General features: G+C 37.8%; 3 protein-coding genes and 1 non-coding gene across 7 annotated transcripts; 2 read left to right on the top strand and 2 right to left on the bottom strand.

The window, feature by feature from the left end:
• Positions 1–6,333: 6,333 nt before the first annotated feature.
• NAA15 (N-alpha-acetyltransferase 15, NatA auxiliary subunit) lies at positions 6,334–90,356 on the bottom strand. Of its 2 annotated transcripts, none has more exons than XM_007091790.3 (20): positions 90,005–90,356; positions 55,419–55,503; positions 53,333–53,437; positions 49,849–50,006; positions 48,905–49,039; positions 47,301–47,454; positions 43,856–43,975; positions 42,158–42,253; positions 41,905–42,011; positions 40,006–40,078; positions 36,828–36,997; positions 35,451–35,603; positions 34,757–34,885; positions 33,447–33,660; positions 24,089–24,282; positions 19,581–19,689; positions 17,585–17,683; positions 11,834–11,977; positions 10,354–10,451; positions 6,334–8,800 (listed from the first exon to the last, which is right to left on the bottom strand). In XM_007091790.3, the coding sequence occupies exons 1-20, from the start codon at positions 90,056–90,058 to the stop codon at positions 8,600–8,602; spliced, it is 2,598 nt and encodes an 865-aa protein (XP_007091852.1). In that variant the 5' UTR covers positions 90,059–90,356; the 3' UTR covers positions 6,334–8,599. The 2 variants fall into 2 exon arrangements, with proteins under 2 accessions (XP_007091852.1, XP_007091851.1); XM_007091789.3 differs by having other exon boundaries at positions 11,834–11,980.
• A 3,395-nt stretch (positions 90,357–93,751) lies between these two features.
• On the top strand, positions 93,752–98,853 carry NDUFC1 (NADH:ubiquinone oxidoreductase subunit C1). The gene is made up of 4 exons (XM_042983875.1): positions 93,752–93,983; positions 94,333–94,436; positions 96,201–96,280; positions 98,701–98,853. Exons 1-3 carry the CDS (start codon positions 93,917–93,919, stop codon positions 96,258–96,260), a joined length of 231 nt encoding a protein of 76 aa, XP_042839809.1. The 5' UTR covers positions 93,752–93,916; the 3' UTR covers positions 96,261–96,280; positions 98,701–98,853.
• An 8,193-nt stretch (positions 98,854–107,046) lies between these two features.
• Positions 107,047–118,681, top strand: LOC102964278 (mitochondria localized glutamic acid rich protein). 3 transcript variants are annotated; one of them, XM_042983871.1, is made up of 4 exons: positions 107,047–107,166; positions 111,254–111,357; positions 116,408–116,501; positions 117,844–118,681. In XM_042983871.1, the coding sequence occupies exons 1-4, from the start codon at positions 107,085–107,087 to the stop codon at positions 118,287–118,289; spliced, it is 726 nt and encodes a 241-aa protein (XP_042839805.1). In that variant the 5' UTR covers positions 107,047–107,084; the 3' UTR covers positions 118,290–118,681. The 3 variants fall into 3 exon arrangements, with proteins under 3 accessions (XP_042839805.1, XP_042839806.1, XP_042839807.1); XM_042983872.1 differs by lacking the exon at positions 107,047–107,166 and adding an exon at positions 108,044–108,207; XM_042983873.1 differs by lacking the exon at positions 107,047–107,166 and adding an exon at positions 110,547–110,611.
• Positions 115,050–115,134, bottom strand: TRNAQ-UUG. Its single transcript has one exon. It is a non-coding gene; the product is annotated as a tRNA-Gln (tRNA).
• Positions 118,682–144,179: the final 25,498 nt, after the last annotated feature.

Here is a 144,179-nt window from a genome sequence, read left to right on the forward strand (position 1 = left end):
TTCCCCAACAGCATTATTTTCTAATTTTTTCTTTTAACTAATACTATTTCTTGGTCTCTTTTGCTAGCTTCTCTTCCTCTACCCGCTTCTCTTGGCATTTGTGAGTTATCACCTTTGTTTTTTCCCTGCGAGTCTTGTCTAGGCCACACCACTCACAACTAACTCTTCAAGATTGACAAAAGTCAGCTCTCTTCTAAACATCAGACCCATCTGCCTAGCTGCCTACTAATCTTCTGGGATTTACATGTCCTATAAACGCCTATAACTCATTGTGAAATGACCTTTTTCCCCTCAATTTCTTTTTTCCAACTCTGTTTAATGATGCTGTCCAAAGCAAAGTGTTTTACGTCCAAACCCTGGATGGACATCATGAACTTTTACTTTTCCTTGCATTGCCTTCTGCCTTCCAACAAATCAGCTGACCTATGTCCTACCTTCTTAACATCTCTTGTATCCTTGCTCTCCTCCCCATACTTAATGTTGTTGTCCTTACTACTTTTTGCCAAAGGTTACATTCATCAGAAGCAAGCACTTTGGAGTTAGACACACCTGGGCTTGAATGCAGATCTTTGTCACTTATAACCTATGTGACCGTAAGCAACTATGATCAAGTTTTCTGTTAAATGGGAATGATCTCTTCAAGGATTAAATCAGCTAACAAATGCAAAGTGCTTACTACATTGCCTGGCACATAGCAAAAGCTCAATGATGGCTATTATTAGCTCAGCTTGAGTCATATTACTAGTTCTGATGATTGGAAGCAAGCTTCCAATCTTGTTCCCCATCCTCATCATATTAATAGAATTCTCTCACTTATCCTTCCCTATTTCTTCAATAACTCTCCTTTGCTTATACAAAGCCAAATCCAATCTTTTAGTAAGTCATCTAACACTCTTTATTCTGATCCCCAGCCTCATTTCCCATATTCTATTCACACTAGTTTACATGGTCCCTGAATACATGTTTCATGTATCTGAGCCTTTAGGTACATGCTACCTTCTATCTGTCTAGGAAACTGGTTTTTCTCTTTCCAAATTCAAGTGAGCATTCTGTTAAACTTATCTTAGTCCATCCAAACAGAAATGTGTACCAACTCCTAGGAGGGTTATAAACCACTGCTGCACTCATTTCTTGATTTGTCTGTCTCCTTTACTAGCCCGTAAAAAATGTGATAGGCATTCATTAACTACCAGATGGATGGAAGGAAGGACACTGGGACTGGCCTAATATCACATCTCCTAAATAGCTTTAAACAGCAAGCATCAATCTGCCAACTTTGCTAACACTAGTAAAAGTCAAAATGATCATGGAGGATGGAGGTATTACAGGTGTTTTTCTCTACTATGAGAAAAGGGAAAACAATGTAAAGTTCTCACAAGTGTAAAGTAAAATACTAGGGAAAAAAAATTGAGCTGTTAGTACCTAGGAAAAGATGATCAACGATTTTCCTGTACTTTAGTCAACAAATAAGGATAACCAAGTTGAATATTGACAAACAGAAAAGAACATCCTTTTGCAAATGCTGGTATTTGTAATGAACACTTACTATGTGTCAGGTCTTGTGGTAATCACTTTCTATACAGTATGTGTGTTACTTAATCCAACAACTATGAACTAAAAATTCTTATTAACTTTCCTCAGGCACCTGTCCTTGGGAAAAGCTTACGTTTTCAACTACATCACGCTACTGTCGTTACCAAGCTACAATGGATTTATGCCAGAAATTTGGCACTTAGTCACAAGGGTCAGAGGAAAGTAACCATAAAGCATTAAGGCCAGGCTTCTGTGGGAAGAGGCTAAAACAGTTTGCAAAGGTGAGGAAAGATCATCCATCTCTACGCAATCAAGAATGACAGTGAACAGTATCAAAACAACCAGATTCATTTATCAAATCCTCTAACCAGCCAAGAACAAGCTAAACAGAACTGATGATTGTCTATAAAACAATTCCTATTCTATTAAAGAAAAATGCTGGATTAGAAAGATTTGGGATATCTACACAGATGTTATTTCAGATCTCACAGAGCAAGTTTTGGTTTGACACAGGATTGTGTAATATGTAAATCTCCTTTCCAGGTTCTACACTAACAGGCCAACATTTAGCTTTGAATTCTGTCTGTCCTAGAATCATGTCTCCTTTTACATCTGAGATACATAATTCACTTGTTTATGTAAAATTAGGGGGGAAAAAAAGACATATGTATTTGACTGCAGGGTAGGCATGTGTGGCTTTCCAGGGAGTAATACCTCGCACCCATTCTTATTTAAAACCCTGCCAAGTCCATGCTTTGCTTTGGTACTCATCCACTCAAAAACTCAAGCATCTATTGATCCATGGCAATTATATTTTAAAAGTTGCTTCAGTGGAAACAAGTAACCATGACATCCAATAAAACCATGACTTTTTTCTCTTTGAATACCAGCATCTCAGGTAGTAGAACAGCAGCATGATTTAAGCAAAGAATGGACTTTGAAAACAATCAGAAAGCTCTGGACAGAAAGTTCAAGAAGTTTTCTCCTTAATGTAAGATGGGGAAAAGTTCATCTTTTTGCACTTACATAGTTGCTTCCCTCTTCAATTTGAGGAAAAAACTCAGTACTATAAAATGCTTTAAATTTCATCAAGGACAGTGGGCCCCTTAATGTAAGATGTGGAAAAGTTCATCTTTTTTGCACTTACATAGTTGCTTCCCTCTTCGATCTGAGGAAAAAACTCAATACTATAAAATACTTTAAATTTCATCAAGGACAGTGGGCCTCAACTTTGGATGCACCTCAACCAGGATCCACCTGGGGATGGGGGGTGGTTGGAAGAGAAGCCGACCAGACCATCAGCACCTGGACCGACACCAGATCATTCAAATCTGAATGGTCCTGCCATTGAGAAGGTTGTCTTGCAAATAGCTCTCCTGGGATTCTAATAAACAGGGTTAAACTTAGGTCTTGAAAGGATTCCATTGCCTATCCTAAATAAAGATCAACTGTGGACCACAGCTGTTGGCTGTGAACACTGGCTGTAGGTCGTGTGTCTAAAAATAACCATTGCAGATCCTAACCCAGTGTCTCCTTAGTTGTAAGGATTAAAAGTGGAGATACTAGGCTGTAGACAACAGAGCCTTGTAGGTAGGTGGTTGGTGTGTGCGTCATCTGTCTCCTCATACTATTTGAAAGATGAAAAGCAACTACTGAATGACAATCTCTAGTGACTTAATTCCACTGATGTGATGTTTAGGTGGGTGGCTGGTTGCTAAAGACACGAAGGATGTGAGTAGATTTACTCGCAACTTATGCAACAATGAACAGGCAACTGAAAAAGTTAGAGAATGGTCCCACTCATCTTGGTTCCTACAAGGCCAGTCACAACCATTCCACTGACAAACTATAGGAAAAAAGCAAAAATTAGATGTGAGAGATGTATTCAACCGAAGTAAAAACGTAATGGATCTGTGGTATTTTGAGGAAATTCCTGAGACCAACAGAGAGGCACAGGGGGAAGGATGAATGGGAATACTCTTAAGTCACAGGTAGGGGATAAAAAATTTGTGAGCCTTTGTAGGTGACCTGAAAGTTAACAGTACTTTATTGCTATTTTCTACAATCTGTAGGGCAATATTAATATTCACAGCAAATTTAACAAGGATTTGAATACCTACTATGTACTGTCCTAGTTATTATACCCCCATACTAAAATGTACCCAATGTAAATCCTTAAGATTTCATACATTAGAAATGGATTTACATGAGTCTGAACAAAGCATTAGTCATTTAACTTCATACTGTATTTAGACATTTCTCTCAAGTAAAAAGCATCCTAGCAGGTGAATGAAAAATGCTAAGTGCAATGGAATGCTTGAAATAACAAGTAGGCTCTTGAAATAAAACTTTTAAGTTCTAAACAAAAAATCACAAGTTAAACAGGTGGCTTCTGAGGTCCTCCTCAGTGAACATCTAAACAAATTATGCTAACAGTAAACAATGCTAGCTGAATACAGGTTTCTGAATACTTCTATTACTGTTATTAATGTACAGTAAATTTCTTTATTAAGTTAATGAAGGGAAAAATTAGTATTTCACATTCCAGAGTTCAGAACTTAAAGGATCTGGGAGATATTTACTATTTACTTCTTAAATGGCTCCATTCTCATTTTTAAAGATATCAACCAGCAGTCTGACTACTGGAAAACAAATAAGTAGTTTGAAAGAAAGATGAAAAGTGGTGGCCAATTTAATTATTCATCATTAACGAAGAAAACACCAAAGTTTTGGAAGAGCACTTTAGAAAACCCAGTGCCTATCTCAAGTGTGATGAAGCATCAAGCACTGGTATATGGACCCGATAAACCTGCAGATGAAAGTAAGCAAGGGCAAGTTCATGAAACCCCTTCAGGAAACTATAGTAGACTGGAAAGAGATCACAGAATGGTGTGGCGAAAGGCTTCTTGTTTGTTAAGACAACGCACAAGTAACTAGATATAGAAGGGAAATGTAATTATCAGCTGAAAGCAAGCTATGGGACCCAAATCATATTCCAGAAATCCCTTTGCTCCTATGTTGTTTCCAAACAAGAGGATCATTTGTACTTCTTGAGGCCAAGCTGATTTAGCAACAGCAGAATCTTTACAGGAAACTTTTCATCACATATTCATCAAGGTCAATTATTTCAGTTAAGAACTGTACCACTTGTGTGAAATAATAGACTGTTAAAATAGACACAAAGGTCTAATATAAAAGCTGTAACAACTACTTCCCAGTCTTGTAGGATTGCCACGTATCAACTTCACTTTCACTAAAGCCACCTCGAAACCAAGTCTATACTGTTTTTGGCGTATAGAACTCTATAAAGAGCACTGAACATTTAAGATACTAAGCTTGTCTATAGTTGACAATTTCATACAAGTTCTAATTTAAACTACCATTTTTTTTCTTCTGGCTTCAATCCCAAGATGGTGTCCTTTCAAAGACGACTGGATAAACGGAGAGGCTGGAAACTTTAAGACCTGCTTTCCTACCGCATACTGCTCCCTTTCCTCCTGCCCATCTTTATGTTATCATAAAAGAAGCAGGTCTTGAGGGGAGGTAGCAATGTTACATCAGCTGTATAACCTACAGTACACGACAAATACTCTCCTGCTTTATTGAAATATGAACATTTTCTCCAGAATCTCCTGCACACTACCAATTCTTTTGACATCCACCCTGTAGGTTGCATACTAAAAGGTAAAAAAAAGTACAATTCAATAAATAACCTTTTGCAAAAATGTCTTATTGCTATAAATAGTGAGATTTCTAATCTTCCAAATTGGAACAAAACTTAAGGTTTCAGCTCCCTGTGGGGCAACACAGCCATTTCATGCGACTGTTTTTAATGTAGGTTTGGCAGTGGATTGAATGGCATCAAGAAACCTTGCCTGTAACTTAAAGGAGTGTAGCATGAGCTGAACAGGAAGCCTACCTTCCACTGGACAGGTTGGTCTTTCTTTCCATTCTCTTAGTAAGAGTTATTTCAAAATTTAAGGCTAGTAATTAGTAAGACGTGTGTGTGTGTGTGTGTGTGTGTGTGTGTGTGTGTGTGTGTGTGTGTCTTCAACACTTCACTTTTTTACCTGTCCCAAACAGATGCTACACATGGCAACTGAAATATTCCTACAAACTGTGCAGGACAGAGACTTCCCTGAATTTATCGTCACCTACCTGAAACTAGACCATGCTTGTCTGGCCTCTTACAATCATAGCCTTCATCTCACAGCCCTAACAGCAGCACACCGTGGAGTACAAACACCCCTGAAAGACAAAGGCCTCATAAAACCCACAGAAAAGCTATTCACTAATACTGGGACTACTTTTAGCCATGCTAGTAGAGATCACGCTTTATTTTTGTGCATTGTAAATACAGAAAAATGTTGAAAACGTAGGACTCAACTATCTAATTAAAGCTGAGTAAACTAACCTGGTCAGATCTTAATTTTTAAATGAGAAATGACAAGAGTAGTAAATATAAAGAAAAACAAAAATAACTTTACTTTCCTATGTTAATACAGGTCAAGGGACCCTTTCTTCTGAAAAGGGTTGTTAACACCAGTTCTCAGCAATAAACATAAGGCACTTGTTTAGAATACAACATCACTGCATTTTTTTTTCCCACTTGTTTTTCTAACCCTGTTTCCCCCCACAGTATCATTTGGAATTAATAGAGTGAATGAGGCAAATGTGGGATGATCCAGTCGATACTACTCAGAGCAAGACAGTACAGTACAATGTTTCGGGGGTGCTGTCTGGACATAAAACGAACCCTGTCAAGGTCCTCTGACACCAGACAATGTATCCACTATCAAGTAAACCTGAAAGAAAATAAAATATTTATTCAATAGTTCCAGTAAAATTGGGTCGGAGTACAATATACATGTTAGGAATTTTAGCTCCTCACGGGTGGAATCTGCATCAAGAGTTCGGAGTATTTAAGAATTTTCATTCTAAGACAGTCTACATCAGTTGAACATTGTCAAGACAAATATATGAACTTCATTTCAATATACAGTAGAGTTGAAACATAATTCACACATAAACACCCCCTATCGTATGGCTGGTGCCTCCTCCCAACACCTCAGTAGTGGCAGAGGTAGCACTAGTGTTCTTTCCCAACAATGAGAACTTCGGTTGCCACTCATAGGAGAAGTTGAAAAAAAGTTTGTGGTGGTGGTGGTGGGGTTTTTTTTTGTTTGTTGTTTGCCATCTGTGAAGATGTTCCTGAGACAGGGCCAGTTAATAAAACGGAACAAAGCACTGGAGTTCGGCTTGTACTTCTCTTTACATCACTAAATCGTTAGACCGGGACGCAGAATGCAGGCCACGTACTATGAAAGGTTGAGTTTAGCACAACTGTTCAATCAGTAGAAGGATCAGGTCTCCTGAAAATTCCCTTTAGAATATATGCCCTAGAAACTAAAAGTACCACAAAAAGATCAATCATATATACAATTGATTCATTTTACTTAACCTTATTTGCTCAGATCTTGCAAACGCAACGAGGATATTGAGCCTGAGGCCAGTTCTCAGTATACAGGTTTATCATCGTAAGGCTCAGTCTCTCCATCAAAATCGCAGTTCTCAGTTTCCTTTCAAATTAGGAAATTAGGAATTACATTCATAGTACCTGCCACCATCCTCGCCCTCAAGGAAAGGTTCATGCAGGAGCAGCACTACACCTGCATTACGGAGTCCCCTGACACCGGCACTCAGCCCGCAGCGAACGCAACCATCTGCGCTCATTTTACAGCACGTTACATTGCCTCTGGCTTGCACCTCTGTTTCCACCTGTGTATTTTCACAGAAGCCCAACACAGATTAGTTGAAATATTCACACAACTGTTTTTCAAAACAATTTATTGCATCATATTTGGTACCTTATGTTTGACAACAAAAAGGAAATTACATCTGTAACTGCAGGAAAAAGAAGCTGGTCTGTTATTGAAAAAAAAAATCTTGGGCCCTTTAAAAATTACAAAGTCTTGGGCTTGCCTGAAACAACTGAGCAAGAAATATATTCTTAGAAATGTAGGGCTTCAAGTATTACAAACCTGTGACACTGTGGAAAAATTCCAGAGGTATCTAAACTGCAGCACTTTTTTTCTGCATATCGTGAACAAGGCCTGCTGAGGTTTTTAACTATTAGTCTCTTGATCAGTCATAGAATGGTAGTCAGGAGTTCTGCTCTTTAACTTCAAGCCATGGTAGATTTTCTTTTTTCACTCTTGGGTGAAAAAATTCATGCGTGCTAATTAGTTGGTGCCACATCACAGTGCATTTGGTTCTTGCATTACAGTTTTAACAAGTTTGGCCAAAACAATGCTGAAAGGTTTGCATTGCTATTTTAGTTCTTCAAGTTTTAGTTAAAATTGAGATTGTTCCAACTGGTTCCTTCAGTTAAAAACTGTGGTACAAGAACACCAAACTGATCATGTACAGTGAATTTTGGAAACACAACAAGCATATTGAACACCCTCTAGGTTTCTTAGAAATTCTGCTTGGTATCTATATGTCCCAGCTTCTACAACATCAAGCATCTGTTGTAGGTTTCTCTGTAAATAGTGATTCACATTGCATACTTCCTATGGTCAGAATCAACCCCGTAACAAAATCAGTCAGATGCTAAAGCCCCAACAACTCTTTGTGCTCAGTGAAAGAATCCAGTGCTAAAACAGCATTTATGCTGTCTGAGATATAGTAAAATCTCACAAGACAAATTTTAAAGTAATATTTCTGCCACACACCTGCTTTGTTAGCTGTAACAGCCTCCAGATTTTATATAAATTAGTTAAAAAACATGGGTGGGTAGGTAGGAATAGAATAAGGTATCTTTTTTTTTTAATCCCTCAATTTTAGCAGCTTTTAATTTTTTAAGAAACTGAACCTATATCCTGTAATACGTTAGATATTTTATATATACTTTTTCAGCAGGATAAAAAACGTAAAACACTATTTGAAGGCAAGAACATTTACTCTTCTTATTCTGTGTAAGTTAGAGCAATGCAGCAGGTGCGTGACAAAAATATTATACACTAGATATGGTCCAAAGTCATTCCATTTGCTTGTTTAATGATGTTCAGATTTCATTGGCCAGTTCTTCAGTTTCTGCAGAACTATCTCCATTAACTGTGATCTTCATATCCTCTTCATATCCAGGAGGCATGAAAGCCAAAGCATAAGGGAAAAGCTTATGACAATTTGCTCTATAAACTTCAGCAGCTTCTTTACAGTCTCCTAGGCTACCATCACACAAGGCTTCTAATACCTCCATACATGTCTAAAGAAAGAGAAAAGGTAATATTATAACTTGTCCAAAAACAAAAAGAAAGTTTTTTACTGTGAATTTATTAGACATTTCATTATCAACACATTTTCTAAGCAAAAGGCAAATGTACATATTGAAGACACAGAAAGCATTCTATCCCCGCATATTCAATCCCTAAGAAATAGTTTCTTCAGAATCGCAGGGCTTATACAAAGGACGAATTTATAAACAGGGCCAGGACAATGTGGGGCAAGCAAGATATGCAGCGGCTACATTTAAAGCCACACTCACTCTCAGCAAGTGCTTGACCCCAGGTGGCAACTTTGCCTCAACCCAGGCAGGCTCTGTGTATAAATGTCAACTTTTCCACGCTAATGTCAGGTATTGAACTTAAGCTCTTTAGTTTGTTTTTTTTTTTTTTTTCTTTAAGAGGCTTAGAGACAGCTGGTGGTATCAAACATTGCTTTTCAGCTCTGTATTAAAATTAAAGGTTTGTCCACTGAGAGGAAAGGGAGGGTCTCAAACCAAAGGGCATATATGCAAGAAAAATTTGTTCATGAAAATTGGTAACTGTTTGAACCAAACCCCTCGGTAGATATTCTTAGATTTTAAAATGATGCATGTTAACTTACATTCCTCATGTTTTCTTTATCTTTTCACTTGGAAAACATGTAGTTTGCAGATATATAGTAGCCAACAAACTTTGCCAGTCTAGAAATGTTATAATCTAAATGATGTATTAATTAGCCATCAATAAGTCAAATGTTTCTTTCTTAAAAGTGTTCCTTCATTTGCTATTAAAGGACTATATCAAATGCTTTATCTGGCCAATTATCATAGGAAGTAGTGCTATATCCTTTGTCTTTAGGCTAAACTAAAATCAGTATCTTGCAAAACATATCCATGTATCTTTTATATTTCAAGTTACATTACAAGTTATAAAATGAGTGTTTTGATTTGATCCCTGGTATGTACATCTTAAATATGTCAGAATCTTCACTGAGACTACTGCTTGGTCAGAAATGTAGAGACAGGAATGAACCAAAATCTAAAATTAACTATGGAATATATATATATATATATATATATATATATATATATATATATATATATATATATATATATATATATACACACACACACATACACACACACACACACACACACTATATATATATATAAATAAAATTTTACTAAATATATAAAACATATATTTATATATTTATAAAATATATATTTTATATAATATATATATATATATATATATATATATATATATATATATATATATAAAATTTTACTAGAACAGATTCCTAGAAAAAATATTTTAAATAAAGATGTGGAGCTAGTTCTTGAAGGCCAAGTAGCCTACTGTGCATGTGCACACACAGACAATCCTAAATAAATTTAAGATAGGGTTAGTTTCTGATGTGGATTCATAATGGCTTGGTGAATAATATGCATAATTAACAAAAAAAACAATTATTTGGTAAATGTATTCTCTTTGTGAAAAGAGAAACAGAAAGTAGTGAGGTATTCTTCAGAGAGATTATGAAAAACTTTACCTGGAGGTTTCTGTTAGTGAGGGATTCATCAAGTGTTGTTGCCAACTCTATAGCTCGCTTCTGACTAGAAGGATCTAAATAATATACCATTTTGGCAGCTAAATGAGAAGAAAAAAGAAAAATTTTTTTATTTTAAAGTACAACCAGCATCTTATCCTCTATTCATTCAAATATCAAATATAACATATATGTGCACACAGAGTGTGGCACTTTATTAGAAAAGTGGGAAAAGCCATTTGAAATAAACCAAAAAAATCATGACAGGATAGATCAGAAATAGCTTAACTGTCTAAACTAGGAGAATGATTAAGGTAAAAAACTATGAAGAAATACAAATATTCTAATGATAGTTGTTTTTGTGTAGTGGGAACATGGATTTTTCCTCTTTCTAAACTGAGCAGGGGTGCTTGGGTGGCTCAGTTGTTTGAGTGTCCCACTTTTTTTTTTTTTTTTTTTTTTTTTTTTAGAGAGAGACAGAGAAATAATGGGGGAGAGGCAGAGAGATAGGGAAACACAGAATCTGAAGCAGGCTCCAGGCTCTGAGCTGTCAGCACAGAGTCTGACATGGGGCTTGAACCCACGGACAGCGAGATCATGACCTGAGCCAAAGTTGGACACTTAAGTGACTGAGCCACCCAGGTGCCCCAAGTGTCCCACTCTTGATTTCGGCTCAGGTCATGATCCCAGAGTTGTGGGATTGAGCCTTGTGTCGGGCTCTGCACTAAGCATGGAGACTCTAAGGATTCTTTCTCTCTTGCTCTCTCTCCCTCTGCCCCTCTCCTCACTTGCACTCTCTCGAAACAAACAAACCCCATAATTTGGGGCTGTGGGGAATACTCCATTTAATGTGTGTAGGAGTGGGGGGTTGGGGGTGTGGGAGCGTGGGAAGAGAGAGATATTCAAACTTGATGGCATGAGCCAAAAATCTGAATTCAGAATTCTACAAAGGCATACAAAGCTGCTGGCCTTCTTAGCCAGGTATTCTAAAAGCATCCTACTAAAGCACTACCCATACGATCCCATCAAGTCCAGATTTTGGACTGCTAGCACAGACCTTTGCCTATGAAATGATTTTAGGTGTTTTGCATTGTCCAATTTAATATCTTATAAGCATGAAAAATAGAAGCTGATGGTCACATCCAAGTGAATCTTAAGAGCATGTTGAAGGAGGAGAAAGAAAAAACAAAGAAAGCCCCTCCTTCCTTATATGTAATATATAGTTAAATGAAGTTATATTGCTTCTTTGTAAAAAGCCTATGCTGAACCAGAAGAAACTACTGACCTTGATTCACAGTAATAATTTTAAGAAATTTAAAAATTTATAGGAAGCATATTTAAGCTGCCTGTGTTCTTACGATTAAAATGTGACATACACACAATGCCTCTTCCATGTGAGAAATGTGTAACCTTGTCATGAATCCATTAAAATAAAAACAAATTATTTTAGAAGGCTAAGATAAAAAGAAAATGAAGTGATTACCTGATAATCTGTGTGGCAATGAATCAGAATTCCTTTTCAGAAAAGTTTCATTAAAATTCTTTGGATTTGTTGCTCCAAAAAGACGATTCATTTCTTGTTTTAATACTGTCCTAACTGTATCAGGTAAATCTTTACTTTCACACACTGCTGAACAAATTAAAAACAAAATTCTATTAGCAGTTAGATACTCTGATATGATTTGCAGAAGTAAAGAAATTACTTGATGAGGCCAATGAAACAAAGCAATTACATGTAAAGACTAAATGAACCTACTTATAATTCAACATGTAAAGAGCTTACCATATAAATGTAAAAAAATGTGTATCAGGAAAATAATCTAATAATTTTTCTAACAGCATTAAAAGACATTTCACTGATAAATGATTCATATCCAGAAAAATAAAACAAAACAGAAAACAAAACAAAATAACAAAAGATGTAGTTCCATAGTCTTCTAAGCTCTTAGGGGCTGGCCCCCTCAACTTTAAAACAAATCTATAAAGTAGGGCTCTGATGGCACCCACCTGATAAATAATGTCACAGCAATTATGCAGTGCGGAAGACAAGAGGATTTTCTTCACCTTCTCCATATTCTATACCCAAGTAAGGCATTACAAAATTCATTAATTTTAAAAGAAAACCTGACTGACTTCATTGACCTTTATTTGCAAGGGCTACATAAATTTAGTTATCACTATATAATAAACTCCAAAGGACCACCAAAGTATTTTCCTATAATGAATACACTCTGATAATCATATTCCCAGGCCTTGGGATTCAGAGATGGAAAAGCTGAACCCCTAACCTCTCTGACTGAATGTTAGTATGCTTTTTTCATTACTATTTTGGTATAGACAGACAGTTTGAAGCTTTGAGCCAGAAAGACCTGGGTATGGATCTAGGCTTGAACAAGTCACAACCTCTCTGAACTTATTTCTTGATCCGTAAAACCGAGGAGCTATCTAACCTAAAAGGATCACAGTAAGGAAAAGTTACATTTAAAAAAAAAAAATTGTTTTAACATTTATTTATTATTGAGAGACAGACAGACACAGAGCGTGAGCAGGGGAGGGGCAGACACAGAATCCGAAGCAGGCTCCAGGCTCTCAGCTGTCTGCACAGAGCACGACGCGGGGCTCGAACTCACAAATTGCAAGATCATGACCTGAGCCGAAGTCTGTCACCTAACCAACTGAGCCACCCAGGTGCCCCAGAAAAGTTACATTTTTTAAAGTTAATTATATAATAGCTAAATATATAATTCAATAAAGTGCAGTTATTATTTTTGTTATAGATTGAAAATATATTTTCCTCATGGTTAGGAACTATGGTGGTCGCTTAAAATGTGGACAACCACCATTTGTATTGCTGAATATGTATCCTATATACATAAATTACTATGTGAAGCAAAAGTTTCATGGAATACTAACCTTAATTTTGTGCCATGCATTCTGGTATTTTCTACTCTATTCTTTTTTTTTTAAGAGTGAGAGAGAGTGAGAGAGCGTTGAGTGGGCAGGGGAAAGGGGAAGAGGGAGAGAGAGGGAGGGAGGGAGGGAAAGGAGGGGTGAGAGAGTGAGAGAGAGAGAGAGAGAGAGAGAGAGAGAGAGAGAGAGAGAGAGAATGAATATCTCAGGCAGGCTGCACCCTCAGCACAGAGCCCAACTGGGGGCTTGATCCCAGGACCCTGGGATCATGATCTGAGCTGAAATCAAAAGTCCAACACTCAACCGAGCCACCCAGGTGCCCCTCTGCTCTATAGTATATTTCTATATTAGGTTTTCAAATGGTAGTAATGGCCCACTAAATTGCTTTTATTGTCTCACTAATGGATCACTACACCAAGTTTAAACACACTGAACTCTTGAGTGGTAAACATCTCTGAAATATTCTACACATAATTAGTAACTGAATAACTGATCGATGTGTCCTTTGTTAAATAGCATTTCTTCTATCATTCTATTGAATTGGGTGGTTCAAATAAATGAGTTATTAAGGAATTTTGCTTAATCTCCATTATGGCTGTACTTGTAACTTGGTTTTGGCAACTTATCAACAGATTTCAAGGAGCGCAGGAGTGCAGAGCAAACAGAAAAGTTGGTAAAATAGATTATAGCCAATCACAATGACTATTATATCAAAAAAACACAGGTTTTCTAAAAAAATGTTATATCCATGGGCCTTACTGGTTTGAATGAAGTGCTTTCGGGACACTATATGCAGATGGGAAAGTAACTGTATAGTTACATTATAGTTGGTTATAAGTGGACGCTAAGCTTTTCGTGTTTTTTATTACCTTCATTAATTTGTTTTCCTCAGATTAAAATAATCCCCCAGAAAAATCGAAATTGCTTTAAGAAAAAAAAAAAGCCCACACAATTAAAAACAAATATATATATTCAGGATGTATAAAGAAGAAATATTTATATAACTCCGAACTTCCACTAATAGCTATTTCCAAAAACATTTCCTCCCCAAGTCACAAAATGTTTGAGGCTGATTGTTAGCTCCCCTACACTATGTAGATTGGCACTATAATTTCCAGGAAGATACTAATTTAAAAAAAAAATTCAACTGCAGTAAGACTCAGCAAGTTGTATGAATTCTGTGTAATGCAATTATTACCTATGTCTTTCAGGAAAGGGGCAACCTCATGCATCCCAGGTCTACTAGGTAAGCTTTTATTACTAAAAATTAGTAGGGGATGAACAAATCTAAAAGTCCTTGGAAAGTGACTAAAATGAACAAAAAAATATTGAGGTCTCAGGAAAATAAAAAATCTGAGACTACTGAATTAGTTTCCTTGTTACCTTATGATGCAATAGTAAGTCTTGTGAATCAAGGAAAAATAATAATTGAGGGAAGGGGAATAAAACTTTTTATGAGAGGCTTCTGAATCCTCTGACATCCTAAAATTAAAATAATGTTTGGTTCATGCTCTGAGCTTATTAGCAGACTGGATTAATTTAGTAATTGTCAATGGTTAAAAGTCGCATTGAAAAAGGGGTAGATTCTTAGCCAAAAGAATTTCTCTGGATTCCTAGGCTAGCTCCCTGTTTTGTTAATAATTTGGGTAGAAAATGCTCATATTCTGTGCAAGATAATGACTACTCACTACTAGGCTCTAAAGCATAACCTACTAAGTGATTACCATTCAAAAGGGTAAAATAGATTAAATAAGAGGATCAACAAAGCTTTTAGGGGAGAAATACATAAGCACAGAAGAAAAATAATCTGCAGATAAAAGGAAGAAATGGGTTTGTACAAATGAGAGAAGAAAAGATGTAAGATTCACTGTAGATCAAGGTGACCAAACAGTGATTCTTTTTAAAAGCATGTAAGGGAATAATAAACAACTGAATCCCTAAGCTCCTTTTACTTAGTACCAAGAAGAAATGTAGTTTAAGTTGCTTTAAGTCCTACAACTTTAAGAAAAAGTGAAAAATTTGAAAAGGGCACATACCAAATCATCCTCATAATTAAAAAGGGGAGAGGAAGATTGACGTATATGGTAAATTAGTTTAGGCAGCAGATACTAATTACACTGGTAGTATAACATCATTCTGAAGATTTGGAAGGGTATTCATAACCCGGCTAAAATGAATATTTACTCAGAGAAGTTTCTATAATAAAATAGGTGTCAAGGCACCGTTTTTTTCCCATATTCCCCAAGAAGGTGTTGTAAGGGTTTCTTTGTAAAGAAGCAGTTAGTAAAATATAACTTGACGTGAAAAATGTGTTCTTGAAAAATTACTTCAAAGTTAAATCTTATTTTAAAACTACCAAAGCTATCAGTTTTATTAAAGGAAACTTGTGGGGTATATCAAAGATGCCCCTACTCTGGGTGTCTGTGGTTGCACAAATACTTTTACATACTACACAACTGTACCCAAATTCTTGAAGGCCTTTTAAAGACAGTGCATCTTTATCACTCCAAATTATCACTGCTTTAATGCCTAAATTTAGTCAAAATAAGGATTACTTTGTTACTCTTCCAGACAATGTCTGGAAGCTATGGATACAGCTAACAGCTAACTAAATAATTCTAACTCTTACATCAGGACCATTCTGCCTTTCTTTGTTCTTCTGAAGCATTTTAGTTCCTAATATAACTGTTCTAAGACAACAGTCATATGTTCATCAATCCACATACTTACTATAAGCAAATACATTTAAATATGCCACTTTTAATTCATATTTCAGAGGGAAGTCTCCAAATCCATAAGACTTCTATATATTATTTTACTACTACATTTTAGGAAAGAGTTGATTATACAAGAACAAAGTGTTCATGTTAATTTTGAGAATAATTTTAGTGCACTCCATCCTAAGCAAGAATGGATTTAAGACCATTACTCCTGGCCTTAATTTTCGGACTCATGACTTCAAACAAATTTTAATATGAAAACACTAGAAAGAAATTTCTCTATTTTCTCTAAGAATAGCAATTCCTTCTTCTATTTTATGAGGTGGTTATGTTATTTTTTACTTTCAGAATTAAAAACACTGAAAAACAGTTCAGTGTCTATAACAGAAATCATTTTTTTTTTTGACAGGCATAAATATACTTTAAATAAGGATTTACTTTTTCTTAGAAGTCAAAACAAGGTTTGTGTTTTTATTTTTTTAATGTTTATTAATTTTTGAGAGGGAGAGAGACAGAGAACGAGCAGAGGAGGGGCAGAGAAAGTGGGAGAGACAGAATCCGAAGCAGGCTCCAGGCTCTGAGCTGTCAGCACAGAGTCTGACGTGTGGCTCAAACCCACGGACCACAAGATTATGACCTGAGCCAAAGTTGGACTCTTAACTGACTGAGCCACCCAGGCACCCCCAAAACAACTTTCTTCATCAGGAGGACAATTAAACATTTTTCAAAAGACTGACTGGGATGCCTGGTTTAATCTCATTATTCCCAGGTATGTATGGATTCATATGTGGCTGAGTATTTAGCAATGAGACAGGTAACTTAATAGTATTTGCAGACTGTTCTATTAAAAATTCAATTTCCCTTCTCTATTCACTTAAAAATCAAACCACCACCACCACTTGACTACAGGAGTACTTTAAATTTCAAGCTCTTGTGGTAGTAGAAAGAACAGTATGAAAACCTGAGCTCTCATTCCTGCTTCATTACTAATTATTTATGTTACCTTGAATAAGTCATTTAATCTTTTAAGGTCCCATATTTCTCAACTATTATTAAAATGAAAAACAATTAGCATAACGTTCTACCTTTTACTCTCTAAAATTCTATAGTTCTACTTTATGTTAGAAGTAGTATATGGATCTTATTGTGAAAATATCTGAAAAGTACAATGATTGTCTTAAAGTTCTTTTAAACCTGTATTTATTAACAAAAATTTTATGACAAAGAATTCTGAAGACAGATAAATAAGGAGACAGCTAGTCAATTTCAAAGAGATTCTTCAATTTTAGAACAATTTACTAAACGCTTTACATAACGAATATGATTCACAATTTCAACTTACGTGTTAACTTTTTAGAAACAGAAACAAAGGTGATTCTCAAATATCTGGACTAAACAATCCTATTATCAAAACCAAGTAACATTTCTAGCCTTAAAATAAATACCTTCATCACAAAGAAAAGAACCCTGCTTTTCCCCTTAGCTAATTTAATACCCAACAGCTTTAAAATGATTAAGTTTATGACAAGCTTATATAGATCACTTATACAGTCACTAGCAACTACTATAACCAAATACTTAAGTAATGGAAAACAAAAACATACCAGTACTAAAGAGTCGAATCATACACTCATGAAGCCAGGGATGACTAGAATCAATAGCAAATGCCCTCTTTACTGATTGTAGCATCAAAAGAAATTTTTCTATAAAAAGAAAAAGTAAGATATATTTTGATCATTTGATAAAATAAGATGCCCTCCTTTGGAAGATTAAGATCTTACAAATAGAGAAACTAATTTAGAGTCAACCACATTTGAACTGCAACGTAAGTGAAGCAAATGATTTCCTCAGATTAGCAACATCAGCTAATGATTTCCACACAATATTCTTTTAAGAAAAAAGGTTTTATGAAGTACAAAAAAATTAGATAGCATTCAATAGGAACAAAATTTGAAGCCATTTCACTTCTTAACCTCCTTTAATCAGAATAAAGGGATCTTCTGCACTACTTATAAATCTTGACTGTTTATACTTGAATCTCCTTTCTTGGGTTTTGTGACATGTGAAATGGTTTCCCTCCTATCTGTCCTCTCCTATCAATCCCTGGCTCCTCTTTCTCCTCAAAAGGTACAGTATTTACCAAGTTTATTATTTTCAGTGATTTCTAAGCTCTCTCTATACTATCCCCATACTCACACCCCATGTTTCACCAGCTTTAGTAGTGTTTCCACCTGTTCCATGGAAATTTCACCTGAATACTTACTGAACTTCCAAGTCTCATCTATAACTACCTCCTCTTTGTTACGACTTCCCTAATTTGGTACCGTTCTCCAAATAACAAAATTCAAACCTCCAGGCTCCTCTGACATTTTTCTCTTACCCAACACTCAAAAAGCTAACAACACTGCCATACCCTTTACTACCCATTTCACACAACAATGAAATCCAACAGCTGAAGAGCCCTTCAGAGGTCTTTAGAACACAACCAAGAAGCCAACTGAATGGAATTTAGATTCCCCTTCCTCACTTCAAGCAGAACAACTTTTTTATACTTAGGTATTCCACTTAAGAATATTTGTTAAAAAGGAAGTTATAATTAACTGTTCTTTAAAAGTTTCTAAATTACTTGACTATTTACTAAAGTTTATTTTCTAAATTTTGGAAAACAGAATTATAACAAAACACTGTAATCACTCAATCCATCAAGAGACCTTCTGTTATTTTTTTAATCTATTTCTTCCTGGGCTTTTTTCTATATTACATATTCATGTAAATATCTTAATAAAAATTAAAATCAAACTATAGCTTTTTGTCCTATTTTCAAGCAATGCTATATGAGAACCTTTCCCATTAATTACCTTTGATAAACAGGATTTTTAAATGGAAACTCGATAGGGGCACCTATCATTTTCCATCTCTTTAAGTAGAACGTAAGTTACACTGGAGCAACAACCTTCTGTCAGAGCTTATTAACCAAGTTCTTTTTCCTTCCTTAATGATATACTTAGTTTTTTTTCAATGAACCACTTGGATTACAGCAATTCAATTCCACAAAATCAGTATCTATATGTAGTTGAGGCATTCTAAACAAGACAACCAAGACCCTTCATTTATTTTCTATCTGGTTTGGGCAATACAGAAACCTCTACATTATTTACACATACTTGTGTTTTCTTAAAGCATCCTCTTCCTTTCTATCCAGCTCTTCTTTTAGAAATGATTCATCCTTCAAGATACACCTTAAGCGCCACATCTTGTAACAATAGCTAATAAAAACCAACATTTATTCAATGCTTACTGTGTATCAGGCACTAATCTAAGCTCTATGTCATTAACTTTATTCACACAAGTACACGGCAATTACTACATATGACCTTAATCCTAGTTATGGATGTTCATCTATTGTTGATTTTAATGTCCTAGAAGAGATAATAGTATCATTATACCTCCCCACAACATCTTGCACAGGTAGCACGCATTTCTGTGAGGAAGCTGCATTGGCAAAAAATCCTACACTGGTAAAGCTACTGGACTTGGGTGACTATATCTAAGAAATACAGTGATCAATTTTATCAGGGCCACTATCCCCTAATTGCCTACCTTTCCTAAAGTAAATCTCAAAGGCAAAAAGATGCGTTTCTATCTTGTTCTTCACCAAGTTCTTCAACGGTGTTAAAAATTTAATAGCTTCTTCCAATGGAGTTTCAACCTAACAAAAATAAAAGATATTATACAAATGGAAGCAAGATGGAGGGGTATGATGTTATTCTCTCCATTAAAAACACTTTCTGGTTTTTTATTGTTGTTGTTGTTTTGGTAAAAATCACTTACCCATTACCCAGAAATACTGTCATATTTTAACCTCCCATAGTCTAAAGGAAGGGGATTTTGAACTCTAGAACTCTTTGCTGGTTTTTAACCACAGATATTACATTATCTCTAAATATAAACTATCCAACAAGTAAAGATGAAGATAAAACAGAACCAGGGAAAGACAGACAGTGAGATAAACAGGTAAGATAATTGGGGTGGGGTTGGGGGGATGGGAACCGAGGAGAGATGTTAAATAGGATAAAGAGGGGTAAGAATGAGAGGTGGAGAATATTACAGAATGAGTCAACGTTCTTTTTAAACTCAAAGTGAAGTACAATCAAGCTATTAAAAAAAAAAAAAGATTCCATCTTGCATTGTTCTAATAATACAAATTCTATAGAATTCATCTTTATTCCAATGCCATGCTAATGGGGAGATGGCATGTGAAAATATTTATACTTATAGAACTCTGTCTCTACCACCCTTTAGTAATTATATAAATGTCATATTAATTACATACTTGTAATCATTACTGGGCAGGTATAATGTTTACTACATAATTGTGCTATTGTTACACTTCTAGACTGAGTATTTAGACAAGATTCTTCTCTGTAGACCAAGCTGTGGGTGGGGAACAATACCATATTTATCAGAAAGGCACTGAATATCTGTGCCTGTTTGTCTTGTCTCATGACAGAGGCAGTGACAATTTATCCTTGATGGAATCTGGATTTGCCATACCTGTCTAACGTGCCTCTTCTAATTGTGTTTCACCGACACAGTTTGTGGCTAAGGAAATGATTTCACAGTATTAAAAAGGAAAAAAAAGTTGAACAAAAAAGTGATGTCTATGAGATTTGCTGTATACTACTAGCATGTAAAGCAGCTGGCATTATTCTGAAAGATATGTGCTCTGAACAAGAAATCAATATATGGCATTGTCACTCTAATAGCTGTAGATACCAGGAGACGGGGGAAAGAGGGGCCCTCAGAAGTATGCCTTTCTCACACATTTTTAATATTTTGCTTATCTTATTCCCATGATTCTATGTCCTATTGAGTTGGAATTTGTGATATACAGGGAAGAAATGTCTACCAAGGAAGGTAAAAAACTGGAAACTGAAATTGTAATGGAGCTGTATCAAGCTTGAAATGAAGACTGCTGTACTGATCAGGGCAATTTATCACCAGGGAGATATGGCTGCTGTTAACAAAATGGATACAAGGAATATAGGGCAGCTGAGTCATACAAACATTATACTTACTGAAATCAAGTTTTTGAACTTGGAAAAAGAAAAGGGAAATTCTGCCTGCATTTCTAATAAGTGAGAATACATGCCTCCACAGGAGATCTGGATCTGAAATTTCTACATGTTTCCTTGTGCCTTACTTGTATAGGGAAGATTTTGTTAGGCTAAATCTAAGTGCTTAAACATATGTCCATAACCACAATAAAGCTAACTACATTCTACATTCATATATACAAAATGAAGTATAGGGTTATATACACAAAAGCCTATCAACAGGGATGAGTTCTAAAATCAGTGCTTAAGATCAGGAGAAAAAAAAAAAAAATCAACAGAACTACCCTTGAAAATTCCTAAAGTTGTAAAGACAGACAGACATATATATATCTCATTAATTTGCATTATATATATGAAAACCATATATTAGGTACCAAAATCCTAATCCCTGTAGCAAAATGTTCTCACTAGGAGAAGATGCACACAGAAACTGACAGGGACTAAACAAATGGTAGTTATACTTCTATCATACTTAGTTAGGGTCCTATGTTCACTGAGTGGAATACTGGATGAAATTGCTAGAAATTATGCATACTCATTTGTTTCTCAAAAAAAAATTACATCCAGTACCTGCTCTGGCAGCACATATATTAAAAAACTACAAGTCATGAAGATTTGAATTTACTTAAGTTAAAGAAATGTACACTGGGACTGCGTTGTGTTGACGGGCAATATAAGAGATCTGCAAGGGTGGTTTGATCACATGCAATTTTTAAATTTATAAACTGATGTGAAGTCTAATCCACGTTACACTACGTTATATAGGGGTACGTCTCCCTATGCTCCCAGCATAGCAACAAAAAGCTTGAAACTATTATACCTTATACAGCCAGAATATTAAGGACACACTGATAAAGAACATGTGTGTATACAGAAGGAAAAAATAGTCCAGCTGAGGTAAGTACTGACTGAAGGTGAGGAGGGACACAGGATGGGTGGCACATGAGGGAACTCAAAAATAACAATTTATTGCCTCATGATACGCTGGAGAAACTTCACGTTTATACTCAGTTAACTAAATATTAAACTCACTCACTAAACCTTTTCCTATTTTCCTTACCTGGAATTACCGCTAACTTAACGATGCTTCTACTTCATATCATATATATAAAATCCTGAATGACACTAAATATACCACTTATCACATGAAGAATGATAAAATATAGGATCACAAAAAATCACAATGTATAGACTGTAGATCCACACTTGGCAGGCAGCATTTAAAAGAGTCTACAATGCCATACCTTGTTATGATGGCTTGGTATAATCTGGTGCTGCCACCACACTGGGGATATAAGTAAGTGTGGATGCTATTAGAAGGGGGCATCCTGGCGGCAGTTATCCTAGGAAGAGAAGGGTGTTATGTGCCCAACAAGCAAGAGAAGTATATATTAAACAGCACCCCAGATCAGGGTGCCTTCCACTGGGCTCCTTCCAAATAAAGCACTTTCTGTAGGAATTATTTTCTTCTGAGACTCTACAACCCTATATAGCTATTAATAATTAGACTATAACTTGACATCTGGTCCAAAAGCAGCCATGATAAGCTGGACACAAGAAAAACTCAAGTCAAAAATAAAAGGAAAACCCAGTAAGGAGGCCTGGAATGCGAGCATAAGAATTCTGCTCTGTGGGATTACCCTTTATTAGACAAGGACTAAACAAGCCAGACAGATCCTCTCTTTAAAAAGTATAATGTGAGATATGAAGTGTTACAAAGAAAAAAGTCATTAAGGAAAGTCAAGGGAAAGAATGGTGCTGGCAGACAAGTTAGTGGTGGTAGTAATAAAGAAAGCTGAGGTACAAAGATGGAGGGCCCTTAAAGTTGATATTATCCCTGAATAACTGCAATTCTCCATGAGGCCTAAAAGGTCCATTTTCTGTGCTTCCTCCCTATTCTGTATATTTTTCCAATAAGCACCCAACAATAAAAAGTAGTATCTTTGTTCCTAAAATAGTTACACAATTATCTGTGAAAAGATGTCAATATATCCTTTGAAATCCAAGCCAGATTTCTCTATGGTTCTTAAATAGCAACACTGCTATGAGATATTACTGTCCATCTGCTCTGGTATAATCCTAAAACTATTTTCCAACTCTATTTACTAAGTATTATAATTTTTCTTCATTATAGAGCAGTTGATTTTGATTTTTTTAGTTACTAGCGAGGCTAATACTGAACTCTAGGGCAATGCGCTCACTATTATTTACTGCTTTAACATAATAAATTATGCAATTATTTTCACATGGAGTAGGTGAATGTCAAGAGCCAGGAGTACACAGGTACATTACTAATCAAAATGGTTTGTGTGACAGTGAATACCTTGGTTTCAGCTTAATGGTTAAAAATGGCACATGTGATTTTGGCCTGGGGGAAAATATTTGGGAACTTTAAAGACATTAGGTTCAAATAGCAAAGTTCAATAAATAAGGACTGTAAACTGACACATGAATGAGAAATATACATATACACTCACTTTTTAACAAGCTCAATTTGGTCTCTAGATATAAAAAGTTGCATGTTACCACTTGTAACAGATGCTACATTCTCTACACATATAGTTCCTTTCTTTAATCCTCACATCTCTGCCTAGTAGGGATTTTTACTAGTCCCATTTTATAGATGAGAAAATCATCAGAGAGGTTAGACAAAGTGTCCAAACACACAATGAAGTGTACATGCTGATATGTGGACCCAGATCAGAATGACTCAAAAGCCAAAACTTTCCACTATACCATACTAGATTACTCTGGATCAGGATCATTACTACAAGTTTTAAATGTGAAGTATGATCAGAGAGAGAGAGAGACAGAGAGAGAGAGAGACAGAGACAGAGAGACAGAGAGACAGAGAGAGACAGAGAGAGAGAGGAGGCTAAAAATTAAAATTTTTCACTCAAATAATAATCAAATTGGTTGAATAAGACCATATTAAATGGTAATAGCTGTCATGAAATTTCACTAAATTGTGCTAAACTCTTTATTAAGTACCTTGGCCAGTTTCTCAGGGATAAGTTCTTCTTTGGGACCTCCAATTTCTTCATCATCATCATCCTTTTTCTTTTTCTGATTTCTCTGCTGCTTTTCTTTTTCTGCATTTTTTTTCTCTTCTTCTATCTGGGCTTTCTTTTGAGCTCTTCTTTGTTTATTACGTAGCTTCTTTAGCTCTTTGTCAGACATGTTTGCTGTAGGCAATAAGTGTTAATTAATTAAAAGCATATAAATCAGGTTAGTAATGATCAATCACTAATTTAATATTCTCACTAAAACTCTCATAAAAAATATTACATGTTAGGCGGGCCTGGGTGGCTCAGTCGGTTAAGCCTCTGATTTCAGCTCAGGTCATGATCTCAAGGAACATGAGTTCGAGCCCTGCATCAGGCTCTGTGCTGACAGCTCAGAGCCTGGAGCTTGCTTCAGATTCTGAGTCCCTCTCTCTTTGCCCCTCCCCCACTCACACTCTGTCTCTCTCTCTCTCTCTCTCTCTCTCTCAAAAATAAATATTAAAAATTTTTTAAAAATATTAAATGTTATGTGTTCATATGCCTATGTGTATCTAGCCCTTTAACAGTTCCACACATGTAGAGAATACTGTAACCTCTTTAAAAATTTTTTTTGAAAACAGGTGGAGACCTGGTGCTGCAACCATGGCAAAACATAAAAAAGTATACAAGTTCATCCAACAATATTAAACTAGTTGCAATTCTAGAAATGTTCATATTTCTATGGCTTTGGACTATGCTTTTTCTTAGTTATGCCCCTCTAACCTTGTCAGTTATTCATTCTCTATTCTGTGCTGCCACTATGACATATATTTTGCTTGTAACAATACTTTGTTTATACAGGTGTTTCTCTTTTAGACTGTGAACTCCTTGGTGGAAGAGACTGTGTCTTCCTCATAATCTTTGTATTCTCAGGGCCTAGCAGAATATACAGAAAACACGCAAGTATTTGTTGACGGAACAATGAATAACTATAAGATAAATTAATAATTTGACACTGAAAATTAACAATAGCTCTTGAGTATAAACTATGGATGTCTCAAAAGACAGCCTGGAAATCACTGATAAATACGTAATAATGAAGTAAAAACTCTATACTATTTAGTCTTCAAGCAGTAAATCTGAATGCTACATGTACAATTGGTATTTACTTGGTAATACTTGTTGATACCAAGAAATGAAAAAAGTCATTCTAAAATATACCACCACTGTGGTGACTTTAAAATATGCCCATAAATTGGGGCGCCTGGGTGGCACAGTCGGTTAAGCGGCCGACTTCGGCTCAGGTCATGAGCTCGCGGTCCGTAAGTTCGAGCCCTGCATCGGGCTCTGTGCTGACAGCTCAGAGCCTGGAGCCTGTTTCAGATTCTGTGTCTCCCTCTCTCTGACCCTCCCCCGTTCATGCTCTGTCTCTGTCTCAAAAATAAATAAATGTTAAAAAAAAAATTTTTTTAAATATGCCCATAAATTCTTTCCTTCAAAAGGCAGAACCTATTTCCCCGCTTCCCTTAATTGTAGGCTATACTCACTGACTCACTTCTAACACACGGAATGTGCTAGAAATCAAAGTATATGACATCCAAGATCAGAACATAAAAGCACTGTGGACTGCTCCTTGCTTTCTCTTGGACAACTCAGAAGAAACCAACTGCCATGTTGTGAAGATAGCCAAACAACTTTATGGAAAGACCCATGTGGCCAAGAAAAGGCTTCTGGGTATGAGACGAAGCCATCTTGGAAGCAGATTCTCCAACTCAAGTCAACCCCTCAGATGCCCTGGCTGTCTTGACTTCAACCTCCTGAAAGACCCCTACATCTTTCAAAATCATACAGCTAAGTGACTTCTGAATTCCTGAGCCACAGGAACTCTGATATAATAAATGTTTGTTATTTAAAGCTATGTGTAAGCAATAGCAGCAACAGATAACCAAGGCAGATTTTGGTACCTGGAAGGGGGATGCTGCTGCAATAAAAACCTAAAATGTAGAACTGGTTTTGGTTCCATAGAGTGGCAAAAGGTGGAAAGACTTGGAGAAAAGCATTAATGGAAGCTCAAAGAACCCTACCTAGACTATTAACAGAATCAATTTTGAAGAGGCTGCAAGTTGATTTTGAAGAGACATGTTATAGTCATGTAGAGGCAGAAAGTTAAGTAACATTTATAAAATCTATCAAATGAACCAGGTGATCTAGTTAGGGGTATTTCCAGACCAAAAAAAAAAAAAAAAGGTAGTTAAGGAGGCATCTGATTCCTCTTTCAGCTTGTAATAAAAATGCAAGAAAAAGAAACAAATGGAACAAGGATTTAACGGTTCTGAAAATTCTCAGCCTCTCCAGAAATGGCTGCTGAGCAAAGATCAAATTCAGAGAACTGCCAAGAAAGCATGTCAACAGGGAAAGTAGAGTTTGGCTTTAAAATCTTTTAAGACTCAGGGGTGCCTAGGTGGCTCAGTTGGTTAAGCATCCGACTATTGATCTTGGTCCAGGTCCTATGTTGGGCTCCATGCTGGGTATGGAGCCTACTAAAGACAAGGAAGGGAGGGAGATTCCTTTAAGGCTTAGAACTCAGAAAGATGGTGCCTCAGTTACTAGTCACCCCAAAATTTTAAGGGTATGAGTCACAGATCCTCTCAAACAACAGAGCTTCTAAGAAACTTAAGGGTGGTGTCCTCTCAGTGCTCAAGGTAGACAAAGATATTTGTGCATGTGGATTCTAATAAGACTCACAAAAGATCCCTAAAAGTTTTAAGAGAATTGGATGGGTAGAAACAGCAAATCTGGACTGAAAGGAATGGAGATAGTGTTAAATGAAAAGACCTCCCAAATTTTGGAAGCAGACTGGAAAACTACTAAGGTGCAAACAAATGTTAACTATCAATTAATTAATTTTTAAAAAGTAATCTATACACCCAACATGGGGCTTGAACCCATGACTCCAAGATCAAGAGTCACAAGCTTTTCCAACTGAGCCAACCAGGCATCCTGCAAATGCTATCTTTTAAGAACAAGAAAAGATGATACAGAAGGTGGAACCAAGAACCCAGAACATAGAACCAAGAGCCATAAGAGAAGTATTCCTACATTGTGAGTCCTAATCCTGTACCCAACTGGACTTGAGAACTAACCAGTCACTCTTGTGTACCTCTCATTCCTCCCTCATCACCCCTTTCTGAATAAGAATATCAACAGTGGGTACCCTATTCCTCTGCCATCAATTTATACTGAATATGTGGTTGATGCAGGATTTCATATCAAGAACTATGCTTGAAGAGCTATACTAACTATACTGAAGAACCATATTCAAGAACCCTTATCAGCGCCTGCACCTCATTTATATGTAACATTCTGGACTCTGAGCCAATGCTGTAATGGAATGAGACTTTTGAAGGCCTTGGGAGGGGCAAGTGTATTTTGCATTTAAGAATAATATAAATAATTTGTGTCCTGATTGTAGAACATGGCAGTTAAAAATATATCTACAAATTGTTTCATTCTTCTCCCACTCAAATATAGTTTATACTCGGTAATCCACTGCTACCAATTAGAATGTGAAGGAAGTAATGGAATGTTGTGTCGAGAGAACAGAACATTAAAAATGTTGTGGCTTCTTCGTTGCTCTCTCACGGCTAGCTTGATGAACTCAAGAAACTCTCTACAGAGACTGACATATTATGGCCACCTGCCAAAAGCCATGCAAGTGAGCCATCTAGGAAATGAATCTTCTAGTCTTAGTTAAGCTTTCGGATGACTGTAGCCCCAGCCAACATCTCAACTACAACTTTGTAAGAGACCCTAAGCTGGGCCCACCTAGAGGCTACTAAATTCCTAAACTATAGAAATAATTATTTTAAGCTGCTAAATTTAGGAATATTATGTGGCAATAGATAACCACCATCAGAACAAATACAGACTTGTTTCTCTTTTCCCTAGTAAAGAAGCCCTTACTACTGAAAAAGAAAATTTCAAACAAGGATGAAAACTTACATTCTGGAAACAAAAGACTATAAATGAGCAGCCACAAAAATGCTGACCTTTTAATGACTGGTACAGTAATTGCTACCACTTGCATCCTGACTACTCACTAGATACCATCCCTACATTATTTTATTTAATGTCCTTAATAATCTCATGGATTAGAGTCTATTATTTTATGTATGAGAAAACTGAGGTTTCAGAGGAAAAACAATAACTCAAGTAATAATAAAAGGCACAGCAAGGATTTAAATCCACTTCACTCTCATTCCAAATTCTGGGCTGTTTCTTTCCATTATGCTATACTGGGGGTCAGCAATCATTTTCTATAATGAGCCAGATACTAAATACTTTCAGATCTCTGGTGCAACTAAACTCAGCTCTTGTAGCACAAAATTAGCCATAGATAATATATAAATGAATAGGCTCAGCTGTGTCCCAATAAAACTTCATTTATCAAATCAAACTGCAGTACGGATCTGCCCACTGGCTAGTTTGTGACCTTATTCTATATTATCTGCCACTGCCTTGAAAGGACCCATGTAGTTAATAATAGAGTTGCCATACAAAAATAGGAAAGGAATAACTACATAAGAAATTAATATAGAAATTAATTCAAATCCTATTTCACTTAATGTAGCACTAACTTATCTGGATAAGCATTGTCTAAATTTTACAAGAATTACCTATGACTTATGTTAACATAATAGAGGCTCAGAATTTCAGCTCAAGAGAAACCAGAGAAGAATTCTCCTATGCTAGAATATTGCACTATCTCTTAAATAAAACTGTGTGTAGGGGCACCTCGGTGGCTCAGTGAGTTAAGCATCCGACTTTGGCTCAGGTTATGATCTCATGGTCTGTGAGTTCGAGCCCTATGTCGGGCTCTGTGCTGATAGCTCGGAGCCTGGAGCCAGCTTCAGATTCTATGTTTCCCTTTCTCTTTGCCCCTCCCCTGCTCTCTGTCCCACTGCCTCTCTCTCTCAAAAATAAACATTAAAAAAAAAAAAAACTATTTAAAAAATTGTGTGCACGTATGTGTGTGCACATACACATGAATGCATAGCAAATAACATCTGAACCTAGAGTATCCAGCCAAATCAACATTCACACAAGAAAGCAAAATAAATCTGGCCACATAAAGACTGTAGGTTTACTAAAAGATAAAACATAAAAAGTGAAAAATAACTTCTCAACCAAATAAAGGGTAACTACCACATATTTGTTACAAATAGCAAGCTTTACGGTGGATGGACCATGAGAAACATTATGTCTAAAGATAAAGAAGGCAGCAAGCACACTACTGTTTCTGTTAGCAGTTTCTGCCACCCTCACCAGTGCAGTAAAGCATGGAAAAGAGAGGAATAAATTCTGAAAGAAACCAAACTAATGTTTACAGATTAACATAATAGCTTACATAGAAAATTTTTTAAAAATCAACTGAAAAAACAACTAAACCTAATATCAGAGTTCAATAAGGATACCAACTTGACAAAAATTATAATATTCATTTAGAATACTGTTAACAGATGGGGTGCCTGGGTGGCTCAGTTGGTTGAGCTTCCAACTTCGGCTCAGGTCATGATCTTGTGGTTCATGACTTCGAGCCCCACATTGGGCTCACTGTTCTCAGTGTGCAACCCGTTTCAGATCCTCTCTCCCCCTTTCTCCGCCCCTACCCTGCTTGTACTCTCAAAAATAAATAAACATTAAAAAAATTTTCAGAATACTGTAATGGAAAAAAAGACATGGAGAGATAATGCTAGTAACAAATTCACCAAAGTTATCGGGCAATTAAATAGAAGATACAATGCATTCTAGTATGCAAAGACTTAATAATAATTGTTTAAGATATCCCCACCCCAAACAGTAATCTATATCTTAAATGCGATTCAAATTAAAAATTCCAAAAGAAACTTTCTGGCATCAAGCTAATCATACAGTTCACATATAAGCAAAAATTTGCATGTAAAGGCAAGAAAATTCTAAAGACATAGTATTAGATTAAGAGACAGATAAGAACAGAAAACTGAATACTGATGTCAATATCACAATCTTAACGTCTGTATAGTAAGTTTTGATGTTGTGTTAGAACCAGACACCATATCCACAATTCACTACATCACAGTTTAATATTTTGTTTGTTTATTTGTTTATTTATTTATTTGAAGGAGAGGTTGGGAGACAGAGAGAGAGAGAGAGACAGAGAGAATATCTTAAGCAGGCTCCATGCTCAGCACAGAGACATCGCAGGTGGGCCTCGATCCCATGACTCTGGTATCATGACCTAAGTTGAAATCAAGAGCCAGACGCTGAACTCACTGAGCCACCCATGCGCCACTTTATTTAGCTTCAAAGATTTTATTTTTAAGTAATCTCCACACCCAACGTGGGGCTCGAACTCATAACCCCAAGATCAAGAGTCGTATGCTCCACAAACTGAGCAGCCAGGGTCACCTAAAGATGGCATTTTAAATAAGCAGAGAATATGACAACTTATCAATAAATATTGTTGAGGAATCAGCAGTCTACTTGCAGGTAATAAGCTACCTTCTACCTCACAACAGTATATAAAAATTAACTCCAGGTGATTAACAAATTGTAAACAGAACAGAACAATTGTTATAAGGAAACACAGAAGATATTTATGAATATATTTTAAATTCTGAAGTAGAAAAGCCTTTTTATGAAAGACCTAGAAGTCACAAAAGATTAAAGAAATCTTATCTCATAAAAACTAACACTTTTACATAATAAAAGATACCCACCATAAAGACCTAAATAAAACAGGAAGAAAATTTCTGCAATATATAAATAAGAATTAAAGTCCTGACTATGTAGAAAACTTCTATAAGCCAAGAAGTTGAAAACTAAAATGGGAAAAGATAATCCAAAAACCAAATAATCCAATGAAGAAATGGGCAAAAGACATGTATAGACACTTCTCCAAAGAAAACATTCAGATGACCAACAGACACATGAAAAAATGCTCAACATCACTCATCATCAGGGAAATACACATCAAAACCACAATGAGATACCACCTCACACCAGTCAGAATAGCTAAAATTAACAACTCAGGCAACGACAGATGTTGGCAAGGATGCAGAGAAAGAGAATCTCTTTAGCGCTGTTGGTAGGAATGCAAACTGGTGCAGCCACTCTGGAAAATAGTATGGAGGTTCCTCAAAAAACTAAAAAATAGAACTACCCTACGACCCAGCTATTGCACTACTAGGCATTTACCCATGGGATACAGCTGTGCTGTTTCGAAGAGACACATGCACCCCCATGTTTATAGCAGGACTATCAACAACAGCCAAAGTATGGAAAGAGCCCAAATGTCCATCAATGGATGAATGGATAAAGAAAATGTGGTGTGTACACACACACACAATGGAGTATTACTCAGTAATCAAAAAGAATGAAATCTTGCCATTTGCAACTACGTGGATGGAACTAGAGGGTATTATGCTAAGCAAAATTAGAGAAAGACATGTATCATATGACTTCACTCATATGAGGATTTTAAGATAAATAACAAAAATGTAAAGAATGGATAATTTTCTGTGTTAGCAATAAAATAAAAGATAATCTCACAATACAGTGTGGCAATAAAAACTGACGAACCTCTTAAGAAAGGCAATTTGACACTAGTTCAAATTTTCATACTCTTTAACCGAGTAATTTCCACTTCTAACAATCCATGCTAAATAAACATGTGCAAAATGATGTACAAGGATTTACTATAGCACTGTAACAGTGGGGGGAAAAACACACAAAGGTTCCCACATAGCCCTTAAATGACTGATAATTGTAGTAAGTTTATGCCCAGACGTGGAGCAACACTATGAAAAATAAAAAGTCTAAGTTGCAGAATACCAGGGATAATATGACTCATTTATGAAGCTAAGAAAATAAAACAAATGAAAACCAAACAGTCTCAAAGAACTGCTCTGAAACGTGTGTGTAGAGTTTACATACACATAAATGTAATTGTGCACAAAGGAAACGGAACGCTTTAAACGGATAATCTAAAAGAAGATGACCTACAGGTAAGAGAACAGTGAAAGGAAATTTTCGTATTTGTTAGTACATTTCTGAACTGTTTTAACTTTGTATAATTAAGAGTTAATTGTATATTATTTGTATAATTTGAAGAGAAAGGCAGGAGGAGTGAACAGAAAGAAGTCAGTGAACAAAAGAAGTCAGAGGACAATAACTCTCAGAATCAACAGTTAACTGTTCCATAGATTCTTACTGGCATTTTCTAGTTGAAGCAACAAGTAGAGAGAGTCAAGTGAAATCTGTACGAGGGTTTCAATGTGTGATTTTAGAAAGTTCTTAAGGGTTCCTAGGCAATAGGAAGTAAAATTTAACAACAAATTAACAAAATGATTCTCCTTAGCAGGAAGAAGGATACAGAAAACAACCAACCATAACTTCAGAAGAATAAACTCAGGACTGAATAATAACATCCTGACACACTTCTTACACCCCATCTCCTGTAACATTTTTGCCACAAATTAAGTCACAAAATATCTGGATGTACAATTAATTTATATCCTTCTACATGCCTCTTTCATTTTCATTGAAATTCTTCCCCAAATAATTATCTAAGGAATACTATACATCTGACATCATGGCAGAAAAATAGCACTTTAAAAACTGTCCAAATGATAAATCACTAGGCAATTTTACTAGTTTAATTCCAAGCTGGCTTTTAATAATTTTTTTTTTTTTTTTTTTTTTTTGAGAGACAGCAAGCAAGCATGCACATGCACTCACAAGTGCACGAGCGGGGAAGGGGCAGAAAGGAAGAGAGAATCTTAAGCAGGCTCCAAGCCCGCACAGAGCCCAATGCAGGGCTCTATCCTATGACCATGAGATCATGACCCAAGCAGTAATCAAGGGATGCTTAACTGACTGAACCACCTAGGTGCCCCATCCAAGCTGGCTTTTAATGTTCAAGCAATATTTGCCTCTCAGTAGGTTAATTATAAATAACTATTAAAAAGAAGAAGAACTAGATACACTGACAGGCAACACTAATGATACAGTTAGCAATTTATAGTATCATAGTTAGCAATTTACAGTACTGGGTAAACCAGTTATTAAATGTTAAACTCATGAGATTCAACTTCTTAAAAGCTAATGACCAGTTACAAATTAAATTCTTGCTTTTCAAAGTATAAACAGTATTTTTCTTTCGTTGCGTAGAGAAATTCACAAACGTCCATCATCATTTTCTAAGCATGTATAACATCTTCCCACAGGTGCTTAATAAAAAGCTCAAGAAAAATCTAAACTACACAAAAATATAAATATACATACACATATCACAGCAAACAATAAGAAATCTTTGAATATTATACCTGTATCAGCTTCATGTTCTTTATTCTCATCTGTTAGGGGGTTGTCATGAAGCTTCAAATAGATCTCTATAGCAATTCTTGCTGCTTTGAAGTAAAATGGATGCTGTCGAAGTACATCTTCTAGTTTTAATAAGTCCACATATGATCTAAGGGTAATCTTCCTCATACAGTAAGTATGAAAGTCAAACTGGTCGTCAGTGATTTCTATAAAATGCTAACAAAATCATCTTTTTTATTATACTGAAGTATAACAATGTCAAAAAAAGCTATAGAAATCAAACTTTTAGATTTACTGGTTTCCTATCCATGAAAAAATTAATAAATTAAAAAATATTACATATTACAATCATCCAGTATAAATAAATACTTTCCATATCAAATAAGCAAATACAAGTGACCATCCCCTAGCACAGTATATGGCAAACACCGGGCAATGAATTATTTACTAAATGAAAAGGAAGCACAATCATTTGAAACATATATACTTATTCCTTCTTTAACCATACTTAAATAAAGCTAGCATGACAAATCAAACATTATTAGTATACATAATGATGCAAAAGATTTACACACTAAACATTCAGTTTTTATATTCAGAATGACCTGCGAAGATTATAGTATATAGTATTTGGTAATTTTTCTGAAAATACAAATCTGAGTCCTACGCAATGTTATGTTGGTATGCGAGAGAGAAACCAATTAGTGAAGTAAGTCGAGCAACCACAACCTAGCTCATTTCAACTAAGTTCTGCGGTTCTCGACTTGATAAGAGAAAAAGCATGAAATTATATAAATTATCTTTATCTGTGAAAAACACAAAAAAGGAAAGCCAACCACTAGTGATACAAATGAATCAGAAGTGAAGAGGACTAAGAAAACAATGAATTTATCAAAAAAATGAGGAATGACATAGGCTACAGAAATACCGTAAAAAGACTTCAAAACTTGTACCTTATGAGTATCAAGAGTGTATTGCATCACCAATCAACCCCCAGTTTCTAAGATACCTTAATGAGCTGTGTATTACTGAAGATACAGCAGCAATTTGAAAGAAACATTCAAAAATCAGTAAGAACATAACAAGATGCAAACTCTCCAAATTTTTTACATGAATTCTTGCAGGCAGAGTAGACAATGGGGAAGTCTGCTCATAATATAGTCAGCAACATTTTTATTGAAAAACTGTGAACACTGATATTTAGAAATCACAAGCTGTGAATTACAAAGAGGAAGAAAAGAAAAAACAGTTGCCCCAAACCTTCAACATATAACAGAATAAAATAAGAAACTCACATATATAGGGTACTTACTCTTTCAATCTCATGACATTTCTTAAGTGCTTCACCAAATTTATTCATTGCCTTATAAGCCTGGGCACATTCTGTCTGGAACCACATGCACTGCATTTCATTCAAATTCTCTACTGCTGATGTTCCTTCCTGTATAAAAATTACATGCATTCAAGACCATGTCTTACCAAATACACTATTTCACCATAGAATTTAAGAAGGAAAGTATGGTCTATTGACTTTAATTCTTTCAAAATCACTTTCTGTATTAACCATTTTCAGAATGAGGGAACAGTTATTATAAGAAATTGAAATTATATTTCTAATCACTGGAAAAAAAATGTACCTTTGTAAATAATCAAAAGATCTACATAACTGGGGTTGGAGAGTAACATAAGATACAGAACACTAGTACACAGCAGGTATTCAACTAGTATTAGTTCCTTTCACTCCTAAAAAATTTCATCTGAACACATCTCAATGTAAATCAGAGTTTAAAAACACACTGTACAATAAATAAATAAAAAACAAAAAAGCATTGCACAACCACCTAAAAAGAAAAATGTTTTATACTATTACTGATGTCAGTATTAGTAGCAAAGGGAACTTAATAAAATCCTATTTTGATATTAAAAATATTAGAAAAAAATTTTGAAAAATAAGCAAGGTATACAAGTATAGACTGTTTATTCATAAGAACAGTAGCTGTACAAACCCTTGTAAACTTTGAGCACATTTCTTCAGCCTCTTTTATCAGATTGGCTTTTAGCATGTACTTTGCACACTTCGAATTGATAAATCTGTCTGCTGTGTCCAAGGCCTGGGCTTCATCCATCCACCTTGCAGCTTCTCTAATATTTCCAGCATGCTTATAGGGTAGAAAAGCAAAATAAACCAATCAGTATGCTAATTTTACTAGGCACATAATTAGTTACCTATTGACAGGTAACTAAAACACAAGTGAAAAAAAAGGTATTCTTCTGACTGATCTTAGAACCTTAACCAATATACATGCATACATTTTGATACTTTTCTGGCTACACAGAATATAGGCTCCCTGCTAGTAAAAACTTGCTTTATTGTTTACTGTTATACCTCATTGCTTACAACAGTGCCTGGCTCATAATGAATACTCAACAACAATGGTTAAATTTAAGAATAAATAATAGTCAAAATCTTTAAGTCAGAACAATATAAAGGTCAAAAAAGGCATCATGGTTGAGTATCAGAGAAATTCAGTTAACATACAAGAATACTTATTTAAAAAAATTATTCATCAACACTGAAAAGTAAAAGAAAAAAAAAAAAAAAAGAAGAAAAAATAGGCAAAGGTGTGGCCAAATTTCTACCCTAAAAGAAACATGGACACATCACTGACTATTACTGGGCATTCCAAGATGCATTCTAATTCACATAACTAGTCCATTTGTCAAAGACACAAAACTAATGAGGATAATAACCTGGCTTTGAGAAGTGCTTTTAAAACATCACTTAATTTCATTATTTTTTGGTAAATAAATTGTGAGTTTACATTCTCTTCCCTAAGAGATTTTATTACTAATTTGTATTTGTATTAAGAACGAGAAGAGCCAATTTTATTTTAAGAGGATGCTAAAACATAGGACCAGAGATTCTCAAGAAGGACCAAGAAGTTAAGAAGACATGTAAAACTATAAAATTTTCAGTTTCATTTCAGATACTGATCATGATCATACTCAAATGTTAATAGAAACAAACATTTCACAGCAAATTAATAACGTTTGAGTATCTATACTCTTACAACTTAAAACCAACAAAATAATTAGATATGCGTATGTGTGAATGCATGAAAATACATAATATGAATAACCACATATCTGAATAACCATATACATGTATGTATATCTATGTGTATATATAGACATAAATAAAGTAGCATGACCATGACAAATCTAAAAGTAATCAGACTGAGGAATGCACTATATTCATTCCAGGTTTTACAAGCCATCAAATATATCATTTTTGTTATATCTTTTAGAATTTACAAAGTATAGAAAAAATTCTTTCTAAGACACATTACCTTATAAAAAAAGGGGGGGGGGAAGATTTTTACCTTATAGATTTTAGCTTTCACAAGAAAGAGTTCTATCAATGTAGGTGTACTTTCAATAGCGGTATTTATGTATTCCAAAGCAATCGATGGCTGACCAATTTTGTCATAATGTTGTGCCAAGTAGTACTGGACCCAAAGTAATGTAGTTGGTGGTTCCTCTTTTCCATCATCTTTAAAACGCGGGGGAGGTGGGTGGGAGAGGAAAGAAACCAAGATTAGTCATTAACGTATAGTAAGCGAGTACCCACCTCCAAATGGCTTTATCTTTGTTAATAAGGAAAAATACCTTGAACCATTTATTTACGTATCTAGCTATAAAACTATCCTTAAATTTGTAAGATCTTTCAAAGGGACCATGCTTTCTATTCTGTATGATTTCAGCCCCTAGCACAATGCCTTGAATTTAGTAAGAATTTTATATAATAAATATGGCAGATAAACAAGATAAAGATACAAAAAAAATTACCTAAAAAAAGAAACTAAAAGGAGTCAGGGGAGACAATCAGGGCTAGAACTATGAATGTGTATGGACTAGGAAGTTATTTATGAGAGATGGGAAAAAGGTATCAAAAGAAATTTTTCATTAATGTGAGGCTTAAAAAAACGGGCCTGACTGCTTAATATTTCTAGCTAATATACTAAACTCTACATAAGTATACCTGTGATGTGGTTGAGTTTTGGTGATTATGATATTTTCAATATATGTTAATATTATGCTGATATGCAACGATGCATGATTTAGGTTGAATAAAAACTATACCCAAAAGATGAGGTAAGAAAAAATGCTTACTCTACATTTTAGTTCGTAATTCAACTTCTATATACTCACAAGAAAATGTGTAAGTTAAATATACAACCCACACATTAAAAAATGCTTTTTTATTTCATACCAATATCTAAAATCTAAGAACTGTTATTGCTTTCAAAGAAAGCAACAGACTGCTTATTTTTATCCTAGTAAAAGCAGGATGGCTCAGTGGACAAACAATAGGAGTGGAACTCACCAACTCCCGATCTGATAGATCTGCAACTAAAGTGCTGCATATTCTTGGGCATGTCATTGAACCTCTTCCACATTTGTAAAATATGTAGGAAAATGCTGATAATCAAAGGAACATCATGATGATTAACCAATGAAACCATGGTAACGCCTTTTAAAAAGTATTATTAAAATTAATCTGAGACCTAGAAACAATAATCAACCCAATAGCAACAAGCATCCCAGGTCCTATACTGGGATTTCCCACTGTAAGAACCAGGGTTCCTTTGGAAAAACTATTGATTCCAGGTCTGCTATGGACAGTGTGCCAGATGAACTGGAATATCTTGTCACACTAAACTGCAAAAAAGCTATCAACTACTACCATGGTATGTGAAGGCTGGAACCATTTGAAACTGCAATGACTTAAAACATCAAGTATATTTAAACCCATGAATTCATCATACTTTTAAAATGTGCACTGGCATCTTTGAAGGATGCTACTAAATGAATTCATTATTTTGAAAACTGGGAAACAATAACAAAAAGTAGGAGAGGTAGGGGGGAAAAGCAGAATTCATCTTGGTTTTCCTACATAAACTCAAATACTAGATAAACAGGTAACAGATGAAGGGAAATTTCTCTTGTAAGATAATAGAAAATGAATGATAGAATATCACCAGTTTGTAATTCCTGACAATTGCTAACATACAAAATAAACACTAAATACTTCCTGATGGAAGAACATTCCACCACCCATGAAATAATCTTGTTCACCCTTTAAATTTAAAAGGAAATGGGTGCGTGGGTGGCTCAGTTAGTTAAGTCTCTGGCTTTGGCTCAGGTCATGAGCTCATGGCTTCTGAGTTCAAGCCCCCTTGGGGCTCTCTGCTCTGTCAGCAGAGAGCCTGCTTTGAATCCTCTGTCCTCCTCTCTCTCTGCACCCCCCACCGCTCTCTCACGAGCACGCTCTTTCTCAAATAAACATTAAAAAAAAAAAGAAACTTGGGGCGCCTGGGTGGCTCAGTCGGTTGAACATCCAGCTTCAGCTCAGGTCATGATCTCACGGTTTGTGAGTTCGAGCCCCATGTTGGGTTCTGTGCTGACAGCTCAGAGCCTGGAGCCTGTTTCCGATTCTGTCTCCCTCTCTCTCTGCTCCTCCCCCGCTCGTGCTCTCTCTCTCTCTCTCAAAAATAAACATTAAAAAAAAAATTTTTTTTAAACTTAAATAAAAGGAAACAAAAAACAACGAACCAAAAAAAATAAATAAAAGAAAGAAAAACATGACACACACACATCCCCCAAAAACCTGAATCTTGTTAAGCCTGTCTGTTAGAACCTTTTGCAATGATAGAAATGTTCTGTATTTTCCCTGGGCAATATGGTAGTAGGCACTGGTTTTACATGGTACTGAGCAGCACCTGAAATGTGGCTACTGCAACTCAGGAACTGAATTTTTAATTTTACCAAATTAAAAAAATTTTAATAGTCAAGAACTATCATACTAGACAGTACAGCTCTATATCCAACTACCAATTTACAACAAATCCAGAGGACAGAGGAATAACATGTTAAGTAACACCATGGGAGTTCAGTCAGCAAAATATGGACTGTAGAAAAACTTGAGAAAATATCAAACTTGAAGTATAGATTTCATATGGATCCTCATTCAAACAAACTCCAAAACCAAAAAGGAAAAAAAAAATTTCTAACATAACTAGAAATGTAAGCATGGACTTTTTTGGTATTAAAAAAGTATTAATGTTCAAGTGTGGTGACGATATTATGGTTATGATCATTAGAATGCTGAAATATTCATCCATAAAATGATGTGATGTTCGGGATTTGCTTCAGAATAACACGGGAATGCAGAGAGGGAAGAAGGTTAAGAATATAGATGAAATATGTTCTCCCAGGAGTTAAAAGTTATTGAAACAGGGTGGCTAATAAATGATGAAGGATCATTATAGGACCAGGACTAGTTTTGTAGAAGTTTGAAATTTTACATTTTTTTCAGTAAGATAATTAACCAAATATTTTCACATAATGTGCAAATTAATGCATCTCTATCTTAAAAAGGAAAAAGTTTAAAATATTAAGCTTACTGTCTAAATTATGAATACTGACCTTCTGATTAAGAATTTCACAATACCTTAAAATTTTTAAGATGTTTGTAAAATATAAAAGCTGAGCACTTACCATTAGGATTAAATAACCGGCAGCTTTTTAAAGAGGTTTCATAACCTACTACTAATTCTTCTATGATCGCCACCTAGAGTACAAACACACAAGCACACTTTAATAAAATACCTAAGTGCAGTTACTATTCTTGTACAAAACATGTTATTTACTATTAAAGGGCTAAATCGACATTCCAAATTATGCACACACACCTATGTACACACCCTTTTACAAATCTCTTAACTTTTGGATAAAAATTTAAAAGCAAGTAAACTATACATTTTTGAAGGTGTTCTTTTTTTTAAGGTATTAAGATGTAACTTTCTAAAAACTTAATGGCAACTCCTTTCCCTGCTAGAAAATAATGCATCAAGCTGAGTTAGAAATCAAGAAAAGGTTGGACAAAAAGAGGTAATATTGTAGATGACTTATCTTGGTTCATTTTCATCTCAATTCACATAAATAACACTCAAAATTAATATTTGCCCTTCAGGAATCAAGAATTAAAAACTACATGAAAAGAGAAATTCCAAAAGTTTATGATAGCATCAACTCTCAATTTTATAATCCAAGGGAAAGTATCAATAAAAGTGAAACATGGAACAATAGGTGAGATTCTGAAATCCAGGAGAATGAGTGGCTGTCCAGGTCTGGTTTCTCCTGAGTCATGACTATACCACTTGCTCCTGGCTTTGTAACAGATCTGTGAATACTTTTAATTTATTCATTCCCTCCTTCACTTAAGCCATCTATAATGGATTTCTGTTACTACAGAGGCTGTCCTAAGTGACCTCAATTTAACCGACTCAACAGATTAACACCAGCTCTCTCCATTACCTCAGAAAATTTTGAGGACTGAATGGTCACAGCTAGGTTATTCTGGTGTGCCTATGTTCTTCTGCTCCCACAAGGTGAGCTATATGCTAAGAGTTTTGTTCTCCCAAACCTGTTTGAATCAGTTGCATTATTATCATTATAGAATTTAATTCAATATTATGTAAATTTAAGAAATGAGAACAAAAGAAAAAACTGTTTCAAGCTGAATGGAAAGATTCAAGGATAAATTAGATACTTTTAACCAATTTAAAAGGTTTAAATGACACAACCATAAAGGGGAAAATCATCAAAATATATAGGCTTCTACAATTAAGACTGCTTCACAAGCATCAAGTTTTCACTCTAATGAAACTGAAGACAACAGACCACATGTTATTAATGTGATTTATGCAACTTTTTTTAAAAAGTAAAAGTCATCAAAAAAGCCCATACCTTGGGCCTCTCAATAAAAGACTGGAAAATACGGGCACCTTCCATGCTTTAAGATTAAAGTGTTTAAAAAAAAAAATTAAAGTGTTTATCATGTTTAATTTGTCCCATCTTTCTGATTCTTCAACTGTAACTGATTTCTTTTTATCCAACCAACATGTCTTGATGCCACTGTACTTGCAAGCAATATAATCTAAATTAAGATTAAAACATCCTCTTAATAAGCAATTTGATTATTATACATAGCTAAAAGAGTAAGTTAACTTACTGGGACAGCAAACTCTCCTGACAGATTTTTCTACCAAATAAAAAAGGAGAAAGACTACGAAGCTAAACCTTAGTTTAAAAAACCATTTCTGACTTTTACCATGAAGAGGGATTACAGAAAATACTGAAGAAATCACTACCTTACCAACTTTTCATACTTATGCTGACTCAAAGTATATAGCAGAAATAAAAGTCAAAATAAGCAAACAGTAAGTCACTTGACTAAGAAAGGATGAAAAGAGGCACAGGAGCATTTAAACTGGATAGGAAAACAGACACCAGATTAACAAAATGTGGACTATTGTCCACAGATAATCAAGAATCAACTATTCCAAATACTGAGCAAAGAAATGATAGTGAAAAGAAAATGGTATTTTGCTTTACCTTCTCTTTATCTTTGTATAATGACCTCAAAGTATTGAAGACTGGTGGACAACCCTTGCTGAAATTCATCCTTAGAAATTTATCCAAACATTCTTTAAACTTCTCACCTTGAAAGAAAAATATTCTGTTGACTTGCATTTACCCAGAGAACTCTAAAATGCATACTTTAATTTTAATATGCATACTCATGTATCTAAAACCAAAGAAATTGTAATTCCTAACATCATTTTCATTCCTTTGCAATTATTCTCACCAGATAAAAAGTTTAATGGCAGTCTTCTTGGCACCAGTCCCCTGGGGTATTTAGTCCAGGCCTCCTCATAAATTTTTAGTCGTTCTAACATATTAGCTGCAAATTAAAAAAAAAAAATTTTATAGAAGATTTTAACTGGTTATATTTTTTCTAGTAAATTATAAATTTCTCAAAGTATAAATTCTTACTAAGCAGAAAATTTGAAGGTGAAAAGAAAATTATTTATAATCTAACCACCTAAATATACCGAAAATAATTTTAGACTATTTCTATTATTTTCATATTTTAAATCCCTATAATCATCTAAAATATAGTTTTCTTTATCCTGTTCTGCTTTAGGTACCTTTCAAAATCTGAGGACTTCTTTACTTTAGTTCTGAGAAAGGCTTGATTATTGTGTTTCCATGGCTTCTCCACTATTCTCTTCAGGTTCTCCTTTATTTTGGAATTTTGGGATCTATCCCCTAATCTTCCATTTCTCCATATTTCTTTTTTTTTTTAAGATTTTTCTTTCTTTTTTTAAGTAGGCTCCATGCCCAAAGCAGGGCTTGAACTCACAACCCTGAGATGAAGAGTCAGATGCTCCACTGACAGTCAGCCAGGAGCCCCTCTATATTTCTTTCACTCCGAGAGCTCTCCTCTGTTCAAATCTTCCAGTTCACTAATTTCTCCTCAGCTGTGGCCTCTCTTCCATTCAATCTACTAAGATTTTTTATGTCAATTCCCTCTTTTCATCTTAGATTCTTCCATTACTACCTTGTGCTGGCACGAATGATAACCATTCCTGTGATGGTTTTCCAGAGTAGTACAATATTCTTTGTTATAAGGTTCCTTGCATGTATCAATGTATCAGTAATGACTCACTACCGGTCTTAAGGGAAACAGCCTCAAATCAGATTATCTTGGCTAAAGACCCCATTTGTAGAGGACATGTTTCTAGGCTTATCGTCACAAGTGGGTCCCATTCGGGAGAGGCTGATGGGGGTGTTGTGGGGAGAGTCTCTGGATCCAAGTTCATTTTTAATGATGGAAATTTAGTCCCTCTTCCCACACAGGAAACAGTGCCACTCTTTCAGCATGGCTACATTCATGTGCCCTTGGGAGGCCATGGTGCTGTGACCACAGAAGTTATGCATGCTTCTTCTTCCCTTTAGGGTGACATCTCTAAGTAAGGAGATGTTTCTGTCAGTAGAAATTTCCCTTTCAATTTCTTGATGCTGCCATGCCATGTGTGAATTTTTAAGTTGTTTCTGAATTTTTCTCAACTACTTCTATAAATCTGTAGAAGAGAGGTTTCAGAAAATGCTCAGTCTGCCATATTAAGTCAAAGTCTGCAACTGTAATTTTGTATTTAAATTCTGAATCAATTCGTAACCACTATTTTTCTAGTTATGCTTTTCAATGAGTTAATATTTATCAACAAAGGAAGCAATTAAAACAAAAAGGAAGTTTTAGGGGCGCCTGAGTGGCTCAGTCAGTTGAGTGACTTTGGCTCAGGTCATGATCTCACGCTTCATGGGTTCCAGTCCCATGTTGAGCTTTGTGCCAACAGTGTGGAGGATGCTTCGGATTCTCTGTCTCCCTCTCTCTCTCTGCTCTTTCCCTGCTTGTGCTCTCTCTCCCTCAAAAATAAATAAACGTCACAAAAAAAATTTTTTTTAAAGAAAAAGAAAAGGAAGTTTTTTTGAACAATAGTACCTGGTTTGAGTGCCTTTTCCAGGCCCTTGTAATAGGCCCAGTTTTCAGGATTTCTCTCCTGTAATCCTCTATAAACATCGGCTGCATCTTCCAAACGACCTAACTGCAACAGAAGTTCCCCTGATGAAAAACAAATTAAATCAACTAAATGTCTTTGGATTATAACTTTAATCTTCCCTTAAACTTTCTCTTAAAACCTCCTCAATGCTGGGAAATGGATTTGGTGTCCTAAGTTTCCAATTCCTTTAACAAGACTACCATGTTATTTTGTCTCTTTTTCTGAAGTTCATATTTAGAAATGCCATTCTGTCCACATCCTCAATTTATTCAGGTATTCGTCTAACTCCAAGCTACTTCCCCAAATTCACTGAACACAATCACCAAGACACCATCTACTACTTAATTATTCCTGACATTATACAATTTCAACATCTGAACTCATTAGTTCAATCCAAAACTCTAACCTTATGCCCCCTAATCAATTATAAAAGGATTCTGCTCTATCAGCCCAGTCATGGCCACATTCAAAACCCGCTTTTTTTTCATCTCCTCCAACTACCAGACAGGGTACCTATCCCGCTCTAAGCTGAACGGTCTTGTCGGGTTTAGTCTTGCCTCACTAATCCTAGCCTTCAATCTTAAAGAAAAGCCATTCCTTTTTCTTTAGACCTTTCAATGACTCATAGACTCATTGCTTGTTTTCTCTGGGCTGCATAGCAATCTCATCCCTAAATGACACTAGCAGCCCCAAGTATCAAAATCAGTCTCAAAACTAAGGCTCCCTTATTTACCAATTAAGTCCTGGATCATCCCAAATGTTTGTTTGCTGCGCACCTTCTCACAAAAGGAAGCAGGTCATTAGATGAAGGGACACAGCACTGGTTTCACCAAAAATCTATGAACCCTGAAATTCTTATCATTAATGGGCTTCCATCCACCAAAGGTTATTATTTTCAAATCACAACTTCACCCTTGCATTCTCTGCTCTCATCAGACAATAAAAATGAAACTTACTCAGTGTTCACTGTGTGCCAGTGACTTAAATGTTTCACATGAATTGGATAATACAATTCTCAAAACTCTATGAAATAGGTTAGTATTATTTTCACTATGTTAAAGCAGAAAGAAGTAAATTTGCTTATGGTCTTTCAGATAGTTAATTGTTGGAATCAGGATTTGAATCCAAGTAATTTGGCTAAAAGAGCCCATATTCTTTACATCTGTATCAGTGGCTCTCAGCCAAGGGCACTTCTGCCACCCAGAAGACGTTTGGTAATATCTGCAGATATTTTTTGGTTACCACAATAAGTGGTGCTACTGGTATTCTGGTAAGTAGAAGCTAGGGATGCTGCTAAATTTTCTGCAACATACAGGATGTCGGTCTCGCTACAGTGCCAAGGTTGACAACGGCTCTACACTAACCAAAAACCTACTTCACTAAGAACAAAAAAAAAAAAAAATCCTGCAACTTTTCTTCCCTACACAATACCCATCCAACCTTTCCTTTCCTTAATTTTCTCCCACTTTTTCTTTGCACAGGAACTGGTGGTGTAAGAATTAACAAGGAGACTTTCTGCATAACTATGCCCACTCATCCAATGCAGGAAGTTCCCAAATTATCCAGACCACTAACACAATGTTTTTGTTACTGGAATTTCCAAAAATTAATGTTCTACTCTCGGTTCCTTTCTATTCTTTTTATATACCCTGTCCCCAACATTTGACTCACTGTAAGTGTTCAATACATACTTTCCTGGAATGAAATAATGGCTGTTTCCTATTTCACTTAGGAAAATGGAAACAATTAGAACTCCCAAATGTCCACTATATCTGTATACCTACTTCCCTACATACTCTGTCTTTTCTTGTTACTGTGAACTATTCATGTTGTTATCTAAAGCTAATCCTTCAGTTTACCCACTAGATCGCTCCTCTCTGCTGTATCAAATATTCTGCCTCTACGGGATTATTCTCTAGTGAGCACAAGCACATGCTATTAAAACAAACAAACAAACAAACAAACAAACAAACAAACACTTCCTTTGATCCTGTATTCCATTTCATCTAGCACCACCCCACTTTTGTTCCCCTAGAAAACAAAACTCCTTTTATGAGTCATCAATGCATGCTATCTTTAATTTCTTGACTTCCAATGTCATTTAATTCTACTTGATTTGTGTGGGGTTTTACCACTCTCCTTCCAAATGTTCAGAGAGTGCTTTTGTTAAAATCACCAATGACTTCCAAATTCCTAAAATCCATTGATCAATTCCGAGTCCTCATCTAACTTGATCTGTCAGTCATTCTTTCTCGCTAATACAGTTATCAAAAGGATCAAAATTAAATAATGTACTTAAGAGTATTTTGAAAACTATCCTGTATTTCAATGATGAAACAAAAGGCCAAGCCTTGCACTTACTTGGTCATATAGCTAGTTAGAAGCCAACGAAGGAACCCAAACTAGTTTTTTCCAATTTTGTGATCTTTCCAAAAATCAGAAATCCCCTCTTTTTATAACTAATAGATGGCTAAGGGATGATCAACTCAAATGAAAGATGGCTGTCCTGGATCTGTAGTTCACAAATGAGCTCCAGCAACCTTAGACTTCCATTTTTTCTTGCCAATAGCATTATCCTCTGTTGAAAGTTCATCTGGCAAATAACGGTTATATCTACTATACACAAAAGTATCACTTTTTTAGTGTTCAACTTCAAAAGGAGCCAAAGGAATGTGAAAACAGCACACATCAAGGGCAAAGTGACATTTCAGATGGTAATTCTTAGAAAAGTACTTCTATTTTCAGTTACTTGTTATTCTTTCATTTTCCATAATCTTCCTCAACTTTTAAAACTCTGAGACTCCTTTTGCTCAGCCCTCTAATAAAAGGCAGCATTGGAGATCTTTACTTGGGGATTCCCCCCTCCAATCACAATCCACACACATAAAGTCAAACCTCTGGTTTCAATTCATACTCTATGTCCAGAAAGACATTCAGATAAACCATGAAGACTCCGTGACTGCCCCATATGTACTTTAGTAAAGACTGACTTGCCAATAAATATTACAGTCAATAACACATTCAGTTTTGCTAATAAGCTGTTCCTAAGAAACTTATTCCTCTGTCTTACAAAATTAAGAAATTACCTGTGTTTTGAGCAAGAGCTATTAATATTTTCAAGTAAAAAACATTTTATTTAAAGAAAAATATTGAGCCATTTCATGTAATCACTGTTTTTCACAATTTTTTTTCCAATATCAATAATATCTACTGTTTAAATGTGTATTTTCCCACATTACAAATTACTCAAAGTTCATGAGTAAGACATAGATTTTCTATCAAAAAGTTGAATTATATGCAATTATCAGCAGCAACTAGATTTTTAGCCTTGCTCTTTGTTGTAATTAAATACTAGGATAAGTGTATTCTTTAAAAAAAAAAAAATACCTTTGGTTTCTTCTACAGCAAGTTTATCACAAATCTGCTTTTCATAGGTACAAAGATGTTCCAGGGCTTCTCTATATAGACCTGCTTCCCGAAGAACTTGGTTCTGATATAAAAGGAGTTCACTATATTCATAATCCACTTTATCAGGGGATGTCTATATATGGATATAAGCAATACTAACAGTAAGAATTTTGTTTGCATGTTAGAAAATTGTTTATACACTCAAAATACATATAAGAAGTCAAAGGATAATATCTGATTGCTAAAATTCATTTTTTAAAAATCACTAAATATCTGTCTAGAGAGCAACTAAGTAAATAGTGAAATATTAACTTACAACCCACTGAATAAAGAATCCCTAAGTCCTTATGTATAATAAAAAACAAAAACAAAAACAGGGGAGACAGGAAGGCACTTACTTAACAGTACAATGTCAAATATTTAATAAATCTAGAAAAAATAAGAGAATCACCACTTTGCAACTATCATAAAACAGTTGATTCAGGCAAGAATCAATGAATGTTATAACTACTGGTGAAAGTTTGATGAGGAACAGGCTATTTATAAAATCTCTAACTGTTTACTAAATACAAAGAGGAAAAAAAAATAATTTTTTATAGGTGGCAGACACCATCTTAATGAAGTAATTAAATGGAACAAACAGGGGCGCCTGGGTGGCTCTGGCGGTTAGGCATCCGACTTTGGCTCAGGTCATGATCTCGTGGTTTGTGGGTTCAAGCCCCGTGTTGAGCTCTGTGCTGACAGCTTAGAACGTGGAGCCTGCTTTGGATTCTGTGTCTCCCTCTCTCTCTGCCCTTCTGCCCCCACTCACATTCTCTCTCTCCTTCAAAAATAAATAAACATTAAAAAAAAACAAACATTAAAAAAATAATAATAAATAAATGGAACAAATAGACATTATGCGCCTCTCAATGTGATGAACTGAGAAGGGCTAAACATCACTTCTGTGGTTTCCTGCCAAAAATGCTTAAATATAAACTATAATGAGGAAACATCAAACAAATCCAAGTTGATAGACATTCTACAAAAGCACCTGCTCTACTTCTTCAAAAATATCAAGGTCATGAAATACAAAGAAAGTCTTCAAAACTTCCAGATTAAATCAGACTAAAGAGAAATGACAACTAAGTGATTCGAGTAACGGGGAGAGAAAATCTTAGGATCTAAAAAGGACAATTAATATATTTTGAATATGGGCTGTGGATTAGATAACAATAGTCTATGTTAAATTTCCTAATTTTTTTGAAATCTATATAGTAGTATGTATACAGTTGGTAACTACAGACTTATTCTTAGGAAATATCACAGTGACGGATTTATGAGTAAAGATCATGGTGTCTGCATTACTCAAATGTTTCAGGAAAAAAATTTAAATAGTTACGTAAATATAGAGATTGTAAACGTGTCAAATATTAACAATCAGATAATGTGAGTGAACTCCCATATGGAGTTCTTTGTACTATTGTTGTAACTTTTCTGTAACTTTGAAACTATTTCAAAATAAAAAGTCAGCAAGTCTATGTACACTTCTTTTTATAATTAGAATCAGACCCAGTTTACTAGGTTTGGCTTCTGGTTGTTACCTGTTGAGTTTTCCTAAATTCTTCTAAAATCTTTGCTGCCATTTCATAATCTTCTAATAAATGGTAAGCAATAGCATAACCAATCCATGATGCTCTCTGTGCAGGACGCAGCTGAAGTAACTGATATCTCGTTTCCTTTAAGGGGGAAAAGAAACACCACTTTTTCTTAAGTTTACACTGAAAACGAATTCTTCTTAAAAGGTCATATTAATTTACCCGACAATGCAGAGCAATTTGCAACACAATACTGGAAATAATCATGGAAAATAGCTTTAGACATCCATATTGTGTAGCTTTATAGCTGTAAAAAATTATTTGGTAAGCGGTACAATGAAGCCTCCAAGACAATCTTGTAACTTTTAAAAGTCAAGACCAGATATGTTTTATTATTTCCTGAATTACTTTAAAAGAAAGGGACAGAATGGAAAAGCTAGTACAAAAGAAAAACTTTTTAAAAACTACAGGCCCCACCTACTGAGATCCACAGAAAACAACTGAGCAGGTACTACAAAGACTAAACAGATCTGAATTAATAGACTGATTTAAGGGTTAAAATATAGGTACAAAGACAGAATACTCCTCTCAATGAAGGTAGAAGAAACAAATAAATACACTTTCCAGACAAATGTGAGAACTAAAGGTTGTAGTTACATGTTAATAGGAGACAAAGGCATTGCCTACTTGAGGAACATCAATGTTAATTTTCACTGAATTAACTCCATTCTACACAGTAATCCAACTCTGCCTCAGAGTAAAATAATTTATTGTAAAAATCTGGTTAGTCCAGTCAGAACATATACACGATCACTACTGGGAGGAGATGGGTAAGACTCAATTAAATTGTTTAAGAACAGAAAGTTTTGTTTTCAGGAAGTACTCAAAAGTTTTAAATATTTTAACACCACTTTCCCCTTAGAAGAAAAAAAAATTCCTACTTTACTTACCCTGTAACCCTCAAGATCTCTCATTTGAATCTGTAGTAAAGAAAGGTCCCTTAAGATTTGAAGATTGTCTTTATCCCATTTTAATGCATTTCTGTAACACTTAATAGCTTCATCATATTTCTTGTCTGACCTCTGGAGAAGGCCATAAACATGCCAACCTAAAGGATTTAGTTAAGGATACATCCTACAAGTCAAGAAGTAATATTACTCCAATAATATTCCTCAAGAAACTCAGAAAACTATGGCTATTTATAAAATTACAAGCTTTAAAAACAGGAGAGAATATAAAGATAGTAGTTTAATAGAATGGAAAACAACATAGCTTTTTGAGCCAGAGGAAACATTGGCTGTGATCTTGAACAAGTTATTTAGTCTCGTTATGTTTCTTCAATTATAAAATGTAAATAGAAAGTCTATACAGCATAGTTTTGCAACTAAATGGAAAAGACTGGTACAAAATAAACGCTCAATATACGCTAGGGATTATCTTTATTTTTAAAAGAAAAAAGAGGAAATGGGTATACACATAATTATTTTACATCTTGTGTATTTTCTTTAGCTAACAAGATCCTTAGTATAGAATGCTTAGTGGAGTACAAAGTTCCTAAAAGTCAACACATAGAAGATAAAAGCCACATATAAGTTAAAATTCATTTAGCAAGTAATTATTAAAATATCTTAATAAGTAGGGTGTGGGTGACCGAAATAGACTGTCTCCTGCATTCAAAACATGTAAAGTCTAGCGGCGCCTGGGTGATTCAGTCAGTTAAGCATCTGACTCTTGATTTCGGCTCGGGTCACTATCTCACAGTTTGTGGGTTTGAGCCCTGCATCAGCGCTTCCATCCACCTCTCTCTCTGCCCCTTCCCCACTTGCTCTCACTTGCTCTCTCTCAAATAAACATTAAAAAAAAAAAAAAAGAATAAATTTTAAAAATTTAAAGTCTAATAAGGGCACAGATAAGTAAACTGAGTTACAATAGGTTGTAAAAAAAATGCCATAAAAGGGGGAAAATACATAAATAATTCCATTCCCCTCACACAGGTCTTTTTCACTTTAGATTTTGATTACTGCAGTCACCCATCCTACCTTCAGTCTCTCTGTTTTTATTCTCTATCAGAGTAACCTTTCTAAAAGCCATATAATCAAAAGAGAAGAATTCACTTCCCTTTCCAGAAACTTGTAATGTTTCCCTCCCAAATGAAATTCAAATTTTTCAATCGAACAACTTTAATGCCAGGGATCCTCAACAGAGTCAGTAAAATACATAATGTCTAGGATGGCACAAGTAACTGAAAATACATATTTAATATCATAAATTTTATTTGCAAAATCCTTGCTTTCATAATATAAATGACAAAGTAAAGCTTAACACAATCTTCTCAGTTGGTTGGAACATGTTTTTAAAAGCCTAAGACACACCCCTTCATAATCTGGCCCCTATTACCTATTATTTCAGGACTTGATCACCTCTCTTAAGCATTATAGCAATCTCTTAACTGGCTCTAAACCTCACCCCCTAAAAATTTATACCTAAGGAGTTTAACGTTATTAAAAATTTAAAGAAACGTATGGCTGTCAAGAGGAACACAAATAAGGGGCACGTGGGTGGCTCAGCTGGTTAAGTGTCCAACTCCTGATACTGGCTCAGGTAGTGATCTCATGGTAGGTAGTGAGATCAAGGCCTAGGTCGATCAAACCTGCTCGGGATTCTCCTCTCTCCCTTGCTCTCTGCCCCTCCTTTCCTTGCTTTCTCTCAAAATAAATAAACTTAAAAAAAAAAAAAAAAAGAGGAACACAAATAAATCATAAGTAAATACATACAGAACACTATGTAATCATTAAAAATGATGAAAAGATATCTACGACAGTTATTAACCAATCCTTTGATTACCCTTTGAGTTTCTGCTTACTCCTGCTTTACTCGATTACTGATTTTTTTTTTTGGGGGGGGGGGGGGACAGAGAGAGACAGAGCATGAACGGGGAGGGGCATAGAGAGAGGGAGACACAGAATCGGAAACAGGCTCCAGGCTCCGAGCCATCAGCCCAGAGCCCGACGCGGGGCTCGAACTCACAGACCGCGAGATCGTGACCTGGCTGAAGTCGGACGCTTAACCGACTGCGCCACCCAGGCGCCCCGATTACTGATTATTTTTGAACAAGTTGTAATGCTTTATGTAATACTCGAACATGTTTCTGTATATGCTGCTAATAAGTTCCTTTCTTCACTGGACTATAAATTCCTTGAGCAAAATCTCTATCTTTTCTTCATCTGTAGTATGCCAGAGGCCTAGTAACACTTGAGATTTTGCTAAGTGTCTCAGCACTTAAAATTATGTCAGCTTATAAAGAGATAAAGAAATATCTATTAAAAAACTATTTTAAAAAAGAGCAACCCACAGTTTTTTCTCTATCTTCTATCAGACATTTGTACTTGCTCCTAACTTCACACTTCTCTTAAATGTATCTGGTATAGTATCTTAGCATTATCAGGGACTATGTTAAACATAGAATATATCTCATCATGAAATCTTTACAACACCACAATGAGGTAGGTATGGTTATCCTCATTTTACACAAGAGAATATCCTCATTTTACACAAAAGAAAACTAAGCCCTAAGATCACAGAAAGAAACTGAGGTGAAATTCAAATCCAAGAGAAGCATACTCCAAAGCCTGTGCTATTAATCAGTATACTACAGTGCCTTTATTTTCTCTAAATTTATTATGATGATAAAATCTGCAGGGTACTTCTTTATTTGTAGGTGTGGGAAGAGCTTTCATAAAAACAGTCTCCCCTTATCTGTGGGGGATATGTTTTAAGAACCCCAGTAAATGCCTAAAACAACAGATAGTACTGAAACCTACCTATACTATGTTTTTGCCTATACACAAATACCTACAATAAAGCTTAATTTACAAATTAGGCATGGTAAGAGATTAACAACAGTAACTAATAACAAAATAGAACAGAGCTAAAACAATATACCATAACAAAAGTTATGTGAGTGTGGTCTCTCTTGCAAATATTTTACTGTACCATACTTACCCTTTATCTTGTGATGTAAGATGATAAAATGCCTACATGAGATGAAGTGAGGTGAATAACGTAGGCATTGTGATGCCATTACTGACCTGATAGTGCATGAGAATGATAGTGTGCTTCCAGACCACAGCTGACCTCGGGTAACTGAAACTGCAGAAAGGAAAAATGACCATGGCGGGGGGGGGGGGGGGGGGGGCGGCAGCACTATAGTATTTTAAAAGGCAAGTCCAATCTACCTGAACAGAACTAATGTTAGAAAAAAGGTAGGGTACATAAAAATATTCCATGAAGACAACTGTGGTTATTGAATGTGAAAAAGAAATCATCTCCTCCAGAGTTACACAGTGAGAGGAATCTAAAATTTCTGATTCCCAAATTGCTATCTTAGCTCATGATCCCCCAATCCAATTCTTAAACATATCTCAAAAAGGATACACACATGACTCCTCAAGTCATTTCTCAAACCTCTACGAACCAATTCATAAGCTTCTTCTTTTTTCCCCAAACAGTTCAATGTTAATCCTTTCATAGCCAGGGTTTCTATTAAAGGAAGGAAGGAAGGAAGGAAGGAAGGAAGGAAGGAAGGAAGGAAGGAAGGAAGGAAAAAAGAAAGAATAATTAAACACAAAGAATAATTAACAAAAAAAGTAATCATAATCTCAAAAACAAATGTTACATTACCCTGAGAATTTAAACCTTCAAGGAGATTGTTTAGAAACTTTCCAGATTTGTACATAATTAAAATATTTAAAAAATTGACAAACCAAGTAAACACATTTCTATTGTCGAGGCATCCCTAGAATTTTTTTTTAGACTAAAAGATACACAAATGCAGGAACATGTGGAAATTCGTGTGCTAACAAGATACCATGACTCTACTGTTCTTCAAGGGAATTCCATGGGGTCACCTCACATAATCATTCAAGTAGAGAAAACTTTACCTTAAAACAGACTTTATTTCTGTGAACCCAAGTTACATTAAGATTAAATTCACTGTCCAATGATTAAAACATACACATAAACTGTCTACATTTCTCATTTCCATAAATTTATTTTTAATTGACTCTGGAACACATAAGAAAAACGTCAGACATCTGTCACTCAATCAAAAAGATTAACAGAGAGTTGAGGGAAATAACTAAGTTTTCAGAAAAAGAAAAGAAAAAAGACATCTAATTTTATAATGTCTGTGTTATGAAGCATACAGGAATAAAAAATATTCGTTATGATTTACCAAACATTTAGGACTGAAATTTGTAACTTATAGAAAAATTAATTCGAAATAAAATGTAAAAATTAAAAGTATTACCCCAAGAAAAAGTCAACATTTATAGAAAAATAAAGATAAAGAAATAGAAGAGGGGGGGGGAAACTGTGTACAAATCATTATAAATCATGTATAACTTTCAAGGAAAAGGAAGCAAACAAAATATATTTGGCAAGTAGCCAATTAACAAGGTCCTGCATAAGAAATTCTTTGTTGTCAAATATGTAGTCTGTTCATACAAGTTTTACCAAACATCTTAAAGTGCCTTAATTAATGAAACTCTGGGCTGCCATTAAGTCTTAGACAAACCATCATTTTATGTACTGTTAAAACACTTTCAATTAAATTATGGCACCTTATATGCAATCTGATTTCAGATTCATTAACATACAAGGGGAAACTGCATTTTAGAAACAATAAAATTTGGCATTCTGCTGTATTGAAACTCTATCATGACTATAGTACTGAAAGTTACTTTACCAGTATACATACTTTAGAAAGGTATATGAAACAACGTACTATCCATCTAACAAAAAAACATTTATTTTTAACAAGGACAAAGATATATTAGGTACTTTTATTTCTACTGCTTTCCACCTCCAAACAATTTTATTATAGTAAAAGTATGCAGGAGTAAAGAGAGCCGACTGTACAAATCTGGCCAATGAAAGCTTAGTTTTCCTTTGCATCTTCACAAGTTAAGCCATGCACTTTTCTCTTACCCTACAAACACCTCACTGTCCAATCTTCTATCCTCCCATAGGCAAAAGCTATGTAAATTTTCAGAACGTTCCAATATACAAATATGTCATAATACAAGACAGTTTTGAAAAATTAACATACAATGCTAAATAAAAAGATGCTGGCTCATGAGCAATGGACAAAATGGGCACTTTCTGAATAAGCTTATGTAAGAAATCAAATTTTTCCAACTCAAAAGTTCTAAAGCAAATTTTTTTCTAATAACATCTTAAATAAACTTATTTATTAAACTTACGCATATTTTTCCTCAGCCTTTTCTACAGCACTAATCTTCAAAACAGGAATAAACCAGAAATCAAGTAGACTGTGTTAATTTTTATGACATTAATTTCAAACTATAGTATTAAACATCTTACAAAAGTCAAGGATAAGGTCCATTCTCTCCAAAAACTAGTTAAGGCAGCTGAGTAATAGAACCCAAAAACATGAAGCCACACAAGTTAGCAAAGCCCTATTTACTTACACTTACAAACACAGGGTATTTATACTTACCTCCATGCTCTGCAAATTTGGGATTAGAGAGGATTTGTTTACAGAACTTCAACCCATTTCGATACTGTTTATGTTCATAACATCTCTGTCAAAACAAAAAAGAAAAATTTGAATTTAGCAAGAAATGCAAACAATTTTAAACTCAATCCTAAAATTTTGATTGCTAAATACAACAGAATCATCAAATGTTACTTCCATATTCTCCTAAATCCCACTAAAATGCCAGTTAAAACAAAAACAAAAAAACCCTGAAGATTCAAATAAATAAAGTAAAACCAAGACAAAGAGACACCATATAGATTAGGAAAAATAAGAAATCATCAGCTCACAAAGGTACCTGGGAGGCTCAGCTGGCTAAGCATCTGACTCCTAATTTTGGTTCAGTCATGATTTCAGGGTTCATGGGATTGAGCCCCGTGTCAGCTCTGTGCTGGGTGTGAAGCCTGCTTAAGATTCTCTCTCTCCCTCTCTCTCTGTCCCTCCCCCCCAAAATAAATAAACATTTTTTAAAAATTTATTAAAAAACCATCAACTCACTCTAAAAAGTCCAAATGTTACAGAAAATGAAAACTGGAAAAAAAAAATAAAGGTATGGAAATTATATTTTAAAGCAATATTTTCATTTTACTGAAGGAAAGAAGTTTCTCAAGCCACAAGGGATGAATATATGCATGCAAAATATAAAGAAGAAAGAAAAGACCTATACCATTATAATAAGATCATCATAATAAAATTTCAAAGCCTTGAAAACAAAGAAAACGTCCTTAAAAACTTCCAGAGTGGGAAAAAAAGGCACATAAAAGGATCTGTAATTAGAATGGCACTGAGCTTTTATTCCAAAATAATAATGGAATACTGCTAAAAGCTAGAAAACATCTATACAGCCTTCAAAATTCAGAGTGAAATCCAGTTCCAGTCTAGAATTCTATGCCCAACCAAATTATCAATCAAGTTTATGAGTAAAATGACATTTAAAGGCTTCTCAGAAAACTAAAATTTTACCTCTACACACTCTTCCTTAGGAAGCCATTAAGAGGAATCAAAACAAACAAAAGACAACATGGTACTGGTAAATAAATCTAATGCAGGGGAAAAAGAAAATTAGAGAACGACCACTCCAAAATAAAATAGGAAGCCAAAGTCCACCATGGACTAGGCTTCCAGTAAGGGCAAAAATGGAACTTGTATACTTCATAATATGGAAATTATGATTTATTAGCACATGACAAAAATTCAGGCACATTTGGGGAAAATGAGCAATACATCTACAGAAAACCAGGCAACTGAATAAATCAGACAGGTTTAATTCTAGGAGAAATAAAGCCTTGTCTAAGAGAGAAAGTATGATCTTACTGTAATATTTGGCTTAACAGTAAATAATACATACGTAATTATAAAAACATATTCAGTACTAGTTTATCAAAATACTATGATACAACTATGATGGGGTAATGAGAAAAAGTGGACAAATGTGTGAATGATGAAGTTCTAAGTCCTTCTTTCTATAACCAGAAGTCAACAAATGTCTAAAGGTCATGTAACTATAAACAGTGGTGTATTATAAAGCAACAAGAAAGCAAATACCAGAGAAAATGGCTAGGAGGGTGCTTGATTCAGAAGTGGGAAGGCGGGGGGGGGGGGGGGGGGGGGGGACGGACATATTTTTTTCACCATAAATGTTTTAGTATTTTAGTGTTATTTGACTTTCAGGTGTATCAATACGTGGTTTCACTAATAATTTTTTAAACCACTGTATTGCTGCAGGAAAAAACTGCATGTAAAAGGTCAGGTAATATATGCCAGAATTCATGGTTATACATTTAAGCAAATTTTACTCACAACTTTTGAAACCGTATTTACAAAATATGGGAGAAAGACAATGCAAATGATGACAAAATCACAGCAGAAAAAATGTGTAAAAACAATGAAAATGTAAAACTTTACATTTGGCATCAAAGATATCAATTACTCACTTTTCCAAAGATGAAATCCAGATGGCCAACCGACACATGAAAAAATGCTCAACATCACTCACCATCAGGGAAATATGAATCAAAACCACAATGAGATACCACCTCACACCTGTCAGAATGGCTAAAATTAACAACTCAGGTAACAACAGATGTTGGCGAGGATGCAGAGAAAGAGGATCTCCTTTGCATTGCTGGTGGGAATGCAAGCTGGTGTAGCCACTCTGGAAAACAGTATGGAGGTTCCTCAAAAAATTAAAAATAGAACTACCCTACAACCCAGGAGTTGCACTACTAGGTATTTATCCAAGGGATACAGGTATGCTGTTTCGAAGGGGCACATGCACCCCCATGTTTATAGCAGCACTATCAACAATAGCCAAAGTATGGCAAGAGCCCAAATGTCCACTGATGGATGAATGGATAAAGAAGATGTGGTGTATATATACACAATGGAGTATTACTCAGCAATCAAAAAGAATGAAATCTTGCCATTGGCAACTCGTGGATGGAACTAGAGGGTATTAATAGCTAAGCAAAATTAGTCAGAGAAAGACAATTATACGACTTCATTCATATGAGGAATTTAAGATACAAGACAGATGAACATAAGGGAAAGGAAGCAAAAATAGTATAAAAACAGGGAGGGGGACAAAAACATAAGAGATTCTTAACTATGGAAAACAAACAAGAGTGCTGCTGGAGGGGTTGTGGGAGGGGGGATGGGCTAAATGGGTACGAAAATTACTCCTGAAATCACTGTTACACTGTATGCTAACTAACTTGGATATAAATTTTAAAAATTAATTAAGTAGGAGTACCTGGGTGGCTTAGTCAGTTAAGCGTCCGACTTCAGCTCGGGTCATGATCTTGCAGCTCGTGAGTTCAAGCCCCACGTCCAGCTCTGTGCTAACAAGCTCAGAGCCTTCAGCCTGCTTCTGATTCTGTGTCTTTCTCTCTCTCTGCCCCTCCTCCACTCACACTGTCTCTGTCTCTCAAAAAATGAATGTCAAAAAAATTTTTTTTAATAAAAAATAAAATTAAAAAAAAAACAATTAAGCTCGATTACAGAATTACTCTATAACTATGTATTCACCATCCCTGCTTTGTTGCTTCTCATCTCAAACCTAATCCATCCAAAACACAACTAATTTTTTCCCCCAGAATCAGTTCTGCATCAAGTCTTCATCATCTCAGTAGATGCTTTCCCCTCAACTCACCCAACCAGATATGAAGCAAAACAAAACAAAACAAAACCCTATTTTATCTTTGGTGCTTTCTTTTTCTCATACCTCCAACCTCCAGTAGGTACCATTAATTCCAATTTCTCTGCAATATCTTCCTAACTGTCTGCCCCTCCCCACAATCAACTATACACTCAGCAGACAGTGATCTGGGGGATGAGAAGGAGAGGAAAGCAGAAGTAGTAACTTAAGGCTATCTTTAACCATAAGTAGTCAAAGAAACATAACTAAGAAAATAAATTTAGCATTCCTATTTACCCTGCAGAAAGCCTAAAAGTAGTTTGGTTTTCTTACAATAATTACAGTTACAGTAAAAAGCTTTAAAGTAAGCTATGATATAAAGACTAGTTAAAAGGGACACTCCTGACTTGTCAACGTTTTCCAGGAACCACATACGTACAAAGAACAGTTTAAAGTGCATTGTTCTTAACCCTCAATTAGCTTTCTGAAAATTTATTTCTGTAAAAATACAGTAACTACTTTTGGCCATGATGGAATAAGTGAGGATGAACTTGCCCTTCTACTAAAAACAAGGAAAGTGGACAAAACATATGAAATAACTTGTCAGACACTGGACAACAGGCAGTGCAGCGTTGTGAACCACAAGAGGGGGGAGAAAACATGACAAACGTAGAAACGCCACTGCTTTATAGATCACAGTACATGGAGAAAGGATCTCAAGCAGAGCACAACAGTCCACACAGAGCTGAAGACAATGAATGAAATTCAATGAGGCCAAGCAGATAGTAAAGCAAACGCTGATGGAACTATTCAGAGAAACAGACTAAAAACGTGCATGGGATCCCTATGCATTGATTGCTGAAAATTATTAAGTGCTAAGTCTTGAATATGTAGAGTGAAACTTCATGAGGTAAATAATGACTAGGAAGTAGGAAGTTCAAGAATTTTCAGGGCTCACATGGTACTGAGAATTCCAAGTCACCAGAATGGAGTCTCCTTCAATGAACAAGCTGCACAATTCAGTAAACACTGCAAAAAATCTACTCAGCAGGAGACAAAAACTAGCCCTAGAGTAAGTGTTCTATAGACCCACCCAACAAAGCCCTAGACTTATATACAAGCACCTACACTGCCTGCTATTAACAAAGTCCTACACTCTGTAAAGACAATTAATTCCAATAAAACAATGTAAAATTCGTAATACCCAACACCCAATAAAATATTATTAGATAAACTAAGAAGCAGGAAAACGTGACCTATAACCTGGAGAAATAAAAGAGAGAAATGATGAAATTATGAGGTAAAGATATCAAGACAATGATCACAAATAGGATCAAGAATTTTTAAAAAATGTAAACATTGAAAACAGAAACAGAACACATTAAAAAAAGAACCAAACAGCACTTCTAGAGGTGAAAAATACATACAATGAACACATCTCAGATTACATTAAAGCAATTATGACAATGCAGAAGAAAATAATCAGTGAAATAGAAGACACAGCAATAGAACTACCTAAACTGAAGATTAAAAAAATAAATTAGTAGAGCCGCCATGCATCTGTTCCTAAAAATTGTTGAGTACTAAGTCTTAAGTATGTAGGGTGAAACTTCATGAGGACAATGACCCTTCTGTACAAAAGAAAAATAAACTGTGAAAACATCACAAATCTAAACGAAAAAGGTGTAACAATAAAACTTCTAAAAAAAAAAAAAATTTTATGTTCAGTTAGCAATCTCCCTTAACCCTCAAACAGGAAAGCTTAAATGTTTGAAGTAGCATTAAAAAAACAAAAACAACAACAACAAAAAAACGCAGGCCAAAGACATATGCAATGCACAGCAAAGATCTTACACCCAGAAAATATAAAGAACTGTAACTCAGTATCAGTAAGAGATAGCTCATTAAAAAATTGGGCAAGGGTCCTGAAGAAAATGCTCTCAAAAGAGGTTATCCTAACAGCCAATAAACACTTGAGATTCTTAATTACATCAAAAACATGTGCCATGCCTTTAAGTTAAATGTGATTAAAATGTTAGATGATATTAACTGATGAATGTATGGAGCAACTGGAACTCTCATAGATTTCTGGTAAGAGAGAAAACTGATTAACTAATTGGTTCAACTGTTTGGCAGAAGGAGTTTTATGGTATAAAAATTATATCTCAATAAAACCAGATTTTAAAAAACACTGGCAATATCTAATCATACAATCACACAACAATTCCAATTTGAGATTCATACTTAACAGAAATAAAAACATGATACTCACCAAAAGAGAGGAAAAATGTGAACAGAACTTATTAGTAGCTGAGATTACAAAAATATATGTGAGAGCAACAAAAAATAATGACCTATCTGAAATAATGGCAAAAAAATAATAGTCTCTTTTAATTTACTTTGTATTAAAAACTGCTTTTACACCTAAGGTTTATATGTACCAAAGCCAACTTAATAAATATGGTACAAAAGGAGGCTAGGTCTTCTCTGCTAAAGTAAACAAATCATAAAGTGTCACCGTGTCATAATCCTAGCATTATATTCATAGGTAACTTTTACATACTAGTTACAATGTGAATGGAAAATTTTACATCAAGGAATTAGTCAAATAATGAAAAGAGCAGTCTTTGGAATCAAATAGTTCTGGTTTTAAACACTGACTTCAGGGATGCCTGGGTGGTTTGGTTGCTTAAGAGTCTGACTCTTGATTTTGGCTCAGGTCATGGTCTCATAGTTTGTGAGTTTGAGTCTGAGTTGGGCTCTGAGCTGGCAGCAAGAACCCTGCTTGGGATTCTCTCTCTCTCCCCCCCTCTCTCTTCTCTCTGCTCCTGCCACTTGAGCATGTATACTCTGTCTCAAAATAAATAAACATTAAAAAAAATTAAAATATAATTAAAAAAATAAACACTGACTTCAGACAATAAAGCTACTTATTGCAATGAGTGCTTAAATCATGGAGATAACTTGTCAGAAAAAGACACATAAAACGAATAGTACTATAGCTAACATTTACTGAGCATTTGTGGTGTGCCAGGCACTGTGCTAAATGCTTCACAGGGAAAACTCATTTAATCTTAACAATGGTATGAAGTAGGTATTCTTTTTAACCTCATTTTAGATGAGATATCTGAGATCCAGAGAGATTACATAATTTGACTAAGGTCACACGACTACTAAGTGATGGAAAAAAAGATTTAAACCCAGACAATCTGGATTCAGAGCCATTACACCTAGCCATTACAACTACTTTTCTAGGGGCACTTGAGTGGCTCAGTTGGTTAAGCATCTGACTTTGGCTTGGGTCATTATCTCACCATTCTTGAGTTCAAGGCCCATATTGGGATCCACACTGACAGTGTGGAGCCTGCTTGGGGCTCTCTCTCTCCCTCTCTCTGCCTTATCCTCTCTCTCAAAATAAATTTAAAAAAATAAAAATAAAAAAATATACATATATCTACCTTTCTACTACCCTTCAATAGTGTAGAACAGAAAAAAAAAAATAAGAAAAAAGAGGGGCACCTGGGTGGCTCAATCGGTTAAGCTTTGGCCTTCTGCTCAGGTCATGGTCTTGTGGTTTGTGGGTTTGAACCCTGCAAACCCCACGTCAGGCTCTGTGCTGACAGTGGAGAGCCTGGACCCTGCTTCAGATTCTGTGTCTCCCTCTCTCTCTGCCCCTCCCCCTGCTTGCACTCTATCTCTCTCTCAAAAAATAAACATTAAAAACAATTTAAAGGGGCTCCTGGGTGGCTCAGTCAGTTGAGCGTCCGACTTCGGCTCAGGTCACGATCTCGCGGTCTGCGAGTTCGAGCCCCGCGTCGGGCTCTGGGCTGATGGCTCAGAGCCTGGAGCCTGCTTCCGATTCTGTGTTTCCCTCTCTCTCTGCCCCTGCCCCGTTCACGCTGTGTCTCTGTCTCAAAAATAAATAAACGTTAAAAAAAAAAAAAAAAACAACAATTTAAAAAGAAAAGGTTTTTTTAAAAAGGAAACCACTAACACAAGTAATACACAGCCATTATAGAGAGCAGTCAGAAGGAGAGGAAAAAAAAAAGAAAAAATTAAGCTACATTTCCCATTACGGAGGAAATTGCTAGAAACATTCTGATTTTTTTTAAATGATTATTCTGGCACCTGGGTGGCTCAGTTAAGCGTCCGACTTTGGCTCAGGTCATGATCTCACTGCTCATGGGTGAGCCTACTTCAGATTCTGTGTCTCCCTCTCTCTCTGCCCCCTCCCCCACTTGCTCTCTCTTTCTCTCAAAAATAAACAAAAATTAATAACATTTTATTTATTATTTTAATTTTTTTAACGTTTATTTTTTTTTGAGACAGAGAGCATGAACGGGAGAGGGTCAGAGAGACACAGAATCCGAAACAGGCTCCAGGCTCTGAACTGTCGGCACAGAGCCCGACGTGGGGCTCAAACTCACAAACCATGAGATCATGACCTGAGCCGAAGTCGGACACTCAACCGACGGAGCCACCGAGGCGCCCCAATAACATTTTAAATGATTATTTATTTTTGAGAAAGAGAGAGAGAGAGTGCATGGGGGGAGGGGCAGAGAGGAGGGAGAGAGAGAATCCAAAGTAGGCTCCCCCACATGGGGCCTGATCTCATGAACTGTGAGCTGAAATCAAGAGTCAGCTGCTTAACTGACTGAGCCACCTAGGCGCCCCAAAATTCTGATTTTTTAGTGAGAAGTTTTAATCCAAAACTACAGAACATTCTACTATCCCACAGTATAAATGGGAAGTGTATAAACAATTCATAACAAGCATATAAAAATCATAGAAGTTTATATTCTTACTTGACATGTACAGTGTGACTTTTTTTTTAATTTTCTTAAAGTTTATTTATTTATTTCGAGACAGACAGAGACAGTATGACGGGAGGGGCATAGAGGAAGTGGGGAGAGAATCCCAAACAGGCTCTGTGCTGTGAGCACAGAGCCTGATAAGTGGCTCAAACCCACGAAACCATGAGATCATGACCTGAGCCAAAACCAAGAGTTGGACGCTTAACCGAATGAGCCACCCAGGGGCCCCCAATGTGACTTTACTTTGTATAGCTGAACTTAAAATACTCAGAATTAGAGTTTTTTTCCCCTTGGTCTTACTGGAAATACCTTACATTGTTTACAGCACCACATTTTTCAAAGGGATTTCACACTAACGTATAATTTTCATGATACTCCTGCAAACTAAGCATAAAAGGTTCAATCCTTATTTTACAAGTAAGATTAAGAAAACAAGCAATTTCGAGGTGCCTGGGTAGCTCAGTCAGTTAAGTGTTCGACTCCTGATCTGGGCTCAGGTCATGATCTCACGGTTCATGAGTTTGAGCCTTGCATCAGGCTCCGTGCTGACAGGTGGGAGCCTACTTGAGATTCTCTCTCCTCTCTCTGCCCCTCCCTCACTCATGGAAGGAAACACACGCACATGCATGCTCCCTCTCAAATTAAATCAACTTTAAAAAGAGAACAAGCAATTTACCTAGTTAGTGGCAAAATTTAGACTACATCCTAGACCCTCTAAAGCTCTGAGAGCTCTTTCCATCATATACAGTAACTTTATTAAATTTTAGATCTTTTTAATAAGTTCATTTATTTGAGAGAGATAGAGAGTGCATGCACATGCACAAGGAGGGGAGGGACAGAGAAAGGGAGAGAAAGAGAATCCCAAGCAGGCTCTACACTGTCAGTGCAGGCAGGGCTCGGCTTGAACTCACAAACTGTGTGAGACAATAACCTGAGCTGAAATCAAGGGACACTCAACTGACTGTGCCAACCAGGCACCCCAAATCTTTTAACAGATCTTCTAATCAACAAATTCAAACGTTATGTCACCTTTTGTTTCTTTGCCTACTTATTCTTATAGTCAAATGGGCAATAAAAATGCCAAAAATAGGTAAGAAAAATGAATGCAACACAGAATAATTAACTAATTAGAGAATTCCCCCAAATAATGGAGTTTACCAATGAAAATTAAAAACCAAACTCCACGGGTGCCTGAGTGGTTCAGTAGGTTTAGCGTCCAACTTCAGTTCAGGTCATGACCTCGTGGTCTGTGAGTTCAAGCCCCAAGTCAGGTTCTGTGCTAACAGCTCAGACCCTGGAGCCTGCTTCTGATTCTGTGTCTCCCTCTCTCTGCCCCTCCCTCCCCAAATAAACAAACATCAGAAAGAAAAAAAAAAAAAAAAAACAAAAAAACAATAACGAAACTCCACTTTCTTTACATGTGATAATACTATACTACCTAGTTTTTTTATTTTATCACATTTCAGGCCAGTAATTAAGTTTCAACTAATTCTCGATTAATGAAATTTGGCAGTCTTCCATCTTAAAATTATACTCAATGTCATTAAATCAATTTTCTCCTGTCAATGTGACCTGTAAAAATAATTAGAATGGCATACTCTTCCAAAAAACTAAGAATTCATTTCTTCCCACTCAAGAATCAGTGTGTGTTTAAGGAAATGGATCCCAAACTCTTTTTTTCCTAAAAGCCCTACTTCTCCAACAGATCACTCATTACAAATGAGAACAGTATTCCTAGTCTAAGGGAAAAAGTAACAACAAATATTCAATTTAGTTTATACCATAAATTTTCTGCTCTTGCCCAAAGATAAACTGTAGTGACAAACAGTTTTAATAAGAAAAATAGGAAATAGTGTATATTTCATTGAACAATTTCCCTCCAAACATGTACGGCCAAATACATATATAACTCAGCTTTAACACACATTTTTGTCTAATTAAGATGGGGGCACCTGGGTGGCTCAGTCAGTTAAACGTCCGATTTCGGTTCAGGTCATGATCTTACAGTTCCTGAGTTTGAGCCCCACATTGGGCTCTCTGCTGTCAGCACACAGAGCCTGCTTCAGATCCTCTGTTCCCACCCCTCTCTCTTCCTCCCCCACTTGTTTTCTCTCTCTGTCTCAAAAATAAATTAACATTTAAAAAAATTCAGGGGCGCCTGGGTGGCTCAGATGGATAAGCATCCAACTTCGGCTCAAGTCATGATCTCGCGGTTTGTGGGTTCGAGCCCCCACACAGAGCTCTGGGCTGACAGCTCAGAGCCTGAAGCCTGCTTCGGATTCTGTGTCTCCCTCTTTCTCTGCCCTTACCCCGCTAGTGTTCTGTCTCTGTCTCTCAAAATTGAATAAAAATGTAAAAAAAAAAAAAAAAAAAAAAAAAAAAAAAAATATATATATATATATATATGAAAGATGATACTTCTGCCAAGCATAAAGCTAATAAGTAAATATGAAGTAACTATTTTCAGCTGTTGGATGAGAGCCAACACAGGACTAAGATCTCAGAAGGGAAACAAGGTAAACCCCCCAAAAATCTTCTTCTCTGCCTAGAGGCATTTTCCAGACTGTAGAATAGGGAAGGGGAAGCCAAACAGAACATGGCAGTCTCACTGATTTAAGGACAAATTTGAGTTAGAAACTGCTCAAACAGCTGGAATTTATGGGGTTGAGTCCCAGAGAGAACTGTACAAAGATGAAGCTTCAGAAATCTGCACAAATATCTTTAGTCAAATATTAAGCCCAATGAGTGGGCTCATTGCAAGATTCTACTGAAGTTAAGCAAAAGACAACTATCAAGTATCATGAGCTGAACAACTACTGGTACTCATACATGGGTGGGAGTAGGTATTAGAGCTCCTAACATCAATTTAGAAACTTTATTAAATACTCAAAGATTCAGTAGAGACCCAGAAAGACCACACCTTAGGAATAGGCTAATCTAGACCCACTTTTATCAAAGCCTCAAAACAAGCCCTGGAGAAAAGCTGATGCACAAGCAAATTAATGGTCTATCTAAACAAAACTCTTCAAAAGGACAATAGGATCCAGACATTTAATATCCTAGTGTCTATAATTTCCAGTATTATGAGAAACAAAAATTATTAGAAATGTAAAGCTGAAAATTATGATCCACGACCTATAGGAAATAAAAAATCAACAACTACTCAAAAATAATGACGATGGAAGTAGCAAACACGTTAAAACACTATTAGCTATTAGCTATTAGGTAATATTAAGGGATTGAAAGGAAAACATGGACACAATCAAAAAACAAAAACTGGAAAATGGAAACTTAAAGGAAGGCACATGGCTGGCTCAGCTAGTATACATACGACTTTTTAAAAAAAATTTGTTAATGTTTATTTATTTATGAGAGAATGTGCATCTGAGCAGGCGGAGGGGCAGAGAGAGAGGGAGAGAGAGAGAATCCCAAACAGGCTCTGCACTGTCAGCACAGAGCCTTACACTTAACCAACTGAACCACCCAGGCACCCCAAGCATGCAACTCATGATCTCAGGGTTGTGAGTTCAAGCCCCACGGTGGGGGAAGAATTTACTTAAAAAAAAAAAATGGGGTGTCTGGGTGGCTCAGTTTGGTAAGCATTCAACTCTTGATTTCAGCTCAGGTCATGCTGTCAGGATTCATGAAAACAAGCCCCAACCTGGGCTCTGCACTCAGTGTGGAGCCTGCTTGGGATTCTCTTTCCCTCTCTCTCTTCTCCTTCCTTCCCCTGCTCTTACTCATTCGAAATAAATTAACTTTTTAAAAAATTAAATAAAAAAGAAAGAAAGAAAAGAGAGGCATCTGGCTAGCACAGCTGGCAGAGCATGCGACTCTTGCTCTTGGGGTTGTGGGTTCAAGCCCTATGTTGGATATGGAGATTACGAAGATAAAAAAGCTAAAAATACACATATATTAAAAAAGAAAAGAAAAATGGACACTTAAAAAATATGGACATTGTATGGGCACTTGGGTGTCTCAGTTGGTTAAGCATCTAACTCGTGATTTCAGCTCGGGTCATGAGAGCTCAGGTTCATGAGAACGAGCCTTGTCTTGGGCTCTGTGCTGGGCATGCAGCCTGCTCAAGATTCTCTTCCCTCTGCCTCACCTGCACAGGCACGAGTGCTCTCTCTCTTAAAAGGGGGAGGGGGAGCACTGTTGAATAAAAATACCAAAAAATTAAAAGGTAATCATATGAGCTTAAAATATTAGACAATACAGTGAATTTCAAAGCCAGTGCAGTGAACATAAAACCACTGAGAGAACTTAAAGTGACTGCAATGAACCTGAACATCTGTAACACAAATGGTCCAAAATGGAAAATGATGGGGTGGGGAGAACAGGGAGAGAAAAAAGAGAAACTCAATGACCTGAAGTCTAATAGTCTAACACATACATGTAACAGGAGTTTCAAAAGGGGATAAAAAGAGTAAAGGAGGGAAAATATAAAAAACTACAAATTAGATGAAAACTCTAAATCCACAGATCCAAGAATCTCAACAAACCCAAGTAAGATAAACTGAAAAAAAGATGGGAGGAGGGGAACAGAGAGGCCTATCACCGTCCAACTGCTGAGAAGTAACAACCAAAGAGAAAGTTATACAACTAGTTAGAAAAAAGCCTGCATTATAAAAGAAGGTCTCCAATTATCTCAGCTTCTACCTTAAGAAATTAGAAAAATAAGAGCAAATTAAATTCAAAGTAAACAAAAAGGAAGTAAAAAAGGTTAAGAGAAGAATCAATGAAACAGAAAAAACAAAAAATAGACAAAATAAGTGAGACCAAAAGCTAGTTCTTTGAGATCAATAAAGTTGATAAAGCTCTAGCCAATCAAAGGCATAATCACAAAAGTGCATAGTACAATGAAACAACTAGAACCCCAGCTTTATAGCCAGGTGAAAAGGGGAGGCTCAGGGAAATAAAATATCAAGAATATCACAGAGGAGGAACTGGGAGAAGGCAACTCCATAAAGTTAGTTATGAACTCCATGGTTCATAACCCCTAAACTGCACATGCATGGGTCTGATCCTATTCACAATACCAAAGACTGAGAACTGAATTAATAGATACACTGTCCAGGACCCAGACTAGTTACGGGGTGAAACATCAGCAAGACAGATCCAAAAATGACTACAAAGATTTTAAAATCTGAACTCATATTAGAACCCCAGCTGAAACAGTTGGGACTTGCAGCCTGAACCTAACCAGATTTGCTAAAATAAAATTAACATTCTCCATAGGATTTCAGCAAGACCCAGAGCCTGACAAGCTGATATTCAAAACGTTCAGGATAAAATCCAAACTTATGTGGCATGTGAAGAAACAGGAAAAATCTCAACTTGCAAGGATAAAGACAATCTGCAGATACCAATGTAGAAAGGAGACATTTAAGATTTTAAATTAGCTACTATAAAAAAATACCAGAGGTAGGGCACCTGGGTGGCTCAGTAGGTTGAATGACCGACCGACTTGATTTCAGCTCAGGTTTATCCCAGGGTCATGGGATCAAGCCCAGCACTGAGCTCCATGCTCAGCATGGAGCCTGCTAAGACTGTCTCTCTAAAAATAATAAAGAATAATAAATAAGTATACCAGAGGAAGCAATTACTGAACACCGTACAACACATGTTTTGGTAGGAGGAAAAAAACTCATCATGGGAGCTCAATAACAGAATGGAGACAACAGGAAAGATTCAGTGTACTGGTAAACCAATCAATAAAATTTATCCCATCTCAAGAACAGAGAGAAGAAATTTAAAAAAAAATGAACACAGCCTTAGGCAACTGTGCCAGAGGAATCCCAGAAGTGGATCCTCTCTGGCCCAGCACAGCTGATCAGCACCATGACTGAGGTGAGGCACTATGGTACCATGAGATCATAGAAATGAAACCGACAATGTTAAGAAACAGAACTTTTGTTGTAATACTGAAAATTATTCCATTGCTCTGCCTAGAAAAGTGATCTCTAACTTCACTGATAAGAATATGAAGGAGGTTAAGAAATCTCTAAAAGAGCTGGCTGTTTATATAACTATGTAAGGTTATCTACTGCAGAAAGAAACTTCATCTTTTTCCAAATCCTTGTTACAGAAAAAAACAGTTCCTTAGAAGTGGGAACTACAACAGAGCAAATTAAGAAACTAGGCAAATACTGTACATACAATTTAGATTTGGCATTAAGATTACATGATGTTCTTTGGTTCTCTCTCTCTCTCTCTCTCTCTATATATATATATATCCTTCTATTACTTTCCTTCAGCTAATCCAAAAAACCTTTCATTCTTTGAAATTGATTAAAAAGAATGAATCCTCAAATTAAGCTAAATGATAAAAGCCAAATCTGGCTTTAAAAGTCAACCATGTTGAAATGATGCCTGGTATTTTTTCAGAATAATCCAGGGGATGGGGGTCACAGATGAAAAAGAATGAACCAAAAGTTGGTAACTGTCAAAATTAGGACATAGGTTCATAATATTTTATTTTCGTATGTGTGAAATTTTTCACAATTAAAAAGTTAAAAAGAAAATGAGTCTTATGTATGCCAAAATCAAATCAAGAAGCATTTATTGACCAGCACTTAGTACCAGTGTACTGGAGCTACTTTAGAAGTTCGACTTCCGTCGAGCAGAAAGGTATAGAGAAAGAGCACATAAAGCCTTAAGAGTCAGAGGTTAAAGTTGTAGCCATTTAACATTTCAGTTAATCAATACTAAATAAAAATTAAAATTCTTCAGCAAAGCTCCTCAGTCACAATATCAACACCTCAAGTGTTCAACAGCCACACGTGAATAGTGGAACATCCTGGAAACTCAGATACAGAACATTTCCATCATCACCAAAAATTCTATTGGACAACACTGGTTTAGAGTTCAAATCTTAGCAACCACTTAATAAACAGCTTTGTATCACTGGCCTAACTATAGCCTCAACGAAATCATCAACCATCCTGCAGGGTGCAGGTGAGAGTTAAACACAAACATATGGGGCAACTGTGTGGCTCAGTCAGTTAAGCCTCCGACTGCAGTTCAGGTCATGATCTCGTAGTCCATGGGCTCAAGCCCCACTTGGGGCTCTGTACTGACAGCTCAGAACCTGGAGCCTGCTTCAGATTCTATGTCTCCCTTGCTCTCTGCCCCTCCCCCACTCACACTCTGTCTCTCTCTCAAAAATAAACATTAAAAAAAATTTTAATGCAAATATATATAAAGAACCTGAGTAAGCATTCAATAAAAATATTTAAAAAGGGGCACCTAGCTGGCTCAGTCAGTGGAGCATGTGACCCTTGATCTTGGGGTTGTGGGTTCAAGCCCCATGGTGGGGGTAGAATTGACTTAAAAAAAAAATTGGGGCTGGGGGCACCTGGGTGGCTCAGTAAGTTAAGCATCTGACTTGATTTCAGCTCAGGTCATGATCTCATGGTTCCTGGGATCAAGCCCCTGCATCTGCTGTCAGCGCAGAGCCTGCCTGTGATCCTCTCTCCCTCTCTCTCTCTGCCCCTCCTCCACTTGCTCGCATTCTCTCTCAAAACAAATAAACTTAAAAAACAGATTTTCTTTTAAAGTTAAATAAAGCACTATGATATCAGTTACAGCTTACAATATTTAGACCCAACCCAGCTTCACTGAATGCAGAGAAATATGAAAGCAGAAACTGAATTAAACTATTTAATCAAGGGGATCAAAAGGTCTTTCTGAGATGATGCAAATGTTCTACATCTTGAAAGGGGCTTGGGTTTCAAGGGTATATGCATTTGTCAAAACGAGCAGAAAAGTACCCTCAAGACACCTAAAAGAACAGTACAATCAAGACCTGGGCATTTTACTGCAAATTATATTTTAATTAAAAAAAAATTTTTTTAGGGGTGCCTGGGTGGCTCAGTCGGTTAAGAGTCTGACTTCAGCTCAGGTCATGATCTCCTGGTTCGTGAGTTCGAGCCCCACATTGGGCTCTATGCTGACAGCTCAGAGCCTGGAACCTGCTTCAGATTCTAGGTCTCCCTCTCTCTCTCTGCCCCTCCCCTGCTCACCATCTGTCTGTCTGTCTGTCTGTCTCTCTCTCTCTCTCTCAAAAATAAACATTAAAAAATTTAAAAAGAAAATATTTTTTTAAAAATTTTTAAAGGAAACACAGAATCTCTACTTTTATCCTCCATTTCCTAAAATTATTTTAGTTGGAACTTCAATTTGTAGACAATATGTCGTCCTTTATATATCATATAATTTCTGGACAACTACAACAACCATGAAAACAAATTCTAAGGATAACCTTTCTCCTCCTAGTTTTATACTGTTTTTTAAAAAATGTTTCTCTTACTTATACAAAAAACAAAAACAAGACCCACTGAGATAAGACTCAACAAGTCAAGGCTATTTTATAGTCTCTTAGTTGGAAGAGACCTTAAACATCATCTGGTGTGAATGGTCACACAGCTCATGTCTACTGCCAGCTCACTCTTTATTAAAATGTTTTTAGATATACCAAGGCAAACACTAGCTCCTTCTAACTTCTGTTTATTCATTTTAGGTCTGTAAGAATTCAGTTTTCCCTTTCAAGCTAAACATCTTTGTTCTTTTAGCTGTTCCTTACCTGAAAGTTTTAAGTACTTTAACAATCAGGGCCACTCTGTGAGGTTGATAAAATACCATTTCCATACTTACATATTTTTTCAAAACCAGCAAAATTTCAAAAACAAAAATTGGATAATTTAAATGAGGTTGCTAAATTTTATTTTTTCTCAATAAACCATTTTTAAAAATCTGTCTCTAATATTTCACCAAACAAAAGGTATTTCAGTATTTTAAAAGTAACAAGTACATAGTCTCAAAATAAAACAAAGAAAGGTCTGTGGGAATTTTATACCAATATTCTTATGGCATATCAACCTGAGGGAGTCACTGGTCTGTATCTTTTGGACCCATTTTTAAATTAAATATGGTCTTACTAGCAGAATTCAATGTGACCATCACCATCTGCTTTCTGGACACTACACCACTGTTAATGCACTGTAAAATGTGTTTTTATCTTTTTTTTTTTTTTTAACATTAAATGATGTCACTTGAGGAAAAAAAAAGTTGAAGGAAGACTAAGGATTCCTGCTTAATATGAGGACCTCTGATAAAGAAATGCTATAAGCTATGAACTCTAATGCTAAGGATAGAAAAAAATTTAATAAAACTTAAGATATACATACACATATATATACGATTGATAATCAGTTATGTAACAGAACCTTGTAATTACTTCAATGATAAATACTCCCAGAAGAGTTTGAAAAAACAATGGAGTGGCTATGAGAACACAGAAACAAATATAACCAATTACTCAATTATAAAACACAAGTTGCAAATTTTTTTAAAGCACCATTATCAAGCATAGCACGTAAAACCAAAAATTAACTCTTTATAGAATGTCTGCTCCCTAATTTCTAAACATTCCAAAAATCCTCATAAAAACCATACAGGCGAACAAACAGCAAACAAAATCACCCAAAGCCAGCACTATAAGATGAAACTAAAAAATTCCAATTTACATATAAGTGCATAAACATCCGATACAAGAAGTTCCAATGGGAACTGTCCAAAAGATTAATACCACAGGGTCTAAGTGGTGACTGAATATCTCTATTAACTAGGATTCACCCTCAGAAGGTGGCCCCATCCTGAAGGGAAGTATTTAGAGACATGACAGATGAAGAGCAATGGCTACTGGGAGTCAAAAGAAGAGACTTAAGAGAGTCTGTTAAGACCATCTCTGACTATGGTGTTGGGAAAAATGGAGAGCAACATGCAAAAGCTTCTGCACAGCAAAGGAAACTCAACAAAACTAAAAGGCAAACTACTGAGTGGGAGAAGATATTTGGAAATGACATAATCCAATAAAGGGTTAGTATTTATCTAAAGAACTTACAAAATATATAAAGAACTTACAAAACTCAACACCCAAAACACAAATAATCCAATTAAAAAATGGGCAGAAGACATGAACAGACATTTTTCCAAAGAAGATATACATATGGCCACCAGACACATAAAAAGATGCTCATCATCACTTACCATCAGGGAAATGCAAATCAAAACTACAATGAGGTATCACCTTACAACAGTCAGATCAGCTAAAACCAACAACACAACACAAGAAACAACAGGTGTTGGCAAGGATGTGGAGAAAGGGAAACCCTTTTGCACTTACGGTAGGAATGCAAACTGATACAGCCACTGTGGAACACAATCTGGAGCTTCCTCAAAAAGTTAAAAATAGGGGTGGCCTGGCTAGCTCAGTTGGTAAAGCATGCGACTCTTGATCTCAGGGTTGTGGGGTCGAGCCCTACACTGGGTATAAAATTATTTAAAAATAAAATCTTAAAAAAAAAAAAAGTTACAAACAGAATTACCTTACAACCCAGCAATTGCACGACTAGGTATTTATCCAAAGAATACAAAAATACTAATTCAAAGGGATGCATGCACCCTGATGCAGTGTATCTATGATAGCCAAATTATGAAAACAGCCCAAGTGCCCATCAATTGATGAGTGGATAAAGGATATGTGATATATACACACAATGGGATATTGCTCAGCCATAAAAAAGAATCAATCTTGCCATTTGCAATGACATGGATGGAGCTAGAGAGGTTTTTGTTTTGTTTTGTTTTGTTTTTGAGAGAGAAGCAGGGGGCACAAGTAAGCAAGTGGCAGAGAGAGAGAGAAGGAGAATCCCAAGGGGGGCAGAGACAGAGAAGGAGGGCTCATACTAACCCAAAGCCGGGCACAAGCTCACCTGAAGCAGGGCTCGAACTCACAAACTGTGAGATCATGACCGGAGCCGAAGTCAGTCAGCCTACTGACTGAGCCATCCTGAGCCATCCAGGAGCCCCTGAGAGCTAGAGAGTATTATTATGCTAAGCGAAAAAAGTCAGTAAGAAAAAGATAAATACTATATGATTTCACTCATGTGTCGACTTTAAGAAACAAAACAGAGGGGAAAAAGAGAAGAGAGAGGCAAACCAAGAAACAGAGTCTTAACTATAGAGAACAAACCGATGGCTATCAGAAGGAAGGTGAGTAGGGAGATGGGATAAACAGCTGGTGGGGATTAAGGAGTGCACTTGTGTGATGAGCACTGACTGGGTGATATATCCAAGTGTTGAATCATTATACTGTACAACCAAAACTAATTTACATTGTATTTAAAAAAATTTTTTTAATGTTTATTTAACTTTCAGAGACAGAGAGAGACAGAACATGAGTGGGAGAGGAGCAGAGAGAGAGGGACACACAGAATCCAAAGCAGGCTCCTGGCTCTGAGCTGTCAGCATAGAGCCCGACACGGCGCTCGAACCCACGAACCATGAGATCACGACCTGAGCCGAAGTCGGACACCTAACCAACTGAGCCACCCAGGCGCCTCTTACATTGTATTTTAACTAACAGGAATTTAAATAAAAACTTAAAAAACAAAAAAGACCAAAGTAGCAGTTTAAGCAAGGCATGGCTTTCAAGGAGAAGGAGCCACCTTAGAAGGAATTGACATTTGAAGGTTGGATAGAGAAAGAAGCCACTGAAGATGAGGACCCTACTAAAATATTGATAGAACAACTGGAAAGGGCAGGGGAGAGACATATTTATTTAAAAAACAATTCACTGTAGCAACAAGAGGGTGCTCTCTTGAACTAAGAGATTGAGAAGTCACTCAAACCTCACTCCAAAAGTAAAACTATGTATACTATTGGCCTAGTAAAATCCATCACAAATAACCTGAACAGAAAAAAGAACCCAGCACTTATACCAAGTTATGTATACAGAATAAAAAAAGTAAAAAACCCTGTGGCAGGTGAAAACACACCAAAAAGCCTAGTGATAAAAAAAAGGAAACATGTAATATAAGATTCCATGGCAAATTAAAAATAAATAATACTGTACATCTTACAGCATAATTAAATATGCCAGATGAAAATATAAAAGAACACCTCAAATCAGATGTTCAAATTTTTAAATAATGGACAAACAGGAAAATATAAAACAGGTACAGACTGATCTAAAGAAACAGGAAAAACACAACCACATCTCAGAAATGAAGACTAAACTTCAAGATATATGATCTAGGGGTACCTGGGTGGCTCAGTCGGTTAAGTGTCTGACTTTAGCTCAAGTCATGATCTCGCAGTTCTTGAGTTTGAACCCCACATCGGTCCCATTGCTGTCAGCCTGTCAGCACAGAACCTACTTCGAATCCTCTGGCCTTCTCTCTCTGCCCCTCTCTTGCTTGTGCTCTCCCAACCTGAAACCATGTACCAGGGAAAATATATCCAGAAGAGTCAACACAGGGACATAATCCAAGTAAAATAATTCAATTTTACAGATAAAGAAAAACCACTCAGATCTCTAAAAAGAAAGGCTAAATCATCTACAAAGAAATTATGGTGGTACCAGCAACATACAAGTAAGATAAGAGCAGGGCGATATTTTCAAAAAACCAAAGATGATGTGTGCCAAAGAATTTAAATCCAGCCAAACTGCCCTTCAAATATCAAGGCTAGAGAAAAAGTTTAACCATGTAAGAACTTAAGAGATTTCCACAAGCACTGCTCAGGAATTTCTAGTGTATATAAGCTTCATCCAATCAATAGATTGAGAAAATTTCAACTACAGGTCTGCTGGTGAATATAAACTATATTTAATCATATAACTAAATCTAAAACAAAGGTATTGATGAGGGTGAAAGAACAGTACATAAAATGACATACACTCACCAAGCAAAAATAACTTTAAAATGTCAAAGGAAAAAGAGACATGAAAAAAAAAAAACCAGTAAAGTAGAATAAGCTCATTCACTGTCTCACACATAAGAAAATAAGACTCAACGGATTCATTTTTTTCAAGTCCTATTACTTTTTTTTTTTTTAAGATTTTACTTTTTTTTTTTTTTTTTTTTTTTTAACGTTTATTTATTTCTGAGACAGAGAGAGACAGAGCATGAACAGGGGAGGGGCAGAGAGAGAGGGAGACACAGAATCTGAAACAGGCTCCAGGCTCTGAGCTGTCAGCACAGAGCCCGACGCAGGGCTCGAACTCACGGAGTGTGAGATCATGACCTGAGCCGAAGTCGGACGCTTAACCGACCAAGCCACCCAGGCGCCCCTAAGATTTTACTTTTAAGTCATCTCTACACTCAACGTGGGGCTTGAACTTACAACCCTGAGATCAAGAATCACACACTTTACTGACTTAGCCAGCTAGACTCCCCTCAATGGATTTAATTTAAAGCTAACAAAACAGGGGCTCCTGGGTGGCTCAGTGGGTTGAGCATCCAACTTTGGCTCAGGTCATGATCTCACAGTTCGAGAGTTTGAGCCCCACATCAGGCTTGCTGCTGTCAGTGTAGAGCCTGCTTTAAATCTCTCTGTCCCTCCCCTGCTCATGCTCGCTCTCTCAAAAATACATAAACATAAAAAAAAATAATGAAAATAAAAATAAACCTAACAAATCAAATAGTAGAAGCCTAATAAGTAAGACAAAAAGGAAAAAGAGGACAAGGGGAATCTTCAAAGGTATAAAGTTAACTGACCAAAACAAAAATATAAAACTTCCTAAATACCAAAAAAAATACAAAATAAAAACATCAAACAGTTTATAAGACACATGATAAGGACAACATAAAACAAAGATGAAATAAATGAAAAAACAGAAGTTCTTAATAGACTAAACCTACAACAAAGCAAGTACTAATTCACATGCTTTACTGTCTGCCAGGTACTTTTATATGTATCTCACTACCTGACCAGTAAGGTATGTCAGAAAAGTACTGTTCTATCTTTTTACTCAGATTTGCAAACTGAGTCTTAAAAAGGGTAAGGGATAAAACAGAGCCAGGATTCAAACCCAGAATCTTTCTATTGTTTTTTCCACACCAGGCTCCCTCCACTGAATATCAAAATTGTTTCAAAACACAAATTGAAGGGGCACCTGGGTGGCTCAGTCTGTTGAGCATCCCACTTTGGCTCAGGTCATGGGTTCGAGCCCTATGTTGGGCTCTGTGCTGACAGCTCAGAGCCTGGAGCCTGTTTCAGATTCTGTGTCTCCCTCTCTCTTTGCCCCTTTCCTGCTCATGCTGTCCCCCTCTCTCTCTCAAAAATAAACATTTTTTAAGAATTTAAAAAACACACACAAATTGAAAAAATGTGTAATATTTTATTTCCTGTTTTTAAAATATTGGGATATTTAAAAATCCCTGGGTGCCTCGGTTGAGCTTCTGACTTCAGCTCAGGTCATGATTTTGCAGTTCCCAAGTTCAAGCCCCACACAGAGGTCTGCTGACCTCTTCAGAGCCTGGAGCCTGCTTTGGATTCTGTCTCCCTCTCTACCTGCCCCTCCCTCGCTCAAGCTTTTTCTCTCTCTCTCTCAAAAATAAACAAACATAGGGGCGCCTGGGTGGCTCAGTCGGCTAAGCATCCAACCTCAGCCCAGGTCACAATCTCACAGTTCCTGAGTTCAAGCCCCAAGTCAGGCTCTGTGCTTTCAGTTTGGAGCCCGGAGGCTGCTTCGGATTCTGTGTCTCCCTCTCTCTCTGCCCCTCCCCCCCCTCAAAAAATGAACAAACTTTAAAAAAATTTTTGAACATAAAAAAATTTTAATAAATAAAATATCATCTCCCCCCAAAAAATCTTGAAAATGAATTAGCCTGGGGTGCCTGGTTGGTTCAGTCAGTTAAGCATACGACTCTTGATTTCAACTCAGGTCATGATCTCACGGTTAGTGAGACAGAACCCCTTGTCCAGCTGGGCGCTGACAGCAGAACCTGCTTGGGATTCTCCCTCTCTCTCTCTCTGCCCCTCCCCCACTCATGCTTGCAAGCTCACTCTCTCCAATTAAATAAATACAGTAAAACCTTGGATTAAGAGTAACCTGTTCTGTGAGTGTTCTGCAAGACGAGCAAACATTTCTAATAAATTTTAACTTGATAAATGAGCGATGTCTTGCAATACGAGTACGCGATGCCAAATGTCACATGATCACAACTGAACCAATGGTCCCCTCCCTCCCTCTCCCTTTCATTGCTGGATTGTGGGTGATCGTCTCCCATGCTTGGATACTTGGTCTCAGGCCATGATGTTCAGCAGAAATCAATGATTTTTCAGAATGTCGGAAGGTGCCCACAACAGGCACTAGTGTAGTTTTTGTCACTTCAAAGCACCTACGGACAGTCCTTTGCTTTCCCATAGAAGAATAAGCTTGGGAGTGCTTTGCTTCATTCTAGGTCAGGCTGTCGGCAGATATAGACCCTTTCCTCTGCTGCCTTATTGCCAGTTACATTAAACACAGTATAACAGTATATGACGAGAGTTTATTAAAACTATACCGTAGTCAACATGTGTGCAAGCATACACAATGGCCCCCATGCAGAAAAAGATTCCATTGAGCCAAGAGATAGCAGTGATTCCATTAGTGATGACAGTGAAAGTTGTCCTACACAACAGCCCTCTTGTTTCTTGTCTCCCTCACACTAGTTACATAGGTTTTCAAAGGTTAAGTGCAGGTTAATTTATTTTTCTTTGTATTTTGCATTTTATTATTTTGTATTATATTACAGTATTGTAATAATTTTTATAGGAATATTTTGGGGTTGTGGAACAAATCATCTAAGTTTCCATTATTTCTTATGGGCAAATGCACTTTGATATGCAAGTGCTTTGGATTACAAGCATGCTTCTGGAATAATTTATGCTTGCAAACCAAGGTTTTCCTGTAAACACTTTTTAAAAATAAAATGAATTAGCCTGAAACTTTTGATAATCTGGAACAAAGCTTCTCCTTAACAAAGAAAATACTGAAGTAAGTTTGTCTTCTTAGTGGCAACTAAGATGGCAAAGAATGTGACACTAGCTCAGACACTAAATGCAAGAAGTTTTTGCTTATTAGTAAACAGTCACATGCCAGAGGGAAAGAAGTTACCCAAACTTAGGCTGTGTGATCACTGTAGCACTAGGTTAGACAATGCATATAGTCAGTTCTGCTATAATGCTTGCTATGAAAATACATGTTTGTTACAACATGATTAACATATTAAGGAATATTTTGAACATACATTTCAAATTTCATGACTGTTTTTCAGTGGGATTTTGTCTACCAGGAGTACTAGGTGAACAAAGAAAACTGCACCCAGCTGAAATAAGCCACACAGGCATGTACAGGACAGACATACACCTCAAACATCTACCAGCTACAACAGTTCTGGCTGTTAGGCACACACATCCATATCTGGTATTACAACTTTCCCTCAGACTGCAGACAACTTTCCTTCCATTACTTCAAAATAATTCATAAGCTGCAATCCTTCTTTTTAACATTTTTTTAAGTTTACTGATTTGAGAGTGAGTGAGTGGGGGGGGGGGGGGGGGGGGCGGGGAGAGAGAGAGAGAGAGAGAGAGAGAGAGAGAGAGAGAGAGAGAGAAGGAAAAGAGAGAGAGAATCCCAAGCAGGCTACACACTCACAGTGCTGGCTTGAACTCACGAACCTCGACATCATGACCTGAGCCAAAACCCAAAAGGAAGCTTAACTGACTGGGCTACCCAGGCACCTCTGCAATCCTGACACTTCCCAAAAATCAAACTTCTGGTCTTTTCCAAGACAAAGGGCAGCAATTACTCTATATTATTTATGTATTTGTTAACTATTTAACATACAAAAATTCTGCTATCATTTAAATTCAGTTCTATTTGCTTTTTCCACTAATGAAAAAAACTTTTTAAGTTTATTATTCATTTTTGAGAGAGAGAGAGAAGGAGGGGCAGAGAGAGAGTGGCAGAGCCCAACACGGAGCTCAATCTCACAGATCTCACAAACCGTGAGATCAAGACCTGAGCTGAAACCAAGAGTTGGACGCCCAACCGAGCCCCCAGACACTCCTTCACTAATGAAATTTTCGACTGTTGTGCTAACCTCATTTTTTCCATAAGCCCTGTGATTTTTATTGCATGATTTTGCATAGTGCAGTGACTTTTAGGAACCCATTTGTCCTAATACAGCACAAATAACTGTATATAAAGCAACTGAAATCTACTTTTAACAATGTAATTATAAGTATTGTCTATACTTAACTACAATTTCCTCAAAGGAGAGATGCAACATTTGTATCAACTAATGTGTAAGAAAAGCCTAGCATAGGGGCGCCTGGGTGGCTCAGTCGGTTAAGCGGCCGACTTCGGCTCAGGTCATGATCTTGCGGTCCATGAGTTCGAGCCCCGCGTCGGGCTCTGTGCTGACAGCTCAGAGCCTGGAGCCTGTTTCAGATTCTGTGTCTCCCTCTCTCTGACCCTCCCCCGTTTATGCTCTGTCTCTCTCTCTCTGTCTCAAAAATAAATAAACGTTAAAAAAAAAAAAGTAAAAAAAAGAAAAGCCTAGCATAAAATGTGGCTCAAAATAGATATTCAATAGGGGCCCCTGGGTCGCTCAGTTGGTTGAGTGTCCAACTCTTGATTTCAGCTCAGGTCATGGTCCCAGGGTCGTGGGATCAAGTCCGCTGCAGTCCGTGCAGAGCATAGGGCCTGCTTGGGATTCTCTCTCTCCCTCTGCCCCTCTCCCCACTGCTCATGCCTGCGGTTGCTCTTGCAGGCTCGCTCTCTCTCTCAAATTAAAAAAAATTCAATAATGCTAGTTTACTTCATTTCCCCTCTTGAAGATTCTGACTCTGTTCCAAAGCACTGATAATCAAAGACAATCTTGTAATCTCCAATGAGATCTCTCTGAAAAATAGAGTACCATATAAGTGGAAGCCATTAGAATAAGGAAAAAAATTTTTTTTAAACTGGAACAACCAACCTTAAAAGCTTTTTCCTAGGTCTATACTTTCAAAGCAAACTTTCATTTCTCCTTCTATATACAAGATCTAGATAAAACAACTCTTACAGATGACACACAAGAATGTCTAAATAATCTCCTACATGATGAAATCAAATGGAATCTTCTTCTTCTTCTTTTTTTTTTTTTTTAAGTTTATTTTGAGAGAGCAGGGAGGGACAGAGAGTGGGGGAGAGAGAGAATACCAAGCAGGCTTCCACCAACAGCCTGCAGTCCTGCAGGGAGTCCTGCAGGGTCCCACAAACCGAACGGTGAGATTATGACTGGAGCCAAAGAGTTGGATGCTCTACCTACCAAGCCACCCAGGCGCCCCTCAAATGGAATCTTTAAGATTATAAATATCACTGGCTAGGGGCCCCTGGCTGGCTCAGTGGGTAGAGCATGTGACTCTTGATCTCAGGGTCGTTGAGTTCAAGCTCCAAGTTGGACCTAGAGCTTACTTTAAAAAAATAAAAAAATAAAAAATCACTGGCTTGAAATAAAATTATGATGCTACAATTTCCCCAGTGGGCTTTGGTAGAAATTTCAAATTATCTCAAATGAAAATGTGTTCCTATTATATAAAGCAAGGAAATTTTCAGTGGAATACAGCATAACAGGTAACAAAAACATTAACCTCTCCATCACTTATTTCTACACTATAATTTTTATTTTACTTTAAATAGCCCAAAAAGATTGCTTTTATTAAATTAAAATCTTGAGGAATTATTTTAATTCCAAATTAAGTAGTAAACAGTGTAATTCCTATCTTACCTAAGGGGGGAAAAACATATGCAACAAGTTAAACTAGTTTTTTGAAACCAGTTTTTTGAAAGTTACAACTTCAATGAAAGTTTGTACAGTATGCATTGTAAAACAGCTTAGGAGTTAGGTGTAAAGCTGACATTCCAGGGAAATTCTCAAAAGACTTCAATCACAACATAAAATTCCCTCCTCTCCAAACCCTAGTATTTATATTCAAAACATCACTCTTTTAAACCTCTTCAGTTGCTTTTCTTACCATCAGTGCTGGCAACTGACATTTTTTTCAGAACTATTTTTCACTAAGAATCTTAAATTTTTCTCTCTATAAATAGACAACAAAGTTGTATTTACACGTGAATACTGATGGTTGCCGAGGCTCAATGATTACTTATGTGGCTTGCTCTGCCATACCAGCTTCCCAGCATACCTTTCCAATTCCAAAAATTCAACCTGATCTTTTACATTTTCTGAAAAACACAAAGCAACTCTAAAACTCTAAACTACAAAATTTTTCCTTCTAACATTTTATATCCCTGTTTTATAATATCATATGCACTGGTCCTCACCCCCAAATCTGTGTTGGAATCAGTTGTAGAGTTTTATGAAACTACAGATGACTGAGCCTTACTATCTGATTCAGCAGGCTCCTCACGACAAACATCCTCATTTAATCCAGATGCCATTTTTCCTCCAATGCTAAAACAACCAAAAGAAAAACAATAAAATTTCCTCTTATTATGTTTCTGTGACTGGAGAAAGGGCATGTAAACAAACTAATAGTATGATTCATTCGTAAATGAAACTTCTAAGGTCTTACCGGGTAATACAGGTTCTGCCTGATATCCTACCATTACCTCATGTAACAATGTATTCTACAATGCCAAGGCCCAGTAACTCCCTTTCTCAAAAATCTTTATGTAAGAACACAATCCAAAGAGGTTTCTCTCGTCACTGTTTTAACATTCATTTTGTGCAACAAATACTAATTCAATATCTACTTTGATACATTACTCAAACAAATGGGGGTATGGTAATTAACAGAAAAAAGTCCCTATCAACATAGAACCTACATTTTAATTATAGAAGACATATGACAGGGGTACCTGGGTGGCTCAGCTGGTTAAGTGTCTAACTCTTGATTTCGGCTCAGATCATGATCTCAGTTTGTGAGTTCAAGCCCTGCGTCGGGCTCTGCACTGACAGGGTGAAGCCTACTTGGGGTTATCTCTCTCTACCCCTCCCCACTCTCTCAAAATACATAAATAAACATTAAAAAAAAAAAAAAGACATGATAAAACAAATTACTTGCACATATGCCATAGGTGAGAAAGTGATATAGACAGAAGTAAGGAAGAAAATAAGATTGAGTTGAGAAGGACTTCTGGGTAAGGAAGGCCTCTATACAACATTTAGAGAACATGTGAACAGAATTCTAAGAGAAGAATTGTGCCATGCAGGTATATAGGAAAGAAAATTCTGAACAAACAGTCCTTTGCATATGATCCCTTATATAACCTAGCTTTTTATGTCCAAAAACACTTTTATGAACAAAGAAGATATATTTGAATCAATGCTCTGTGAGAACTACATTGTCAGAAGCACAAGTATTAAAGGAAATAATGCACACTAAACAAAGAGATCCCTACAGCTAAAACAGGTTGGCCAGTAGTTCTCCAGTCCTCCAACCACACAGGGCACCATGTCTACCTCTGTGGAAACTGTCTTTTAACCAGTACTTCAAAGTAATAGTTGGCATAGCAATTCTACTATCATCAAATAACTAAGTTATTGTAATCCCCAGTAATGACCCAGGTCGGCAAGCCTTCAAAATACCTACAGAATCGAACATTCAATTCAGTTCCCTATTAAGCTTTTGTATGTTTTTCTGAACATGTAGAGTTGTCTACTAGCATTAAAAACTAAACTGGGGTCAATGCTTTTTTTTTTTCTTTAAGTTTATTTCTTTATTTTGAAGGGGGAGGGGGCATGTGCAGGGGAGGGGCAGAGAGAGGGGGAGAGAATCCAAGCAGGCTCCACACTGTCAGCAAAGAAGAGCCCAACTCAGGGCTCGACTTCAGGAACCTGAGCCACCAGAGGCGCCACAATCTTTTTTTGTTTCAAACCAGAGTACTCTATTCTCCAAGTACTACAAGTACTTTAACCCACTCTCTTAACCCTCCCCCCCCCCCCCAAAATCGCTTTGAGACATTTCAGGTTTCTCACGCAATAAACCATTTAAAAAAATATATGCTTTGTCAACTTAAATAAAAACATACCTTTATCTGTTTATTCATACTACATTCTATTCCAGAAAGGATTTAGGGCAGAAATATAAAGGAAAACAAAGCACGGAGTTTGCTACATTATCAAAGGTTTTTTCCTAAGATTTTTAGACTTTTTAAAAAGTATTTTGTGTATTTTATAAGAGCATAGTATATTTACATTATAGCAAAATTGCATTTCCTTTTCTAGTACACTTTCAAGGGGAAATTTATTCCAGCTTAAACATCTGATTACCTACTGTGTACAAAAGAAAAAGGACTTCTTAGCAGGTAAAACTTTATTTCCATTTCTTTGTTTTTTGTTTGTTACATTCTGAACACATGCAGTACAGGCAAAAGCATATTAAAACCAATTTCAAGGTGACTGTCCACATTCGGTTGCAAAACTAGAACTGTCACGTAGAAATTTAAGTCAACTGACCTTCCATGTACATATGGAAATTTACTTAACAACTCCTAATCTTAATTTCATCTGCAACTAAATCCAACCTAAGTGTCATTAAGTTATGTAAAAAGAGCACTTTTTTAAAGGCAATAAATCATATGAAATAATTTACCTACGATGTGTGGGTATCTACAATATATCTAGCGACTTACGACAATTATTACAAAACCTTTATTAACAAACTCTCTTTCCCTACACAACCCCACCCCCCAACAAGTGGATAAACAATAGGCAGGTAGGTATGGGTATAAAAGCCCTAAAATAACAAACAGATTCTTGAATCTAACACTTAACTGTTAATCTTAATCTCAGCCCGCTTCCTTAATAAAAACCGACCCACCTTGAGAAGTTTTGAGAATAAAGAAGGACCCACAGAGTGCACTATCCAAAATGGTAACCATATACCACCACATATGGCTATTTGAACTTAAACTTAAGTTAACTACATTTAAAATTTCAGTTCCTCAATCGCACTAGCCATATTTCAAATGTACAATAGCCACATGTGGCTAATAGCTATCATATTGGACACAGCAGATACAGAACATTTCCATCATCACAGAAAGTTCTATTGTGCAGTACAAATGGTAAGTTTTCAGTAAATCACAAATAATATCACCATGCTATACTGACTTCTCTTACCACTTTTCTAGGGAAGAAAAATTCTTTCTCTAGACTTTTACCTAACAACATAAATCATTCAGGCAAAATCCAAAAATAGATTAAGGATGTACAATATTTTAAGTACTCCAAACTTAGGTTTTTTGCCCTTACAGCTCACATTAACATCTGAAGAGTGGAAAGCAGCAGCAACAGTCACCAACCTGGCCAACACTTGATTGCAAGGTATTAGGGTGTATTCAATTTGTCCAAACAGGCTAAAATCCAAAAAGGTGTAGGGGCATCCAGATGGCTCAGTCAGTTGAGCCTCGGACTTCAGCTCAGATGGTGATCTCATGGTTTGTGAGTTGGAGCCCTACATCAGGCTCACTCCTGTCAGGCTGTCAGCACAGAGCCCACTTCAGATCCTGCTCCCTCTCTCTGCCCCTCCCCCACTTGCACTAACCTAAAAATAAATATTTAAAATAATAAAATAAAAATAAAAATGTGTGAATTTCATCCTACCCTGGCAACCTCATTTTTCCTACCCTTAACCTAGATCCTACAAGAGTGGTGTAAAGATCTGGTAACACCCCCAAGCTATTTCGATAAACAGCATCAAGAGGGGGCAAAGTCACAATTTTCTAACGACTTTCAAGTTTTCCAGATTGTTAATACAGTGTGTAATTACAACAACAAAAAATTCACACACAAAAATACAAACACAAAAACACCAGTTTTTTCTGGTAAACACAAAAAACTCTTCTTTAAACTAACCTCTTACAGGGGCACCAGGGTGGCTCAGTCGGCTGAGCATCTGACTCTTGGTTTCAGCTCAGGTCATGATCTCACGGTTCATGAGATCAAGCTCTGAGTCTGAGTCAGGCTCCACGGTGAGCACCAAGCCTGCTTGGGATTCTCTTTCTTGCTTACTCTTCCCCCCCCCCCCACCCCCCTTCCTGTGTGTACTCTCTAAATAAATAAATAAATTTCAAAAAAAAATAAACTAAACTCCAACATAATATAGATCCCATTAAATTCACTCCCTAACCTTTCTCCAAATTATAGACAAGACACATTTGCAGACATTGACCAACTTATGACAATTCTTTAGCAGAAAACAGTTAAGTAATATATGAAAAAAAGGGGCCAAATATGCAACAAAACTGAATTTTAGAGATCAACTAAACTAGAACAAGCCAGGCAAATCTATTACAGAAACTTTTTGCAAACTGATGTGTATAAGAAGTTTCCTTTGAAAAACTGAGGCAAAAACATACTTCATTATTTTGAAATTGAGGTTTCAAATATTTAAAAACTAACTTCATTTTCTACACAAATTTACTATAAGCAAGTATGGTACAACTAACAAAGTAGCAGCTCAAAAACTGAATACTGTTGGAATGATTTAACAATTACCAACCTAGCAACACTTATTGCACTCATTAGAGTATGCCCAACTTTTCAGATGGGGTGGGGGGGGGGGAGAGGGGAGCTTAAAATCAAAAGAGCTAATACACCATAAAAACCGAGGAAGCGGGGCGCCTGGGTGGCTCAGTGGGTTGAGCGTCTGACTTCGGCTCAGGTCATGATCTCACAGCTCGTGGGTTCTGGCCCCGCGTCGGGCTCTGTGCTGACAGCTCAGAGCCTGGAGCCTGCTTCCGATTCTGTGTCTCCCTCTCTCTCTGCCCCAACCCACTCACATTCTGTCTCTGTCTCTCTCAAAAATAAACATTAAAAAAATTTAAAAAAAAAAAAAAAAAAAAAAAAAAAAACCGAGGAAGCAAAAGCAGTTTTGAAAGAGCGAATACTAACTATACTTTTGTTTAGTAATGTTTTCTTCATTCCTAATGTAATAGAATAAGGACATTATATACCCTTTTCTTTAGTAATTTTCACATTTCTTCTGCATATACCTTATCACAATAAATCCTTTAGCACTTTGATTTTAGCAATGAACTTAAAGGTTTTGCCCAACTATCCCAACCAGAAAAAAAACTGTAAAATGCTTATTCAAAAATTGCTATTCTATGAATGGTTAAACTGTGGTACATCTATATCACAGAATTCTACTCAACAAAAAGGAACAGACTAGTATGGATACATCCAACAACTTGGATGAACCTCAAGGGAATTATGTTGCATTAGAAAAAAGGCTAATCCTAAAAAGTTATATATTGTATGATTCTTTTCAGTAAGTGTTCTTCAAATGACTAAACTATAGAAATAGAGAATAGAATAGTAGTGGTTGCCAGAGTCTGGGGGTAGAGGGGATGGGAAGGAGGTGGAGGATGTGGTTCTAAAAGGGCAACAAGGATCCTTGTGCAGATGAACTGTTGTTCTGCATATTGACTGTAGTGGTGGTTATGTAATTACACTGTGATAACACCGCACATAACTAAATACAACACACAAATTAGTACTAGTAAACTGGAGAAATCTGAATAAGACTGGTAGAGTGCATCAATGTTACCATATTGAACTACAATTTTGTAAGACATTAGCACTGGGGAAACTAGGGAAAGGGTACAAGGGATCTTTGTGTTATTCCTTCGACTACATGTGAATCTAGTTATATCAAAATTAAAAGTTTGCTTTTTTAAAAACTGCTACCCTAACAGCTAGGATAATTTGAATATGAACTGTATATTCCACAGTATTAGGGAATGGTTGTTAACAGTATTATGGTTATTCAGGGCAATGTCCTTACTCTCAAAAAAATCTTGCTGGAGCATTTAGGATGAAATATGTCTGCAACTTACTTTGGGAAGAGAGAAAAAGCACATCTGGCAAAATGTTACACATTAAGTAAAGAGTTTATGACTGTTCCTTGTATTCTCTAAACTTTTCTTCTTGAGTTTTTTTTTTTTTTTTCCAAAACAGGTTTGAGGAGAAAGATTTGAGACAAATTTTTATCCTAAAACTGTTACAGTTGAACCTACACACCAGTTAGTCTTTTAAAAAATGTAAAAGTAAATAAATTGTTTTGTTAAAACTATGTTATAATCCCATCTACCCTCATTATTCGTAAAACAAAACAAAAAAAAAATGGCAATAAGGATTTCGAGGTAAAAGTTATGTGGTATTGGATATGACTTTCTGATAAATGTTTCAACAAAAATTGACTAACTCCATAAGGTATACGCATATTTTTGTAAAATCAAAGTTAGTTCGGGGCGCCTGGGTGGCTCAGTCAGTTAAACATCCAACTTCAGCTCAGGTCATGATCTCACAGTTTGTGACTTCAAGCCCCATATCGGGCTCTGTGGTGACAGCTCAGATCCTGGAGCCTGCTTTGGATTCTATGTCTCCCTCTCTCTCTGCCCTGCCCCTCTCCCGCTCACGGGTGTGTGTGTGTGTGTGTGTGTGTGTGTGTAAAGAAAATCATTTAAAAAAATTAAATTAAAAATCAAAGTTAATTCAACATGGATTACTCCTATTTCTAGAAAACTAGATTCCCAGAGTTCTGTTTTTCAAACAAGTGATGTAAACTGAAATTGCAAGAAAAAAAAAGCTAACACTTTCATGCACACTGTTTTAAATTTTGCAAACAGTTAATCCTTTCACAAACAAAAGTCTGCATGAAGGGGCAACCCACACACTACATGCCAACCAAAAAATGTGCCACAATGTATTAATTATAGTGCCAAGGCTACAAGATATATTTTACAATGTAAACAGTCCTTCCAAACATAACTGCATTTTAAAGGTATCAAAAAAAGAAACTGCACACATTTGAAATATAGGGAATAAGTGAATTCGAACTACCGTCAAAAAGATCCATCTCAAAAGCTCTTATGTTGTCTTTGCTAAAATTTTGCATCAGTGTTAATACACTTCAGTCCCTAAAAAAAGCCGCATCTAGAACATCTGAACTAAAAAGTGCATAAACTTTTCACTTCCAGCTAGACCGCCCCCTCGCAATGGGCCCCACCTCCCGAGTAGGGTACGGGGTGGGGCTGTTTCCCGCTCGGAAACTAAGAAATAAATGCCCCTTCCCAGCTCCATCCAGAAAGGAGGGAAAAAGGGAGGCCGAGAATCTGCAAACTCAAGTATGAAACTGACTACAAGAAGGGAGTCGTTTAGAAAGCTTCCTTTCCTTTGCTGAACCCCTTCCTTCCCACCTTCCAGGTCATTCAGTGACCCCGGGCCGGGCGGGGACAGGTGAATATCAGGAGAGGAAGAGGGAGGGACGGACGATGGAGAGAGAGCCGCGCTTGGGCAATGAATGAGCTGTGCCGCATCCGCACCACCTGTTCCTTCCAAGGGAGCCACCCTGATCTGCCGGCAGCGTTCCCGCACCACCCCCCCCCCCCGCCCCGGCCGCGACTCCTGCCTGTGTTGCCCGCTTCCCTGCTAAAGACCGGGCCTGTCCTCCCTTCACTTGGGGCGGGTGAAAACCTGCAGTCTAGAAGCTAGGAGAACAGGGCCTAGTCCGGAACCACAGCCTCCGAAGCGTGGAAACAGGAGGAGGAAGCCCGTGGCCGGGGGCGCGCGGGGTGAAGTGGGAACCACAGGGAAGGGACGAGGGGGTGCATTCGGCTTGACTACGAGTACGAAGGCGGGGTTCCTGGCGGAGGTGGCTCGGTGCCCGCCGGGCCGAGGTTAGGGGTGACAGGCCCGTGTACCGGCTAAATCCTCCCCACTGCTTGCCCGGAGTCCCACACTTACCAAAATCCGCTTGAAGAGCGCGTTCTCCTTGGGCGGGAGGCTCACGGCCGGCATCGTTCCGGCTCCTCCCGCTGCTCCCGCCACCGCCCGGCTCGGTCAGTCTGTTTGTCCGACCGCCGCCGCCGCCGCCGTCCCTTGGCTGCTTCAGCCTTAACTGCCCTGATCCACCGCCGCCACCAGGCCTCGAATGTCACCGCGTCGCCCAACCCGACACCCCCTTCCCCTCGTTGTCTTTTTTTCCTTTCTCACTTAATGCTACCGCCGCCTCCCCCCCCCCCCACGGGTCTCCGTCGGCGGTTCACGTGGTAACTGAACAGACCGACAGAGGTAGCCAAAATGGCGGACGCGGAGGGCTTTCCCACCCGGGTCACATCTCCTAGCACGCAGGCGCGATGACCTCCTTTCCCCACCTCCTCTGTCCTAGAGATTGCTGGGAAACCTGGAGGCCGGTCGGTGGGCGGAGGCCGCGAGGGTCGCGGCAGGTCCCGCCCATCCCTTCCCTCAGAATGTCTTGGAGGCGCAGAGGGCTGGTTGGCTACGTTTTACGGCCGCCTCCAACTCAGAAATAGCCTTTCTGTTCTTTCTTGCTAGAGTAGTCTTTCATTCACTGGGTAGATTTTCCCAGCCTGAATGATCACATCATGAAGTGCTAAAATGCAGGCGTTCAAGAAGTTCTGCGTTTGATCGTGAAGTGCCTAATTAAGAAGCAGAGGCGGAAAGGAAAGAAGGCTTCACCCCAGGGGGACTTAGAAACAGATATGGAAAGGAGAGGCTTAATGGTGTGTGAAAACCGTGAGAGAGCTTTACCAATTCAATGGGCATGCTGGAGTATCGGTGATTTAGTTTATTACTTAAGGTGAGCCTGGAAAGATAGCTATATCCGAAGCGCCATATTTGTACTGCCAAAGAAGCATCTGAAAGTTAAAGTGTTTTATTTAGTTGGTGATTCCATACAGTAAAGAGTTAATGACTGGGTCTCCTTGGGGTAGGGAGAGTTCAGGGACATTGACTCCACTGGAGCTGGCTTAAAGCTAGTGCTTAATACTGTGTTCAATTCCCCATCACCAGAAATCTTCAAATCTTGAAAACCGGAATATCAGGCAAGGATACTAGAGAACTGCTGCACTAGGCAAGATCGGACTAGATACAGAACGTGGCCTGTTCCGCTTAAGTGTATATAAGGGAGGAGGAGGAGGAGGATGGTTAGTTCGTTCATCTTACCTCCAGTATTTTTGCATATCGCTGTTGCCAAAGTGCCTCTTCCCAAAAAATTTGCCATAAGTAAATAAATAAATAAATAGCCTCCCGGTTTTAATACTACGAAAGGGATATGTAGAGTGAAAATTCTCCCACTTCATATACTTAAGATGTTCTCTATTGACACTTGTATGTCTTAATCATTAAGTGTTTGAAATTTATAGAAATACAACATTTAAAAAGTCTATATATTTGTCACTCAGATTTAACAAATGTTAACATTTTGTCATTGCTTCTGATTGTTTTTTAAATAAAAATTCACAGGTACGTCAGGAACCACATCCCTCTCCAGATCCTAAATTTGTTGTATAATATTCTCACGCATGGGGGCGCCTAGGTGGCTCAGTTGGTTAAGCATCCAACTCTTGGTTTTGGTTCAGGTCATGATCTCACAGTTGGAGCCCCAATCAGGCTCCGTGCTGACAGTGCAGAGCCTGCTTGGGATTCTCTCTGCCCCTCCCCCGCCAAAAGTAAACAAAAAAATATTCTCATATATCATAAATCAACATATATGTAGTGATCTTCTATTTTATATTGTTTTCAACTCTTGCTCTTCTTTAACCCTCCTTGGGAATAAGAAGTGTGAGTCGAGTAAGATGTTGTCCAGAGGAAAAATCTGGGACTAGAGCATTGTTTTTCTAGCTGCTAACTCAAATCCTGTCACCTTTTTCCTGGGTCATAAATAAGGTTTTAGCATTCAAGTTCCGGAAATTCTTACATGGATTTCATGTAGCAAATGAAATATTGCTACATGCTATTGGTAGCATATTTCTACCAAAATATCATAGCTACTAGCTCCTGGCTGGAATTGCTTCATCAGGATTTTTCTCAAGATGGAGTTTCACCTACCGCTGCCTACTCCAAGTGTAGGGTTCCATCAGCTCTAACATGCAGAGAGGAATGTGCTTATACTTCATCACTTTCCCAAAATATACACTAGTAAAAGGATACAGGGACTAAAAGAACAAAACGGCCTTTTTCCAACAGCAGTACTGAAATTAGTAATTTGCTTACTGGGTTCTGTATGCTCTGACTAAACATAACTTCTGTTTCAACTTGTTGGATACTAGCAAAACCTGTGTCTGGACAAGCTTCCAAGGGATGATGTAGAAAGAATACCACTGTCAGGTTGCTGAGTGGACAAGAAGTTGAGAACCAACAACTGACTCAGCATATTAGTTGGGTGGTTTGCTTACTTGAGCATGAGTCCAGGAGGCTCAAACTAGGTTACAAACTATAATGTGACTCACAGATTAGCAATCTAGTTAGCCATCAGTTACATGTAAAAAAGAACCTAAAAGCATAGTACAATTATTTTACTCTTTGGTCAATAATTTTTCGTTAAATTTTCCCCCCAATAACATTGTTAAAGAAAATATACAGAGATGGGGCACCTGGCTGGGTCAGTCAATAACCAGCATGTAGTTAGTAAATAAGAGCATGTGGCTCTTGATCTCAGGGTGGTGATTTCAAGCCCCACGTCGGGCATAGAGCTTACTTTAAAAAAGGGAGGAAAGAAAGAAAAGATTTGCTGACATTCATTGTGCTTTTAGATGGCCTTAAGTTTAAAGGATTAAAGTGTTAAAATTTATTATTTCTTTTATCTACATACATATTTTTCACAGTCTTTTAGACATCAGATTGAATTGACAATTGAATGCACAAAATCTGGCTCAATCGTGAAAGATATTTGTTGTCAATACAATGTCTTTGGTAGCCAAAAACAAGTTGTTTACAACTACCAAACACTTTCTAAGCTTCTCAAGGACCCTATAGGTTTTATGTTATAGCTGTAAAACTCAGGCATGCAGATATTAATTTGCCTAAAAATCAACAGCTACAATATGGTCCACAGGAATGGCAATTTGAACTTGACACTATGAACACTGTTCTACAGCTCATGGCCCCAGGAGACTATCCAAGTCTGTTAAGGTGGGCTAAGGAGGCTCACTAGATCTGGGGTCTGAACACCTTAGTCTGAATCCCAACCTCCTCTGGCGGTGGGATCCTGAGCCTGAGCCAATCAGGGGACTTCCAAAATAGGAAGGTTCTCCCCACAGCGTTGTGAAGCTTTACTACAACAGTGTGTGTGAACAGACTTTTAGGAACTGTTGAGAGGTCTTTTCAAATATATTTCACCTTGGATGAGTAGCTTGCCTTCCTCGAGCTTCATCTGTAAACTGAGGATAATAAGGCGTATCAAGCGGTCATTGTAAAGATGAAACGAGACAATGCATGTAAACCATATGATGCATAGTGCAGTGTCTGGAACACAGAATTCAATCAAAGTGCTAATTATTACTCAACAAGACACTTCATTTTCAGTTTTCTGGCTCATGTAGCAAGATTTTAGTAAATCTCTTGAGTATCCCTGGCACAGGGGCCTGAAATAAACTCTCAAAGGACAGAGAAGTGGATAAACTTCCCTTTGCCCCCTTTTAATCATTTCCTCTCTAACCTCATTTTACAGACAGAAGGCTGAGACCAGGAGTGCTAGAGTACTTGGCTACCACCGCGGTTCTCCAGAGTCAACACCTCGACGCAGCCTTGCGGCGCGGCGAGTCCCGCACTTTGTTCCGCCAGGGGGCGCTCGGCCAGGCGCCGACTCCGGGGGAGACGGGACGGTGGGGGGAAGGCGGAGCCCGGCCCGGCAAGATGGCGCCGCCCGCGTTGTTGCGCCCGTTTTCCAAGCTGCTGGCTCCGGCCAGGATCCCAAGTGGCTGTGAGTGTCCATCCTTGCTCAGGCCGACCCGACCCCCCCCCCTCCCGCCCCCGTCTGCCACTCCCAGAGTGAACCCAGCCCGCAGGAGCAGGGGGCGGCTGCGGTCTGGACTCGTCCCGCAGTGACCTTCGCCGGCCTGCGTCCTGGATCTCAGCCCTGACTGAGGCTCCCCATCACTCGCCGCCGACCCTCCTCTTAATGCCACCCGACAACTCTGAACCTATTTCCTGGGCTGTTTAAGCGGGGGAAGGTAGTAGTGAAGGGAGAATTAAAAGCAATAAAACGTAAATGTTAGGGTTTTTACTACAAGGCAATACGTTATAGATTTACAGACTCTGACCCCTTTCAGCTTCAGCGCGATCAAAATTCTACGTGCGGGAGCCGGCACATGACGGACCTGACTGGCTGAAAGTTGGACTGACCTTGGGCACCTCCGTCTTCTTGTGGATCTATGTGAGTTTTTACTCCCTTAATGTCACGAGACCCCAACACAGTGGGGAGGAGAAATGTCACTGTGAGATTGTTGCCGAGCAAATCTCCCATCCAGTAGGATGTTTATATAATTGCTAATTACATATTTCTTCATGAGGGAAGTCCCAGAGACTTAAAAGAAATATTAAAGATTTTCAGCGGTATTGAGAAAATATGATGAAGCTGAAACTTCTGTCATTCATCCTTAAGTAGCATGATTTTGTGATGAATTGTAGTTTTACGAAATATTAATTGCGCTTTATTTCCTAACGAGGATGGAGGCTGGTTGGGTTTTATGAAGGCACTTTTTTTCAGATGCCATAGGGACAAATCATCAATGAATAAGCTATACAAATTAAATCCCACTAGACTTCCCAAACATAAGATTTTAATCGATATTTGCATAAGTACATTGTTGGAAATTGTATTTAGTGTGTTGCAGCTCCCCCCCCTTTTTTTGTTTTTACACTATGCCTTTACATGTAAAAACTCATTTAATCTTTACAGCAACACTATGTGGTAGGTAGTTTGCTGAACCCTGGTTCTCCCTGACTTAAGAGTCACACTATAGACCAAGGTGAGATACTGCCTCTCTGTAATTTTTTTAAAGTTGACTCAAAGTATCTGTGCTACATCAGTATTTAAAATGTTTTATTTTGTAGCTAATGAGTTTCTGGCTTCTTCCACTGCTTTCCACCTCCAACTCTTAGGTCTCTTAATTTGGGTTTTCTCATTAAAATGGCTTATTAAGGGTCGCCTGGGTGTCTCACTCAGTTAAGCATCCGACTCTTGATATCAGCTTAGGTCTTGATCTCAGAGTCGTGCGTTCAAGCCCTGCATTGGGCTCTGGAGCCAACTTAAAACAAAACAAAACAAAACAAAACAAAAACAAAAACAAAACAAAACAAAAAAAATATATATATATATAGGATAGTTTGTTGACATGGGAAGGAGTAAGAGATGTTGAAAGTCATTTACAACTTAACAATGACAGTAACTAATCCTTTTTGCAATAATATTTGTTACAATGAAATTTTAAAGTTTTCCCCAAAAAGCTCGATTGCTGCTGAGAACTCTGATTGAAATTGGATCTTTGACTGCAACAAATGTCACCCTGTATCAACCATTGTTTTGATATTATGTTGCATTCTGTTAGACAGTGGTTTTAAGAAAGTGTCTATCTCCTGTGACATCTAATTAATACACATATAGTTGAGGGATGGAGTTGATCATTCACTGAAGTATCAAACTTCTATGGTTAGAAGTATAACACACCCACCAACCAACCTGGACCTCATTTAAGAACTCAGTTCTGGTTGGTTGTGTTGGTTTAGCTCCTCTATGGTAAGTTATTTATTATATTAATTACCCCCTGAATGAAATAACTTATTTGGCAGAAGTTGAATTTAAGCTTGTAAGGGCTGCTGTCTTCAAATTTAGCATGCCAGATTGAAGTCAACAAGTATATGCCATTCATAGTTTTTGGGCTTTTGTATCTCTTAGTCTTTCATTTTTAACTAGAATAGTTGTAATTCTTTTTTGCTTTTCCAACCTGTGTAGAAAAACAAATCCAGGCCCCAGTGCCCCATGCCTTCCCCAAACCCTAGAATAGTTGTAAATTCTTTTAACCTATTCTTATTTCTCTTGTATACCTCTTATATACCAAATATAAGTATCATTAATTAGCCTCTTCTTTTAAGTTGCCAGGAAGATTACATTTCTAATTTTAATTGTTACCTACTCTAGCTCATCAAACAACATAATGAAGATGTTTTAGAGTATAAAAGAAGAAATGGGTTGGAATAAACTATTGAAATACTAATTCAGTAAGTATGCAATTTTATAGGATTAATAAATTACGCAAGTTAATTTGGCCTCTTTTTAAATAGTGTATTTTGGTTTTTTTTAATTGGGTTGTACTTTTTTTAAGTATTTAAGATTTTTTTTAATGTTTGTTTTGAGAGAGAGAGTGTGCACATGCACGAGAGAGCACACAGGGGAGGGGCAGAGAGCAAGGGAGAGAGAGAATCCCAAGTAGGTTCTGTGCTGTCAACACAGAACCCGATGCAGAGCTGTCTCACAAACTGTGAGATCATGACCTGAGCCAAAATCAAGAGTCAGGTACTTGACCAACTGAGCCACCCAGGTGCCCCTATTCTTTTTTGTTTATTTTATTTTAGTAATCTCTACATCCAAGGTGAGGCTCGAACTCACAACCCCAAGATCAAGGGTCAGATCCTCCTCTAACTGAGCCAGCCAGGCGTCCCTGTTGGGTTTACATTTTTTAGCACCTATATTCCTGTCTGTGACACATTTTTGAATTTTAATGCCTTACCTCAAGTGTCTCTCAGCATAATCATTTTTAATCACTATGCTTTGACTATGTTCAAAGAACATTGTGGTGGAGAATGAATCCAAAATCATATTTTTTATTACATCATAGTCCTGAAGACACAAGTTACCACTATTCTTGTATATGTTTCTTTTTTTTTTTTTAATTTTTATCTATTTTGAGAGAGAACAGGCATGCAAGTAGGGGAGGGACAGAGAGAGGGGGGAGAGAGAGAATCCCAAGGAGGCTCTGCACTGTCAGTGCAGAGCCTGATGCGGGGCTTGATCTCATGAACCGTGAGATCATGACGTGAGCCCTAATCGAGAATCTGACACTTAACTAACTGAGCCACCCAGGTGCCCCTTGTGTACATCTTATCTATTTGTCATATACAACACTTGAGTGTAAATTCCATGAGAACGGAAACCTTGTCTATTTTATTAATCATGATGTACTCAGCGAATTGCCCAGTGCCTGGGCCTACTGGGAATTTAATATTTGTAGAATGGATGAATATATATGGGCAGTAGACTGGTGAATCTTTTACCATATGACCATTTCATTATGATTGTCATTACAACTAACACCCAATTGGGCAGTTCCTGATAAAATCTGTCTATGAACAAAATACTATACTCTGCATGCTCTGTGATTTAAAAAAAAAAAAGGGGGTGAGTTTATTTTATATGTCAATATATATATGTATATACATAGTATATTTCTGAAAATCCTTTTAAAGAAATTCTGTATTAATCCTTTTATAAAATGAAAACTCACAAATCTCAACTTTCATGGATTAGGTTGATCAAAGTAAGTAACATATTCGCTTGATAATAAAATAGTAAATACTAGCATACACTTTTTAAAAATATTTAACAACTCTCAAACTCAGCTCTTTAGGGTTTGATAATCCAAATTTTTCACTTTTTTTCCTATTGGTATCACCTTGCTATCACTACTTTAGTCAGCCAATCAAGAGATAAGAATAAAATAGATATTTTTTTTCTTTTTTTTTTTTAATATTTAGTTTTTGAGACAGAGAGAGACAGAGCATGAACGGGGGAGGGTCAGAGAAAGAGGGAGACACAGAATCTGAAGCAGGCTCCAGGCTCTGAGTGGTCAGCACAGAGCCCGACGCGGGGCTCGAACTCACAGACCATGAGATCATGACCTGAGCCGAAGTCAAACGCTCAACCGACTGAGCCACCCAGGCGCCCCAGAATAAAATAGATATTTAAATCAAGATGCTTTTGCTACTTTCTTATAGGTCACATAAAATATTTTTTGCTAGGGGCGCCTGGGTGGCTCAGTCGGTTAAGCGTCTGACTTTGGCTCAGGTTATGGTATCATGGTTCATGAGTTTGAGCCCCTCATTGGGCTCTGTGTTGACAGCTCTGAGCCTGGAGCCTGCTTCGGATTCTGTGTCTCCCTCTCTCTCTGGCCCTTCCCCTCTCGAGCTCTGTCTCTCTCTCTCTCAAAAATAAATAAACATTAAAAATATATTATATTGGGGCGCCTGGGTGGCTCAGTTGGTTAAGCGTCCAACTTCGGCTCAGGTCACGATCTCGCGGTCCGTGAGTTCGAGCCCCGTGTCGGGCTCTGTGCTGACTGCTCAGAGCCTGGAGCCTGTTTCAGATTCTGTGTCTCCCTCTCTCTCTGACCCTCCCCCGTTCATGCTCTGTCTCTCTCTGTCTCAAAAATAAATAAACGCTAAAAAAAATAAAATAAAAATAAATATATATATATATATTTTTTTTTGCTAAAACTTAAGTAAAATGAAGGGTTGATATTCTTTGTGGATTTGTTTTCTAGACTTTCCAAGATGCTCTAAGGTGAATTATTCAGAATGGTCTAATTTTAATATTATTTCTACTGGTTAATGCTATAGTTTTCATTTTTTTCTCTTCATTATAGGTATGCTTCATATAGTGATTTTACCAGTTCCTTTGGATTCACCAATCTGTTGAGTTGTAAACGTGAGAGAAAAAGTTATATGTGAATGTATGTCAAATCAGCATTTGTTTGCATCATTAAATGAAAAAATAAAAAAAACTTCTGTGTTCCTCAGATTATATATGTTGTGACAATATGTCGAAAATGTCAGTTCTAGGGTATGTTATTAGAAATATTTTTATGTGGAAAGTACCATCTGATAACAGGGCCAGTGGTAATTAAGAACACATTGGTAAGAAAACTTACTTATTAAGGAGATAGATTAAAAAATTACTGCTGAAGGATTTATTCCTTATATCAACTTTTAAAAAAATAATGTGTATTTATCTTTGAGAAGGAGAGAGAGACAGAGAATCCGAAGTAGGCTCCAGGCTCCGAACTGTCAGCACAGAGCCCAATGTGGGGCTTGAATCCCCGAACCGTGAGATCATGACCTGAAGTCTGGCACTTAACCGACTGAGCCACCCAGGCACCCTTCCTTGTATCAACTTTTAATTTCAAAAATTCTTGAGCGTCAGGGTGATAGAACTACTTTATTACTCAACACAGAAGAGCCCAAATACTGTTTTTTTCTGGAAGAGCCATTCTGGTAGGGTTTGTTCTGACTCTATTTCCTTAAATTTGAATGATTGTCATTTGGGTGACTTCTGTACTCTCCAGTTATGACAGTGCAGTTTGTTGTCCCTTTTTATAATATGACTTAGCAAACTCCTGACTGTTTAAGCAAAGGAGGAAGGGGAGAGAGATTTATTAGGCACAAAATAAGATACATTTCATTTATCCCTCATCAAAACCCTTTCTTGTGGGAAAAACAAAAACAAAAACCACCTTTTTTTGTGTATCAGTTAATGATTTATCAGTTGAAATTTATATATATGCCACTTCATTAACTTGTGATTTAAACAGTGTGCCATACATTTAAAAATTGATTTTTCATGTCTCTATATTGATGTTAAATGGAGAGACTTACTGTGTTATAATTACTTTTGTGTATGTTTTAGGCTGTTGCCAACATTTATTCTTGGGAATTCATGGCCTAATATCTTTGGAAATCACTTCTGAACATAAATTCAGAGTTAACATTATTTCAGATTAGTTACTTGATGCAATCAATAAAAGACCAGATACAATAGTTACTATCAACTCCTGGTAGTTTGGAGTCCTAGCTGATAGAGCTGGAAAGGACCTTTAGGGGTTATATAGACAAATCTCGTAATTTTACAGATGCAGACACCAGAGGTGAAGAGAGATATATTCAATGGCACTGTAGCAGATAGAATAATGGATCCCCAAAGATGACTATTGCCTACTCTTTGGAATCTGTATTAATGTAAGGTTATATGGCAAAGAGGAATTAAGGTTACAGATGGAATTAAGTTTGCTAATCAGCTGACACTTAGAGAGGGAAATTATCCTGGATTAGTTGGTTGGGCCCAATGAAATCACAAGTTTCCTTATAAACGGGGCAGGGGGGGGGGGGGGGGGGGGGCGGGCAGAGGAGGGAAGGCACAGGAGTGTGTCAGTGATGTGATATGAGAAAGACTCAGCTGACCATTCCTAGCTTTGGGGGTGAAAGTCCAAGACTTTGGGTCTAAGAGCCAAAGAATGGAAAAGTCAAACAAATTCACCCCTGAAGCCTCCAGAAAGGAACACAGTCCTGCTGACACCATGATTTTTAGCCCAGTGAGAGCTGTGTTGGGTTTCTCACCTGAAAAAACGATAATAAATTTGTGTTGTTTTAAAACACTTTGTTATAGCAGCAGTAGGGAACTAACATTGTCACACGGTAATAGAAACCACGAAGTCAGGTATCAGGGAATGTTCCACTAAAAGAAACGCTTAAAAATTCACCTCCCAAAAGGGAATAGAAGACTTTAAGACACTTGAAATTCCAGAAACTGATGACCTTAGTTGGAAATAATAAACAATATCAACCATATGTCAGGCCTTGCAAATCTGGCTACTTTGTGTGGACTTTCACCTTGACTATGCCTGTATGACTCCAGGGGGAGCCATTCCTGAAGACCAGGGCTATCCCAGAGAATTTTTCTGTATTGATGGAAATGTTCTGTCTGCTATCCAATATAGTAGCCACTAGTCCCATGTGACTATTGAGCATCTGGAATGCAATTAATGTGACTGAATTTTAAATATTTAATTTTCATTAATTTAAATAGCCACATGAGGCTGGTGGCTGCTTTATTGGATAGCACAGATGTAAATTATTCTTTGGCTAACCTAGAGTTGTGCACATAGTGATACTGGTGAAAATGCTTTCTAAGTTAAATATTGAAACCTAACTCAAACTATGTTAAGCTAAAAAAAGGTTATGAAGATACAGAGTGACTCAGACACCAAGAACAGGAACGCACCTGGGCCAGGAATAATGGGTCTGGAACTCAAATGTTATCAAGACTCTTGTTCTTAGCCCTGCTGTCTGTGTCTCTGTTTTCTTTGTTCAATTTTGTTTTCTAACTCAATCCACATTGTAAGGGGCCATAGTCAATAGTTCCTAGATTTACATCTTAGTTCAAACGTGTAGCTGGATTGAACAAGAATAATTCTGATTCTAAATTCCTAAGAGGATCTTTGGTCAAATGATGGTTTCTTTAGTAATGATGTAAGAGATCCATTAAAAAAACAAACAAACAAAAAAAAGATGCAGGGGTGCCTGGGTAGCTCAGTCAGTTAAGCATCTGACTCTTGATTTCAGATCAGGTAAGGATCTCACAGTTCATGAGATTGAACCTACGTCAGGCTCCAGGCACTGTGCAGTGATAGTGTGGAACCTGTTTGGGATTCTCTCTCCTCTCTCTCTGCCCCTCCCCTGTTTGGCTCTCTCTCTCAAACAAAACAAAACAAAACAAAAAACAAACAAACAAAAAAAAACAGACAAAATCCCTTGTCAAATACCATCAAGTTTTTTATTAGGTCAATATCAGGTAGACCTTTTCTCAGATTTAGTATCTGTGGGGTATTCACTTATTCATTTATTATTATTATTTTTAGTTTTTTTAATGTTTATTTATTTTGAGAGAGAGAGAAGGAGAGGGAGAGCATGAGCAGAGGAGGGGCAGAGGGAGAGAGAGAATCCCAAGTAGACTCTGTGCTGTCAGTGCAGAGCCTGATGTGGGGCTTGAATTCACAAGCCATGAGATCATGACCTGAGCCAAAATCAAGAGTTGGACGTTCAACCTACTGAGCCACCCAGGTGATCCACATTCATTTATTTTTAAGTAAGCTCTACACCCAATGTGGGGCTCGAACTCACAACCCCAAGATCAAGAGTTGCATGCTCTTCTAACTGAGCCAGCAGGTGCACCTAAATTGTTTAAGTTGCCATGGAAAGAACAGGCTATATAAATTTAGTTGCAAGTATAGGAAATTATAGGTTAAATTGTGTCCCCCTAAAAGATATGTTGTAGTCCTAACCCTCAGTATATCAGAATGTGACCTTATTTGGAAGTAAGGTGGTTGCAGCTGTAATTAGTTATGATCTTCATACAGGAGTGGACCCTTAATCCAGTATGGCTGGTATATCTATGAAAAGAGACACAGACACAGGGGTGCCTGGCTGGCTCAGTTGGAAGAGCATATGACTCTTGATCTCAGGGTTGTGAGTTCAAGCCCCACATTGGATGTAGAGATTACTTAAAAATAAAATCTTAAAAAAAAAAAAAAAAAGAGGAAGAAGAGACACAGATACACAGGGAAAAAACAGCCATGTAATGATGGAGGCAGAGATTAGAATCCTGCATCTATAAGCCAAGGATTATCAGCAAACTCAGAAGCTAGAAAAGGCAAGGAAGTCTTCTCCCCTACAGGTTTCAGAGGGTGTGTGACCCTACTGACACCTTGATTTCAGACTTTGAGTGCACCAAACTGTGAAAGAATCTATTTTTGTTGATTTAAGCCATCCAAATTTGTAGTAACCTGTTTCAGTAACCTAAAGAAAATTACACAGAAGTGTGAGGGAATCTCATGTTTATTTTACCACAGATGAGACAGTGAGTAGACGGGGATTGTACTGACTGACCTCCAAGAATAATTTAAGTATTTACTACCTTGATTACCTTTCCCTTTCATTTCATCTAAATATTTTAGGCCATCAAAAGGGTGCTTATCTGCCAATTTGTCTCCCTAGATATTCTTATAAATTGTTTCACTTTATATTGATCTGTTGAAAGTACAGATTATAGCCTAAGAATTTGGTGTTCAGAAAAGCAAAGGTGGGGGGTGCCTGGGTTGCCCAGTCAGTTACGCGTCCACTTGATTTCCACTCAGGTCATGATCTCAGGGGCGTGGGATCGAGCCCCTCCAGCTGTTTCTAACTTTTGGTGGAGCCCAGGAAATCACTCAGTCTTTGAAGATTGCTTTTTAATTTATAACACTTAGGCCTTGAATAAGTATGATTAATATTCCAGTAGATGACCCTTAACAGAATGTTTTCAAGACTAGTATCTTCTTTGTCAACAGTCACAATTAGAAGGAGTCCATATAATTACAATTAATTATAGGAAGTCATGGAGTCTCACAATTGGACTCCATCTAATTGTGATTAGATGGTAAGCCAAATTATCCCTGACCCTTGATTCTTGTTTTCCCAGCCAGACTAAGGAAAATGTCAAGGATGTGCTCAAGGGCAGCATTATAAACAGTGTGACTTAACAGCTGGGAAATTATTGTCTGAGCATTTCAGAGTGTTCTATAGTGAAGACCTGTGTTAAAATTCTCTTGTATTTGGGAGGAACAGTTTGCCACAGAATAAATTTGACAACCCATGCACATGTCCTCTCTAGGGAAATGTTTCATCATGATGTGAAAAGAGTTTGCCACCAAAATGGAAAGCCACGTATTCTACAGGAGCAGTAGAGTGAGTAGAAAATTCCCTTCAATCCAAGAGGCATTGAGCTTGGGGCACCTGGCTGGTTTAGTCAGTGGAGCATGCTGCTTTTAATCTCGGGGTTGTGAGTTTGAGCCCCACTTCGGGGCACAGTGCTTACTTGAAAAAAAAAAAAAAAAGGAAACAAGAGGCACTGAGCTTTTAGCTAAGATGGATAAGGATCTGGAGAGTGGCATGGTTTATCTACAGCCTTGCCTTTCCCAGCTGGGATGGCCACATCCAACCTAAAGAACACGATAATCTCCCCACTAGATCTTGCCAAATAATAAGAGAGTGGTATACAATAGATCCTGTCGTGTGTGTATTGAAAGACAGCAGAATATGGTAAAGGTAAAGGAAGCCTTGAGCTCTAACTTGGGCTAGAACTCAGAATCTACCACTGCTCCTCCAACTAGCTGAGTATGTTTCGTACCTAATGTGCATTAGAGCTCACATCAACCCTATGAATAAAGGAACTGTCCACATTTTACTCAAATCAGGAAAACACCAGGTATCCGGCTCCCAAACTCATGCTCTTTTTTTTTTTTTTAATTTAATTTTTTATTTTTTTTTAATTTACATCCAAATTAGTTAGCATATAGTGCAACAATGATTTCAGGAGTAGATTCCTTAGTGCCCCTTACCCACTTAGCCCATCCCCCCTCCACAATCCCTCTAGTAATCCTGTTTGTTCTCCATATTTATGAATCTCTTCTGTTTTGTCCCCCTCCCTGTTTTTATATTATTTTTGTTTCCCTTCCCTTATGTTCATCTGTTTTGTCTCTTAAAGTCCTCATATGAGTGAAGTCATATGATTTTTGTCTTTTCTGTAATTTCACTAAGCATAATACCCTACAGTTCCATCCACATAGTTGCAAATGGCAAGATTTCATTATTTTTGATTGCTGACTAATACTGCATTGTATATATATACCATATCTTCTTTATCCATTCATCCATCGATGGACATTTGGGCTCTTTCCATACTTTGGCTATTGTTGATAGTCCTGCTATAAACATGGGGGTGCATGTGTCCCTTCGAAACAGCACACCTGTATCCCATGGATAAATGCCTAGTAGTGCAATTGCTGGGTCGTAGGGTAGTTCTATTTTTAGTTTTTTGAGGAACCTCCATACTGTTTTCCAGAGTGGCTGCACCAGCTTGCATTCCCACCAAACTCATGCTCTTAACCACAGTATTATACTACCTCAGTTTTTTCTCACAGGTGATAAAAGGATAATCAACATTATCCCAATATCCTTTGGGACTGTTAGGATGAACTACAAAAGTAGATGTGACAATACTTTGGGAAAAGCTTCAAAAGTCCTATATATGTGTGTTATTCTTGCATTGTTTAAACCAGTTGGTTTGCATTGTTAAAACTAGTTTGGTTTTAACAAACCCCTTAATTACATTTATTATTAATATCTGATCAGAGATTTCTGTGCCATCATTGGCCCCATGGATAGTGGACTTGGTAGCTACATCTAAGAAAAGATGCTGGTTCTGTGTCTCATTTATCTGCAACTAAAACATCTATGTGACAGCAGAAATTTTATCTTATTCATTGGATAATGCCTTGGAACAGTGCCTTGTGAAATAAATTATAACCAATCTCCAGCATCTAGCATAGTCCCTAGCATCTTGTAAGCACTTTGACAGACACTTACAGTTTGACTGAGATTGGATGGATACTATGCAACCTGGGGGTGATGCAGAAGACCTCAGACTATACCCAGACTCTGAGTATACAACTGGATTCTGAAGAGGAGCCTGGAACAGTGTCCTGGGAATCACCATCATTTATAGTTGATGAAAGAATCTTTTTTCAGGGGAGCCTCCAACACATTAAATGACAGTACAATGCATGCATTAATTCATTTAGATAGCTAACCCCTAGTTGCCAGAGAATGTGTACTTGATGCTGGTCAAGGTAGTAAGTGCACTCACCTGCATTTTGCTGCTTTCAGGACTACCAATTTTTTGGTGGAGTCCTAGCCCTTTCTTGTGCTGCTTGGAAATCTAAATTTGATCTCTCAACTACAGGTTACCTAATTGCTCTTATTAAGTGTTTAATCACTAGGGATAGCTAGCTGCTCTGAGTATCAAAAACCCAGTTCTGACTTTGTATTCTTCAAGTGAGAGTATGTTAAATATTACTAGAGTTGGGTGCAGAAGTAGAATCTCTGAGGAGTGTTTATTCAAATAGCAAATGAGCAAATGTGCCTGTAACATGCAAAAGAACTCGAAACTAGAAGAACTACGATCATGTCCTTTATTTTTTAATTCATGACCATCAGTCCCTGGACATTCCTCCCTACCACCAAGCCATTTGCTAAAGGTAATAATTACCATCTTCCTCAGAGGGTTGAAATGAGAATTAAAGGAGATAATATATGTGCAAGTGCTTTATACACTATCAAGTGCCAAACGTATATTAGGGAACATTATAAATATCTTTTTTAAATGTTTATTTATTTATTTTTAAGTGAGAGCGAGCAAGAGCAAGGGAGGGGCAGAGGGATAGGGAGAGAGAGAATCCCAAACAGGTTCTGTGCTGTCAGCAAGGAGGCCATTGTGGGGCTGGATTTCATAAACCTTGAGATCCTGACCTGAGCTGAAATCAAGAGCCGAATGGATGCCTAACGGACTGAGCCACCCAGTGATCCAATGAGGGATTATTATAGTAGGAAACATGTCTTCACAAAATTAATCATTTAGAAAATTCTATAAGCATAAATTACTGGTTTCCATATTCAAATCATGACAAATTCTTGTAGCCACAATGAGGCAAGAAATTGAAATCTGGGGCAAGAAACTAATAGTTCAGCGTTTTTGGTTCATATGGAAATACCAATTTCACATCCAAGAGAGGAATATACAGCATTTTTGGACTTTGTATTTAAGGTCTCTGTAACAGTGAATTGCCTGGAGATTCAACTATTGCCTGGGAATTTTCTTGGGATTCTGAACATCACCCACTGCACCGATGGAAGGCTGAGGCTACTCCTCGCTCCGTCTCCAGGAAACTTCCCGCTAGCCTTTCCACTCCTGGGGAAAGCTAACGGACTGTGTGACTTAAAATGGGCTCAGATATCACCCCGCATGATAAACCAGATCCATCTTACGACGCGAATCCCTAAACATTTCCAGCCTGTTCTGTGGAGTTCCACTCATTGGAACAATACGGGGCAGGCAGGTGATGGTGACTTCCCGGTTTCCGATCCCTTGTCTAAGAAGGCGAGACCAGCTAGCTTCCGAGACCCGGGAGAAAGCAACAGTCTGGAGATTGGGTTGGGGGAGGAAGAAGCGCCCGACCAGCCGCTCCCCAGCTCCCCGGGCCCGCGCGGAGGCGCTGGGAGGGGGTCTGCGCTCCTCCCCGGGGCGGGGCTCGCCGGGGCTCCCGCGCCTGGCACCGCGCGCTAGGGTGCAGAGTCTGCAGCGCGGCGGGCAGCGGGCGCGATGTATCTCCGCAGAGCGGTCTCCAAGACCCTGGCGCTGCCTCTGAGGGCGCCCCCCGGCCCCGCGCCGCTCCGGAAGGACGGTGAGTGCCGCGCCGGCCCGGGCGTCCAAGCCTGCAGAGGACAGGCGCCTCGCGCGCGGATTTTGAGGAGCCCGCGTACCCGCCGGCACCCAGTGGGCCCAAAGAGGCTCGAGCTGCAGAAGCCAGAGGTTGAGGAAAGGGGGGAGGAATTGAGGAAAGGCGCGGGGAAGACGCCCCGAAGCTCTTGAAGACTTTGGGAGTAGGGGGCCTTCCCAGAGCGGCTTCTGAATGCGGAGTAGGCTTCCTGGGTTCGAAATGTTGATCTTGGGCAAGTGATTTAATCTCACTTTCCTCATCTCTAAAATGGGGACAATAATGGTTGTGAGTTTTAATGAGTTAGTATGTGGTTAAAAGCGCTTCGAGAAGTGCCTGGCTGACGTACGCATAGCTTGCTCTTTTTGTTAGAATAGGGACCAGTGCGCTCTCCACCTACGTGAGGAAGCGGAGGAACGGTTAGGTAGATGGACGCTCATCTGCGAGCCCCGCAGGGCGGGGCGGGGCGGGGGTTGGGGAGTGCGGGCGCAGTAAATGTTGGGTAAATGCTCCTGAGTAAGTAAACTCAAGGCTTGTCCGGGTCTCGGCAGCCTGAACGCCGAGAGCCTTCGAAGCGCTTTCCTTCGGGGCGGCACGGACACCTGGAGCTATCGAGCTGCTCGGCTCTGTCGCTGCAGTGTCCGTCACCTTTAGATCTGGGGACGCTGGGGGAAAAGGGAGCGTCTTCAGAAATTTCCTAAAGGGGACGTTTAGGCGTGAGCTGGAAGCTTCTTATCTAAAACTTGACTTACTCGAGAGCGCCTATTCTAGTGCCTGGAACGTTGTAGGTGCTTACTGGAACGTGTGAGCATGCGTGTTTTCCCTCCTGCAGCCCGCGGCCCCCGGCCCGGCTTTGCGCTCCGGCGCAGCTCAGTGCCCGCGGCCCTTCCCGCACCTCCTCCGTTTCCCGTCTCCTTCCCGTCCCGCTTAGCCCGGCGGCTTTTAGATAACCTCTTGGGAAGTTCTTACTTCCCCCTGCACTTCGCCTCACTTCCTGAGGCTTGTCAGGTAGTTTTAGCCCAGAGCGCGCATTGGTGCCCGAGAAAGAGAGAAACACTCCTGCGGAAAATTCCATGGGCCGATTCCCCTCCCTCCCGTGGTTAGGCCCGAGGTGGTGATGGTGGTCGTGGGAAGGGAGGAAGGTCTGTCCAGCTAGCTTTATTTTTCTCTTAAAATACTGGTGGGAAGAAGCTGCATCACAAGTCACAGAAATAAGGCATCTTCGTTTTCCTTGATCTTTATACCAAAATACAGCAATTTTTTGTCACTGACGAAATAGAAGCCATTAATTTTAAGCTTCTGAAGATAAGGAGGCCGTTGTGACCGGGAGGTGGGGTGGGGTGGGGTGGGGAGGGGAGAGAGAGGAGTCCCCTGACCTTGGCCTTCTTCGGCGTTATCTCCCGCACCCACCACCGTCATCAGGCACAAACACACGCACCTCTTTTGTTAGCTGCGCGTTTCAAATAATTTCCGCCTCAACTTGGGGTAAGGGAAAAGTAGGTTAAAAATTCTAAATCGTCAGTTAGCAATACTGGTTGTAGCAGCACTGATCTTATTCTAATTTTCATCTCATTCCTTTTTGTGTAGCACTGATTTGTTTATGTATTTTAAGAAATACTATTGACTGGAAATTTGGCTTTAGTCACGGACATTAACCTTTTATTGGTACTTTCTGTTTTGTTGAAAAATAAAACTTCCAGTTTTATCGAAGGGTCAAATTTTAGCGTACCTCATCAAATTTTGTTGTCTGGCTTTTGCTTTTAAAACATGTAACTCTTAATGAATAAATAATTTGGGTTTGTAAAAGATCATTGGAAGGAACACAGAAAGGCAAAAGAGAAGTCATCTGTAATCCAACCACTCAGTGAATACCACCATTTAAGTTTTAGTATATATAATGCTCCAGACTTTTCTTCCTCTCCTCTTACATTTTTTTTTTCTTACCCACATTGCTTCTAGGAACTGAGATATATACGAACTGTATAGATTATTCTGTTATAACTTTTCATTTCATATATTGTAAATATTTTCTCATGTAAGTAAATATTCTTCTGCAAAACTTCTAATATCTTTCACATTGTATGGATATGCTCAAATTTAATCTTTATTAAATATTTATTTCATATTTCATTGCTCTTTTATTATTTTTTAAATTTATTTTGAGAGAGAGAGAGAGAGAGAGCAAGCAGGTGAGGGGCAAAGAGGAGAGACAGAATCCCAAGCAGGCTCCACACCATCAGCACGGAGCCTGATGCAGGGCTCGAACTCACAAACCATGAGTTCATGACCTGAACTGAAATCAAGAGTTGGATGCTTAGCAGACTGAGCCACCCAGGAGCCCCATTGCTCTTTTAAAGAGCTGTCATAATTGTATTTGTGTTTAAGTCTTTTCTCAAATCTCTGATTTTCTTTTTGCTTCATATTTAAAATGATTTTTTGATATATTTTCCAATTACTTATTTTTATTTATGTAATCTCTACACCCAACGTAGGGCTCAGATTCACCACCCGGAGATCAAGAGTTGCATGCTCTTCCAACTGAACCAACCAGGCGTCCCTAATCTTCTTAATATGTCGTCTGTCTGGTTGTCAACTATGGAAGCTACATATTCCCTGCTTAATAACAGATGTATGTTTAAACCAACAAAAGCCCCACTACAAGTCAAAGCCATAGCCTCTTATGATAACCTCCTTGGGTACATTTTTGTGGAAAAAATATTTTTTCCAAGAGAAGGTCATTTATATCTAAACTAAAAATACACATACGAAATCTTTCCAATACGGCTACTACAAAAGTTGATAATCAGTGCAAATGTCTTAAGACTTGCCCTCTGCAAATCAAAACTTCTTACTAGTCCTCATACTCTATGTCAGGCCACTTCCAGTTACCTTGCACTTTCCCAGTCATACAACTCTCCTGCTTTTGCATGCCGTGTGGTGCCTTCTGCCTCCAGTGCAGTTTTCTCTTCCCTTATTTATCTGACAATCTCCTCTACTTTCCTTCAAAGTCCAGGTCATCTCTTTTCAACTGTGACAGCTACCTTGAGCCACCTAGCTGGGGTTTTTCACTGAGTTTTCATGCTGTGGTTGCAACTTCTATTTACATCTGTTCTAGCAGTTGTCATATTGCATCACAATTATTTGTCTGTACATTTGTTCCCTCCTTGTACACTGTGAGCTACTTGAGGCTAGGGACCTTGTAGATCTTGTTCACAGTTATATCCTTAACGACGCTAACAATGCCAAAGACATAGGAGGTGCTCAGGTGTATTTGTTGAATGAATACATGTCTCTACTTTTTTATCTTTAAGGAATTTGAGCTATATGAACCTTGAGCTCTTTCTAGCTTTGAGTCTATTATAAACATTTTAATTCCAGAGCATATGGCATATACAAGTTTTAGCACTACAGAGTAAGTATTTTTAAACATAATAATACAGGAACTTTATCTATTTCTATTAGTTTGTACAGAATTGTAGTTTCATTTCAAACATGACCTTTTTGCAACATTTGTCTTAAAAAGCTTATATCTGCCCATCTTTAAAGGCTTTACGTTGGAAAAATTAAGATTTTCTTCCTACCTATACATTTGTATTACAGATTTATAGAAATGTGTTGGATTTCAACATGTTTTATTTAGCATGTAAATTTTAAGTACAAATATATTTAATTCATTTTTTTGGAAGAATGATCTTTCCCAATGAATCCTGTGGTGGAGTATATACAGCAAATGAATTTCTTTTGCATCTTGTTTGTTAAAATTGTTCAGTGCCTTTGTCATTTCTCCTTACCCACGCCTGCACTCCTTCCAAGAAAAGCATGATGCTAAGCATAAAGCTGACAGGTTTCATAAGTACTTAATCAAATTAGATTGGGAAAATGTCAAATGGAATTACTACCCTACCTTGTAATAAGCTAATAACCTTAAGCTAAAATCACTTGATGTTAGTAGATTCTAAGTTCACTGAAGGGGAAAATTTTTTTTAAGATATAATTATTTTAAATAGTTTTGCGTAACTGGTGGAGCTAACTGTGTTTAAACTTGTTTTCCTAGCATCTCTTCGCTTGATGTCATCTAACAAATTGCCTGGATCATCTGGATCAAATATGATCTATTATCTGGTTGTAGGTGTCACAGTCAGTGCTGGTGGATATTATGTAAGTGTTTAAATAAACAAAATATTCAGGAATTCATATATTTTACAACCTGTGGTAAAACTCAAAGCATTGTCAAGGTCAGGGCACGGGATTAGTTAAATATATAAGATTATGAAGATTTTTTAAAGTATGAAATCACCATTTCTTAATACTGCCAAGTATAGGTGACTTTCTGTAAAAATGATGTTATAAATACTAATAAGGGGCGCCTGGGTGGCTCAGTAGGTTAGGTGTCCGACTTTGGCTCAGGTCATGATCGCACAGTTTGTGAGTTCGAGCCCCACATCATGCTCTGTGCTGACAACTCAGAGCCTAGAGCTTCCTTCGGATTCTGTGTCTCCCTCTCTCTCTGACCCTCCCCCACTCACATTCCGTCTCTCTCTCTCTCAAAAATAAACATTAAAAAATTTATAAATACTAATAATAAGAAATGATATTTGAGTGTTTATCATATGACAGACTCAAGGCTCATTTAGTAATTAGTGATTCTATAAGGTAGGTACTACTGTTACATTTAACAAGAACTATTTTGAAAGATTAACTTAAAACAAATAGACTATTTTTTAGAGCATTTTAGGTTCACAGGAAAATGAACAGAAAGTACAGAGTTCTCATACCTTCGCCCAGCCCTCCTCCCATCAACAATCTCACATTAGTGTGGTACATTCGTTACAACTGCTGAGTCAATATCAAAACATTACTATTAACTAAAGTGTTTTGTGTACATTAGGGTATTGTACATTCTTTGAGCTTGGACAAATGTATCATGATATATATCCACCACTAATGGTATCATACAGAGTAGTTTCACTGCCCTAAACATCCCCTGTGTTCACCTATTCATCCTTTCCTCCCCCAATCTTTTACTGTCGCCATAGTTTTTATTAATTTTGTATATCTTTATACATTTTCATTATTTAAAAAAAAATATTTATTCATACATTTTTATTAACATTTTTTTACATTTATTTATTTTTGTGAGACAAAGAAAGAGTGTGAGTGGGGGAGGGGCAGAGAGAGAAGGAGACAGAATCTGAAGCAGGTTCCAGGCTCAGCTGTGAGCACAGACCCCAATGTGGGGGCTCGAACCCAGGAACCGTGAGATCGTGACCTGAGCTGAGGTCAGACATTCAACCAACGGAGCCACCCAAGCACCCCGTATTCATACATTTTTTTTAAGATTCCAAATGGGGGTACCTGGGTGGCTCAGTCGGTTAAGCATCCGACTCTCGATTTTAGCTCAGGTCACCATCTCATGGTCTGTGAGCTTCAGGCCCATGTTGGGCTCCGCACTGACATTGTGGAGTCTGCTTGGGATTCTCTTTCTCTCTGTCTCTCTGTCTCTCAATCTCTGTGCCCCTTCTCTGCTGCTGCACGCTATCTCTCTCAATAAATAAATTAAATAAATAAATAAATAAATATTTAAAATAGACAATGTAAAATTAAAAAAAAAAAAATGTTTTCCTCCCAGGGAACCACTGTGAAACAAAGCTTTTAATAGTGTGACTTTGGAGCTAAAATGATGGAATAATTGTGCATTAAATAAGATAAATCTGTATGAATCATTTTGCCATAAATTTTCTAAATCAAAATTTAATCTTCATTTTGAATAAAAGTAAAATAAATATAAATTCTTCAGAAATTCTAAGAGTACACAATCACTACATTTTGGTTTGACCCTACAGAAATATGCATAAAGGGATTTTTAGTCATAACTAGGAGCAGTTTGAAGGATTATGTAAATGGCCAAACCAAAATACTTCCTCTAATCTTCAGAATTTTGAGAGCCTCGAGAAACCAGGAAACTTCAAACATGCCCTTATATTATTGTCCTCCACTGATCTATCAGCTTTCACTCATACCCAGATTCCTTTCCTTCAACTATCTTTCTACTGCTTAATGTTGAATTCACTGCCCAGGGCTACTATCATTGGATGTAGGCCACTGGAGAAACAGAGATTGGACTAGGCCATGTGATTATGTGAGGAGCTGGAAGACGGAATTTCATCTGGAGCTCACTCTACCCATGACTATGTTTATTAGTGCCAGACATGAACCTCTCCAGTCCATCAAATCTTTCTTTGCAAAAGCAGCCTTACACTGGAAGGTTATAAGCAGGCCACTCCTGCGAGTCCTCTCTGGCCTTGTTCTCTCACGATGGGAGTGGAAGTTGGACAAGGTGATGATCTCCAACTCTCTTTCCACCTCTAAGAATATGTGTTTATTTTTTAAATAAATAAAAACAGTTTTTATATTTATTTATTTTTGGGAGAGCACAAGTTGGGGAGGTGCAGAGAGAGGGGGACAGAGGATCCAAAGTGAGCTCCACACTGACAGACTGACAGCATGTGGGGCTCAAACTCAGGAACCAGGAGATCATGACCTGAGCCAAAGTTGGACGCACAACTGAGCCGCCCAGGTGCCCCTTTTTTAAATAATTTTTAAGTGTTTTTTTTTTTTTAACTCTATTTATTTATTTTGAGAGAGAGTGTGAGAGAGTGTGAGCATGAGTGCGGGGAGGGGCAGAGAGACTCCCAAGCAGGCTCCACACTGTCAGGACAGAGCTCAATGCAAGGCTCGAACTCATGAACTGTTAGACTGTGACCTGAGCCGAAGTCAAGAGTTGGACATTTAACTGACTGAGCCACCCAGGCCCCCCAAGAATATGTGGTTTTACTCTGGAATGTTGGAAGAGTTAACTCCCAAGAACCTTAGGCTATTGTCAGGAGGAAATACTGAATGTGAGGCCCTTGAAAACCTGTATTGAAGTCCCCCTTCCCTTCTTTGTCCTGTACTAAAACAAATTCTGTATTAGATTCATCTGAATTGAATCCAGAGTTGCTCCGTAGCCGGTTTTTTATTTCCAAGTAAAATCTTCTATTACGAGGGCCTCTTGGAATCTGAGAGAGGTCCAGGTCACTTCAGTTTTTTCAGGGTCTGAGATATTTGTGGGATATTTTAAATGCTTATATTTAATATATAATATCACTTGGAAATAACTTTGAAAGTCTAGATTTGAGGCTTTCCAAAGGCCTCTTCCGATAGGCCTTTCTTCTACTCTGTGTTTCACCGTGTTAGATTTGGAAAAGCTAGATTCTCTTGGCCACACGTGAGTATGAATCATTCTAACACCGTGGTCTCTTTGATTCTGCCTACACTAGTCTTTTTTCTCACCTTGTATTGTAGGCTAATGTTCCCTGGGATGTTGCTGCTGGGATGGTCATTTCAGGGACAAACTGTGAACTTCCGCACAGGCTCAGCTTTAGGGTAGTGAGAACTGAGGGCGGAGGGTGCTGACTCAGCACAGTGGTATTATAGCTTTCAGGAGCTTCCACCCTACTAGGAAAGTATTCCCTGCTTTTATTTGGAAATGGTGGTGGGCATTCCTGCTGGCCCTGTTTGCTCTGTATGTTTCAAACCCAGATGAAGTCTGAACTCACCAAACTCGAAGGGGTTTGTTAGGGCCGCTTTGGTATCATTTCCACCCTCGAGGTCATAGATTTTCCATTTTTAGAGCCTAATTTTAAAATCTTATAAAATGGCCTGTAATTTGCAAAGTACAATTTTTAAAGAAAAAATTTTTAATGTTTATTTATTTTTGAGAGAGAGACAGAGCATGAGCAGGGGAAGGGCAGAGAGAGAGGGAGACACAGAATCCAAAGCAGGCTCCAGGCTCTGAGCTGTCGGCACAGAGCCTGACATGGGGCTCGAACCCACGAACTGTGAGATCATGACCTGAGCCAAAGTCAGGCGCTCAACCAACTGAGCTACCCAGGCGCCCCGCAAAGTACAATTTTTAATAATATGCTTGGTTTATGACTATTAAAATTTTGGGAATACTATATATAAATATACAAATCTAAAAAAAAATCTGTAATGCTACCATTAAGCGATAAAACACTACCTACACTTTTTAAAATGTGAGATAATATAAACAATATTATCTAACTAGTGAGATTTTCATCTTTAGAATTTCATTGGCTAATATGAGTACAGGTCAGAGATGACTCTACTCGAATGAAAGGAAGCCTGCACATTGTATCTATGATTAAGATAACCTTTGTTCCTAATTCTGTTTCTCACATAACCCATAGTCAGGTCATAGAGCTGCTTATAAGGAATAACCCTAGCTTATTTAAGAAATATTCATTAGGGTCTACAAAAATGCCATTTTGGAAGATTTTTAAAAAACTTTTTATTTGGAGATGATTGCGTTGCACGTGTAGTTATAAGAGCTAATATAAAGAGATATAATATGGTCTTTGCCTCATTTCCCCCTGTGATCAATATCTTTTCATAGCTATAATTCAATATCACAACCAGGAAGTGGACATTGATAATATCCATTGACCTTATTCAGATTTCACCACTTTCACATGCACGTGTGTCTGTGTGTGTATTTACTTCTGGGCTGTTGTGTCACATGCGTAGATTCATATATTCACCACCACCGTCAAGATACAGGATCCCTTGTGTAGCCCTTTTATAATTGCACTCACTTTCTTTTGCCCTCCCATTCCTTCTTCCTGTCCCTGGCAACCACTAATCTCTTCTCTGTTTCTAGAACTTTTCTTTTTTATTTTATTTTATTTTTTTTATGTTTATTCACTTCTGAGAGACAGAGAGAGACAGAGCATGAGCAGGGGTGGGAGGTAGAGAGAGAGACACACACACACAGAATCTGAAGCAGGCTCCAGGCTCTAAGCTGTCAGCACAGAGCCTGATGCATGGCTCAAACCCACAAACTGAGAGATCATGACCTGAGCTGAAGTTGGACGCCCAACCGACTGAGCCACGCAGGCGCCCCTGTCTGACTCTTGATTTTGACTCAGGTCATGATCTCACGGTTTGTGAGATCGAGCCCTGTGTCAGGGTCTGCGTTGACAGCTCGGAAACTGCTTGGGACTCAATCTCTCTCTCCATCCCTTCACTGCTCGTTTTTTTTCATTTCTCTCAAAATAAATAAATATTTGAATTGTATATACCTTTGAACTTGGCATGATGAATCTTAGAGCTCAAGAAATAAACTTCAGCACACATTTACTTTCAGACTTACAAGACAGTCACATCAGAGCAAGCCAAACACACGGAACATGTAACAAATTTGAAAGAAAAAACCAGAGCAGAGTTACATCCACTCCAAGGTAAAGTGAACTTATTATTTTTTTTCCCCTGAGGCACTGATTTCCATTATCTTAGTCTAGCAATGAACACTATTTGCTTGTGGCTTCTTTCCTAACCTGACAGAATGGCTCTGGGCAGGAGTTCACTCGGAAAGGGAAAGCCCAACCAAAACCTAAAGAATATTGTTACACGTTTTGAATGAGTGCATTAGATAAATGAAAACGTTTTACATTTGTACTGCTGACCAGTGGCTTTGAATTCTTTGTGTGGTAATATTACTTTCCCCCTACTCAGGCTTCCATTCATGCAGGCATAATTTTAGTATCTGTCTCTGTCAGCAACTTAACCTTTCATTTCCCTTATTATTATTTTTAAATCCTGAAACTAACTTTTGTTTCAGTTTTGTCTAAGATCACCCTTGTGTCTTTGCCTACAGTCCACTTGACGTTAGTACAGTCAGTCATGTCTCTGACGTCCCTCAGTTGATCTGATTGAGAAAATGGGAGCTACTAGAGCAGAAGCTTTACATTTTCACTCTAATGTATTTTCTTGCCTTAAACTGCTTGCTTTAAATGCTTTTTTCCATCTCAGTTATAATGCCATTATTATCAATTACTATGATCACTATTTAGGGACAGAGATAATAGCTGCTTATGAACCAATGTTAACCTTTTAGTCATGACAACAGTAAGCAATGGAATATCATCAATAAACATTATTGACTATAATCATGAGAAGGCTGATGGTAATAATAATAAAATACAGCATTTCCATAGCACTTTTGGTTTTAAACCCCTCTTCATGCACATTATTTTAATCAAACCTTACAATAGCTCTGTGAGGTAGGTATTATCGTTATCCCCATTTTACAGGTGATAAAACTGAGGTTCAGAGAGGATTAGTGATTGCTCAGTCATCAACTAGTAAGTTGGCTGCTTTCCCATGCTATTTCACATGACATGTTGGCTGTTTATTTTCATGTTCTTTGTATATAAATAAATAATATATGTAGATTATTTTTTTTAAGTTTAACAGATTCAAAAAGGGTTATGAAAAAGCAGATCCACATTTTCCCTTCCCAGAGGCAACCAATAATACCAGTTTCTTTGTATCCCCCTAGAGAGAGTCTTTGCAAATAAAAACTATCTAGGTGTATCTTACCCTCCTTTTGTCCTAAGATAAATAGTACCCTGTGGTCTACATTGCTCTTTTCCTTGCTTTTTTCACATAACAGTCTACCTTAAGGACCACTTCTATCAGTATATACAGATTTGTCTCATTTTTAAACATGGCTGCACAGTGTTCTACTGTATTCTCGTGCTCTTTAAATTAATACTTTGCTTCATGGGCTACATCTTAAAGGTGAAAAAGAGAACCGTGTGGAAGCTGAGAAAACAAGTTCAGAAGTCCCTGAAGCATCTTTAGTGGAAGTACAGGAGGCAGATGCAGAAGATACCCCGGATGCTACAGGTGCAGCCACGAGAGAGGCTTCAGCCCGTCCAGGTGATTTGGAGGACGCTCTGGTGGAGACAGACACGGTCGGTGCTGAAGCTGGGGCAGAGGTTACAAATGCAGCACCCAGCACAGTGGCAGAAATCAGCACTGAAATGCCCTCAGAGGTTCAGAATGCAGCTTTGGATGAAGCTGTTGCCATCAGTAATGATAAGGGGACAACAGAGAAGGAACACTCTGGTGAAACTGCTGAACTGGAAGAAGAGAGTCCTCCAGCTGAGTCAGAATCCTCTGCTGGGGATGATTTACAGGAGGAAGCCAGTGTTGGTTCTGAGGCAGCCTCTGCTCAAGGCTGATCTCATGCTGAGTGACACCTCAGTGAAAAAGGCCATAGAGTATCTGATAGGTGCTTTTGTAGTTTCAGTAATCTTAGTTTTAAAATAGCCTTCTTTTCTAGAAACCTTTAATGTGCCTTGAAGATTTTTGGCATCTACTGATAGATTTCAGGATTGAGAGATTTGAGACTTTACATGTCTGAATAGTTTCCTACTCTCTGAGTTCAGAACATGACATTGCAGTAAACAGCTTAAAGAGTTCCATCTCTGAATTTAAGTTTTACATCATAGCAGTTGAGCTACCTGCATTCACTTTAATTTTGCTAGACCTGTACCTTATTTTAATGTTTGTGATTCTAGATTCTTGAGTTTTGATTTGAACTCATTTAAATAAAATTGGAAAATCTTCAGTGCTTCTATTTTTATTTGCTAATATTTATATGTATAAATAATGTATAATATATAATATCAAAGAACTATGTGTAATATAGCATCACATGAACAATCGAAGAAAACATATAATCTATGGAGAACTCTACATATAACAATATATATATCCATTCTCCCATCTATATTACATGGGGGATTGTGCCAAGGTTTTCATTTCAGTTTATTTCAGTTCAAACAATGGCTTTTTTATAGTTTTTTTTTTTTAAGTTTATTTATTTATTCTGAGAGAGGGAGAGAGAGAGCACGCACAGGGTAGGGGCAGAGAGAGAGAGAGAGAGAGAGGGAAAGAATCCCAAGTAGGCTCTGTACTGTCAGCACAAAGCCCAATTTGGGCTTGATCTCACAAACCATGAGATCGTGACTGGAGCTGAAATCAAGAGTCAGATGCTTAACTGACAAAGTTACCCAGGTACCCAAGTTTAGACAATGTTTATTTGCCAGGAATCATTCATTAACTCATGTATTTATTCATTCATGTGTTCAACAAATACTAAGTAAGCACCTATAACCTATCAGGCACTGTTTTAAATGTTGAAGTTAATATATATATATATATACACACATATATATATATATACACACACACATATATATATATACACACATATATATATATACACACACATATATATATATATACACACACATATATATATACACACACACATATATATATATATATAAATTTGTACCCTTCCCAGCTTGTATTCTAGAATATGATCAAATAATAAAACACATAAGAAAACTATACCATATGTTAGATACTGACAAGTGTTTAAAAAGAAAGGTAGTGAAAGTGAAGGGATTTTAAGTGTTTAGGAGTGGAAGTTGTAATTTTACTTTATTTATTTATGTTTATTTTTAAGAGAGTGGGCGGGGGAGGGACAGAGAGAGAGGGAGAGAGAGAGAGAATCCCAAGGAGGCCCTGCACTGTCAGCACGGAGCTTAATCTGGGGCTCAAATTCATGAACCGTGAGATCATGGCCTGAGCTGAGATCAAGAGTCAGACACTCAACCAACTACACCGCCCAGGCGCCCCAGAAGTTGTCATTTTAGATGGGATGGCCAGAGACAACCTTACTAAGAAGCTGTCTAGTGAGTAAAAACCTGAAGGATGTACAAGGGACTTAGTCATGAGGACATGGGGGGATAGGGGAAGAAGAGCCATTCCAGATGAGGGAACTGAGAAGTATAAAGGATCTGAAGCATGAATATGCTAGAGAATTTGAGGAATTCTAAGGTGGCCAAGTGGCTAAAGTGGAGTGAAAGGGAGGGAGAGTAGTTGGAGATGATTTCAGAAATAGGACAAGGGTTATGCAGGGATGAGCCACATCATGCCGGGTCTTGTAGGGTTTGAGGTATTACTTGGAGTAAGTTGGGGTGTTGTGGATGTTGCTGATACTCTGCCTAGATCCCCTTACCTGGGCCAGTACATTTACTCCCAGCTTCTGTGAGTGGGACACACACATGCCCCACCCTCACCCAAGGCAGCTCACAACCAATGACTGACTGCCAGAGTGGTACAAAAGGTGGGGCCGACTCTGTGGGACAGGTCATGCTCCAGAGCTCCCTGGGGGGCTGAGGTCGAAGCTCGTTTTCAGTCTAGGTTACATCTTTGTATAGCTTTTCTCTCCTAGTCTCTCCTGCTTCCCTCCCTACTACTCTCCAACAGCACTTCCTCAATAGGTCAATTGCCCCCAAATTCCTGCTCTGTTTTAAGCTTTGTTTCTAGGGAACACCACCTCAGATAATTGGTACTGGATGTGGTCCTTGGAAGCAGACCCTAAAAATCAGATTCTGAAACTGTCACACTTCTGCTAGATGGCAACAAGGACCTCAATTGTGGTAAGTGGAAGACTGCTAGTTCCTGGCATTCTATAGCAACATAATTGCAGAGATTTTCACCTTTGGTAAACTAGAGTGGAATATACAGGCACACCTCAGAGATATTGCAGGTTTGGTTCCAGACCACTGCAATAAAGTAAGTATTGCAATAAAGCAAGTCAAATGGATTTTTTGGTTTCCCAGTGCATATATATATATATCAATTATGTTTATTAAGTCTATTAAATGTACAATAGCATCATGTCTATAAAAAAAACAACATACATACCTAATTTAAAAATGTTTTTTGGGGCACCATCTGGCTCAATTGGTAGAGCACCTGACTCTTGATCTCGGGGTTGTGAGTTCAAGCCCCATGTTGGGAGTGGAACCTACTTAAAAAAAATACTTTTTGCTTAAAAAATGCTAATCATCACCTGAGCTTTCAGTAAGTAGTAATCACGGATCACAGATCACCATAACAAATATAGTAATAGTGAAAAAGTTTGCAATATTGTGAGAATTACCAGTATGTGATACAGACTCACAAAAATGAGCAATGCTGTTAAAAAAAAAATGGCCACGAAAGACTTGCTCCATGCAGGGTTGCCACAAACCTTCAATTTGTAAAAAGCGTGATATCCATGAAGCACAACAAAATGAGGTATGCCTTTAGGTGGAAGGTGATCTACCGCTGGCTTAACGCCTCTGGAATTTGAGAAGTACAAAGAAACAGTAGCTTTAAGGGCTTCATCATTGCTATACGATGTTTAAGTCTCAGATAAGGATGGTAACTTGGGTTTGTTTTGAATTTGTCAACTCTGCATTAGCCTCATAAGCCTGAGGACTACGGCACAATTGAGGGATGCTGTTCTACTAAACATTTTATAAGATAAAGCAGAAACTCTACCCAGTGCCACACTTATGACTTCAACATACACACAAAAATGCATTCTTCTCTGCTGTTTTGCTTAGGATGATTTCTGCTGCAAATAACAGAAACCAACTCAAAATGGGTTAAACAACAAAGATAGGTTTTTTGTGTGTGGGGGGGGTCGGTGGGGGTGGGTGGGTAGGTTGGTTTTTTTTTTTAAGTAGGCTTCACATCCAGTGTTGGAGCCCAATGCCCTGAGATCAAGACCTGAGCTGAGATCAAGAGTCAAATGCTTAACTGGCTAAGCCACCCAGGCACCCCAAACATGGTTTTTATCTAACTAGATACTGGGGGGTTGAGCTGCTCCAAGGTTGGTTTATTTCATGGCTCAGTCGTCAAGTACCAGGTTGTTTCTATTTTTCCACTCTACTATCAAGAATGTTTTGGCTTTATCCTTGGTAGGCTTTTCTCATGTTCACAGGATGAATCACCACAATTCTAAGTATCTTATTCAGACACAGTAATGGCCACCAGAAGTCTTTCAAAAAGGAGAATTTCCTCATCTTTAAAAAAAAATAATTTAAATGTATATATATTTTTTCTTTTTAACATTTTCTTGTGGAAAATTGCAAACAAAAGTAGTGAGAACAGTATAAGGGAATCTTCATGTGCCCCACATCCCAATTACCAATTATCTACTCTCTGCAAATCCTGTATTTATAGTCCTACCCACTTATCTTCCACCGCTGCCACTGCCTATATGTAAAATAATAATGATGATAACAATAACAATTCTTTGGTATTACTAATTATCTTACTTAGTGACCAGATGGCTTCAACTACCTCAAAAGGGTTTTCCCCCCTTCAGTTTGTTCTTTGAATTCGAATCCAATTAAAGTCCACAAATTGCAGTTGGTCAATATATGCTTAAGTTCCTTCTACTCTAGGTTCCTCCTCCATCTGTCTTTTGTTTTTCTTTGCTTTTATTTGAAATTTTTTTTTAAGTTTATTGTTTCTTAGTAATCTCTACACCCATTGTGTGGCTCAAACTCACCACCCCAGGATCAAAAGTCTCACACTGTTCCGACTGAGCCAGCCAGACGCCCCATGACTGATTGTTTTTGTGATGTTAGAAGTCACTGATTCATTATTTCATTAGGAGTTGTAAAACAGTGATATAATTTTATCATTGTTTATTAGCGGGACTGTTTTTATAAAGGGGAAATTCTTTCACCAACTGTTTGATTACACTGAGATACAGTTCATATAGGAACGATAGAATAAATAATTGGATCTATCTTTGTATTTCTAGCTTTCAAAACAATTAGATGGCTTGCTAGCATCCTCCATAAGGGACTAATAAATTGTTTTAGTATTGTTATGAACTCAGCAATTTAAACATAATTTATGTACTTCAATCAATTGCAGTTATTATTCTTATTAACACTTAAATTTCCAGTCATTGACATATGGGAGATTCTTCAAGTGGGCTTCTGAGTTCTTTTGACTCAACCCTAATAGTCTTGGAAAGCTTCCTTGCTTTCTGGTATGATAAGAGGTAAATATCCTACCACAGACCTGGAATCAGCTATTTCTTTAAGGAGCCTTGCTTCTATTTAATGTGATTGTCTATTTAAGGATTTAAGTAGTCAACTGCAGTCTCTTTCATTGCCACTGGGTTGGTCATCATATCTAGGCCTTTATACAGAGCTAAGAAGTATTTTTTTTTTTTTAATAAAATATGTGGTGAATTCATACTGATACTTCCAATTCAAAGTTAGGATCACAGGGTTTTTATTTAATCTGATTGATCTTCTATTCCACTCCAAAAATTTGCATCTCAAAAACACCAATATAATTACTCAAGTGATTTATCCCACAACACACAAACTTCAGTCTGAAAATAACAAATACTGTCATTAACAATGTAATTAATAAAAACACCTCAGGATTTATTTTTGGAGTACTTATATATATGTATGTATGTCTATACATATATATACACAGTTGAATTACTGTGATTTAAAGTCACTTGGAATTGTTCCTCTCTGTGCAATTATACCACAACTCAAATCACTTTCCTATTATTTTTGAAAGATTGCCTTTTTAAACTATTTCAAATTTCTTTTTTTAAATTTTTTTTAACATTTACTTATTTTTTGAGAGAGAGAGAGAGAGAGAGAGTGAGCATGAGGGGGGAGAGGCAGAGAGGGGCAGACAGGGGATCCGAAGCAGGCTCAGTGCTGTAAGCACAGAGCCCAAGGCCAAGCTGGAACTCACCACCTGTGAGATCATGACCTGAGCTGAGAACAAGAGTCGACCACTTAATCGACTGAGCCACCCAGGCACCCCTAAAATTTAGTAGTTATTTAAACCAACCTTTTCAAGCAGCAACTATCAAGTCTAAAAGCAACTTGTATTTTTTTATTAACATTTCTTAGACTTTAACAACCACTGTAATGAAAGTTTAATAATGTATTTCATAAACAGCATTTTTATTATTAGACCATTTGCTGATTTTAATAAAACTAAAAATATGCCTTAAAAAAGTCAAAGTGGGATAGGGTGTGGGGCTTAGAATGTGAAACCAATTGCAAAAGGTAAAAAATGACAGCAGAATTAGATAACCAAATTTTCTTTGATGAAGACAGGAATATAAATGAGAACCAAGGGTCTCCTGCGTGGCTCAGGCATCTGACTCTTGATTTTGGCTCAGGTCTTAATCTCATGGTTCGTGAATTTGAGCCCCACATCAGGCTCCACACTAACAGTGTGGAGGCTGGGTGGAATTCTCTCTCTCTCTCTGCCCCTCCCCTGATCGCACTTTCTTTCTCTCTCTCTCTCAAAATAAACATACTTAAAAAAAAAAAAGATGAGGACTAAATTTAGAAAAACACAACACATGTTTTAATCAATGACAGGCCCTTGAAATTTAAATATTACTTTCACTTTTGAAAGTAATGTATGGAGCAGTCTTGAACAATGGATCTGAGATAACTACTCTGTTCATTTTTTTTTTTTTAATGTGAATTTTCTAATACAGTGTAATCCACAGCCAGCTTTTGAGTCGAAGCTGGATTCAGGGAAGATTAGTTTCTGAATGTGTTAGTAATTTCTGTGCCAAGTATTTGTCCTGTCAGATAACATCTGTTGACCAGAAGCAACACTGTCCATTATAATAAAGCACAATATACAATGTTTTTCCTCAGTGAAAAATCTCTCTAAAGAAATTTCTAGAAAAAAATTTATTTTACTTAACTTTTAGGTAATTTTTTAGTGGATAAATGGGAGGAATTTAACCAGTTAAATATTATTATTTGAATTTTTCACATGGATATTTAATTTTAAATAATCATTGCCCAAATTAATGATTAAACTAATATAAAAACTTACCTTTTATTTTCTGAGATTATTTCTTATGATTACTGATTTCTGGGGGAGGGGAAGAAAATGAAGAGAAAATTACCTTTTTCCTTTATCAAGTGATGTGACGATGAAAACACTGTGGGCATTATTACTCCCCTTTAAGGATGGCAGTCGCTTCTCCCATATCAGAAATGCTTTCCTTCGGGGGACACCTGGGTAGCTCAGTCGGTTAAGTGTCCGAATTCGGCTCAGGTCATGATCTCATAGTTTGTGAGTTCGAGCCCCGCATCCGGCTCTGTGCTGACAACTTAGAGCCTGGAGCCTGTTTCGAATTCTGTGTCTTCCTCTCTCTCTCCTCCTCCCCTGTTCATGCTCTCTCTCTCTCTCTCTCCTTCAAAAATAAATAAAAACATTAAAAAAAAAAAGAAATGCTTTCCTTCAGAAATGGGGAAAGAACTTCCTTTGGAGTGAAAGATCTGTAGACTGTGATTATACTGATTATGTTTCAAGCAGAAACCAAATAGAATGACCAATTAAACTGATTTTTAAAATTCATTTTTAGATTAGATGATGATTGAATTAATCATGTAGTGATTTTATTCTATTTTTAAGATATTTAGGGGGCATCTGGGTGGCTCAATCAGCTATGTGTTCAACTCCTGATTTTAGCTCAGGTCATGATCTCATAGTAGTGAGTTTGAGCCCTGCATTGGGCTCCATGCTGATAGCACAGAGCCTGCTTGGGATTCTCTCACTCTCACTCTCTCTGCCCCTTCCCTGCTCATGCACGCTCTCGCTCTCTCTCTGTCTCTCTGTCTCTCTCTCAAAATAAATCAATAAGCTTAAAAAAAAGATATTTAGAACTGCAGATTTTACAAAGGCACCACCCAGCTATGTTACTCATATATAACTTTCAATAAGGAAAATGTAACATTTTTAAAAAGAATTCAAATAGTAGAAAGTATTCTGGAACTAAGCTCTTTTGAATTCACCACCGTGGTCTCTCTTACTTCTCTCCGTCCACAGACCATCTCCAATCTGTTACTGTACCTCAGTTCCTCACACTGTGGCCGTCTAGGGAGTCTCCCTACCATTCAATTCACAGAGTTATTCTTCTAAAATGGTAAGTTGAGCATGTTACCTCTCAGTTTGAAACTTCACTAGCCCACCATTATCCATCTGACATTTAAAATTGTTATGACTTTACAGTCAAAATTCTTACTCTATAGTATAACATCTGAGGCCCTCCACAGACCACACCTGTTCCACCTCTCTCCATTCTTATTTTCTGTTCTTACTCCTATTTTCCTGCGGTCTCCAGCCACCTTCCCTCACCCATGATCCAAACAGCCTACATGATTTAACAGCATCCTGACTTGAACTTGCCATCCTGTTTATGCCTCACAGATTTGTACATATAGTTCACCCCACGTGGAAGGGCACTCCCAATCCCTCAACTGGCTCAACTGCTCTCTAATCACCCAGCTCCAACTTCATCTGCTTTGCAACGCCTTTCCTCACTGAACTGAGCTGAATCTTTCACACCTTTCTTTGCGTCATTCTGTACCTTCTCTATTGGATTTATTCTGTTTTTCAATCATTTGTTTACATTTTAGAATCTCCAAGCAAAATGGAAGTTGTCTGAGAGGAAACACCATATTAGCGCCCTCAATAAATGTTTGTTGAATGAAATTATGAGGTTCAGAGAGTTATGGTCCTGTGTATAGTATCGACCTCTATGAACTGCTGCTCTTTGGCCATCTTGACCTACAATAATGGCGATTTCATAAATATATTCCAAGAGGTAAACCTTGAGAAAAATTCAGATTGTTAATTTCCCTAAAATAGTAATAGCTTATAATGTAAACACAGAATTTTCTCAGGTTGTATGGAAACCCAAGTGAAGATATTCCCACATATAAATGTGTTTTTTCCCATAAAGATATCAGCCCATACACTTCTCCTCATAGTACAAAGCCTACTTGTTATTCTGGATGGAATTTTCATTCCATTTGTATTTTTCCCCCCTCAAGAATTACATACATACACATCTTGCTCAGGTCTCTATGTAGACCGTTTCCCATCATATCTTTGTTAATAGTTTAGAGAGAAGAATGTAGCATTTTGGTTCAACAGTGCTCTGGGAAGCCTTTTCAGCTTCAAAACAAGCATCACCACATTAGTCAATTTACATGAGAACTGTAGCTGCAGGCAGATTCCAGTGCAATTACTTATGCCACCTCACATTATTTTAGCTTCACTGTTCCTGAAGAGATTGCTTCCCAAGTATTTAAACATGACTCTTCATGACAGTGACTGGCTTTCTCCTAGGCCGAGTGCTGAACAGAAATACCCAGTGTCTTCCTTAAAATATAGTATTCCTTAAAAATCATTCAAAAGTCAAGTTAACATAATGAAACTGACACGAGAGCTTATATAAGTTCTTGCAAAGACATTTCTTGTCCAATGATAACTCACATCAAAAGATTTATCCATGAACACAGCAGCAATGAAGCAGGGTTCCCAGCACCATCTTAACTCTTTTTTACCTATTAGCTATTTTGGTTACAGTAATATTTTCTGCTTCGCCCTAAAAGTCAATTTCCTGTTTCCTCATAGCTCAGTATTGAAATTGGAAGCAAAATTTCTCATATTCCTGTCTGCGCACACAGTTGGCCATCATCTGGACTGTGTGGAATATCGTCGTGGGGATGAGTCAAATCCCCATTGTTTGCAGTCTAATATAAAAAAATGGCTTGGGGTGCCTGGGGGGCTCAGTTGGTTAAGCATCTGTCTTCGACTCAGGTCAGGATCTCATGATCTGTGAGTTCAGGCCCCGTGTCAGGCTCTGTGCTGACAGTTCAGAGCCTGGAGCCTGCTTCAGATTCTGTGTCTCCTTCTCTCTCTGCCCTTCCCCAACTTGTGCTCTGTCTCTCTCTCTCTCTCTCTCTCTCTCTCTCTCTCAAAAATAAATAAAGTGTAAGAAAAAAATGGCTAAAAATATATGGTTAAAACATGAAGAAAGTTGTGTGTGGTGGAACTTACTCTACTAGATATAAAGACCTATAAAGCTATAGCTAGTAAAATGGTTAGGTGAATGGATGAACAAATGGCTATTGAAAGAGAAGAGGGAGCTGAGAAACAAGTCTACATACACATGGAAAGAAAAATTACTACTGATTAGAAATCACTGAAGAAATGATGACTTCTTTAGTAAGTGGTGTAGGGATTATTGAGTATCCAAATGGAAAAATAACATCAGCCCATTACCTCACAATACACAACCCCAAATTTCCAAATGGATTAACAATTTTAAAGCGAAAAGAAAACATTTAAAATTTGTGGAAGAAAGTATTTCTTTGACTTTAGAATAGGGAAGGGTACCTCAGACACAAAATTATAAAACAGAATAAAAAGATTAGTTGTTTAATTTGATTACATTAATATGAAAACTTCTAAACAACAAAAGTAACCATGATGGAAATGAAAAGATAAACTACAAAATATAAAGCCAACAAAGTATAAGAATCCAGAATATTTGAAGAATTTCTACCTGTGAATAAAAAAGAGAGAAACATCTTAAGCAGAAATTCACAAAGGACAAGAAGTCGTAGAAGAGTGGCACCTGTCTGGCTCATTTGGTACAGCATGTCATTCTTGATCATGAGTTCAACCCCCGCGTTGGGCTTAAAAAAAAAAAAAAAGTGCCTTCATTTAAGAAAAAGACTTCATAGAAGAAAGATGAATAGCTAATAAATATGTAAAAAGATCCTCACCTTCACTGGTAACCAGTAAAATGCAAACAAAAACAACAATATGCAAAGCATTTATACCTATCAGACTTGAAAAAAATTAAAAAATCTAATACCAAGCCATGTGCTTGTGTATATTCAAAGCTTATTGGTAGATTGTTTGGAAAAGAATTTGACGGTATTTAGTAAAGATGAACATCCTCATACTCTATGACCCAACAATCCCATTTCTAAGTGTATATCCTGTGGAAACTCCCACATGTGCTCAAGGTAATATGTACCAGAATGACCATAGAAACACTGTAATAGTGAAAAAATTGGAAATAGCCTAAATGAATATCAGTAAGAAATGAAAAAAGAGGGGTGCCTGGCTAGCTCAGTCAGTGGAGCATGCGATTCTTGATTTCAGGGTTGTGAGTTTAGGCCCCATGATGGGCCTAGAGCTTACTTTAAAAAGTAAAACATAGGGGTCCCTGGGTGGCTCAGTTGGTTAAGCATCTGACTTTGCCCAAGGTCATGATCTCACTGTTTGTGGGTTTGAGCCCCACGTCAGGCTCTGTGTTGACAGCTTAGAGCTTGCTTCAGATTCTGTGTCTCCCTCTCTCTCTGCTCCTCCCCCACTTGTGCTCTGTGTCTCTCTCTCTCTCTCTCTCAAAAATAAATAAAAACATTTTTAAAAAGTAAAACATAAAAACGTAAAAATACATTAAAAAAGAAAATGAAAAAATATTTTATGCTTTGTTGATACAATTTTATTCTGAAAAATTGAGATTCTGTGTAGACATTAAAATTAATCTGAGTCCCTTATTTACTTTTCTAGGAAAACAACTTGTTTATAAAGGGGAATACTGCTACCTATTATATACATTAATATCAATTATATAGCCAGATTAACAAGAAAAAATTTGTTTTACATTATCAATCAGGTGATAGTTCATTAAATATAACAAAGCTACTGAGCAAAATCAGCCTCCTCTGCAAACATAATTTATAATTTAAAGTGAACAAACACAGTTTTCTACAGCACACATTCTAACAAAATAATTACCTATTAAAATAAAACTTTAAATGTTATAGGAAAGATGGGTTTTTTTTGGCCATTGTTTCAGTATACAAACTTAGCGAAGGAATTTTCTGTTGACAAGATAGAAAAAATACATAGATTTCTTTAATTTTTTGGTAACTGATATGAAAATATAATATTCACCCTTACATTTCTTTCTAAAAAAAAAGATAATTGTGCTTTTAGGAAGGAACTAGAACTACATATATCAACATGGATCTCAAAGATACAATGTTGAATAGAAAATGCAAGTGACACTTAGTGTATGATACCATATGCTTAAAAAGAAGAAAAACATTGTTATTCATAGACAGCCATGTATAAAAGTATAAATATATGCAGGGACATGATGCATACAATTTTAGAAGAGTGGTTACCTCTGAAGAAGGAGAGGAATGAAATAGGGGAAAGACACATAGGAGAATTTTATATTTTTATTGCTTTATTTCTTTAGTTTATTTTTTAAGTTGGCTCCATGCCCAATGTGGGGCTTGAACTCACAACCCTGAAGTCAAGAGTCACATGCTCTACTGACTGAGCCAGCCAGGCACCCCTGCTTTACTTCTTTAAAAAGATGTAAAATAAAAATGGCAAAATGTTATACTTCAAAGCAGGATTGTGGGTAGGATGTTTATTCATTATACCATTCTCTATCCTTTTTTGTATGTTTGAAATATTTTGAAATTAAAGTGTTAGATAAAAGCGAGAAAACCTCAGTCTTTTATGTTTATGTACTTTATCCTCCTTTTCAAAAGCTGGAATATTAGCTAACTGGCCCTTCTGCAACAGAAAAAAAGCATACATCTGGCATTCAACACTACCATGAACTTGGAAGACTAGGTTTTAATCTTCTTCAGGACCAAACTGTGTGGCCTTGAACAAATCATACATTCTCCCTGGACCTTGGTTTCCTAACTTGTTAAATGAGAAGACTGAACTAGAATGTCTTCTAAGTTTCCTCTGACTCCCAAGAGTCGAGATCACCGTACCTGTGAGAATGGACAGAAGAAAGAATCCTTAATGTCATGAGGGATGTACTCTGAAGCTATATGGCTGCCAGGTGGCTAAAAACTCATAGGCAGGTCCTGTCTTAAAGGCAGACGCTGCATCTGATCCAAGAACTCTGTAATGCTTCGGGTCCAGGAGTCCTACTGAAAAGTAAGTGCATCATGGACTAAATGTCTGAGGAATTTTGACCATTCCCTGCCCCTCGCCTTACAGTTAATAATTAAATATTGTGTTTTCCTCTGAACTTCTCACAGCTCTTCTTCCATAAACGGTCAGCACAGAGCCTGACACAGGGCTCGAGCCCACAAACCGTGAGATCCTGACCTGAGACAAATTCGGATGCTTAACCAACTGAGCCACCCAGGCACCCCTAACTTCTTCTAGTACTTTAAACCTTCCTCAAAGCTAACCACTCACTACACTGACTTTAGTTGTAATTTTAGTTTTAAAGGAGCATGGATATATCTAACATAGAAAAGAAATACAACAATGAGAATTCATTCAGTTATCATGAGAATGAGATTCACTACCTCTGGAAATCTTAGGACTTAGTGAAAATCATAGAATTCTTTTCCGCCTCCAGAAAAGAAATACACAGACTGCGCAAATAAATGGCATTTTCAGGAAGGTGTTTCTGGTTCCCTACTGCATCCTCCACACTTGACAAAGATGAAACCAGCTACGATCTCCCTCAGTCACTACAGACTTGGAAGCAGAGCTGCAGGTAACAGCCAAAGTGTCCTCCATGGCCAGAAAATGCAGAAGAGAAGTTGCCCTTTCACCTCCTATAGACTGATGGGACATAGGAGGTCAGAGAGGGTCCCAGTGGTTTCCCAGATACAAGTGATGAATCATGTCTAATTATGATGGATAGGTAGAAGAGTGATAGTCTCCCCCCATGCACCTGCTTTGGGATATTAAAAATTAGACATTGCTTGCTTTTTCTTCCCCCTTTGGCAAGTTTTGATTAAAAATTCCTTTCCTCTGAATGGTTTGAAAATACTTGATTTTCTGCCAGGGATTTTCTTGAAGTAATATCCTGCTTTAGTTTCAGAAATGTAAAATGTGGGTTAGGGATTAAGAAAGATCTCCCTGACTTTAGGACAAATAATACTTATAAAAGGCCCTGTCTAAAGTAGTCCAAGAAAAGTACAGGCCGTCTTTTATGATTGGTCAAAAAGATCGGACTGAAAACTAAACATCTGTTGCTTGATTGGATGGTAAAAGCTTCCAGCTCCGTTTTGAGGTTGCTCAGCCTGTAGGGCCAAATACCGTCCTATGATTCCCTTCTGGGATCTTGTTCCAGGTTCTATGAGTAGCTGAGTGATCAAAGACCAGTGATCAAAGACTGCATCTGCATTTCTCTGCCAAATGGAAATTTGAGAACAAACCTTCTCATTAGCCATAGGTGTCGCAGATTTGAGGCTAGAGTCTTATTTTTTGTGGTCAAGAGGGAATTGAGAATGTGCCATCCTGAACCTGGAAGAGAAGGAAAGGTCCAGACTCTGCAGAGCAGTACCCGGCTATGAATTCCTGCCCGTCATTTCCCTGCCACACAGCAAGAGCCGTTGCTGAATAGAGAGAGAGAGAGGCAATTATCCTCAATTTTAGATTTTTCTGAGTAGAAGAAGAAAGCCATAGTGCGTCCTTACTGTACTTTTGGAGAGACAAAATGGCAAGAAAACCGAACAGCATTTCTTAATTTTTACCTCTTTTAATGACCACTGGAAAGCCTTACAGCGTCAAAGCTTATTGTCGATACAACCTCTCTAAGCAGCAACTACTTTTATTTGGTGAAATCAATTCACTTCTTTTGAAGACTCTGAATAACATTTATTAATGGACATTTATGGAACTGCCTACTATGGTACCGGCATTGTACTAGGTGCCTGGACAGACGGAAAAGCTCACATTCTAGTCGGAGAGAAAGACCAACAAGAGGTGCTATCAAATTGTTAGGACACAGAAATGTGAAAGCAGCCGCGGAAGCCTGTAAAAGTGGGAAAGGGAACCGTGGCCACAGAGGGCTCCCGGCAAAGACAGTTTGCTCACCTGAGTTTTGACGGATGAGTAGCATTGGCCAGATGAAGAAGTGGGGACTTGGGTCAGTGGGCATTCCAGGTGAAGGGAGAAGTCGAGGTGACCATTCAGAGTCTAAGATGTTTGGGGCCTGTGGGTAATTCCTGTCGACACTGCTACTGTTCATTAGAGTGCATGCCAGAGCACCTGCTGAATGAATTTCAGTGCTACCTGGAGCTCTGACATCTTGGAGTAGAATCATAACAATCACAGGGTAGGGGCATTTTCAGACAAGACCATTGCCATTCTGGTCCTTTTGCACAGTTACTACTATATTCATGGCTAAAGCAGTTTCATGCTTTTACATGAGCTAAACTTTTTTTTTTTTTTTTTTTTTTTTTTTTTTAATGTGGATGTTATGCAATCGGAACACCAATACCTACGGGCGACTCTGATTGCCATTAGTCTGATTGCCATTTTATTGACTTCTGTCTCAGTGAAGCCATCTGGATTGCATTGTACTACTTTTCAGTCAGAAATAGTTTCCCTTCTTTCTAAAGCAATAAAACATTGTGACAGTTATGACATTCTTGGGCATCTTCTTGACTCAAAAGAGACAAATATATAATAAGGCATTTTGTTAGACTTTTTGAATTCAAATCTTCATTTTTTCAGGAAGAATCATACATATATCTATAGCCTAACCATTACATTCTAAATGCGACCCACTTAAGAAGTAATTTTTTAAAAAATCATTATTTAAAGCATGTTTCCTGACATTTTTTCCACCTTCTCTCCCCTTCCGACCGCCAACCCCCCCCTCCTCCACCGCCCCTGCGGAAAATCCCCCTAAACTCTAAGCAAGGTTACAACTGTGTTTCTGGACCACACAAAGTTATCACCTCTGTTTCAGAAACCTGGCATATGCTGTGTCTAGAACCATCTCTGCCGAATGCTGCAAGGGCGCTCTCTTGGATGGGAGTCATAGCTCCAGGAGGCACACGTGAGCAGGGAGGGTCAGTTAGCTCTCTGAGGGATGACAGAGCACTCTCACTTTTGACTTTCTAAAATGAGCGAGTGACATGGTTTCCTTTTACGTGTAAATCGTGTGCAGCACATTCATCACTGACTTCCAGACCTTGCCTGCCCTTGCCATTCGCCTCTGGGGCCTTTGCCTTCCTGCCAGGACAGCTGTTGTGGGCTGAAACCATGATAGCACCACAGGCCAAAAGTCTGTCTACGCTCCCACTCATATGTTCATTCTTTCGTTCACTCATCATCCGTAAGTAGTTACGGCATATCTACTACATGTCAGGCACTGCTCTAAGCAGACACTAGGACAGACAAAAAGCTATATCTTCAAGAGGCTTATGTCCTTTTTTTTTGTTTTAGGTTTATTTATTTATTTTTGAGAGAGAGACAGAGAGACAGAGAGAGAGACAGAGACAGCACACATGCTCTAATGAGCAGCAGAGGGACAGAGAGAGAGGGAGAGAGAGAATCCTAAGCAGGCTCTGCACTGTCAGCACAGAGCCTGACTCGGGGTTCGATCCCACAAACCGTGAGATCCTGACCTGAGCCCAAATCAAGAGACGCTTAACTGACTGAGCCACCCAGGCGCCCCAAGAGGCTTATTATATTCTAAGATATATTTCTGTTAGCCCTGGTGCCCTGCTCAGTTTCTGTGACTACTGATATGGGTCCCTGTGGATGTGGCTGGGGCTCAGTATTTCTTCCAGGCACTTTGCTCCAGCGTCCCTCTTAGAAGTGGCCTCCTCAGCACAGTTCTTCCAATTCGTCACAAGCTGACATTTGCTGCGAGGCATTTGAACAGTATCTAGGGAGGGAGAAATTCCAGCCTGAACTACACTGGACCCCAAGTGAACATCTGCCTCCAAAGATTCAGGTCCTGCAGAAAGGTCTGCATCTTCAGTCCAGACTGTCCCTCCCATCTAGTAAATTTCCTCTCAAGGATTTTCCTGTCCCATTTTAACGATCTGATAGTCATTTTAACTATCTGATTCCTATCAGGCTCCTCACAGCCCTCTTTGCCATCACGCATGTACTAATACGTGATCTAATATAGATCCTTAAAAGAAAGGATCTACATCCCAATTTCTAATCTCACGAAAGTTTTTTCCTACCATCCCTATAGAAATTTGTAGATGCAAATAAAAATGAGAAGGGAATACCGTTCAGCTTCATTAGATTGGGTCCAAGCTCAAACGCCAGTGGATGTTACTTCCTTTTATCTAAATGGCTAAGCCCCAGGTCTTTGTTGAGCTAAAAGAAAAATGCTCTGTTATATATAAAATACAGTAAACACTGTGCTTAAGTTAACTTTAAAAAAGCTATCTGAGGGGTGCCTGGGTGGCTCAATCGGTTAAGCTTCTGACTTTGGCTCAGGTCATGATCTCACACATGGTTCATGGTTTCGAGTCCTACATCCAGCTCTGTGCTGACAGCTCAGAGCCTGGAGCCTGCTTTGGATTCTGTGTCTCCCTCTCTCTCCTACCTCCACCGCTCACACTATGTGTCTCTCTCTCTCTCAAGAATACATAAACATTAAAAAAATTTTTTTTAAGTTATCTGAGTATTTTCTGGCTTTTTAAGTTAAGCTTTTCCCAGTTTTTATTATAAAAGTAATATATAATCACTTTTAAAAAATAAACATAAAAATATAAGCCATATTCTACTACCCTAAAGGTCATGATTAATCATTATATATACCATTAGATATATTATATAATTATAATTTCATTGCATTTCATGCATTTTGACTTCCTATCTCTTAAAAATTAGTTGTCAGTTAAATTTTTAATTATTGCTCCAAAATCATAAGACAGAGTATAAAACAGTTCCCAGTTTTCCCCTACAATAGCATTTCTGAGATTTAATCACTGCTAATAGTGACTCTAGACATTTCTCTGTATACATAAGCTTATATTTTTAATCTTTTTGAATCTATGGGGTTTTCTGTTGTTTGATTCATAAAATGTTACACTTCTTTTTTCCCAACAATTTTTGAGGTGTATTTTACATGTCGTGTAATTCATTCCTTTCAAGTGTACAATTCAATGACTTTTTGTACATTTATTTTACTATTTTACATATGTGACCATTACCATATATCAGTTTAGAACGTTTTCGCCACTTGGTAAGATCCCTCATGCATGTTCATTGTCAACCCCCATTCCCCTGAGTTCCACCTGGGCAACTACTAATCTACGTTCTGTCCTTAGAGCTGTTTGCCTTCTCTGGACATTTCATATAAATGGAATCACGCACTATGTGGTCTCTTCTATTTTCTTTCACTCACTATATATATATATATATATATATATATATATATGTGTGTGTGTGTGTGTGTTTTAGAAAGTGGAGAAAAACACTTATGGATTCTTTAATGAGTTTTATCTGAAAATGCTCTCTCATAACTAAAAAATACAAAAGAAGTTTTATATACTGCTAATGTTAGGGCAAGAACTAACACCAATTATCGGCCATCGGGAATCCATGAAGATACCTAATTTTTTGACATTCTACTCTTCCCCCTAGTGGCCAAGATGAAAAAAGGATATTGTGTTAGTCGGAACACATCCTCGATTCTTCAGATGCTCCTAAGTGAGAGGCATTACATTTGGGGATTTCATGTAAGAAATATTATTTTTTTGTTTATTGGAGGTCTTTTATAAAGCAAATTTCTTAAGAGACATAATTTTTCATTCTCTGCAGCTTTTCCCACCATCAGGTCTACCAGCTTCCCTATGTGGAGGGATTTACTATTGCTATTAAGAGCTCAAAGTGTGGAGCCCAATAGCACAAGCTCAAATCTCAGCCCTTCCACTTGGTAGTCATGGGATCTGGGGGCAAGTTACCCACCCAGTGGCTGAGTTTCTTCTGTAAGATGAGGATGATAATAATATTTGTCTCAGTTGTTGTAAGGATTAAGTGAATTAAGATCATAGAACTCCTTTAAACAGTCCTGGGATATAGTAGGAGTTGAATACATCTTGAGTATCTCCTTTCCAATATTTTCTGCCTTCTTTCCTACTAAAATAAGTACCCACACCAGCCCTCCCCATGTTCTGCTGTTATCCCCACCTTTCTTCCCAAAGATTCTGCCTTGTTAATTTCTTCGTCTTTCACCTCTGGTAGCTTTCTCTTCTTTACCATCATCCTACTTCCTTTCATCTCCATGATTGCCTCTCTAGTTAAAGACACCATGGTGCACTGGTCCTGAGGGAGACTTGTGCTGCAGCTTTCTGATCAGCCGCCCCACTTCTCCCTCTGCAGCGTACTGTCATCACTCAGCAACCAGAATTTATTTATTTAATGTTTTGTGGGAGTGGGCAATCTGAATGCTGTATGCGATGGGTGCTGAAAGACTTTCTACTCAAAAATAGCTCCCCTGCAGGCAACTACTTGATGCTCCATAGTCCTTGCTTTTCCAGATTCAACCCTATAACTACGGACTTCCCAGTTTTGGAGATAGTTTTGACCAAGGCAGGCAATATATATCTAGAGCTCCTTTTCACCTACAGGTGGTCTGGGCTTAATTCTGTTATCAGCCCTACGCTTCTGCCACTTCCACACTTCTGGGTGAATTCTAGTGCTCTACTATCTACATTCTAAGCTGCTCCTTTCCCAATCACTCGCTGTGCCTGCCTAGGATACATGTGCCTAATCTTCTGCTACAGTATCTGCTTTAGACACTGAGATCCTCTGTCAGAAGTAGAATTTTTCCTTAATACTAACCGACTGGATTGGGACACTACTTTGCTTAGGTCTTGCCATTTTTCTTTTCAAGGGGTTGAGCTGGGCCTCTGTTCCCTATAGCTTATCTCGGGTCCTGCTGGAGTCTAGATGGACCACCAACACTACCACTCACCTCACTGAATAACAGCTCCCCACCAAGAGACTCCTGCCCCAGACATACCCCACCTGCCAGGATAGAATTCCTTTGATATTGGGGGGAGGGTTGGTTAAGTCCCCTCAATTCTGATGTGTATGATTGGCCAAGTTCCAGGTAGCAGATTTTGTTTCTTTTGCCACAAAAGCAAGGAGTAAGTCTGTTCTCTCAGAGCTGTCAGTCCAAAAGCACCCCTTGTGATAAACTGACAGAGACAGGCTTCATCCCTCCATAACTTACCCCAACAGAGCTATAGGTTTCCTAGGCCATCATGGAAGTAGGGAAGGAATGCAAGCGTAGGCCCACGTGCCATATGTTGACATATGTATAGATTATAAATCCAGCAGAAAAACTGTTTAATAAAATCTATTTTATCCTTCTGCCTTGAAAAATATCCTTTCAGACTGAGTGATAAAATAGGTGTAAAACTACGTTTTGTTTTTTTTTTTAAGATTTTATTTTTAAATCATCTCTACACCCAGTGTGGGGCTTGAACTCATAATCCCGAGATCAAAAGTTGCATGTTCTACCCACCGAGCCAGCCAGGTGGCCCTGTGATTTTTAATATGGCTAAAATTAGACAAAATATTTTTTTTTAATTTTTTTTTTTAACGTTTTATTTATTTTTGAGACAGGGAGAGACAGAGCATGAACGGGGGAGGGTCAGAGAGAGAGGGAGACACAGAATCTGAAAGAGGCTCCAGGCTCTGAGCTGTCAGCACAGAGCCCGACGCGGGACTCGAACTCACGACCGAGAGATCATGACCTGAGCCAAAGTCGGACGCTTAACCGACGGAGCCACCCAGGCGCCCCATAGACAAAATATTAAAGGTGAGTGAATTTAATTATTATTGCACATCTGGGTGCTTTTTTTTTTTCCTCTTTGGACTTTCTTTTATTATGCTAAAACAGTGGTGCTTTTGGATTTACATTATTGTACTCTCCAATACAGCAAGTACGGGGCACATTAAAGTATGCAGTATACCATCTTCATACATGTACAGCATTTTATACTGTGAGTATAAAATAAAGGCAATCGTAATTCATAAATTTTTATATATTTATTTCTCCGCTCTTCATTTCAGCAAATCACTAATTAGTACTGTCGTAATCAAGATTTTCACAAAATTTGTGATCATAATAGCTCTGATCTAAAAGATTAAAAAATGAAATGTAACTGCATTCACAATATACAAAATTTGAGTGTTTCAATAAAAAATTGTGAAGTAAAATAAATGCAAAAATCAAATTTAATTATTTATTTATATATTCCCCCAAAGTGTTTTTTCTTGTAAAATATCTTAAATTATCTATTAAGGCAGAAAAACAAAACACAAATTATAATGAATGAATATTACATTTGAAAATTTAAATCATTTTTATAAGCTAAAGTGTTTATTTTACCTAAAAAAATTAATTCAGTGGTATTAAATATTTCTATGAAAATAAAACAATAGTAGTCCCCTCTTACCCATGGGGGATATGTTCCAAGACCCCCAAGCAGATGTCTGAAACCACGGGTAGTCCCAAACCCTATTTATACTATGTTTTTTCCTTTCTATACATACTTATGATAAAGTTTAATTTATCAATTAAGCACAGTAAGAGATTAACAACAATAATAATAAAACTGAACAATGATAACAACATGCTGTAATAAAAGTTATGAGAATGTGGTCTCTCTCTGAAAATATTTAATTGTACTGCACTCACCCTTCTTCTTGTGATGACGTGAGATGATTAAATGCCTACGTGATGAGATGAAGTGAGGTACACGACAGGGACACTGTGACGTAGCATTAGGCAACTATTGGCCTTCTGAGGATATATCGGGAGGATCTTCTACTTCCAGACCATAGTTAACCACAGGTAACAAATCAGGGAAAGTGAAATAGTGAGTAATGGAGGGTTACTGTATTCATATTTTTTAAAAAGTTTATTTATTTATTTTGAGAGAGAGAGCACGCCAGAGGGGAAAGAGAGAATCCCAAGCAGGCTCTGTGCTGTCAGCGCAGAGCCTGATGCAGGGCTTAGTCTCAAGAACCATGAGATGATGACCTGAACCGAAATTGAGAGTCAGATGTTGAACCGACTGAGCCACCCAGGTTCCCCTTACGGTTAAACATCTATCTCTCCATATAAAAAATTGGTGTCATGCTTGACATATGTATCTAAACCTATGAAGTAGTCAGGCTGTAAGATAGCTTCCAGGCTGTAAGATAGCCTCATCTCCCGGCATTCATACCATTTTGCAGTCTATTTCCACATTGAATAAGGGTTCGTCTATATGACCAATAGGATGTGATTGAAAAGATGCTGTATCTTTTCACACAATCTGCTTTGCTTTTCCGTGTAAAAGTTGCCCAGCACTGCCTGTGATGAGATAGGTAAGTTCAATTCCAGGATGACGTATTAGGTAACTCCTTGGCTGACACGCCTCAGCCATTTCTTTCAAATGCTTTTAATGGCAATAAAGGTGATATTTTTGCTCTCCTTCAGCTTTACTCTTTCATCTCTCTCCCAGTGGCCTCCACATTTGAGCAGGGAACAGAGGTATCATTCATTGGGCCCTCTAAATTCTGACATGCCGGGTGGATGAGGTTCACACAAGAGTACAGTCTGGGAATTGTGTTCCTCTACGTAGCGTTTGCCCAAATGTAGGCACAACTTTCATCTAATTCTTCATAGCACAACTTAAGCTTTTACTGGAGGCACCTGGAGGGAGTGCAACACAGAAAATAACTCAGAATTACAGCTCGGTCCCAGATCTGCCCTGGGGTCCCTGGCTACATTAGCTCTCTGTTTGGTTCCCACACTATTGTAATTAATCTGGGATAGCTTGCTCTGTCCTCACCAAACCTGCTTAAACCACTGTGATCTCCACATCTCAGCCTCAGAATCCAGGCCCAACAATCCCCAACCCCTGCTAAGTCCCAAAGAGAAGAGGAAGACCATCTCTCCTCTGAGCCACAGCCCATCTCTCTAAATCCTCACCTTTTTTTCTGTCCCTGAACCAACTTTTTCCCAAGCTTAGTGACAGCACGAACATAGTTTTCTTTCAGAGAAAAATTCATCCCATGTAGAGGTGTGAATTCTGACCTTTGGTTTTTACAGTGCAGCACAAAAGTACATTTTCTCAAAATCTGGCTTATATAGTGGTAAATAATATTATGGGTGGTAAACCAATTGATCACACAGTTCACAGTGCGCTGTATCAAGCCTAGGCTACTTCTTTCCGCAGCCTTTCCTTCTGCCTGAAGAGAAGATAAGACCTGACTATCTTTTCTGCACTCATCCGCCTCTGAATTCTGCATCTCCCAGCAGCTACTCCAAAACAACACGCAGGACTCCTCGGAAGCATGGGAGAATTCGGTTGCCGAATCTTCTGAGAAAATTTAGCGGACAATTAGTGAATTGTGGCCTTGTGAGTAGGGTCCCCTGGGAAGCAGATAATGAGACTGAGATCTATTGGTGAGTAAAGATAAAGGGGGGAGGATGCAGGATAGGCGGAGAGAGCCTTAGGCCTAAGAAGATCTGATCAAGTCTCAGCCGACCCTCCCAGAGCCAACCGCTTGTGAGGAGTCCAGCTTTGGGCAGAAATGATCAGTCCTAGTGACATTGCCATATGCACCCATTGGCTGGGGCTGCCTAGGAAGCGTGTGGCTAGGTGAAAAATTCCCTGAGGCTGAACAGCAAGTTCTTCCTTGAAAGGAGATCCAAGCATGGAGCCTCTTTGGCTTCTACAGCAGGGAACCTTCTGTTTGTCAGCTGATTTTCCATCCCAGTACAGGACCAAGTGAACCCTTGAAAATGTTTTTGCTTATCACTTTAGCAAGATCATTATCTAACTATTCTCTTTCTCTTTTACTTCTTTCCATCACTCCTTCCAGCACCCCATCCCAAGCCGTTGTTTCTTGCTAGGACTATTACAATCTCTACTGGTCTGCCCATATTTCCATACCCACTCCTGTGCCTTCCAGACTGCTTTTCCCAATGCAGTCAGAGTTGTTTTTCAAATGCAAGTCTAATTAAACGCCAACTAGCTTAGCATTACTCTTTTTTTTTTTTTTTTTTTTTTTTTGCACAAGTGACAACCTGGACTTTTTTTAAGTTTATTTATTTTGAGAGAGAGAGAAAGAGAGAGAGAGAATGTGCGAATGGGGGAGGGGCAAAGAGACGAAGACAGAGAGAATCTCAAGCAGACTCTGAACTATCAAAGTGGAGCTCAACGGCCAGCGGAGGTGGGGGGGGGGGTCAAACCCGCAAACCGTGAGGTCATGACCTGAGCCAAAATCAAGAGTCAAACTCTCAACAGACTGAGCCACCCAGGCATCCCTAGCTTAGCATTTACTCTTAAATGCCATCTTCAAGTTCCTGAGGGTCACCCCATCTATCTCTTCAGCCTAACTTTATACCTTTTGTTCACTGTGCTTTCTATTCCTAGAAGGGGTGCCTGTGTGGCTCAGTTGGTTATTAAGCATCTGACTTTGGCTCAGGTCATGATCTCATGGTTTGTGAGTTTGAGCCTCACATCAGGGTCTGCACTGAGAGTGCAGTGCCTGCTTGGGATTCTCTCTCTCTCCCTCTCTCTCTATGCCCTTTCCCTACTGGCAATTTTTCTCTCTCTCTCTCAAAATAAATACATAAACTTAAACAAAAATGTGTCTTGCTTTTTTTCTTTCACAAGGCTTTTGTCTGTGCAAATCCCTCTGCCTGGGATGCATCTTTTTTTTTATGTCAGAAATACAGCATGATGCAGTTTGGTATTTATTTTTTTCCCGATTCAACATACTCTAAATGTCTTTATTTTATTTTATTTAAAATTTTTTTTTAATGTTTATTCATTTTTGAGAGAGACAGCGTGTGAGCGGGGAAGGGGCAGAGAGAGGGAGGCACAGAATCAGAAGCAGGCTCTAGGCTCTGAGCTGTCAGCACAGAGCCCAACGTGGGGCTTGAACTCACAAATTGTGAGACCATGACCTGAGCCAAAGCCAGATGCTCAACCGACTGAGCCATTCAGGTGCCCCTAAATGTCTTTTTTTTTAATTGAGCAAAATGCAGGTAAAATACAGTGTTTTTATGAAAATAAAATTAAATATATAGAGAGAGTATAAATAGGCACGTAAAGAATGAAGAAGGATGTTACCACACAAGTTGAATACAATTATTGCTTTTGAAGAGATACTATATTAATTATTTTAAATTATTTTGCAGACTACGCTAAAGAATAAGTTTGCACCCATCACCCTAGTGGAACCATGAAAGAATTGGGTGATGTTCTGTGAAAAAAAAAAAAGCAGAATACAAATTGATACATCTAGAACTTCCATTTCTGGCTGTACAGTCAACCAGATAACCTGAAAAACTTCTTGCCATAGAATATCTAGACATATTGGGTAACATATAATAAATGATCTTTCTGTGAGAGAGAGAGAGAGAATGTGAGCAGGGGTCTGGGGCAGAGGGTGAGAATTTTTTTTTTTTAAGTTTATTTATTTACTTTGAGAGAGAGAGAGAGAGAGAGCGTGTGCACCCACACACGGGAGGGGCAGAGAAAGAGGGAGAAAGAGAATCCCAAGCCAGCTCCACAGTGTCAGCACAGAGCTCAACGTAGGGCTCGAACTCACAAACCAGGAGATCATGACCTGAGCTGAAACCAAGAGTCATATGCTTAGCTGACTGAGCCACCCAGGCGCCCGAAATAGAAAGAATCCTAAGCAGGCTCCACCCTCAGAGCAGAGCCCCACATAGGGCTCCATCCCACCACCCTGGGATCATGACCTGAGCCAAAATTGAGTCGGACGCTCAACTAACTGAGCCACCCAGGCATCCCTACATGTTCTTTTAAATGCATAGCTGAGCTTGTATACAAGTAAGAAATATCTCTAAGGGAAAGAGAGAGAGAGGGAGAACTGGAAGGGGGAGAGAGAAGAGGTTAGTGATTGCTAAAAATAGGTGAGGTGTTTACAGGTGTTCTTCAAATGATTTTTTTTCACTCTTCTGTGTGTTTGAAATTTTTCAAGTTAAAAAATGTAAAGTAAGACAATAGCAAAAATAACAAATAATACCCCAAATTCTGAACACAATATTACATGGGACAAGAGAGAGAATGAGGGGTGGTCAAAATTAAAGCACTTCAAGCTCCTTGTATTCTCTAGGAGGGTAGAGACAACTACTTTCTATAGATGTAAATAGAGAATAGAGAAGTGTATATTTTCAATTTCTTCTAACCATGACTTCATAATCTTTAATATGTTTCTTATCCCAAAGACATCAGACAAGCTCATTTAAATATTTTTAAAGGTAGTGAAATATATGTACAAGAACATTGATCTCAACATTGTTTATTTTTTTCTTGTTTTTTGAAGTTTACTTATTTTTGAGGGGGGGGGGCATGGGCACGAGGGAGGGGCAGAGAAAGAGAGACGGAGATAATCCTAAACAGGGTCCACACTGCCAGTGCAGAGCTTGACTGGGGGCTCGATCCCATGAACCATGAGATCATGACCTGAACTGAAATCAAGAGTTGGACGTTTGACTGAACCACCCAGGCACCCCTCTTTTTGTTTTCATTTTTATTTTTTAGAAACAAAGAATCAGGCTTTATTTTTGTTATGGTAGCTTCACAAATTGGAAATGACCG

This window comes from Panthera tigris, chromosome B1, assembly GCF_018350195.1.
Source record: "Panthera tigris isolate Pti1 chromosome B1, P.tigris_Pti1_mat1.1, whole genome shotgun sequence".
Lineage (NCBI taxonomy): Eukaryota > Metazoa > Chordata > Mammalia > Carnivora > Felidae > Panthera > Panthera tigris.

Coding starts and splice junctions, on each gene's coding strand:
- NAA15 (XM_007091789.3), bottom strand. CDS start 90,058: ATGCCGGCCGTGAGCCTCCCGCCCAAGGAGAACGCGCTCTTCAAGCGG. Junction 33,661..34,756: donor AATGTCATGAGATTGAAAGA/GTAAGTACCCTA, acceptor TGATTTTGTTAG/CATTTTATAGAAATCACTGA. Junction 11,981..17,584: donor GATTCGACTCTTTAGTACTG/GTATGTTTTTGT, acceptor TAATTTGTTCAG/CAGTGTGTGAAAGTAAAGAT.
- NDUFC1 (XM_042983875.1), top strand. CDS start 93,917: ATGGCGCCGCCCGCGTTGTTGCGCCCGTTTTCCAAGCTGCTGGCTCCG. Junction 93,984..94,332: donor GGCCAGGATCCCAAGTGGCT/GTGAGTGTCCAT, acceptor GACCCCTTTCAG/CTTCAGCGCGATCAAAATTC. Junction 94,437..96,200: donor CCGTCTTCTTGTGGATCTAT/GTGAGTTTTTAC, acceptor TACCTACTCTAG/CTCATCAAACAACATAATGA.
- LOC102964278 (XM_042983871.1), top strand. CDS start 107,085: ATGTATCTCCGCAGAGCGGTCTCCAAGACCCTGGCGCTGCCTCTGAGG. Junction 111,358..116,407: donor TCAGTGCTGGTGGATATTAT/GTAAGTGTTTAA, acceptor ATTTACTTTCAG/ACTTACAAGACAGTCACATC. Junction 116,502..117,843: donor AGAGTTACATCCACTCCAAG/GTAAAGTGAACT, acceptor TACATCTTAAAG/GTGAAAAAGAGAACCGTGTG.